At 44.8% G+C, this 115,109-nt stretch overlaps 2 protein-coding genes and 4 long non-coding RNA genes across 12 annotated transcripts; 1 reads left to right on the top strand and 5 right to left on the bottom strand.

Annotated features, from left to right (window-relative positions):
• Positions 1-11,093: 11,093 nt before the first annotated feature.
• Positions 11,094-17,370, bottom strand: LOC135290930 (serine/threonine-protein kinase PAK 3-like). The gene is made up of 5 exons (XM_064404950.1): positions 17,270-17,370; positions 16,260-16,323; positions 14,334-14,382; positions 11,714-13,204; positions 11,094-11,281 (listed from the first exon to the last, which is right to left on the bottom strand). Exons 2-4 carry the CDS (start codon positions 16,319-16,321, stop codon positions 13,088-13,090), a joined length of 228 nt encoding a protein of 75 aa, XP_064261020.1. The 5' UTR covers positions 16,322-16,323; positions 17,270-17,370; the 3' UTR covers positions 11,094-11,281; positions 11,714-13,087.
• Positions 17,371-17,463: 93 nt separating this feature from the next.
• On the bottom strand, positions 17,464-19,997 carry LOC135290931 (uncharacterized). The gene is made up of 3 exons (XR_010353755.1): positions 19,801-19,997; positions 18,860-18,897; positions 17,464-18,458 (listed from the first exon to the last, which is right to left on the bottom strand). It is a non-coding gene; the product is annotated as an uncharacterized LOC135290931 (long non-coding RNA).
• A 96-nt stretch (positions 19,998-20,093) lies between these two features.
• Positions 20,094-26,175, top strand: LOC135291063 (uncharacterized). Of its 2 annotated transcripts, XR_010353928.1 has the most exons (3): positions 20,094-20,435; positions 23,925-24,038; positions 24,955-26,175. It is a non-coding gene; the product is annotated as an uncharacterized LOC135291063 (long non-coding RNA). The 2 variants fall into 2 exon arrangements; XR_010353927.1 differs by lacking the exon at positions 24,955-26,175 and having other exon boundaries at positions 23,925-24,387.
• Positions 26,176-31,018: 4,843 nt separating this feature from the next.
• Positions 31,019-34,042, bottom strand: LOC135289972 (uncharacterized). Its single transcript, XR_010352717.1, has 5 exons — positions 33,574-34,042; positions 33,323-33,443; positions 32,157-32,738; positions 31,686-31,800; positions 31,019-31,333 (listed from the first exon to the last, which is right to left on the bottom strand). It is a non-coding gene; the product is annotated as an uncharacterized LOC135289972 (long non-coding RNA).
• Positions 34,043-48,508: 14,466 nt separating this feature from the next.
• LOC135290408 (coiled-coil domain-containing protein 171-like) lies at positions 48,509-81,354 on the bottom strand. 6 transcript variants are annotated; one of them, XM_064404306.1, is made up of 23 exons: positions 80,342-81,353; positions 78,832-78,902; positions 77,198-77,369; positions 74,871-75,052; positions 71,924-72,070; positions 70,668-70,760; positions 69,230-69,351; positions 67,682-67,810; positions 65,780-65,947; positions 64,015-64,205; positions 62,345-62,848; positions 61,510-61,626; positions 60,442-60,668; positions 59,667-59,846; positions 58,225-58,398; positions 57,609-57,754; positions 55,970-56,024; positions 54,590-54,706; positions 51,447-51,579; positions 49,874-50,038; positions 49,676-49,735; positions 49,335-49,400; positions 48,509-48,799 (listed from the first exon to the last, which is right to left on the bottom strand). In XM_064404306.1, exons 15-23 carry the CDS (start codon positions 58,225-58,227, stop codon positions 48,552-48,554), a joined length of 993 nt encoding a protein of 330 aa, XP_064260376.1. In that variant the 5' UTR covers positions 58,228-58,398; positions 59,667-59,846; positions 60,442-60,668; positions 61,510-61,626; positions 62,345-62,848; positions 64,015-64,205; positions 65,780-65,947; positions 67,682-67,810; positions 69,230-69,351; positions 70,668-70,760; positions 71,924-72,070; positions 74,871-75,052; positions 77,198-77,369; positions 78,832-78,902; positions 80,342-81,353; the 3' UTR covers positions 48,509-48,551. The 6 variants fall into 6 exon arrangements, with proteins under 6 accessions (XP_064260376.1, XP_064260379.1, XP_064260378.1 ...); XM_064404309.1 differs by lacking the exon at positions 60,442-60,668 and having other exon boundaries at positions 80,342-81,354; XM_064404308.1 differs by lacking the exon at positions 67,682-67,810.
• Positions 81,355-102,560: 21,206 nt separating this feature from the next.
• On the bottom strand, positions 102,561-103,749 carry LOC135291333 (uncharacterized). Its single transcript, XR_010354138.1, has 3 exons — positions 103,618-103,749; positions 103,425-103,537; positions 102,561-103,259 (listed from the first exon to the last, which is right to left on the bottom strand). It is a non-coding gene; the product is annotated as an uncharacterized LOC135291333 (long non-coding RNA).
• Between the last annotated feature and the right edge of the window lie 11,360 nt (positions 103,750-115,109).

The raw sequence follows: 115,109 nt of genomic DNA, 5'->3' as shown, positions 1-115,109 counted from the left end.
CCTGCAGTGGCAGCAGGTGCAGTTTGGGGAGCATCTTCCTCCCCTTTGGCCTCTTCTGCAGGAAGACACATAGCCAGAGGAGCCTCCGAGGTTGGTGTTGGGTTCTGCAGACAGACAGCAGCATGAGGGACACATGACCTTCTTTATATTCAGCTCTAGACCCAGATGCACTAAGGAGAAATCATCTGTAGGGAAATGGGATTCTAAGTTGCTCCAACTCAAGTAAAATGGGACAATTAGATGGGACTGCACTCTCTTGTGCACGAGATATTCTCTCATGGCTTAAAGCACCAAGCAACCCCACTTCCAGCTGCTTAAAAGCTCTGAAAAGGAACTGCAGAAAACAGCCCAGGCTCCTCCTGCTGCTGCTGCTCTTGCTGCAAAGAGTCTGGACTGTACTTTCATTCATGCAACCAGGCTGGCACTGGTCTGCAACAGGCCCAGCTCACAGCTTGCTCCACAATTGTCAAATGCTCCCAAGGCCAGAGGCTCCTTTCCCACTCACCCAAAGACTGGATTCTCTCCAGGCATGGCTGATGTGACCTGCAACACACAAGGGAAAAACAACCAGATGCTGAAAGAAAACTGCCTGTGCTGGGCAAGCCCACCAAAAAGTCAACCCAAAGACAGAGCATTCTGCTTTCACTACATCACTCCAGCTGCAACCCCTGTGTCACACAGCAAGCACATCAACAGCACAAAATACTGCCTGATGTCTACCTTTTGTCCTCTTTGGCCACTCAACCCATAGAAACCTGGGACTGAGAAAGTCCCAGTGGTTCTGTAACAGTCAGTGCTTCTGCCCCACCCAGCAGGAGCTACAGCTCCTCCTTTTCCTGTGCTTCAGTTTTCTCAGGAGATTGCATGCAGCAATTGCCATGAGCTCACTGAAAACCTTTCCCCAGAAAAGCTTCACCCAAGTGCCCCTTAGCCATGGTGGCAGTTCTATTGTGACACAGCACGGGAACAGCTCCTGTGTTCAGGAGCATACAAGAACTCCTCTGAAATGTCTATCTCAGAGGCCTTTTCCGAGCTGATTCTGTAATTTCTTTACAGAACAAATGGCTCTTTTAATGTGCAGGAAGTGTCAAGTTCCACAGGCACATGCTGGGATGAGGGAATGCATATAGGAAGGCTTGAACTGAGGGACTTCCCCTCAGTCCTGGAGAGCAGTGCACAGCTTTTACAAGGACTCCTGACAAGCTCTCCCACTCTTCCTATCTTGGAAGTTGTCTTCCTTGAGCCAGCAAACTGAGGGGACTCCAGACTCCATTGCCACAGGCTGTGCCACGGGAGAAGCGGAACCCCTGCAGGCCACATTACAAATGCTGCCCACTCCCCGCTGGCTAGAGACACCCCCTTCTTGGCTGGAGCTGTTGACAGTGGCTTTACCCAACCAAAGGCCTCCTGGTGGCACTTTGGTTTCCATATGCTGCAATATCTACTTACGTGCCAGGTGGGTGAGAAAGTACCCAGAATAAGCCACGGAAAAAGCTGTGCAAACTGCAGCACACACTCCCTCCATGGCTTGAGCAGCGCTGCTCAAGTCTGCAGCAGACAACGCCTGTGGGGAAAAGCAAAAATACTCAGAGTCCTGCTGGCAGAGACCTCGTCGATCAGCAGGTTCCGCCCGCAGTGAGCGTGCCACAGAGGTGCTCTGCACACTGAGCCCTTCCGGGCCTCGGCACAGCAACTTTGCCTTGACAACGCCGGGATGCGGCCGCTGACATCACAATAGCGGCCGCCCTAGGCTGGATTGTGAATTCATGCACAGAACCAGACCTTCTCTACACCTAATGCCAAAAAAGCCTGCAAAGTTCTCCTCTGTTACAAAGCAACACAAAAAGCCCTCCTAGTCCATCACCTGTTGCTCAGGGCATCTAAGAGTAGAAACACACTGAGCCCCTAGAGCCCACACTGAGAAGCTGAGCACTGAGAAGGGACCAGGATGTGAGGAACCACATTAGTGGTCTTTGGCCGCTATTTCTGCTGAGCAAAAACCAGAAGGCTTGTTCCAGCTGGACCTTCCTTCGTTCTAGAAAGCAGCAAACAAGGAGAAGCACTACTGTAATTACATTTAGGGGTTTCTCCTAGGTACAGAGACAAGGTCATGGATCTTTCAGTACTATTTATTCAAAATATTTTACATCATAGCCATGGGTGGGATTTCAGCAGGCAAATGCCATGACAGGAAATGCAGGGAGGATTGTTCTGTCTGACTCATTCTAGCAGGGAGGCATTGCGACCAAGGCACCACCACCATTTTTTTCCCCATTTTTATCCTTCCACAGTATTTGTTAGGAGATGGGGCTGAGATGGGTGGCATGGAAATGACAGCTCTGACACACAGCTGAAACCATCAGGGCCAGGGTGGCATGTGGGACTGTTTTTCTGCTCCAGCAGAACAAGGCAAGCCACAGTGGTGACACTGATCCCAAGTGAGTCCAGCCAAGCCAAGTGGAGCCCAGCAGGGTGGTAGGAAGAGGCAGCGAAGCGGCAGATCCCATTCCCACACACATGCCCAGCGTGGCAGACTGATGGCAGCGGCAGTGCCAAACAGAGCTCTGCAGGGACAGAGAGACACCCATCACCATCACCACTGCCACCATCCCTGCTGCAGAGAGGGAGCAGGAAACTGCCACTGCAGGTACACAGCTGCTCCAGGCAGCACCAGCAGCCCCCATCTACCATCAGAACCATTCTGTAAGCCCTCGCCATCCTGTCTTTGTTTCAGCAGCCCCATGTGACACTTCACCTTTGTTGCATAAGCCAGTACCCCTTTTGCACAATTTTCTTCTTATTGTTGTGCACTGCTTTTTATTTCCTCACTACACTGTAACTCTAATAGTTTTAACCTCTCATCGATTGTTTTCTCCATTGTCCCTTTCCATTGTCATGGAGAAGGGGAGAGAGGAGAGGCTTTACAAGGACCACCTCAAGAAGAGGACATAGAATGGAGGGAATGCCTTAGAAAGTATAAACAACCCTCATGCAGCCGCTTTTGGAAGGAATAGATGTCCAAGTTTCTTAACATCCAGTTGCAAATCTGTGGAGTCTTGACAGCCAAGAAGCACAGGAACCTGGACACCTTGCTGTGAGGGACTAGAGGAGAGTGCTGGCTCAACACTTTTCAGGGGCTTGTATGTAGGGAAAGGGGCAGATCAAGCCTTGCTCTGGTGAGGCGATGCCCCACTCGGCATGCCCCACACCCCCAGGCCTGTATCCCAGCCCAGCAGTGGCTGCTGATCCCTGGCACACCAGAGGCAATGCTCCACACCTGTGTCTGGAGCCCCTAACCCAGCTCCTTACTAGTTAGAGTAACTAACATTCTAACAGGCTTAATGATCTAAATGTAACTTAACTAAATGACTTTGTTAAGTTGAATGGGCTAAGTTAATCCTTCATGGAATGTTTTACGTTGTGATAGATGAGTAATGCGATGATTGACTCTCGCAATTAATAGACTAATATCATGTAAATAGCTGAAGAAAAGTTTTATAGATTCATAATTATGTTGTACCTCCTCGCGTGGTTATCAAGGGACAGATGGAGTTAGTACATCTGGGAGGGCTGGCTTGTCACTATGGTGACATCTGACCTCCAATCAGGATTTGGGGAAGAGATCTCCACCACTGGACAGCAAAGAAGGGGTTGATGGACAGAACTTTGGGAGGGGTTAAAGGGTTAAAAAGGGAAAACCTCCATTGTGATGGGGCTGAGAACATGTCAGGGAAAATATTTTGCTCCCAGCGCTCTAACTTTTTTCTTATTCAGTCTTCTGTTGTATTTTTGATAAGGTTTAATAAACCATTCTGATCTTTGAAAAGTGAGTAGCTATTTCTCACAATGTTGATTGAATCCTGCCCTAAATTTTTTGTGCCTTTAAAGTTCTCTGATTTTCAAATGTTGCCAGTGAATATTTCTTTGTTGTTCTGAATTCTTGAGAACTTCTTGTCAATATTCCTCCCATTTTTCTAACTCAGAGTACATGAAAAAGTTTAAGTCCTTTTAAAGTGTCTCATAGAGCAACGTTTTTGGGGCCTTACATTTTAATTGGCACAGCAAGCAGGGTACTCTTGAGGTGACTTGTGCCTTTTATACAGCAGTAACTGCTCGTGACATAATAAAGGAGAAATAAATTTTTGGTCAAAGCTGCTCTTTTCTGGCAGCAAATTAATAGAATCCTATGTAGAAACTGATCTGAACTGCTCTCCACTGACACACTTGTTAAAAGCTCATATAAAAAGCTTGCCAAGCCCTAAGGAGAGATGGGGACTGAGAGAAACTAGCACCATCCACAGTTTCTTGTGGAGAAATCATGAACTTTGGTAGAAGAAAATGAAAAATTCCCAGTAAAGGACCATGCCTGGTATCCATATACCAGGAGGTTTGAGTCGTAGCTGTATGGTGCCCATCAGCTGGAAAAGGAGCTGCATCAGCTGCAAATTGCCTCAGAGCCTGAAACAATAGCCAGCCTCAGGCCAGAGCAAGAATTGAATGCCAGGATGAAGCCAGCCCCCACACCATGAGAAATCAGTTAAACATGTTCCTCCAAAGCCAGAGAGGTTTAGAGTTGCAATTTAACAGTGCTGGGGAAGGTCTGGAAGCAGTGTTTTCCAGACTCCAGGAACAGCAGGGCCTCCCTGACTGCAAGGTCAGCCCCCAGCCCTTGGGAGGACTTTAGTGCCTCAAAGTCCAACCCCGCCCCTTACCCTAAACTCTGCCTGCCCCTATAAAATACAGAGGCGGGACGCCCCGAAGATGATGTCACCTTCCTCTGCTCCCTGGAGGAGAGGTTCGGCTCTGCAAAGCCAATCTTCTTTCCTCCTTCTCATCCCAAGCCCTGCTTGCTGATAAAGGAGGAATTTGCTTATCAGGATGGACTGTCTGGCAGTGCTACCTCATTCTGCAACAGAAGTGCTGGAAGTACAGGGGAAAATTAGCAATGATCCCAAAGAAAGTGAAATGGAGCATGTTTGGAGAATTTGGCTAAAGGGGTGTGGTTAGGAAATAAATATTTTTGAGATAAAGAAAGCACATGGTGAAAAGCCCTGGTCTTTTGCCTGGGAAACAAGCTGTGGTGTGAAAACTTTGGAACCCTTGCAGGGGGGAGAACCCCAAGCGATGCATGAGAAACAGCTGATGCCCATTGACCTTCTTCTGTGTTATTGTAATTTATTTCAACATTTGAGGATCAAAACTGAGAAAACAAAATTTTGGCACCACCTCCAAAAAGTTATTGTTGTTGATAAAGGGTGGTGAATTCAAATATTCCAAGAGGCTCTCTGGGGAGAAAATGTGGAATAAATTGAGACTCAGTTTGCCTGGATTCTTAATGAAGCTTTGCAAACTGCTCCTGCCCTGCCTCCTTCTGGTAGAACTGGCTCTTGAGCCTTGTCTTCCACCAGAGGCAGGAGGCCAAAGTGCTGCTGCTAGAGCATCTGTGACCCTCAGGAGAAAATGCTTTTGTCATCGTGCAAGTTTGTTGTTTTGGTCTCACTAAGAACCCTGAATGTTCAAGTATATCCTCACCAGTCAGGAGACTGGGTGGATGTCCAGGCCTGGAATGGAGAGCCATTTAACCAGAAGTGGAAAGACTTTTGATCCCATGGCTGTGAGATTTACAGCTGAACACTCCTAAATTATGTGATTAAAGTTAGCTCTGGACACACAGAATTGTATTGGACAGTACAGTAAATGTAACTCCGCTGCAGATAAAGCTGCAATGGAACATTTCTAAAGTGAAAAACATTAAATGGTTTCTCTTTCTGCCCATTTCCAGAGCGGTGTCCCTGGTATGGCAGCATGGCTGTTTGTTCCTGAATTAGTCAACCATCCTAGCAGGACCTTGTAGCTAATGACTACAATAGCAAGTATGGCTTTGAGTGCCAGAGGGGTAAGAGATCAAGAAAGAAAAGAGAGCCATGTTCTGTCCCCTAAGGGCCATTCTAACATCACACACATAGAACAAATGCTACCTCATGCTTGGAAAAGAAATTTTGGTTTCTGGACTTCAGTCCAAATTTGCACAATAGAATGTTACAGAATGTGTAGATCCAACAAAAACCCCATGTTACCTAAAACTGAAAAGGTCTCAAAAGGATGGTTGGCTACCTCTAACTTCAGTTTGCCTACATGGTGCTATGAATCCTCATCATACTGTCAATGCAGTGGGTAATTTAAATAAGATATTTTTTCTAAATTAGGTTTATTAGTGATTGTGGCTTTCTTGATGTCTTCTAAATTTATTTTTACTGACTTTTATTGTTGGCTTGATTAAAGCATCGCCAAACTTTCTATGGCAGAGAACACAGAAAATACCAAGTAGATAGTTCCTCTGTATGAAGTAGTGTCCTAGGTTACAATATAAAGATGTATTCTATTCCCATCCTCAAGAGCTGTTGAAACAAGGAAGGGCATTGTTTTTTCCTTATCTCCTGCTAATGGGCCCATCAATGCCTTTCCCATGACTCCCGGAAAACTCCCTCCAGGAGCCATTTCTATTTAATGGACCCACCACATGACTCACAGAATGATAACAGCCCACTGTGAGATGCTCCATCCAGGGGTGAGGAGCTAAGCATCCCCACCTGGATAGAATCTGGGATTTAGGACACAACAAATCAGTCTTTCCACTGGATTCCCAGAGGAATGGCCGTCTTTTCCACTGGATCTTCAGAGGAAGACTACACCCTTTCTGGAGGATCACTGTAGGATCACTGTTCCAACAGAACCACATTTCCCACTGCTGGAGGACTGCCTGGTCCAGTCCAACTGGACTGCTACCAACACCCTGACCAACAGGGTGTCAGGTTGTATTCTGACTTTGCTGGTGGTTTTTCTTTTGTAATATTGCATGTGGTTTTGGTTTTCCTTTTCCTAATAAATTGTATTTCTGACTTGGAGTCTCTCCCTGGTTTTGCTTTCAAACGAGAACATGTAGGTCCAAGTGGGACTGAGTTTTCTTCTTTGAGAGATGTTTCATGGAAAGATGAAGTGGTGACAGGACTGAAGAATTGCTGTTCTTCACTGCAGCCAGTATTTACATGTTTTTATCATGCTAAGTTTTAAGACATTCATGTTCATATGTTTTATATAAGTTTGTTGCAAGCAATATTTTTAAATGTTTGTATTTTCTCTCTGGTTGCCACAGTGAGTGAGAAGATTCCTCACTAAATTTATCTTAGGCAAATTTTTAGACCACTTCCCAATTCCTCAGAGTAAAGCACAAAATTACTCCACCAAGGCAACTGCATGTAGTAATGGTAGGTGATGTGTAGAGTGTAATTGTGCAGAAGAAAGGCATGTGGAACTGTTGGTGGCCCCCGGAAACAGGGAGAAAAGGCGCTGACAGAGGGGCAGAGGTGGCAGCTGGAAAGCTCTCTCCAGCTGTAGACAAAGAGGCATAAGTGGTTAAGCTGAAAAAAGACAAGAAGGATTTTGGGTTTGAGACCCACCGAACGGTTAGGTAAAGTCAGGAATGGTATTTGGCCTGAACCCAGTACCCTGACTGAAATGATATGCTGAGGAGGTTGGAGTCTCTTGAGTTTTGTTGTATCTTTGACCCCTACCCTTGAGGCGTTCCAGACTATTAGGACTCTTAAGTAATTTCAGATGACTTTGCTGAGGAAGGCTGCTCTGCTGTCATTTTCTGAAACACAGTGAAATGCTCCCTCTCTGGGTGCTTGCTCCCTTCTCTGCCCCACAAGACAGCCAAAGTGAGCCCATTGCCAGCAGGAGGGGCGTGCACGTGGGGGATATCCTGGGGAGAGATGGCCAGCATGGAGCACTGCTATTGTGATGCCAAAATTCTGGTGGGGAGAAAGCTTCTTGTGGCTCATGTGCAAGCTGAGCTTCCTCTCCCCTTTCAAATCCTTTCAGAGTCTAGTGCTCTGTCAACAGTGCTTCATTTCCATGATGGAATTCTGAAGTCCTTTCCAAGAAGATTTGCCTGAAACAGGTCTGGCTTGCAGGGCATTGCTCTGTGGGCCTTAGGAAGTCACTTGGTCTGCCCTCACCCACCTCCTGCCCAAAAAACACATGTGAAAGACTGAAGCTTTGCCAGCTGTGACAGTGCTCCAAAGATAAGGCAGTTAGGGGCAAAATAATGAGAATTATTTTGCTGCTGGCACATCAGGTACCAGTGGGTGAAAAAAGCCATCTGTCAATAGTTCAGCTGACAATTAGGGAGGGGAAGGTGCAAAGAAAGGAAGAGGTAGAAACATCAAAGGAATGAGAAGACTATTTACAGAAGCTGAAAGTAACCATACGATCTTTTAGTAAGATTAATTGGATAAAATACTGAAAAAATTAAGCAAGGCTTCTCCTGGTGCTGGATGGTGCATTGAGGGATAGTGTAGGCAGATTTGGGTGCCCATCCCAAAGCCATCACCTGTTTTCCCTCTGCCCTGATGGGTCCAGGCAGGCTGTTGATCTGCATGGCCACTCTAAATCAGTCCCAGAGTCTTCTGCTCTTCATGAGAAGCTCCCCATAAGTTGTCTGGGTGTCATCCCTTGTGGCTTCTCTTCTCCTGAGGCTTAGTGCTGGCCGTTGATTGTCTGATGTGTGGCTGTGTGCTCAGTTCTTGCCCCTGCCCTCTAGGACAAGCTCCCACGACTCCCCCTTTTTTGTTTGATTTAAAATGAATTATGATTGTATAACAATCATAATAATAATCTTGTCTTAACTAAAAACAGCACAACAGTTAATAGACTTTAACTAAACTTGACAATTTAAATTAACAGGTGGGTTCATATTGCAGAGCACAACTAAACAATAAAAAAAAATATGATTTTCAGTCCCCCTCACTTCCAAAGCCCTGAGACCCAGGTTGCTCCCTGCCGCTCCATTCCCCCTCACTTACCCACAAAACAAGAGAACAGAAAATCAAAAGGACTTGTGGTGGCACCTTCCCCTGTGCCCTTCACCAAACACACAAGTCAAAAGAAAAGCTTTGATGGAGGACTAGCCTGTGGGGGAGCTTCTGGCAGGGCCAGGAACAGGTCTCCTGTGGGGGCAACAGAGTCGGTCCTCTGGCTGTTTTATTGTGAAATCTCATTGTAAGTTTGATCTCTAAAACATGAATTCCAACAAAAATGGGGAATGGCTAATACAGTAGGAAGGCAAGAGTAGGGCTGAGGGCTGTCAGAAAGTGGGTTAGGGTAGACTCCAGGTTGGCATGGCCAGTGCTGTCCTGGCAAGAGGACAGAAAAGGAGGGGAGATGGCAGATGACTGGTGGCTCACCTGTGCTCTTGAGCAGGTTCCATCTCCCATTCTCTCCTTCTCAGGGATAGTGGGTTCAGGGAAGTGAAGGGTGCAACAGGAAAACTGGGAAAGGAAGTCTGTTAAATATTGTGCAACTAAATTTATATTTAAATGGTCATCAAATACACTGTCACTTAACACCAAACATCACACAGTAAATGATTTTCAATAATTTTCAATAATCACTGTATATTGAAATGAAAAACAGGACTCCATGGGAGAGGTTAAAGTTCTAGGGAACATTGTTCCAGGGCATAGCCCCAGGAAGTCCCCTAGCAGTGTCCACAGTGGCTCACACAGATCCAAACTGAACAAGTTTTCACTCCCTCATGTTGGCTTCAGTTCCCGTGGCAGAACTTGCCTTCCCACTGGACACTCACCTGTGCCTGATACTGTGGAGAAGCCTGGCTCCCTCCCCCTCTGCCCACAGCAACACAGACACTCCCAACCTTTCCCAAGAGCTGCAACACAGCCACAGGCACAGCAGCATCCCCAGCAGTGACACCACTGCTCAGCTCCATTCTGTCCTGCTCTGCTCCTCTAGTCACAGCTGCAAGCCTGTATCTCCACAAGAGGTTGTGGCCTGGAGGCGATGAAGGAAGATGACCTTTGCTCACAAACAAACCGTAGCACAAATCCCATCCATGGTTCTTCCCACACAGAAGAAACACCTGACCATTCAGAAGCAAACTTAAGAGCTTATTCACAGGGTGTGAAGAAATGGAAGCTTCCAACACAGTGAAGGTTTTATTTATTAAAATATTTATTCTTACTATCACTCTAAACAAACTACAAACTACAAGCTATAAGCTACACACTAGAAACTACAAACAACAACAAAGGCCTCTTCCAGGGCTAGTATCTCCTGCCAGACATAAACTGCTGTGTGGCCATGATCAGAGGCATCAGGGTGGAGGTCGGCTTGGCTGATGTAACAAACGGATGCTGCCCAAAGAGAAAAAGAAGCAATGAACTTCTACTTTCCCCACAGGCTGAAACAGGCTTTCTCTGGCTACCAGAAAGATACAGAAAGGAGGGCATTCTGTGCAATGCTGTCTCCACATCCAGGACGTGCAGCCGCTTTGCCTTTTACCTGCAGAAGTTCCTGGGCAGACCAGCGCCTGTCCTCGTCCCTCTCCAGGCAGCAGTGCAGGAAGTCTCGCAGCCACGCCGACTGCTGCCTGGGCTTCTGCAGCTTCGGGGGGGCCCCGGTGCTTATCAGCTGTTGAACCTAGAGAAGAAGGAAATGCCACACTCTACCTGTCTCCTTCGCACCCCAAACTGCTCACACAGACCCCACTGGACAAGCTCCACTCTCCAGTGGCACTTTACTCCCTGCCACAGGGTGCCAGATGCCTTTCCTAGCCCTACTAAAACAACCCAAAGCCAGAGGCAGCCATAGCCAGTCCAGTATGCAAAGGCTCTTGCCTTGACCCCTGATTTCACTGGCTGCTGGAATTAGCAGCAGCTCCATCAGCAACAGCACACTTTGCTTCTCTGAGCACTGACACCACCTCTTCAGGCATTTTAAAAGAAGGACTTCCATCTCATTCTACTATTTCCAAGGATTATTCCACAAAATGCAGCTCAGCACTGCTCCCTGCTCCCTGAGGCAAAGCTTCTGCCAAGCAAAAGGCATCACGATTTTTTGGTGTTGTTCATGCACAAAAATGGCAAGGGGATGATCTGGCCAAGAAGCACAAGAGACTGTGCAGCCTGGAACCTATCATTTTCAGGTGTTGGCAAGCTTCCCAGGCAGAAGGATGGGAGCAGATTTTGTCAGGGTGACAGCAGTATCTGAGAGCAGCTGCAGCGTACCATGCGGGAGGTTTTCATCAGGTACGGAGGCGCTCCTTCCACCATCTCGATCCCCACAATTCCAAAGGACCAGATGTCCACTTTGGGGCCATAGGGCTTCCTGGTGAAAATTTCTGGCGCCATCCAGTAAGTAGTCCCAACAGCTGATCTCCGTTTGCTCTGCTCAGCAGTGAGCTGAGCAGCAAGGCCAAAATCAGCTGAGGAGGAAAAACCACTCTGATCAAGCCAGCGTGAATTAGGAAAGCAAACAAAAGAAATCCCCACTGTACCAATGTCCAAGAAGGCAGTGTGGAACCCAGCTGTAAAGGGGCCATACAGCCATTCCTCAGCCTGCAGCCGAGGAAATACGGAATTGGCCACTTAGCAAAAGTCCCCAGTTTCAGGCAGTGGCTTTTAGTCCCTGAAGCTATTAGACTGAAACTGCCTTGCTTGGGAAGGGACACACACAACCCAAAGCCACTCCTGGGCCCTTCTTCCCAGCAACACCTCTCTGCACCTTGTGGCTGTGCTCTGTGCTTGCAGCAGGGCAGCCTGCACTGCCACAGGCCCCTCTGCAGGGAACTGGCAGCCACCCAAAGGCAGCCCCACACCGCAGCCCGCCACGGCTGAGCCTGGCCAGCAACACCCACCCAACTTGACAGATCCATCCAAGCCCAGGAGAATGTTGTGGCTTTTGATATCGCGGTGGATCACTTGATTGGAGTGCAGGAAATCCAGGCCTTGCAGGCACTGAGAGAGGAAAAAGAAACACGAGCCTAAGTGGATTTCATCCCACAAGCAGGGAAGTGGCACATCTGAAACACTGACTTCCTGGGGGATGGTGAGCCATGGCAGGACAGGCTGCTGGCAAGGGCAAGAGCCTGCTGCTCCACCACGAGGACAGCAGTGCCTTTCTAAGTGAGGGTGTGTTTGCTTGAGAGAGAAGGGGCAATTGTTCCTCTGGCCAGTGCCCGGCAAACACAGGCTGAAGGAGCCCTGCTGCAGTGGCTGTGCTCTCTCCAGCCAGACAGCAGTGGATGCCTTTGCAAACACCACTTTGGGTGCAAGGCTCTCCTTTGAGGCTGAGCTCTGGGAGAGTCCTGTGAGTATCTCTTTGTCTTTGCCCCTTGCTTCACTTTGCGCCACCATCACATTTGCCCTTACAGGGAAGGAATGCAGCACACACAGGCACCAGGGAAGTGTTTAGAGAGGCAAACACAAACACGCTAGAAGAAGGGCAGGGACACTGGCAGGCACTTCAGATGGTCTTGCTACTGCCAAGGACATAAGAGAAAGTCTTGGAAGATGAAATCTCTCCTCTCCTTATCACCCATTTGGAAGGACCATCCCGACCAAGCCATGGGAAGCACAAGTGCCATCCCTTACCTCCCGAGAGACAGCTGCTATCTCTCCTTCTGCCATGTGAGTCTCCCTGATGACATCATGTAAAGAACCTCCGTCCATGTATTCCATCACAAGCCAGAGTTCCTCGTCCACCAGGTAGCTGAAAGGAGGAAACAACAGCATGCAGATTAAGGCATGCACTTACATGACCTGGTGGATTCTTGTTTTCTGTGTCTCTCTCAGAGGAACACAGGAGGAAGTGAGTAGTCATTCACTATGCTCTACAGGGTTTGAACTCTGTGCAGTGTAAAAGACAGCTCGGTATCCACACCAATGCAACAGGCCAAGGGAAATACAATAGACAGTGCTTTGTTAGCACTTCAAACCCAGGGGAAAAATCAAACCCCAAACCCAACAAAACAATGTGGAGAGAGGACAGGAACTTGGAGGCTGTTGGCTCAGTAAGACAGGACCCAGTCCTGTCTTTGAAAGCGCCCTTCACACTAGGTATGCCAGGAAAGATTAATGCAGCCCCAATGCAATCTCCTTCCAAGATGCTGTAAATCAGCCCAGAAACAGGAATTAACAGCTCCATCCTCTTTTGCCAGTGCCCAAAGGAGTGGTTGAACCTCTGGCTTGCAGGATGTGAATGACCTTTCATGGCAGGACAGCAGAACCACTCACCTGTCTACATAGTTCACAAGGTTGGCATTCTTAGTGCCACGCATGACCTGGATTTCATTCAGGCACAGCTCACTGCTGCTCTCTTGCAGGAGACTAATTTTCTTGATGGCCACCTAAAACAACATGGAAAACCATGAACCAAAGAAGTGTGTGGCACACGTCCACAAGGCGAAGATGGAGACAGTGATTATGGGATGACCGTAGCCCAGCTGGGCTGGGCCAAACTGCCCTGTGACTGGACATCAGACTGCTTGCTTGGGCACCTCCCTGGACAGAGAGACAGATACCCTTTGCCTTGTAAACAGGGTCTAAGCTCTCCACCTCAAACCTCTAACAACACTCACTGTGCCCACCGTCTTCCCCCAGGGCCTTACTTTATCATTCCCATTGTCATTGACACACCTCTTGCAAGCAGGAAGCCATTTTGTGCCAGTAAAAATGGAGCAAAAGTGCTGGGAAACCTTGGGCACTTCTAGGGGGCTTGATCATTCCTCCAGCAACCACTGGCATTCTCCATTGCACAACTACAAAGCAAACTCTTACAGACAGGACAGAAACAATGCTGTCCTAAAATCATCCTGAGGGTTATTCCCCCTAAGAAATACAACCCTACTTATTTCACAGAAAAAATGCCATGATGATGAAACCATCATTAAGGACAAAATAGACAATCCTAGCACTTCCTCACTTCATGAATTTGCATTTCATTCCACTAAAATACTTTACTTCACACCACTGATATTTGCAATTACTGCCTGACTGTAAAAAGAAATAACCCAAGCCTGGATCCTCTAGGGATGTACACCAGGCTCTGAGCAGGGCTTAGGCCCTTGACAGACTCCTTGCAGACCTCTCTCTCTCTAAGTACAAATCCCAAGGGCAGCACTGCAGGTGGCTACAGAACTACCAGCACGATTCCCATGTATTGGCTAACAGCCAGAAATGAGAATTCAGGAACCCTGCAGCCCCAAAGAGCAGTGCCATGCTCTGAGACACCACCTGGGCACTTAGACCCAGCCAGCGTGTCCTCCTCTGAACGATACCGCTTGGCCTCCTTGCATCCCCTGGGGCAGCTGGGAAGGACAAAATCTGTCCCCACTGTATTTGGCAGGCAGACATTGCTCTGCACTCCATTTGCCTTTGCAGCAAAGCTCTGCTGGCGACCCAAAGCTCAGCCACAGCTCACAGCAGAGGGGAGGGCACTCGAGAGCTGCAGAAGCTGCGGCGCTGCTTGACGCTTACCTCTTCTCCTGTGGCAGACTCCACTGCCATGCACACAGTGCCGAAACCCCTAGAAACAAAACAGCAGCAGAGAAAGATATCCTTTAGTCCCTGCAAGTGCAAAACACTGCAGTCCAACGGGAAAAAATTGCTTGGGCAAACAGTAAGTGGAACACGACAGATTCTTCTCTGGGTCTTTTCTCCTTTTTCTTTTCTCTATCTGTGCATGTGTCTGATTCTTCCAGGAATTTACCAGTTGGGTCTTCTCACATCTCTCCTTGGAGTCTGTTTGCTAAACCCAAGCACCACCACTCAGGCCTTCTGAGAAGCCTGAAGCCCTGTAACAGCCATTGGAGGAAATCCTCTAGACACAGATTCCTTTTCCAGCTTGCAAGGAAAATAGTGTCCAGCCACAGCCAGAGCAGGCAAAGGCTTCCCTTGCTGCACACACAAATGGAGAAGTCCTCAAAACACAGGATCCTTAGACAGCTGTGCTCTGGGTCCAGAACCATTGGCAGCTGCTTCTCTTCAGTGCACCTGACACTGGAAGGACTCTACTGTTCTGGTGACTTCTTGTACATTTGGCTTCTGTTCTGGGGTGACATTATGATGCTTGCACCCCCAGTCACATGTTCTGTTTATGCTGGATGTTATATTCTGTGCCTCCAAGATTGGATCAGACAGTAGGTGTCAGGAGAAGAGGGAGCACAGAGTTTTGTTATCAACTGCACTCTGCCCCGCAGTCTGCTGGAACACGGAACTCCAGTGTTGTTGTCTGGGCACAGTTGGGGAAGAGCACCACACGTCTTTTGCTTTTTAATTAGTTAGTTAGTTTAGCTAGCTAAGGCAGTCTGAGTTTTCCCTTTACTGTTTTTCTTTCTCTTTTCTTGGAACCATTCAAACCTGCTCCAGACTGGGACCCGGCAAAACATCGAGAGCTCACACTTTGTAGCCCACCAGGGCCTACTCTGCAGCCTTTCCCAGCACTGGAGGGACAGATAACACAGTGACAAACCCCAGGAGAGACTTTCTGAACTTGCCATCTCTTCAGAGCAGCAAATGAGTTTTGACATCCAGTATTGTTCATTTTGTGTGCTGGGGAGTGCTTTGCCTGTTAAATAAACAACTTCTTTCCACTTATCTCCAAGGAAATTGTTCCCACACCGGCTGGGGGCAGTGGCCATGTGGGTTTCCTTTTGGGAGGGGCCCTGTCGGGAGGTTTCCTCCCAAAATTGCCCTAAACCAGGACACATGGTACAGAGAAAATGTTGCAAATCAATCCCATCTACAGTCAGCAGAGCTGGCTTTCAAGGGGAACAGCTTGGTGGATTCTTTGCAGCAAAGGCCTAAACCCCACAGGATCCACGAGGGGTCTGCCATCAGGCAAATGATGCCTTCTACTCTAGAGTGCACTGGCACTGGGCATTCCCCTGAAGCTTTGTCTTTTGCCACCTCAGTCACAAAAGAGAGGTGCTGCTTTCATTTCTGCTTTTGGCTTCTAGACTAGGTGGTGGTCATCCTGACCACTGAATCTTGTTTTCAGCAAAATACAGGAAAGAAATGTTACCGAGAGCTGCTTCCTGATAGCTAACTTGACCTTTGAGGCAATGGGGTTTCTCCTCCTTTCATTCCCACGTATTTTGTATTATTTTGAGACACTCAAAAATTATTTCTCCTACAAAAAGCGGCAAACAGGTGCAAACACACTTGAGGGACAGGAGATCTGCCAGGTGCTGCTCTTTGCTGCAGGAAAGACATTGTCAGCATCCCGGTGTCTCTGCTGTGCCTTTAGACCACAGCTATAAATGCTGGCCAGCACTGAGAGATCACCAGGCATCATCTTAACGCAGTGTCTGAGCAGCTTTGGAGATTGTCACTCCAGGGAGATGTGACACCAGCAAAACGCACAGCCCCTTGCTTTGAAGAAGGAACTGTGGCTGCACTCACCCTTTGCCAAGAGTTTCCACTTCTGTGTATTTCGCCTCAGGATCTCCCTTGCTCACCAGCATCTCTGTAAAAAGCCCAAGGAAAGATGCTCACTTCAAAAGAGATCACACCCTGCAGCAGATCACAAAGGCAGCCCCACTCTCTGGGACACTGGGCCCTCTCAACTCAGTCAGTCGGGAAACAACAACACCACCGCACCAGCACCACCTCAAAAACAGCAGCAGCAAGACAAGCAGCCCTGCAGCGCAGATGGCCTGCACTAAACTAAAAGTCTAAACTGCAATCTAAGCACATGGAGAAACAGTCAGAGGAGACAGGGATCAGAAAACTCTAACCAAGAGAAATGATTGTTTTCTAGAAACATTAAGGGCAGCAGGAAAAACAAAACCTTGCTGTTCTTGGCAATGAACACTCCGTGACATTCAACACAAGCTTTCATCCTTGCAAACATCAAAGGCATCTTGGGTTCTGGCATCAATTTTTATCATCAGCTGCTCTCTCCAGAACAGGAAGAATAGTGTGCTTCCAGCAGAGCCCAGATGTCCAGCTTTAAGCAGGACTTTGCCTAAACAATGCCCTTCAGCCTTTCAGGAGCAGCAGCTCATGTTATAAGCTACTGTGATGGCCTCAGGAATGAGGCCCCTCAGCCTTTAGGACAGGCTGAGTGCTGAAGATGACCTTGGCCGTGGCCACAGCAGCTGGGCCCCGCAGGAGCTCCTTGAGGCCTACTCATTCGCGAGGTCACAGCCTCCTGCTCAGCCAGAAGCAAGCTCTGCTTGGCCTTTTGCCTACAGGGAAGCTCAGGCAAAGCCAAACCAGGCCAAGCTGCTCTCAGAGGCAGGAGCAACACCCCGCTGATCCCTCACCACCTCAGGGCACAACAACAGGTCCTGTGTGGAGGCCTCAGGACCTGGCACTCAGCTGAGCAGGAGCAGGAGGTGGGACAGCTCATGCCGACACACGCACACACAAGGCACTGCTCCGGCACACAAGGATCACAAAGGACCTACTCAGCACGGCCAGGCACTTGTCCTCTGTGCTCTCTCGCTGCTGCTCTCTGCTGCCAGAGGAGCTAGTCGTGCTCCAGGTGCACGAGCTGCTCGTGCTTGAGCTTCCAGCCTGGGCACTGGAGCCTTCTTCCAGCCCTTCAGCTGCAGCTCCTGCAGCTGCCAGGACAGAGGAGGTGGAGCTCTGGGACAAGAAATGAATTTGGGTCACAAATGTGCCTGGCAGAGATGCCCCTCCCATCTCATTTCAAATGCACACCCCTAGGAAGATGCTGCTGGCCACACCCAGGGCTCTTCACCTCCCAGCTTGTGCAGCTTGCTTCAACAGCTCAAGGCACAAAATCCCAAGGCTGCTTTTACATGACGGACAAAATGACACCAAAGACGCTGCTACCCAAAGTGGGCACTTACTGGTGTTGTTTGCTCCAGCCCTGGGCTGACAGCAGGGCCAGGTTCATTGGCACCTTCCTCCTCTTCAGCCTCTTCCTCGGGTACAGAGGCAGCCAGAGCAGGTGCTGACGCTGCCCTTGTGCTCTGTGGACAGTCAGCAGCACGAGGGACAGGAAAGAACCTGTCATTCACAACCTTACCTATATTCAGCTACAGGCCCTGCTGCAGCTCAGCTCTTCCTTTAGCTACTGACAGCTGCTCTGTGGGGAGGGCCAGGTCCCTCCTGGGGACAGTGCCACCTCATATCCTGCAAGCTTTTGAACTGCATCTTTGCACTGCTCTCCTCACAGGGGACAGGGAGCCTGCACAGCCACTGGCCACCAAGGGCCTCACTTGTACCCCAGGAGCATCCAAAGACATCCTAATGCTACCTCTTGTCTCTTGCTAAGACAAATTCACAGCCCCTTTCAGAACAGTAGGAAGGTGCCTACTGCCTACTGTTCAGATGTCTGAACAATCCAATTTCCACTCCCCTTTTCCAAGCCTAACTGACTGGGGGAAGGGCTGGAAAAGATTCCAGCCCTCAGCATCTTCAGCCAGGCATGGGAAGTGCTGTCTGATCAGAAACTTGCAGCTATGCTTTGCTCCAGCCACAGCACTACCCAGAGCTGCCACTTACTGATGCTGGATGCTCAGGCCCTGCAGTGGCAGCAGGTGCAGTTTGGGGAGCATCTTCCTCCCCTTTGGCCTCTTCTGCAGGAAGACACATAGCCAGAGGAGCCTCCGAGGTTGGTGTTGGGCTCTGCAGACAGACAGCAGCATGAGGGACACATGACCTTCTTTATATTCAGCTCTAGACCCAGATGCACTAAGGAGAAATCATCTGTAGGGAAATGGGATTCTAAGTTGCTCCAACTCAAGTAAAATGGGACAATTAGATGGGACTGCACTCTCTTGTGCACGAGATATTCTCTCATGGCTTAAAGCACCAAGCAACCCCACTTCCAGCTGCTTAAAAGCTCTGAAAAGGAACTGCAGAAAACAGCCCAGGCTCCTCCTGCTGCTGCTGCTCTTGCTGCAAAGAGTCTGGACTGTACTTTCATTCATGCAACCAGGCTGGCACTGGTCTGCAACAGGCCCAGCTCACAGCTTGCTCCACAATTGTCAAATGCTCCCAAGGCCAGAGGCTCCTTTCCCACTCACCCAAAGACTGGATTCTCTCCAGGCATGGCTGATGTGACCTGCAACACACAAGGGAAAAACAACCAGATGCTGAAAGAAAACTGCCTGTGCTGGGCAAGCCCACCAAAAAGTCAACCCAAAGACAGAGCATTCTGCTTTCACTACATCACTCCAGCTGCAACCCCTGTGTCACACAGCAAGCACATCAACAGCACAAAATACTGCCTGATGTCTACCTTTTGTCCTCTTTGGCCACTCAACCCATAGAAACCTGGGACTGAGAAAGTCCCAGTGGTTCTGTAACAGTCAGTGCTTCTGCCCCACCCAGCAGGAGCTACAGCTCCTCCTTTTCCTGTGCTTCAGTTTTCTCAGGAGATTGCATGCAGCAATTGCCATGAGCTCACTGAAAACCTTTCCCCAGAAAAGCTTCACCCAAGTGCCCCTTAGCCATGGTGGCAGTTCTATTGTGACACAGCACGGGAACAGCTCCTGTGTTCAGGAGCATACAAGAACTCCTCTGAAATGTCTATCTCAGAGGCCTTTTCCGAGCTGATTCTGTAATTTCTTTACAGAACAAATGGCTCTTTTAATGTGCAGGAAGTGTCAAGTTCCACAGGCACATGCTGGGATGAGGGAATGCAGAGAAGACTTGAACTGAGGGACTTCCCCTCAGTCCTGGAGAGCAGTGCACAGCTTTTACAAGGACTCCTGACAAGCTCTCCCACTCTTCCTATCTTGGAAGTTGTCTTCCTTGAGCCAGCAAACTGAGGGGACTCCAGACTCCACTACCACAGGCTGTGCCACGGGAGAAGCGGAACCCCTGCAGGCCACATTACAAATGCTGCCCACTCCCCGCTGGCTAGAGACACCCCCTTCTTGGCTGGAGCTGTTGACAGTGGCTTTACCCAACCAAAGGCCTCCTGGTGGCACTTTGGTTTCCATATGCTGCAATATCTACTTACGTGCCAGGTGGGTGAGAAAGTACCCAGAATAAGCCACGGAAAAAGCTGTGCAAACTGCAGCACACACTCCCTCCATGGCTTGAGCAGCGCTGCTCAAGTCTGCAGCAGACAACGCCTGTGGGGAAAAGCAAAAATACTCAGAGTCCTGCTGGCAGAGACCTCGTCGATCAGCAGGTTCTGCCCGCAGTGAGAGTGCCACAGAGCTGCTCTGCACACTGAGCCCTTCCGGGCCTCGGCACAGCAACTTTGCCTTGACAACGCCGGGATGCGGCCGCTGACATCACAATAGCGGCCGCCCTAGGCTGGATTGTGAATTCATGCACAGAACCAGACCTTCTCTACACCTAATGCCAAAAAAGCCTGCAAAGTTCTCCTCTGTTACAAAGCAACACACAAAGCCCTCCTAGTCCATCACCTGTTGCTCAGGGCATCTAAGAGTAGAAACACACTGAGCCCCTGGAGCCCACACTGAGAAGCTGAGCACTGAGAAGGGACCAGGATGTGAGGAACCACATTAGTGGTCTTTGGCCACTATTTCTGCTGAGCAAAAATCAGAAGGCTTATTCCTTTGTTCTAGAAATCAGAAAACAAGGAGAAGAAGCACTGCTTTAATTACATTTAGAGGTTTCTCCTAGGTACAGAGACATGGTCATGGATCTTTCTATACATAAATATATATATATATGTATGTATGTATGTATGTATATTATATTATTGAATACTATATATTCAAAACATTTTACATCATAGCCATGGGTGTGATTTCAGCAGGGAAATGCCATGACAGAAAATGCAAGGAGGATTGTTCTGTCTGACTCACTCTAGCAGGGAGGCCTTGGGACCAAAGCACCACCCCATTTTTCCCCCCATTTTTGTCCTTCCACAGTATTTGTTAGGAGATGGGGCTGAGATGGGTGGCATGGAAATGACAGCTCTGACACACAGCTGAAACCATCAGGGCCAGGGTGGCATGTGGGACTGTTTTTCTGCTCCAGCAGAACAAGGCAAGCCACAGTGGTGACACTGATCCCAAGTGAGTCCAGCCAAGCCAAGTGGAGCCCAGCAGGGTGGTAGGAAGAGGCAGCGAAGCGGCAGATCCCATTCCCACACACATGCCCAGCGTGGCAGACTGATGGCAGCGGCAGTGCCAAACAGAGCTCTGCAGGGACAGAGAGACACCCATCACCATCACCACTGCCACCATCCCTGCTGCAGAGAGGGAGCAGGAAACTGCCACTGCAGGTACACAGCTGCTCCAGGCAGCACCAGCAGCCCCCATCTACCATCAGAACCATTCTGTAAGCCCTCGCCATCCTGTCTTTGTTTCAGCAGCCCCATGTGACACTTCACCTTTGTTGCATAAGCCAGTACCCCTTTTGCACAATTTTCTTCTTATTGTTGTGCACTGCTTTTTATTTCCTCACTACACTGTAACTCTAATAGTTTTAACCTCTCATCGATTGTTTTCTCCATTGTCCCTTTCCATTGTCATGGAGAAGGGGAGAGAGGAGAGGCTTTACAAGGACCACCTCAAGAAGAGGACATAGAATGGAGGGAATGCCTTAGAAAGTATAAACAACCCTCATGCAGCCGCTTTTGGAAGGAATAGATGTCCAAGTTTCTTAAGATCCAGTTGCAAATCTGTGGAGTCTTGACAGCCAAGAAGCACAGGAACCTGGACACCTTGCTGTGAGGGACTAGAAGAGAGTGCTGGCTCAACACTTTTCAGGGGCTTGTATGTAGGGAAAGGGGCAGATCAAGCCTTTCTCTGGTGAGGCGATGCCCCACTCGGCACGCCCCACACCCCCAGGCCTGTATCCCAGCCCAGCAGTGGCCGCTGATCCCTGGCACACCAGAGGCAATGCTCCACACCTGTGTCTGGAGCCCCTAACCCAGCTCCTAAATGGCCAAGTGAGTGGGAGCCCCATGTGGGGGAAGGCCCCAGGAGAGCCAAAGGCTATTTACCTTGGGATATGTGGCCACCACATGTCTTGACCCTACCTCCTCTTGGAATTTCTATCAGCTGAACACCACTGGAACCTGGAGTGATAGCTATGTTGGTTCTTTTCTGTCATTCTCTCTTTCTCTTTCTTCTCCCTTTTCCCTCCTCTCAGAGTTTTGAATAATTTAAAATCTAACAGGTTTAATAATCTAAATGTAAATTAACTTGCAGAGATTATAAGTTAAATGGGCTAAGTTAATCCTTCATGGAATGTTTTATGTTGATTGAATCCTGCTCTAAATTATTTTTGCCTTTAAAGTTCTCTGATTTTCAAACGTTGCCAGTCAAGGGTTTTTATGTTATTCCGAACTCTTGAGAACATCTCGTCGGTATTTCTCCTGCTTTTCTAACTTAGAGTACATGAACAAGTTGAAGTCCTTTTAAAGTATCTCACAGAGCAACATTTTTGGATGCTTGCATTTTAATTGGCACAGCAAGCCAGGTACTCTTGAGGTGACTTGGGCCTTTTATACAGCATTAACTGTTCATGACATAACAAAGGAGAAATAAATTTTCAGTCAAAGCTGCTCTTTTCTGGCAGAAAAGTAATAGAATCCCACGCAGAAACTGATCTGAACTGCTCTCTACTGCCGCACTTGCTAAAAGCTTATATAGAAAGCTTGTCCAGCCCTAAAGAGAGATGGGGATGGAGAGGAACTAGCACCATCCACAGTTACTTGTGGAGAAACATGAAATTTGGTAGAAGAAAATTAAAAACTCCCAGTAAAGGACCATGCATGGTATCCATATGCATGGAGGTTTGACTCAGAGCTGTATGGTGCCCATCAGCTGCAAAGTGCCTCAGAGCCTGAAACAATAGCCAGCCTGAGGCCAGAGCAGGAATTGAATGGCAGGATGAAGCCAGCCCCCAAACCATGAGAAATCAGTTAAACATGTTCCTCCAAAGCCAGAGAGGTTTAGAGTTGCAATTTAACAGTGCTGGGGAAGGTCTGGAAGCAGTGTTTTCCAGACTCCAGGAACAGCAGGGCGTTCCTGACTGCAAGGTCAGCCCTGCAGCCCTTGGGAGGGCTTTAATGCCTCAAAGTCCAACCCCGCCCCTCACTCTAAACTCCGCCAGCCCCTATAAAATACAGAGGTAGGATGCCCCGAAGATGATGTCACCTTCCTCTGCTCCCTGGAGGAGAGGTTCGGCTCTGCAAAGCCAATCTTCTTCCCTCCTCATCCCAAGCCCTGCTCACTGATAAAGAAGGAATTCGCTTATCAGGATGCAGTGTCTGGCAGTGCTACCTCATTCTGCAACAGAAGTGGTTGAACTACACGGGAAAATAAGCAATGATTGCAAAGAAAGGGAAATGGAGAATGTTTTGCGAATTTGGATTTGGGGGAATGAAATAGAACTTTTGGAGAAGGAAGCACATGGTGAAAATTCCTAGTCTTTTGCCCGGGGAACAACCTGTGATGTGACAAGTTTGGACCCCTTGCAGGGGAGAGAACCCCAAGCAATGCATGAGAAAGAGCTGAAGCCCGTTGACCTTCGTCTGTGTTGTTGTAAGTTATTTCAACATTTAAGGATCAAAACTGAGAAAACAAAATCTTGGCACCACCTCCAAAAAGTTATGGTTGTTGATAGAAGGTGGTGGATTGAAATATCCCAAGAGGCTCTCTGGAAAGAAAATGGGGATTAAATGGGGATTCGGTTTCCCCGGATTCTTAAGGAAGCTTTGCAAACTGCTCCTGCCCTGCCTCCTTCTGGCAGCCCTGGCTATTGAGCCTTGTCTGCCACCAGAGGCTGGAGGCCGAAATGCTGCTGCTAGAGCATCTGTAACCCTTAGGAGAAAATGCTTTTATCATCATGCAAGTTTGTTGTTTTGGTCTCACTAATAAGCCTGAATGTTCAAGAATGTCCTCACTACTCAGGAGACTGGGTGTACATCCAGACCCAGAAAGGAGAGCCACTTAACCAGAAGTGGAAAGGACTTTTGATCTCATGGCTGTGAGATTTACAGCTGGACACTCCTAAATTATGTGATTAAAGTTAGCTCTGGACACATGGAATTGTATTGGACAGTACAGTAAATGTAACTCTGCTGCAGATAAAGCTGCAATGGAACATTTCTAAAGTGAAAAACATTAAATGGTTTCTCTTTCTGCCCATTTCCAGAGCAGTGTCCCTGGTATGGCAGCATGGCTGTTTGTTCCTGAATTAGTCAACCATCCTAGCAGGACCTTGTAGCTAATGACTACAATAGCAAGTATGGCTTTGAGTGCCACAGAGGTAAGAGAGCAAGAAAGAAAACAGAGCCATGTCTGTAGGAGTGTGCACCCTAATGGCAGAGTGGCAAAACTAGCCTTTGTCCCCGAAAAAAGGAAAGAAGGCCAAAAGTTTCTCTCAAGGATTAGGTGAAAAGCCACCTCATGGGACCTCAGGGACTTCACCAAATACTTGAGGACATCTAATTGGATAGAAGCCAAAAAGTCCTGCTTGATCCATCAGGGAGAAAAAGAAGAGAAAAGAGCTAAGTGCTTTTGTGAGGTGTTTTTACCAGGAGCAGACCTCTGCACCTGGCTCGAGTTTTTCTCTTTGTTATTATGCCTTTTATTAAACCTTTTTGTTTCTAACACTGCTGCAGAAGTCATCCTGCTAATTTTATGCCCCCAAAGTAATACATAAGCTGTCCTTGGCTGTATTATATTTCTTTTGAGGGCTTATGAGACCTGGCTAAGAAAAAGAAACATAATAGAGCAGAGCTGGGCAGCCGCTGGGGGTACTACAGTGCACTCACAGCCACCTGCCAACGCAGCTAGCCAAAACTAAAACAAGCAAACAGAAGCAAAACCAAACAGACCAACCCTCAAATAATTTTTAAAAATTAAAAAAAATTAAAAATTAAAAAAAAAAACCAACCAAAACCCCAAACAATACAGGTGCTTGGCCTAATGGCCTGGTTACTAATAACATAAGAAAACAACTATTAAAGATGACACCTGGGACACCAGCTGGCCAGAGCCAATTCCCAGCTATCCTATAACTTGCCTTTCTGTGCAAACACAGAGGTTTCAGTTGCCCACCTTTCAGAGAGAGGAGCCTGCCAGACCAGGTTGAACACTCAGCAATGTCTACTTGAATGATCTAAAGCTTTCAATCCAGAAGCCCAAGCTTATGAAGTGCAATTCTTCCTTTAATTTCCTAGATTCAAAACTGATTCTTCAGACCTACGCATGAGGCAGTTCTCCAGATCTATTGAGGACATGGAATGGTTTGGAAACCAAACTAAGGAACAAGGCACAAACCCAATCTTTATAGGACCAGGGAGAAAATGCTAAGAGGAAAAAGAGCAATTGTGGTTTTATTCCATCATTATTAGCTATAACTTGCAATTGCTGTGGGGTAGTTCAGAGTTTATTCAGGTTGACAACTTGAGTCAAAAGTTTATTTCATTCCTGAAGCTGCAGACTTGAAATGCTTCACGTTCTTACATCCCAGGGGAATCCCGTATGCAAAATACTTGAAAATACATTTTTTATCAGAAAGAAAAAGAGATTTAAGCATTGTTGCAAGTGTTTTATATATTCATAGAAATCTCAAACTACTAGGTTAATTCCTGAGACTATTTTTACCTTTTGCACTTGTGCTTATTGTTGTCTGATTCCATATTCTCTTACTGCTTGTAACCCACACTAATCCTATCTCACTGCATGCAATAATAAAGCAAAGAATTACCTAAGGGATGAAAAGAACGCATTCCTCACTGTCTTGCATAAGGATGAAAACAGAACATTTCAGGGACTTCAACAACTCATTTCTCTGAATAGGAGCAAAGAAATAAAAGGCAGCAAGCTTTAACCACTCCACAAATCCCAGCTCAAGTAAGAAGCTCACAAAGGGCACTAAGGCAGGGAGACATGTGGACACGTGCACACCATCACCTCATCTGCAAAAATGGACCTGTTTCACAGCACCAGCCAGTTCATAGAGCCAAACTCCTTCCCCAGCCCCATGGGAAAGCAGTGTCAAGGCACAGGAACTGGGAAGTGTCCCAGGGTGCAGAGATAATGCTGGCAGCATTTGTGCCAGCAGTACTGGCTCAGACACACTGAAGTTCAGCTGATGCTGTGCAGCAGTCTCTTCACACTGCTAAGTTTCATGGGGCTGGCTGTATTTTTCACAACAGCCACTTCGGTACAGGACGGGTGTAGTGAAAAGTTCTGGAGTTCTGTTTCCTCTCTCGTAAATTCCTATTTCTCTTCTTCTTTAAGACACCCACAACTTGAGAGACCTCAGGAGGCAACATTGAATTGCAAGCAGTTCCCAAAGTGAGCTTGTAAAATATGCTCTAGGTTTACATTATGTACTATGGGGATTTCAAAACTCTCTCTTTCAAAAACTGTTATTTTTCCAGTTAAAAATGCCTGTCAATTAAAAAGCTTAAACTTGGCCAGTTTTAACTACAGAGGAGAATACTCCCTGTCCCAGACCACCATCCAAACACACCCTTGCTTGGATACAGCTCTTGGACCTTTTGGGTAGCTTGACTACAGAATTCAAACATCCAACAACAGGGGTACAAATACAAACCCTTATGCAACCATCTGGAAGCAACTAGGAAGTTGTTGGGTTGTTCTCATTCTGGAGGAAGAATTTACACAGCAGTAATAGAAATCACCTTTCTCCAGAAGCAGCTCTCACAGCTAGCACACTTAAGACTGCAGCACAAGCAGTTCCTAGGTGTGGAAGCTAATTGTTACATGCCACAAATAGCATGTGGAACTGCTGCAGGAAAACACCACAGACACATTTTCTTCTCTTTTTCCTTCAGTTCCAAAGAGAGTCATAAAATCTGGCTGGCTCCCTGGGGAGCTGTGTTAACACTAAAAACACTGACCAGCAGAAATGATTGCAATCACACCACTACAATCTTCCATGGAGGAGGGCAAGTGTATGGTCAAATTTGCCCCGAATTCTCATCATGTCCATCTACTCTGGATACCCTTACTTGGGATTTTTGTTTCTCAGCCATCACAGAACTGAGAACTGAGAAAAAGAGAAAAAAACAAGAACAGTCCTTGGGTAAGGGCAATACTGGACTGTCAGGAACTAAAAATAGTTGATAGCATCTGTATCAGGCATTGGTTTTTTACTCTCTACCAGTGTCCATTTCAGGTATCCTGATAGCATGATTTAGGATTTTGCAGCTAAATACAATGGACTGCAATTTGAGAGGCCTACAAAAAATAAAACCTTATCAGACTGGTTTCTCCCCTAGGTGACAGGTGCAAAGTAGAAAATGGAAGGGCCTAGAGATAATTTTAGAAACATGCAGTATTTGCATCAGGTTCCAAGGGCATAGAGATATTGGAGCAGCAAGAAAATGCTCCCAGAAATGTTTTTCTAGCCTGAAGAGACCAGCCAGCCACAGGAACAGGAGAGAGGCACTTCTTTTAGAAATGTGTACATTACTGAATGCAAGATCCATTGGGCCTTTCAGCTTCTGTTTGCAACAAAAAGTAAGATATTAACTTGTGTTTATGACGACTGTAATTGGACTTCAATGTTGTTGAGACACTCTCAGAGCAAAATACAAAGAAACTACATTCCATGTCAGTAAACCCAGCATTTAGAGTAGCAACTAAATAGTCCTATCTCAGAGTTAAATGTTCAATTCTTCATAAATGCAGTACCAAAACCAGTTAAATCCCACCTACACCCCAGACATCCACCTATACCTGCTTGTGTAAATAGTATTTTCCACTCCACTCCCTGGCCCTTCTCTCACCACAGTCCTCAAGCCCTCAACCAGGCACAAGCCAACTTCTCACCTGGCTGTTAGTAATTACCAAGCACCTGTTGGTAATTACCTGAGCACCTGCCCCACCCACAGCAGCTGTGCAGGGCCCTGACTGCTGGGAGAACAGGCTTGAAATGCAGACCCCAACCCCCAACCCAAAAAAAAAAAAAAAAAAAAATTACAACCTTTCTGAACAATTTCAGACTAGTAAAAGATCAGGACATAGAGAGACTTGTTTATTCCCTTCAGGCCAATCAAGAAAAATTTTATATCCTTCTCTGTGAAGGGAAGTCATGGCTTTTTTTTGAAGCAGAAGCATGTTTTATCAGCCCACTTTCCTTCCTCGTTTGTCCCTGCTCCCCAGGAGGCCACTCACTAGGCATATCTAGAAATACCTGTGTCTGAAAACACATCTCATGAGTGCATGACTTGCACTGCAGCAGTTTAAGGCATCGTTCTTATTGCACAAAGATCACAAACCTCTTCTAGAAGAACTGCAGAGTTCTTACTATGGAGCAGTAAGAACCCTGCCATCACATCTGCTGCTAAAGCAACAATTCCAGCTTTGCAGTGGCTTAAGCGGGCTGAGACAGAAGTGTTGCTCCATCAATGCATAAACCACAACAAAGCAGTGGTGACAAGCCTTTGTTCCAAGTTTGACTGAAGCTTTGGGAAGCAGCTTTGCCTGCAGAGGGCACACAGAAGCATGACGCGTTTGCCTACTGTGCCACTACAATTTCTACACCATCATTATCACTGCTCGGGTGACTGAGCAAGCTGACAGTGTATGACAGATTGTCTGTCGTGTACAGAAAGTCACAGAAAGAAGAAGGGAGGGAGAAAACATGGAAGATCACAATGCAAAAGATGTTGAAGGAGTGTGGCAAGGATTGAGGATTAAGAGACAGAAATAAGAAGAGACCATACCCCTAAACTGTCAAGTACTGAGGGGAAACTGCAAGTACTTGCATGTTTGAGCTTACCACCTGGACTTGCATGCCTTGTCCACATTGCCATAATTTCAATCATTTTGTTTCCTGGACAAGCTGCCAGGTCCCCAATACCAGTCCTACCTCCCTTCCAGCAGTCTCTGTCTGTGCAGAGAGTTGAAAATAGATCAGGGATTACGTTTTACTCCATAAGCATTCAAGACAGCCAGAGAGCTTCCAGGAAAAAGGCCATACAGAGTGCCCAGGACAAAGAGAGTTTAAGCAAGTGGAAGATGGAGGTATTGATTGAGGATCACAGTTATGTTGAGGTTTAACCTTTCAAAGGTTTGTTGCTTTTGAAAGAGAGATTTTTGGAACTCCCTTGAGTTAGCAATATGAATTAAGCATTTAAATTTTAGCTTGCAGAATTATGTGTTGAATTTTAACCATTTACTTAAGAAACCTCTGTCTATAGAGGTTTTCTATAGAATAGAAAAACGCCAATTTTAGAAGCTTCTTGCATAAAGAACAATACTGGGAGAAGACCAAGGATGCAGAAACCCAGATAAAGGGCTCCTCTCTCTCTCCAAGCTCATCAAGACTGAGAGACGTACTCAGATAAGCACCAAGGGACCAAAGCACACGCACAAAGGAGAAAAGTTGAAAAGTTCAGCCATACGGATGACCACAATCTTCAGCCTCAGAGACCACCAAAGACTCCTATGTCACCCCCACCATGAACAAGGCATGCTCAGAAGGGCATGGATCTAATTATCATGCCAGGCGAGGACAGGCAGGGCCAGGGGTTGAATGTCATGTATATGGAGCACCTTTGTGAATAAAAGATGGGGCTCAAACCAGGGCTCAGGGCACAAGTTTTCAGGAGAGCTATCTCACTTGTGCCCGGTGCTGACAATACAGACCCACTTCATAACTACATCAGGTTGTGGAGTCTATTTATTCCACCTATGGCTTCACTTTTCTTTGGAAAACTGCAGGTGAGAAAGCCAGGCAGAAAAGGGAAGGAGAAGCCATGTAAACAAACCCATAGCTCTATACAAGGACAGAAGCAGATTTCACCTTCACCAGGCTCAAGAGACTTCAATTTGCTCTGGCATTCTTGACATTCATTCTCCTGTGGAAGAGCGCGGGGCTCCCATTACCTGAGAGGAAACGCGCTTTGATCCTGGCTCAGGCACGGGCTGTACAACCTGCGGCCAGTCCCGTGCTGGTGTGGCTGGAGCAGCTGCGCTGCGCTGTGAGCTCAGGAGAATGGAGCTGTAGCTGCTGCCACCCTTGGCTGTGTTTGGGAAGCAGAAGGTAGGAACATCAGTCATCTGTTGTGTTTGACTTTATTGTTATTTAAGATTGTAGTAAATACTGAGCATGAGCTGGGGTGCAGATTGTAATTGCACCTACCTCACTGGGGGCTCCTGGGGAAGCAGTTGCCTTGAGAATCAAGCTCCTCTCCTCCAAAGGCACTTCCCCAAATGTCAGCATTTCCCAGGGAACACCAACACAAATGTCAGAAACCCTGGCAAGGCTGAATTCCTTCTGCTCCTTGCAGCACAGGCACTCCAGCTCGAGCTCATCTTCCCTCCCCCAGCTCTGTGTCACTTCCTTCCCCACGCCCACGCGTCGCTTTGGGCGCGCAGCCCCGGGCCCCTACAAACACGAGCTGCCCGCTGCCTCTGCACGTGCCTGAACTCCTGCCTGCGCTCAGGGCAGCAAAAGCAGGCTGTTCCCAGCCAGGGAGCGGAGCCCTGTTCCCGCAGGAGGCTCTGGTCAGCCCCTTGCAGGACGCTCCGCTGTGCACACAGCACTTCTGCCCGCCCAGAGCGCTCCTGGCACAGCAGAGCACAAGCTGGCCGGCTCTGGGCTCAGCACACCCCAAACACGGGCACAGGAAGACGCAGTGGCTGTTTTGCAGCCATGCCCAAGAGAGCTGGGAAGGTCCCCTGCCTCTGGTCTCACTTGGTTGGCTTTCTGACTGGGCCTGAGGCAGGGGCTGCAATTCCTCACTTGTGGGGAGAGCAGAGCTGCCAGAAGCGCACCCAGCCTGCAGGCACTGCCTGACAGCGCTGCGGCCACTGGGACGCTCGCGCCTCTGCTGCTGCTTCATTTGCTTTGAGTCACACCCAGAGCTCACTGTTAGGCCACCATGGTCTCTGGTTCTGCCCTCTTCCTGTCCCTGTGTATGCATGGAGCATTGCTGTACTTTCAGGAAGCTCTTGGTGAGAACTTCCAGCATCGCAAGCTCCTCTGCCCTTGGTGGATGCTTGCCATGGAAGAGCATACTCAAGCTGGCTTTTCTAAAACCCAGGGTCCTTGTTCCCCTCAGCGTGCTCAGCACCACCTTTAACTCCACAGTGCTGTGCAACTGGAGCAGCAGGACAGGGACCTTTGTAGCCTGAGCTACCCTTGTTCCTTCCTGCCCGTGCACAGATGACGGCGTAGAAGAGAATGGCAGTAGGGCCCTGCGTGTCCCCAGGCTCAGAATTTGTGCTGCTTCAGCTCCATGGACAGATCCACGAGTCAAATGAAAAAGCCAAACTGTTTAATAAGGGAAGGCAAAGCGAAGGGGTGAGCTGGGAGGGAAAAAGGTGGATGGGCAGGGCCTGGGGACTGGAGGGAGTGAGCTACCAACAGGGAGGGAGATGGCAGCAGCTCCTGGAGCTTGCCACAGGCTCAGCTGTGACCGGCAAGAGCTGGGCCTGGAGCTGCAGCTGGTCCCCTCTGCTCTGCAGGTGATCCCATCTTCAGAGGGAACTGAGGGTGGCCAAAGGACACCGGTTCTTCTGAGCCTGCAGATGAAGTTTGGAAGATCTCCTGGCCAGGGACAGCAGATGGCACATCTGGGAAGGAAAGGAAACACTGAGTCAGTATGGGGACATTTCCCTTGGCAGCAGCTGCACTTCCATCAGGGAAGAGGAAATGTCAGAGCCTCCCCAGGAGGGTCAGGAAGAGAAAGCAGCCGAGCGGGCCGGGCTGTGGTGAGCGCAGCCGCGGCGGGACCGTCCCGCAGCCCCGGCAGCCCGGCAGAGCCGGCACAGATCCCGGGCCCTGCCGGCACAGCTGCCTTGCCCAAGGACAGCCCCTGTGCCAGCCGGGGCAGCTGCACTGAGCAGCCCCAGCACGGGCAGGGCCCACGGCCACAGCCCACGCCAGCCTCAGCCCCACCCTGCCTCCCCGGCCCTGGGGCCTCACCCGGGCTCTCTCCAGGCTGGCAGCAGCAGGGCCCCGCTCACTGCTCCTGCTGCTGGCCCTCGGCTTCTCCCTGCTGGCTCCTGGCAGTCTCCAGCTGTCCTTGTGGTCGTTGCAGCTGTGGCAAAAGTGGAGGCTCTGGAATTGGTTCCAAGGCCTGGCAGAGCTGCAGTCCCGGAGCCCTCTGTGCTCCCTGCTGGCCCCTCCATCCCCTCAGCCCCGCCATGCTCTCGCCAAACCCCCAGCCCCCTTCAGCTTCTCCAGCCCCTCACAGTCCTCTCACCCCTCTCAGTCCCTTCTGACCCATCCTGTCCCCTTAGACCCGCCACCCCCTCAGCCTGTGCCACTTGCCTGTCACCTCAGTGCCACCATGGCCCTGGGCTGCCCCACAGCCCTCAGCCCCAACAGCAGCTCAGGGTCACCGTCCCTTCAGCGCCACCGCCCCCTCAGCCCCCCCAGCCCCCTCAGTCTCACCGTCCTTCAGCAGCTCCTCAGGGGACAGTGCCTGGGGCCACCGGCAGCTCCCACCGCTCCAGGGACACCCGGGGCTGGAACTGCTGCTGCGCCCGGCCCGGCCGCCAGCTCGGACCCAGCCCAGGGAGAGGGGACACAGGGGGCACAGGGGGAAAGCAAGAGGTGAGCGAGGAAGCAGAACAGGGCAAGAGGTTAAAAAAAGGTGTATATAAATATCAATCTACGTAGCTAAACCCCCATATACAAATATAAATAGGCATTTACAAATGTATGTATGTAAATGTAACTATACACAGGTATAAGTGCAACTGTGCACATCTATAACTACAACAACATATCTAAAGCTATAACGATATACCAGTAAAACCAAAAATAAATTAACTGTACAGATCTCTATCTATATAGATAAATATAATCACATAAATCTATAAATACAACTACCTAGATAAACAAAGATAACTATATACATCTATAAATATAACTAGAGACAGAGGAATTCAACTTGCCTGATGTTCCAGGCTCTCCCTCTGTCTCTTCCTGCCACACAGGCCAGCCCTCCTGGAGAGGTCGGTCACATGTGATCTGGAAAGCAAAGGGAACACTGAGTCAATATTGGCTCTTGTGCAAATGTTCCTTGAGCACCAATTGTCCTTCTACAAGGGACTGTCAAAGATGGCCTGAAAGGCAAACTCTCACTTGGCAATTTGAAGCCTGCTCTTTAAAGAACAGGGATCCTTCCAAGTGTTCAAAACTGAACTGTGTAAAGTGTTTAAGTATCCTGATAAAGTCTCAGCAAAGTCTTGAGCTTGAAACACAGTCTCAGTGACAGTGTGACCTCAGTCCCCACTGAAATGGCTGAAGCTGAAGGCTGGTGGGGCTGAGTTATGAACCAAACTGGGACATCCAGCTTGGTGACACAACTCCCAGAAGGTCAGCTTTATTCCCTGCTCCCTTGCCACAGCAGAGGACTCAGTGTCAGAGCCTCTGGAGAAGTGTGGAGGGCAGGGCTCGGGGAGGTTGTGCCCGTGCAGGATTTGAACTAAAGGCACCAGGAAGCACCAGCCCTGCAGACAGGAGCTCAACTCTGCTCATCTCCCTTGCTGCCAGAGGCAGGCTCGGAGCAGCCATCTCACACCTCTCTAAACCAAGGGGGGCTCTGTCCTTACCAGGCTCCTCGGGCTCTGGGGAACTGTTCCTGCAGCTCTCCATGCCAGATGAGGCTTCCTCTGCTGCAGCTCTGTCCACAGGCTCACCTCCTGAAGACTCAGGCACAGCATTAATATTGCCCTTGAAAGAACAATGGAAAGAAAGAAAACTCAAGATCATTTGGTATTTTCTTGGAATCACATCAGGGATGCAAGTTTCTCTTCTTCTCCATGTAAGCCCAGCCTCTTCCTTTCCCCTCCAATGGAGTTACCTGGGCAGAGGGAGACCTTTCAGATAGGGATCTCCTGATCTCCCGGATCATTTGCTCCACAGCAAAGGCAAGATCCACTGCTGGTGACTGCTCTTCCTCAGGTGTGTTACAGGCTGAGCTGGAGGCTGTTAATGCTGCACCAGCAGTGCCAGGTGGAGCACTGGATGCTGAAGTGCCTGGGGTGGCTGCAAGAATCCAAACCCATTGGTCAGGCTCCATAATGTGGCTCTGGGATACAGAGCTCTATTGCTGCCTTCGATCAAACATCACAGGCAGCAAGCAGGAAAAAAAAGGCAGAGAATTTTTTGGCCTTCTAGGTTCCCCTTCCTAATAGGCTTGACAATTGCTGGCTGAGAATGACAGAGCCTTGTGGAAAAATACTTCAAACGGTCACTTTTAAGTACGTTTGGGAAAAACAAGGCTACAACTCTTTTCCTACCTCGTGGGTCAAAAGCCGGGGACTGGGGCTGCTGCTCCCTGTGCAGCTGCTGGAAGCTGCAGGGCTGGAGCCGGAGCACCTCCCGGTCGAGAGGAGGCAGCTGCCCCCCGTACAGCTCCTGGAAGCGGCTGGGGGGTCCCTCCCGCCCGAGCGGCAGCAGCGGCTCCCCGTGGAGCCCGAGCAAGTCGCAGGGCGGGATCCCCAGCACCTCCCGCTGGGCGGGCGGCGGCCGCTCCCCGTACAGCTCCTGGAAGCGGCTCGGCCCCTCCCGCCGGGCCGGCACCGGCCGGTCGCGGTGCAGCAGGTGGAAGCTGCAGGGCGGGCGCCGGGTGAGCAGCGGCCGCTCCCCGGGGCGCTGCTGGAGGCGGCCGGGCCGGGGGCTGCGCAGCTCCCGCCCGTCCGGCAGCGTCCGCTCCCGCTGCAGCAGCAGGAAGCCGCTGGGCGGGCGCCCGGGCGGCAGCGGCGGCCGCTCCCGGGGCAGCGGCTGGAAGCGGCCGCGCCCGTGCCGCCCGTCCGGCAGCGGCCGCGCCCCGGGGAGCTGCCGGGAGACGCAGGGCGGGCGCCTGCGGCCCTCCCGGCCCGCCGCCGGCCGCCGCCTGTCGGCCGCGCTCCGGCGCCGGAGGCGGAGCAGAAGGTCGGGGCGGTCGCGGTGGAAGCAGGGGCTGCTGAAGTGCAGCCAGCCCCCGGCATCGCCCGGCGCAGCCGCGCCGAGCCAGCCCGGCACCCTGCGGAAGCCGTAGCGGTAGAGCTGCCGGACAAAGCTGCTGAACTGCGTGGCCCTGAAGGGGCGCGGCACCGGCCCCGCCCCAGCGCCACCGCCCCCGGGGGCGGGGCCCGGGCCGAGCAGCTCCCGCTCGAAGAGGGAGCGGTCGACGAGCAGCCCCTGGGCGCGGCTGTCCCAGCGCACGGAGCGGACGCGGGGGCTGTTCACCAGGCGCCACAGCTTGGCGGGGAAGGCGCTGGCGCTGAGCCCGGCGGGCAGCGGCAGCTCCGCCATGGCTCCGATCGCCGCCTGTGGCCGCAACGCCCGCGGCGCAACGGCCGCGGCTGCGCCGGCGGCGCGCGGCCGGAGGGGGGCGCTGCGCTCGCGCCCAGCGCGGCCCCGGCGCGGGCCGGACTTGGCGGGGACGAGCGCGGCAGAGCCGGGGCCGCGGGCACAGCGCGGGCGGGGCGGCTCCCGGCGCTGGCCGGGCTCTGCACGGCACGGCACGGAAGGGCAGCGCCCGGCACGGCATTTCAGGGCAATGGAAGCCCGTGGCGAAGGCACTGGGAGCAGTTGCGAGCTCTGTCCCCACTGTGCATCCCGTGCCTGGGTCACCATCGGTGACAGCGAGGAAGGACATTGCTCTGGCTTGGCTGGGGAAAGGATGAGAAGGGGGCATTAGAAAACATTCATTTGGTCTCCTTTTCAGCAGACTGGCCCTTTTAATCTCACCGTGTCTGCCTGTCTTTGGCAGAGTTGGCACATTTCTCATGATTTCGAGTCAGCTACAGCAGCAGGGATGGGCAGCAGGTTTGTCAGCATTGTCATCCAAGCTAAAGTGCTGGCCTATGGATGGATGCTGCTTTACCCAAGGAATTATAATGCCTGGGCAAGAAGACAATGTTGCCCCATCACCGTCCCTGGTTTGCCCCCTCCTACTTTGCTTCTTTTTGGTGCTGAGGCAATGAGGAAATGCTTGAGCTATGCTAAAAGCTGTAGCTGTGCCAAAAAAAGCATTTCCTTTGTAACAGGGATTGGGAATGAAGCGCTTTCTAGAAATCAGCACATTTAGCAGAGCAAGCTAACTGCAAATGGTAACCACTTGGTGTTTGAGCAGACAATCATGTAGACTGTGCAGAAATGAGAGGTGAGAAGTTCAAGCCCGAGGAAGCCTTCTGAGCCTTCATCCAAAACGACCAGCAGGAGAGTGATGACCACCTCGTGCAGAAACTGCAAGTGTGCCACGAGGGCTTTTAAATCCTATAATTAGAAAATATGCTACAAGATGAAGGTTAGGAAAATTTAATGTGCCCATGAAGAAAAAAAAAAAAAAAAAAAAGAAGTATAAAACTAGTACTGTGTGAAGAACAGGCGAGTGAGTTTGTGGTGGAGCTATCCCCCTCCCTACTGGTGATGAACAAACCAATACCTACCCTATGGGCCCCACACTATGGAGCACTGTTTTATTACCTACTTTTTGGGCACCAATTAATGGCCTAGAGTTGTGGGGGACTCATGCTGGTGTCTTCCCAGATGGTGTTGCACGTTTCTTTCCTCAGGAATCGCCTCTTCTTCCCCCCATCTGGGGAGAGTTCCAATGCAAATGCCTCCTGCAGCCAGCTCTTGTCACTGTAGACTGACAAAGGAGACCTTGCAATGGAGAGAGACTCCCTAGAGCTGCTGTGGAGAGCTGAAGGGGGAAGCTTTGTCCCTCAGCCTTGAAGTCTTGTTGGGGAGCTGCCTGTGCTCTGGGGGACGCACACCAATGATGTTTATCCAAGCCCTGCAGGTTCATTCCTGAGCTTCCTGACACACCACAGAGACTTTGGGGCTGTCATGTTGGGGCACAAATTTCAGTCTGGGAACTTCTTGAAATGCTTCAATTCTTTTTTCTTTTCTTTTCTTTTTTTTTTTTTTTCTGCAGAAATATTGTCATAATCTTTTGCTTCCAGAGAATCTTTTCCATGTCTTTAGGAAAATTCCCTCTGCTAGGCTCCCAGATCAGGCCAATTCCCAGGGTTCCTTCCCAAACTGAGGTGTAGGCCATGCTCTCCACTCTCCAGCTGGAACAAAAGAAATCAAAATGTTTGCTGTTGTGGGAAAGGCACTTCTCTTTCCTGCCTACTTTCCCTTTGGGACAGGTTGGTGTGTGCTCATTAGGTAAAGGCAGGTTTAAACTCTGGAGGAGTTGTCTTCCAAACTGCTCCCTCCTCGAGCTCTTCTGTGGGCATCCTTGGACAAAAGGCCTCTTGGTGGGAGCTCCTAGTGTCAGGTTAAGGAAGGAGGTTGATATTTCAGGGCTGTGACTGCTGAAAGAAGCTGGTTTCCAGAGGTGTCCAGAGCTGGGAGTGGCTCCTTTTCTCACCCACCTGCAGAAAAGGAAGTTGCCAAGTGAGAATTTCCTTTGCAGAGATGGCCATCAGGGATTTTTCCAAGAGATGGGCTGGCAGAGAGGCAGGTCTGGTCCTAAACTGGCTGTGTGTTTGTTTTGATGGTGGGGAGGGTCAGAGATGCAGACACAGACACCAGCTGGAGGAATAGTGTCATTTACTGTAATGCAAAATGCAAGAAAGTCAGAAGAGGAGAAGCCAAGCAATGCACCCCAGCATTATTACAAAAGGTTGCCTCTAGTGATTAAGAAAGATAGATCAGCAGATACCCCAATGCTTTCCCCTTCATCCAGAGCCGCACATCAGCTGGGGGAAGCTGTCCCAGCCAAGCCCTGGAGAGCCACGGCCGGGAACTGGGAAATCCTGCGGAGCCTCCACCTTTGCCAGCCACGAGGCTTCCGACTGCGCTGTGAGAGCAGCCCGGCTTTGACAGTGCTGCACAGGCAACGTGACAGCTTCTGCTGGGGGACATCTGATTTCTTTCTCCTCTTGGTTTTCTCCCCGAGCCTGCCCAGGGCTCAAGGAGGAGCCAGGGCCAGGTGTGGCCTTGTCCATTTTCCTACTGCAGAAAGGTGCAGACGTGTTTCCCCAGTGAATGGATGCATTGATCCTTTTGATAGCAATACTTGGTTAAGGAGCAGATACACAGAACATTTGGTTGGAAGGGTCACCTAGAAGGCAGCTTTGGCTCAGGTTCTGTTGTTGAGGCTTCAGCCAGGGTCTGAAGTTTGGCCTTCAGTCCTTCAGTATTTTGTGGTGCAAATCAATGCTGTGCAGAGCTGGCAACAAACAAGTCTGTCTTTAGCACATTTGAGACAGGGAACAGGATTAGCCCTGCAAGGCCAGGCTAGGGCCAAGAGCAGAAGGCCAGCAGCCTGCATTTGCCCCCAGGGAGCCCTCCAGAGCAAGAAGCCACTCCTGGCCAGGGCTGAGGTGCCCGAAGCTGCCTCCCCGCTGTGCAGCTCTGCAGAGCCCACGCAGCGCCGGGTCCTGGGCAGCTGGGACAGCCCGGCTGCCCTGGAGCACAAGGAGTGTCCCAGAGAGAAGCTGCTGCCCTTTGCTTTGCAACTGTTTCACAGAGTCCTGTCATTAATCCACAGTGTCTGATATGTTTTCCTTTTCTCTCCCAAATTTAACCCAGTTTTTTGAGAAAATTGAGTGATGTAGCTTCTGCTGGTGGTGGTGCTTTTGTCTGCAGGTGAGGGCAGGTGATTTGAGCCAAGGACAGAGTCCACTGTTACCATCCCAGCTTTGCCAAGTCAAGGAAACCACTCACAATTGGGCTTGTAGTGTTGAGCAGTTTTCCTAGTTTTTGGAAAGCTACGACCTTAAGAAACCCAACAGATTTTCCTCCATGAGGATACCAGCAGTAGCATGATGCCAATTTTTTTCACCTCTTCTCTGTGTCTTTGGTGCTTTTAAGAGTTCCTCAGTGCCCAGCAGGAATGAAAGGACATGTGATAATGTGATTTGAGAGTGTTCATGACCAGCTGGACACCTCACTCGTGGCTCTGTTGAGTTAAATTCATCCCAGTTCTGTGCAAACAGCAGCCCTGAAGTGCTGAGGAGAGCAAGGACAGTGGGTGGGTGTGCATGCACACAGCCGGGGCTGACTGCTGTGTGGGCAGAAGGTTTTGGACTGCTGTACATCTTCACTCTCCAGGCTGGAGGAACATATCAAATCTATACAAAATAAAAATATTTATCAAAATATGTCAAAATGTATCACACAACACATATGAATTGATTATATATGTAATTTATCATCTGTAGACTACATACTATATATTTTAATATAGATACTATAATAAATAGAAGATATAAAATATAGACTTAATCTTTTTCTCAGCCATTGCCTGTGGGTCATACAGACCATCTCCTGGTGTTACTGCATTTGTGTATTCTCATACTACTTATTATAGCATCTGTGTCCCTGGGAGTTCCTTCAGGGAACTTCACACAAAGGGCTTCCATCATTTCAGTGCTTGTCAGAACTTGTTGCTTCCCAGTTCTCCAGCCCAAGTACTACCAAAGGCAGCGGAGCTGGCTCGGGATCCCTGTTGGCTTCTGGGCTCTGGGATGAGCTTCAGGGGGACACTTGGAGCTCTTCCTAAAGAGCTGCCCGTGGGATGGGGGATGGATTTGTCCTCTCCAGGTGGCTCCTGCTTGGAGTTTTGCTCTCAGTGGAGTCCCGGAGTTTTCTCAGCAGGCCTTGGCAGCCAGTGCTGAGCCAACGTGTGGCTCTGCTGCCATCCCAAACCTGCACTGCCCGTGCCCAGCCTGAGTGCAGGTGGGGCATGTGCTGGGCATGGCCAGGGATTTCCATGGCCCAATCCTGCAGCATTTCCATCTGCTCCTGGCTTTGGGTAGCACAAATCTACACTTCCTTCAATTGAATCATTGCATTTATTGCAGATAGCTACACCTGCACCTGCACTAGTAATGTAGAAATATATAAAAAACCCTTTCGTTTAAAAATTAAATTTGTTTTAATTTGCTACAATTGTCCTGCCAATGTATGAACATCCAAATATACATTTAAGTTTAAAATCTAATTTTTTGTGAGAATTGTGCTTTGTAAATATATACAAATATCAACTTCAGTTAAAAAGTTTAGTTTATTGCAACTTTCTACAACAACTCACTATACGCAAATATGAATTGAAGTTTAACAATGAAATTTTTTGCACATTACTACCACTTTATAGTCCGTATACAAATACAGGAATATCAATATCCCTCTCTAAAGAATCTTAGATTCAGAACTAAATAAATACAATTTTAGAACTATACAACTCCATATATATTTAAGTAGAAGTAAATACATACATATCCATAAGAATATATAGATGTAAATATGTACTACATATTTTATTCCATATATGACATATAATACACACATAACAAACATAAATGTACTAATATCAATGGACGATTCAAAAAAATCCATACAACTCCAGCAATAGAACTACCTACACAAATGTACAAGTATGTAAATATAACTACAGATGTAAACAGATCAATATACATGCATCAATATAACAATATACAATATAACAATATACATACATAGACACCTATACAAATATCAGTCAATGTATGTAAATATCCCTACACTTGTAACTATCCAAGTCTAACTCTACCCATCCATAAACAGAACTAGATCAGGAGGGATTGCAGCCCCCCATGTTCCCAGGCTCTCCCTGGGTCTCTTCCTCCCGTGCAGAGCAGCTCTCCTGGACAGGGACAGCAGATGGGACATTGGGAAGCAAAGGGAACACTGAGTCAGTATGGGGACGTTTCCCTTGGCAGCAGCTGCACTTCCATCAGGGAAGAGGAAATGTCAGAGCCTCCCCAGGAGGGTCAGAAGGAAAAGCAGCCGAGGGGCCGGGCTGTGGTGAGCTGTTCACTTCTTTCAGGCATCCCAGTTGCTCTGGGGGAACTCCCTCATGTCACGTTATTGAACCACTTCTGCACTTCCCAAGACTGTGGCCCCCAAATCAAGCAGTATTTCTGTCTCCAGCTGCTTGCACCAATGACAGGAAACGTCCTCTGACAGAGCTGGGGCACAAAGTTACCTTCCACAGCTCATCTGACAGGGCCTTGTTCTTCCTGTGCTTCCTGGCTTTCTCCTTATCTTCCACTTGGAATTTTATCAGCATTTCTTTTTCTTTCCCCTTGATCAGTGCTAAAATGCATGTTTCTCTCCCAAGCTTGAGTTTGTTCAGTGATGCTGTCAAGGGTTTTCTCACAATCATTTATCATGGAATTGAGTGTTAATTTCAGCAATTTTGGTGATTTTCTGTGTGATTTCTGCAAGTCTCCTGTTCATTATGGCACCACTTGGGAAGGTAGAAAGAGAAAAAGGATGTTTTTCTATGTCAGTCCACTGGTGGAATATTCATGGGTAGAGAGAGTGATTAGCTGCATTTTACATGTACTCCTAAGCTGAAAGTGCAACAGGTAACTTGGGGAGAAATCAAAGCCAGATCTCTTCTCCTACCAGCCTGTATTCAAATGTAAAGTAAATAGAGCAGGGTGAGAATGTTAGTGCTCCATTAGTGCATCCATAGATTCCTGCTGTGCCTGGGAACCTGATGCTCGGAGTCTTCCGCATTTAGGGGAAGTGCATTTAAGCGAACTGCATTTCAGCAAAGAGAGTCCCTGTTCACAGGCGCCAAAGGGAAGAGGGTCCCACGGAGAGTCGGCCGAGGAACGACACTCACAGCCCTTGTGGCTACATGCTGTTCTGCTCTGTTAAGCAACTTTGGCACATTTATCCTTCCCTAGACACTGTCTCACGCCACTAATGCTTAATGCTCCTTGGTTCAGTAGCTGCATTCACACATGCATGTTAATTACTGATTGGCTGTCACACCATAAGCATCTTTAAGCTAAGGTGTGCCAAATTAGCAGTTCCCACTTGTGTGTGCTTGGCATTTGGCTTCATCTGGGCACAATGCTCCTTCTTGCTTGGTGTATCTGTTTGAGGACAGCACATGGTCTGTCTTGTTCCGGGGACAGTACATGGTCTTCAGAGTAACTCTGTAAACTGCAGGCCAGGTTCTCCAATTCCTACAGGAGAATGTCATGGCCTTGTCCAGCCATGAATCCTGCTGCAGTCTAGTGGACCCATTTTCTGCATGCCCAGAGGCTTTTTCTTGTCATTAAAAAAAAAAACAACAAAACAAAACAAAACAAAAAACCAACAACAACAGCAACAACATCAACAACAACAAAAAAAACCACAAAAAACAAAGAACAAAAAACACCCCAAACAAACAAACAAAAAACCCAACCCTAAGAATCACCTCAAGTAATAATAAAACAAAAACTACTAAGATTAGGAATTCCTTTTGCAATGTCATCAGATAGAGATTCTCATTTCATAGCTGAAACTGTACAAAAGTTATGTAAAACACTCCCAGTTAAATGGGACCTACTCAGCCCATGGAGGTCATTCCCAGCAGCAAGGCTGAGTGAACAAATCAGAGTCTAAAAGCAGAAATGAGTAAAAGTGGCCAGGAAAACTCACTGAAGTGGCCACCAGTGCTTCCCCTTGCTTTACTGAGGTCCAGAATTCCAGTGGCTTCTAAAAAAAAGTGAGCCCATGATAGGAAATGATAATTTCAAAAGACAGTATCAGCTGTGGAAAAAGCTGGGTTCCAAATCATAGCTAACAAGATACAGCTCTCCAATCTTTGGAAATACCTAGGATTCCAGATTACAGGAAGGAATGCCCTACTACAACACCTCACCATCCAAAACCACCCACGCACGCTGCGGGACCTGCAGCAGATCTCTGGAGTCAGCACCTGGATCTGACCACTCCTGGGCCTCACCACTGAGGAGCTGGCGCCCATTTCTGATCTCCTGCATGGCGACCATGACCTCGCCTCTCCTCGTGCCCTAACACCTCGTGCCAGGCCCTGGAGAAGGTCGCCACTGCTGTATTGTCCTGTCAGGCCCATTGCACAGACCGGTCCCTCCTGCTGAACGTGGGAATCCTAGGTAAGCCACCACGTATCACACTCTCATTTTCCAATGGGATGACGTGTCCAAGGACCCATTGCTTATTATCGAGTGGTTGTTTCTTCTGCATCAGCCACAGAAGAAACAACCACTCCTCAGGAGTTGGTATCTCAGCTAATTACCAAAGCCTGATGTCACTTCCAAATCCTTGCAGGGTGTGACCTGGCATGCATCTTTTTACTGTTCAACCTAGATCAAGTGGACTCTTTATTTCAGACTAACGAGCACTTTGAAATTGCACTAGTTAGCTATCCCAGCCAGATTTCAACCCACTACCCAAAACACAGGTTTTTCAAAGATTCTCTACATCTGGATCCGAAATCCTTTAAGAATAAAACTCCAATCAAGAATGCTCTCATCGTGTTCACTGACGGGTTGGGAAAATCCCGCAAGTCAGCGTTCACTTGGAGAGATCCGGACCCTGGAAGGTGGGAATCCAATGTCCAGGTTGTTGAAGGTTCCCCTCAGATCACTGAGCTTCCTGTGGTCATGAGAGCATTCAAAAAATTCCAGCAGCCTCTCAATTTAGTTACAGATTTGGCTTATGTAGATGGGATACCCGAGTGGGCAGAATATGCCCTGTTAAGGGGTTCAAAACAAAAGAATGTTCACCTTGCTCTCAGAACTTATCTGGCTGCTTTCCTACTGAGAGCAACTGTACCATATCATGCACGTCAGGTCACACCCTGATCTACCCGAGCCCATCACACAGGGTAATCAGAGAGCCAACCTGCTAGCTATGGCCACGAACACAACTTCTTCCACACATATTGTACCAGACATATTTCCACAAGCTCAATTAAGCCACTGTTTTTACCACCAGAACGCCCCAGCCTTGAGCTGACAATTTAAAATCTCCAGAGAACAGGCCAAGGCAATTGTGTCCAAACTGCCAATCCCTCTCTCTGCCAACGATGGCAGCTGGCATCAGTCCATGAGGTTTGGGAGCCCTTGAGATATGGCAATCAGACATAACCCATTTCCCACCTTTTGGTAAACTAAAATGTATACACCTTTTCAGGGGCAGTGTTTGTGTCACCCCATGCTGGGGAAAAGATCAGGGATGTCATTAAACACCTCTACATGGCTTTCACAACTTTAGGTGTCCCTAAGAACATTAAGACCGATAACAGTCCTGCTTTCACATCCAAGAATTTTAAGGACTTTACCTAACAGTGGGGAATTGCCCATACCACTGGCATTCCCCACAATCCAACAGGGCAATCTGTAGAAGAAAGACTGCACAAAGAAATTAAAAAAAAATCTTAGAACAGCACCACGATTCTACAATCACTATGTCTTCCCAAGAGAGACTGTGCAAAGTACTTTATGTCACGAACTTTATGAATTGCTCTCAAAATGAACCCAATCCCCCTGTCTTAAGGCACTTTCACAACAACACATATGCACACCTCAAAGAAAGACCTCTGGTACTTGTTCGGAATCCCAAATCTAAAATTATTGGAGGGCTACACCCTCTCATTGCGTGGGAGAGAGGGTATGCTTGTGTTTCTACAGATACAGGACCCCGGTGGATTCCCAGAAGATTTGTCAAGCCCTACTTAGATCACAGATTTGAAGATGACCCCTTGAATGAATGGCAAGTTAGCTCTCTCTCCCACCAGACCACAGGAGCAGCTTTCTCTTGGAAACGAAGGAAAAAGAAATTCACATACGCCAACATTGTGGCAAGGACACTTACTACGCATAGATATATCCCACCAATATCGTCTACGTCAATTTCAAAAGCAGACATACCCCTGCCTTTTCCACCATCCCTCTACCAGTAACCCTTTATCCCTACCCCCTCCCTCTTTTCCCTCCTAAAACTTTTCCCTCTTTTTTCCCTCCCTCAAACTTCCCTTGAAAAGGGGGAGACTTGGAGGAGTCAGTTAGAGCTATAGGGGGAATTTAAGAATATTTAAGAATGTCTTAAAATAAGTAAAATTAATGTGTGTTTGTACCATCCACAAGCAAACACTACCCAGTGAGAAAGAAGAAGCATGGCTCTTTCTGTGATACCCTCCAGGGCACCCTACAGGAGTACCAGTGCCACCACTGCTGCCGTTGTCATCAGTGCCCTCGCCTGCATACAAGGGACCACCAGCTGGATCATTCCTCAGCCAAAACAAAACAGCTGGGTCACTTTGGCAAAGTCATTACAGCAAGACAGTCTTTGCATGGCCATGGGAAGCGTAGATGATCCGCTCTCAACGTGCCTGGTAGGAGTCCCCCTGTCACCAAATGCTTATCTGTATGTAAGTAAGAAACCCAAACCTGTGGACACCTGGGTCATCTAATGAACAAAGATCCTCTGCATGCACCACAGGAGCCCCAGGAATTAGATCTGCTGGGCTCCACCAGGGTGAGTGTCATGGTTAGACCCTGGCACAATGCCAGGGCCCCCATGAAAGATATATTTCCAAAAATGGTTGCTGTGAGATGTGACCCGGGAACAGAACAAAGTCGGGGATAGAGGGAAAAACACAACACTTTATTCATACAAATCTAGAAAGGAACATATACAAAGCTAAGAATGAAAACCTTCCAAATACATTCCTCCTCCCCCCTCCCTTTTCTCCACAGATTCACCACCCCTCAAATAATCAACCCTCAAATCCATCAGGGAAAGAGAGGAGTCCTCCCTTGCCTCATAGGCTTCCCCCAGAAGCACAATTAAAACCTCCTGTGCTTCCGTCTCGCTTGTGGCCCCACTCAGAGAACATCGGCCCTCGTGACTTTTCCTCCTCATGTCCAGTGCTCTCACCACTGGACATGGGCCAGGACTGCTTTTAGGGCTCCCCGTTTAAAGATGCTCCACCCACTTCCAGAAACAGCAGTGTCTCAACTTAGGGACACCAGTCCCCCCAAATTTCACCCCCTGGGGCCGAGGGGCCTCATGAACAGAGATCTTCTTCCCCACGGAGACAGAGGGCATTTCACACCCCCTTCAGCCGTCTCTGTTCTCACCACTGCTTCACCTCTCAACTTTGGGACACCACTCCCCCCCAAATTTCACCCCCTGGGGCCAAGGGGCCTCATGAACAGATATCTTCCTCTCCGTGGAGACAGAGGGCATCTCACACCCCCTTCAGCCGTCTTTGTTCATGCCGCTGCTTCACTCTTGACTCCTGGGTGTTGCCTCCCCTTAAATACAGTCTCTAAATCACAGGGAAAAAACACAGGTCTGTCCATGGCCATACAAGAAAGAGTCCAGCCCAAGGCCACTCCATCATCTCTTCCCATCTAGGATTCTTTTCTCTTCTTCCAGCTTTCCTCACGCTTGACCATTTCATCTCTCTCTCCTCATTCTGATTCAAGAAGATTCAGTATTTGTAAGGTTTCCATTATTCTACAAAGGGGTTAAAATCTTCCCTTCTCTCTGTCCAGGACTCCCACAGCTGCCAGGCACCTTCTCTCGCCGCATCCCCCGCTTCTGGCCGGCTGCGCTGCCAGCACAGTCTCTGTCTCTCTCTCCGGGGGGTCTGCCCAGACATCTCAAGTCTCATCAACCCCTGCATGTTCTCCTCCACCTTTGCACCTTTTGGGGCTCCTGGCCTCCTCCCTGTCATGGCCTCCCCCTCCCCCACCCAGACGCAGCTGGGCAGGGGAGAGGTCCAGACTTCACTCACCAACGCTGGATTCCCAAAGAGGAAGTTCTCTGGGAATCTCCTACTTTTAACCCCCGTGTGTTCTCAGAGGCGTATCCAGATCCTCAGTGGCCACATCACATGCCAATTTTGAATTTGGCCACTGATTGGCCCAACCTAGACCTTTCCAGAAACACATTTCCAGGCCAAACCACGACAGTGAGTTATTGTATCAACTTCCATTACGGAGCGAAACAAAATTGGCATGATTCAACAGTACCTCAAAGTATAAACAGAAAGAATGTTTCTCCAAATGACAAATGTTACAATGCGGCAGAATGGTGCAATTACACTAGCACCATACTATCTGAGGCCGCCCATTATCCCAGGCTGCTCCCACTGGGGGTGTTTCTTATCTATGGTGACAGAGTGTGGGCAGGGATCCCCTCCATGATCCAAGGGGGCCCCTGCAGCCTTGGCCAGCTGACTCACCCCAAACTTCTCTCTATTATATGATTGGAGACAAAGCACAAAACTGGCCTACCAAAAAAGAACATACACCGAATTTGATGCAAATTGTGGTAGCAAAATTTAAAATTCGAGTAAAACTAAGAGGGTCATGGCATCTATCTTCTTGCCTTGGGTTGCTGCCGTGAAGGCCCTTGGTGAGCTTTCTCACCTGGGCTGCTGGCTTAGTAAGCAGGCCAACGCTACGTCTGCTGCGTTAGCAGATCTGTTGGCGGATGAGGAGACCACCAGGCATGCCATGCTGCAGAAACGAGTGGCCATAGATTTTCTGCTGCTCACCCATGGCCATGGGTGTGAAGACTTCAAAGGACTTTGTGGTTTTAACTTATCTACCCACAATACATCTAGACAAGCCATCATCAAAGAGCCTCAGAACCAAATTAAAGACATACAAACTGAAAAGAAGGTGGCTGACTGGGCTGATAAATTTTTGGGTGCTGGGGTGTCCCGGGGTGGGCTGGCTCTATTTTAAAGAGTCTCATCTGGGTTCTTATTATCATCACTATCATCATGATAGCCATATCATGCTTTAAGAAGGCTTTTCAAAAGATAACAGGCAAAGCATTTTTAAGAAAGAAGAAAGCGGGAGACGTGGGAGACCGTGGGCCAGGCATTGAAGTGGGAATGCCCGAGGAACGAACTCCCTTCTAAGTCAGGGTGAGAAAGTCTTAACATTTTCCCAAGGTTCTCCATTCCTTTATGTAAATCTAGCCTTGTCATGCAAATGGTACTCACTCCCCTCTTCTAAAAAGCTCTGTACACCCTGTTCACCCATTGGCCTCTGTTCAGAACCACTCCCCACTCTGTTCCCCCTTGGATGTGGTGGTTTCACTCCTTCCCAGCTCCTCCATTTGACCCTAACGTTACTGCTTTGTTTGTACCCCAACCCCTCCCACTCTTCCTTGGTTATATACCATGACCCCAACCCCTGCTTGGGGCTCTCAGTGCCTTGTGCCTGGGTGTCCTGTGCTTCTCTGAGAGAGAGCAGCACCCTCTTTCCCCAGCTCCTTGATCCTGAGACCCTTCAATTACGGTTGTGGACCTCCTAGCCCCCTCCACATCACCTGGACCCTACCTTCCCTGGAAATTTGACTGTTCCTCCAATAAAACCCAGTTGGATTCTTCAGTCAAGAGCCATCCATCATTTTCTGCTTGAGGGTATATTTATTCCATCCAGGCCTGAGCGGAAGGTGGGCTGGGGGAGTTGGTTATCCAGACTGGGAGGGGACCGCTCTCGGGAAGGCGATCACCCAGACAGCACCTGCCCAGGGGTTCCTGCATTGGGAGACATACTGAAGTAGACTGAGTCACTTCCAGACACAGTATGGCTTCTACTAGGTGACATACTGAAGTAGCCTGAGTCACTTCCAGATGAAGAATAGCTTATGCTGGATGGCATACTGGAGCCTGGGTCAGACACAGTATAGGTTCTGTACCTTGGCCCTCCCCAGTGTCCTGGAATAAAAACAATGCATATAACCTTATCAGGAGAGAATCTACTTTTGCTGTTTGTTTAATACCCCTCACAAGAGTACGTATGTGAGGTACTTGCAACTGTTTGCTTCTTGTCTTAGTTGCTTATTTGAAACACAGGAGCCATAATTATTATATATCAATCTTTAAGAGACAAAGGGCATTACCAGAAGTATCTTGCCCTAGGCAGGATTGTAACGACACATTGTTCCACGTATTCTCACAGACATATTTTACACACCATCATGATAATTTCTAGGTGTGTTTTTTAAGCAAGGAAACAAACTTGTACAGTTGGGAAAAAACTTTAATTCCTATGTTAGTTACACCACCCCTTTGTTGTCTGAAAATTGTCTCTGAAGATGTCTGTTTGCACTAGATGTGTTGCTCCAAAGCCATTCTACTAAAGCGCTGTTGTGTTTGCCTACAGAAGCTGTGCAGCATGAAGGTGGATGCTGTCTCTGAACCCATATCCAAGTGAGTATAATTTCTTGAAAAGCAGACTTACCATCAGGCGGAGGACCACGAGGCGTACTGGCTCCTTGGGGTTGAAAGAGAAAGGCAGAAGGCCCTGTTCAGAGGAAGGAAATTTACTTCAGAGCAGGTACATTTTTAAAAGCAAGGAAATACAAGAAACTGAAATGGTTATGGTTGGAAGGAAAAGCTATTACAAAAATGTTAATGGTTTATAAGGGAAAGAAAGGAAAAAGCCTTTGGTTCTTAAAAAAAAAGAAAGAAAAAAACCCCCCACTATTCAAAAAAACCCAAACATCCACCCACTCACCATGACCACTCCCCAAAACCAAAACAATCCAACCAACCCCGCAGCTAAAGCCAGGGCAATATCAAAATTATCAAAGCAAATGAAGGACTCGTTATAAAAGGAATCCTCCAGCAGTAATTTTAATCTCTGTGTTAGCTTTCAGCATCCCCTTTCTGTTCTGAAGAGCACCTTCGAATGTTTCTGTTTGCGCTAACTTTATTGCTCCATTATGGTTCCCATTCAGTGTTGTTGTATTTGCCTACAGAAGCTGAGCAGCAGGAAGGGAGTTGCTGGCTAGGAACCCAGATCCCAGTGAGTACAATTGCTTGAAAAACAGACTTACCAGCAGGAGGAGGAGGAGAAGGAAGAGGAGCACGAGCTGGAGCACGAGCTGGAGGTGCACAAAGAGCTTGGGAGGGAATAGGAATACAAATATACTCCATTCAGAGACAGCAAAATTACTTCAGAAGAGGTAAATTTTTAACAGCAAGGAAATGCTCAGAACTGAAATAGTTATGGTTGCAAGAAATGGCGGTTTCTAAATGTTGGCAGAAGTGTTATTGCTCCATTGTGTTTACAATGAAGAATTGTTGTATTTGTGTGCAGAAGCGGAGCAGCATGAAGGGTGATGCTGGCTCTGAAGCCACATCCAAATGACTATAATTTCTGGACAAGCAGACTTACCATCACCAGCAGGAATAGGACCACGAGGTGAAATGGGTCCTTGGGGACGCCGGAAGGAATCTGTTGAGAAACGATAAATTAACTTCAGAGTTGGTAAATTTTAAATACCAAGGAGACGCATGAAAAGGAAATGGTTACGGTCGGAAGGAAAGGCAATGTTGGTTCGAGAGACAGTAAAGGTTCTGTAGGATGACACACCGGTGGATAGGTCGCTTCCAGACACAGTGTAGGTTCTGTTGGGTGACATGCTGAAGTAGCCTGAGTCACTTCCAGAGGAAGGATAGCTTATGCTGGATGGCATACTGGAGCCTGAGTCACTCCCAAACGAAGTATCCATTGTCTTTCTTGGCTCTCCCCAGCTTTCTGGAATAAGAAGAATGAATACAACCAAATCAGAATAGCATCTGCTTTTGCTGTTTAAGACCTCTCACTTGAGTACATATGTGAAATACTTGCAACTGTTTGCTTCTTGTCTTAAATGTTTATTTGATGCACACGGTACATAATTATTATAAATTAATCTTTAATAGACAAAGGACACTGGCAGTATTCTCTTGCCTTTGAAGTATTGTACTGACACGAGGTTTGAAGTTTTATATATTCTTACAGACATATTTGAGAGGAATCAAAATTACTTCAGAGAAGGTACATTTTTAAATGGATGGAAATACACAAAACTGAATTATCTTCTGTTGGGAGGAATGGGTATTACAAAAATATTATTGATTTATCAGAGGAAGAACATAAATACCTGTAGTAGGAAAAAAATAGAAGGAGAAAGAAAAAAGAATAAAAGAAATATGAAATGTACACATTCAAAAATAATACTCCATACCACCCACCACCACTCCCCAAGACCAAGAAATCCAACCAACGAAGCAACCTAAACCAAACTGGAAACCATAATTTTCCAAGTAAATAGGGACCAATAGAAAAGAACCATCCAGTAATAACTTTAAACCCTGTGTTAGCTTTCACCATCCCCTTTCTCTTCTTTAAAAATTTTCAGAACATATCTTTTGCACTAGTTTTTTTGATTAATTATGTTTAAAATCAAGTATTGTTGTATTTTCCTATGGAAGCTGTGCAGAAGGAAGGGAACTGCTGGCTAGGAACCCACATCCCAGTGATTACAATTGCTTGAAAAGCAGACTTAGCAGCAGGAGCAGGAGCAGGAACTGGAACAGGTGTAGCAATAGTAGCAGGAACGAGAGTAGGAGTAGGAGCAAGAGTTGTAGTAAGAATAGGAACAGGAACAGAAATAGGAGCCGGAGCAGTTGCAGGAGTTGCATGAGCTGCTTGGGGTGAAACACGAGGCTGAAAAATATCTGTTGAATAAACGTAAGATTTAAAAACCAAGGAAATGCACAGAATGGAAATGGTTATGTTTGAAAGGAAAGGCCAATCCAAAATGTTAATGGTTTATAACAGAAAGAAAGGAACAAGCCTTTGGCTATTAAATAAAAAAGAAAAAAGGAAGAAAAGAAAGTAATAATGCAATTAAAAGAAATAATAAAAAAATTCAAAAATCAATTACCCACCCTCCCACCCACTTCAACTACTCCCCAATACCAAAAAAGTCCAAGCAACTTTTTCACCATCACCTTTCTCTTCTGAAAAAAGTATCACAATATTTTTTTGCACTAGTTTTCATGCTCCATTATGTTTATATGTAAGGTTTGTTGTATTTTCCTACAGAAGCTGAGCAGCAGGAAGGGAGCTGCTGGCTAGGAACCCACATCCCAGTGACTTGCTTGAAATGCAGACTTACGATCTTCACTAGGAGTAAGAGCCTGAACAGCTGTTATGGGTTGAAATTGAAACTGCAGAGAGTCCCTTCCTGATAATGCGTCAACTTTGGAAGATGCCAGTGAGTACAGAGTCACAAAATTTCTAAGCACGTGCTTTAAATAAAAGTAGAAAGAATCATTAGTGACAGGCAAGCTACGCTTAAATGCCAAATAGCACACATCCAAATTTTTTACAAAAGACAGAATTTTTTTCAGCAGAGAAATCAAATAGAGTTTGTAAGCCAGGCAGAATGTCAGTCCCAGACTAAAACATCAAAAACATCTCACACTGGGTTTTGTATTTTTTCTAAAATGTTGAATATTAATGTCATTGAGGAAAAGGGAATTACTCCACCCCCTAGTTAGAAGATGCTTTGATGAGATATTTTCAAGCATGCACTACAGCACTGAGCTCTTGATGCAACTTTTTCATTTTATTTCAATACAAGATTCACTGCAGGTTCAATTTCTGTTCACAAAAAATTACCACATAGTTTCAGAATAATGTTCACGCTTCCAAGATTAGTCAATTTACTAATCTTTCCACTCCACAGCAAAAAAAATAACTTGGCAGTAACAAAAGAAACCTCAGAAACCTACAGACCTCTGAAAACAAATAATCTGATTGCACTATAACTGAAAAAAGGAAGAGTTTCCATGTATGCAGCAGAAGAATGTCCCAATTTTGTTATATTGATTGTATTGATGATAAATTTAGAAGCACAAGAAAGCACAGATGATTTGACAGTGCTGGTAACTTTATATCTACCCCAAGTAGTCTCAGCTAACTGTTGAAATGATTGATCTTCTTTACAATGGTTAATCACATTTTATATGTTCAGTTTTTGCTTTCAGATAGTATGACTTTGGTCTTTTGAATGTAAACGTGTGATACAGACAAAAACCAGCTTATCATCACGAACAGGGCTTTGCAAAGATTTCTGCAGTTTTCCTTTGATTGGTTTCACATTGCTGATTTTCAGAATAGATGTTAACACAGCTAAAATCAATAGGTTGTTTCATTGTAGTGTCTAGGAAACAGAAGTGGCAAATTAACCAATATCACATCTTTTCTCATCAGAAAGAATCTCCAAAAACATCCTGGTGCTGTGGTTCTAGTCCTAAAAGAGGATTCTTGCAGATTATAAGGCTTTTAATTGAAATGTGCTCATCACCTTAGGCTAACTAAGGCAGTTCTAGAGGATGTGCCTGCAAAGAACTCCACTGCTTTTAATGACAAGTGTCCCTAAAGTCATTCCTAACTGCTTACCTTACTCAAGATTGCAGGATTGCCCTTAATACAGTTTGGCACAGAGTAAAACTAAAATCCATTAGGTGACCTCTGTCCATAAAGGGCAAATTGTGTAATTAAACCCCAATAAGGAGCTTGGAAAGGAATCAAACAGGAACTAGAAATGAGGGCTGAGGAGAGAGAGAGGGAAAACAGAGATGGGGAAAGGGAGAAAGAGGAAAAGGGACAGAGAAAAGGAAGTTCACAGTGACACAGTCTGTGAGCCATTGGTGCTGTTTGTCCTGAGTTACCAAGTGCACCTGAGGCTGCCAGGTGAACAAGAACTTTGCAATTCTGCCCCACCAGCAAGCTCCCCAGCACATACTGTACTATGTTATTTATACCACAAACACTTTGTGCAAATATGAAATGCAACTTTTTGTGTTTATGATTCTCTTCTGAAGAGAAAGAGAGAATAGGCTGCAGATGCTTCTGCTATCATTGTGAGGTCAAAAAAAAAGGGAGTTGGGATAAATGGGGCCAAAAAAAAAGTAAAAAAAGAAGCAACATTCACTACCAAATGAGAAAAGCAGGATTTAAAAGCTGGAGATTGCCACAATGCCTTCTGTGGAAAGATGCCACCTGTGGGACCTTTTGTGCAGCTCTAAAATGGATCATCACTGTACTGGGGAAACATTTGTAATTCTACCCTTTGATGGATAAGCTCATCTGTGCTATTTAAGTTTCATGGGAATCTCAAGGCATTACATATTCCATATTTCCATATTTTAGTGTGGAAACACGATAATGCACACATAATTTATATCTTTATCATACTGAAATATATGTATGCATGCAAGAGGGCAACAGTGAAAAACTTCCAGTTTAGAACCTGCCTTTCTTGAATGTTTGATTCTGTGACCCTGATCCTGCAATTACATACTGCATTAGAACAGAAAAAAATCTACAATAAGTGGAAAGGAATTACTGCAGAAGCTCACACACTGTATGCAATACTTACTCTGCCTAAGTTTCCTTGCACTTGACTTGATTACCTGCTCTCTCACTAATTCAGACAGAGAAGCACAATAAAAGAAATATGTACTCACTCTACCTTTCGTACTCTCATTGGGAAAAAAACATCAGTCTTGGCACTAATAGATTCTGCACAGTTATAAAGACTAATAGATTTTCTGTAGAAGATGTCAAATTTAGAAACAATAAGGAGGCATTGTACTGAATCTATGTTCAGAGCTGAAAATATGGCACATTTCCTGTTAATTTCCCTTTATTCCCACTCATTGTTTTGTCCTAAAAAAATTAGTATTTTGAAATGTGCAAGTCTTAAACCTACATGAGCAAAATAGCTTCTATATTTAAACATTCTAAATAGCAGTTTCTTTTAAATGAGGAATGCTCAAAAGCCCACAATTGATTCTAGAACTGTGGGTTGAAAAAAGTCTGATACTGACCAAGAAGGAATAGGAAAATCTTGTCTTCTTTGTCTTGTTGGTTTTGTTTGTTTGTGGGGACCTTAATTGGTTTTGGTTTTGTTTGTGGTTTTTTGGGTTTTTTAAAATTAGTCTTGTGCATATTAATGGGAAAAAAAGGGAGCGGGGTAGAGAGATATTAATTTTCAGGTATATTTACTTCTGTCCGTGTTTGTATTCCCATCAGTTATTTAATGCTGTAACTGCAAAATTTAAAGTTACAATCATCTCTGAGATACCACGTGCAATACATGAAATTGTCTTTCAGCTGTTGACTGCAATAGTTTTGAAGCTTTTTGCTCTCCACATGCTCAGAGCAGTCTATCTGCCTGTTGTAGCTCAGATGCAAAAAATGAAAGAAAATTTTTAAAAAAATTAAAGAGGATTTGTTTTAGCCTCTAACCTGGAATGATGCAGCCTCTGGTCTGCCTGCTGTTGCTTCCTCTGGAAGGGTCTCCAGCCGCAGGCTGGGGAGTGGCGCGGCTGCTGCAGCACGTGATGCCATGGCCTGCTCTCTGGCCTAAAGGGAAAAATACCCCAGCATCAGTGGTAATTCTCCTTCAGACACACCAGCTGGGATGAACCGTGTCCCCTTGAGCCCATTGAGTGGACTTGCATTGATCCCTGGACCTTATCATCCATGAATAAAGTATGACTGAATTTTCATTGCAAATAAAACTGTCATTCACAGTGCTGGGAGAGAATGCTACAAAAAATTAAAAACCAACCAAACAAAAAAAAACCACAAACAAACAAAAGAAAACCCCACAACACCTTGCCCTGGTGTGAAAAGAGAAAGGCCAAGGACATGGCACGTATGTATTACTGTAAAAACCCAGCACTTGCTGCATGACATTCACTTCCAAAGTTTGAAAGAAGCCAGTGTGGAGATGGTGGTGGCACAAAGGAAATTTTCTATCTGCACCGTTTGCTGTAGGAGAAACATGCAGTTTAGGTTCTGTCATTTTCCATGACCATTAAAGAAAAGAGATTTCAAAAAGATACCTGAAAACATAATGAACAACAGTTTTGGTGAACTCAGAAACTATAATAAAGAAGAGATTCCCATGTTGCTAGGAAATAAAGATATAGTAAGGGAAATTAACACTCCAAGGTAATGAAATCACTTCTTTTGCTCTGTGCTGCTCTAGATTAAAAACAGTTATAAAACCATCTGCCATGAGAGCTATAGTTGAAAATAGTCCTTTCTCCTAAATAATCAATATGTACAGCTTGGTTGGACCTTCAAATAGTCCTATACCAGGCCACAACTTTACAAGTCACAGGGAGAATTTGAGATTACTATTAAGTTTAAAACATGATTTTAAAAAATATCATGGAAGTTTCTGATCACAGATTATGACTTCGTGCCTTTTCTTTTCCTATTTATGATGTTTCATAGGTTAAAGCAGCAGACACAAAGCCAAATGTTTTAGGGCCACCAAGTATGTGACCTCTCATCATTCAGTGGAGGGGTAACTCCACAACAATTGCCAATTTTTGGTGTGTTCCATTAGTCTTTACTTGTCAACCAGAAACAGTGCTCAGGGAGAAAGTGAATTTTGTCATAACTTCTACATTTAGAACAAGCTGTGTATGTACTACAAACTTGCATTTTATTTCACTGTGGTTTTTTTTAAGATGGAAGAATTTGAGAGGGGAAACTTCAACACTAAGGAAAGGAAGTTGCTTTGCAACAACTTCTCTCCTCCCTTGAGAGTCAGCAGTTCTAAGGCTCTAGCATGTTTGGAAAAAAATCAGAGGGAACACTTCAAATTCTTACCTCATTCAGGGCAGCCTCCACAGCTTTCATGTGATTAATGATCAACTCTTTGTCTCTATTATAAAAGAAAACAAAACAAAACAAGAACAATGGAGTAACTTTATGGAACTGAAGCTCTACCAATGTAGAAATTAATTTTTTGCTACTTTATGGCTGTCGTGTCTTGTAAAATAATTGTTGATAACTCAAACTATTAGTATTTTCTCCCTTTTCATAAAATCTCCAATGCAAACTCTAATAATAGTTAATGTACCACTATTTGGTGCATTTCCATATAAAAGATGCTTCTGTTGAGGATAAGCAATTAAAATTGATGTGATTATAGGCCTATCAATGAACAACCATAATGGCTTGGATATAGAGGCCATAAAAAGTCCCTAGCAGGATGGTATTATGTTCTTGCATTGGAAAACATGGACAGATTCTGTTTATTCAGTCTGCTTTGTTTCTATGTTCCAAAGGGAGACAAAAACCTTATTAGTTGTGAAGAGTTAGTATAATAAAGGAGGGAAAACCAGCTTTCTTTTTTGATGTTCAGCTGCTATATACAAGAAAAAAAAAAACCAATTAGTTTTAAAGTTATTTCACATTAAAATAACCTTTTCTGATCTATGTATGGCCACAAGCAATGACCTTTACTGAAATGCCCAAAATAATTGGGGCAGGATGAAAAGGGCAAGCTTTCTAGAAGAAATCCTTCTGCAGGTGACACCCACTTTGATCAAAACCTACCAAACAACATTGGTCATTTTAATTAGCTTGCTAAACATTTCATTAAGGACTATACAAATTGCATTATTTCCCTGGTGCATAAAACCCTTAAAGCTCCTGAGATGTTTTTCTCCAGAGGTTGAATGGTCCCAGGTATGATGAGAAGTTTTAATGAACTAATTTTTTTTTAGATCTTAGCTGTGGAACAACAATATTCATAATACGTATTTCATACTATGATAAGTATTAGAAAACAAAGTCTGCAAAGATTTATGTTTTTCATATGGCATAAGAATAGGTTAATAACAAGCCCCTTCAAGTCAAGGGGGTTCCTTTTGACTACCAATCTTTTCAAGACCAGTGCCTGAGCCTTTCCTTCCACTCCAGGTTGTGGTGTAAGCGGTGTGGGGAATAGGTCTAAATCCAAAACTCCCTGAAATCAGCTGGAAGATCTGTCTTGTACCACAGGAAAGGCTAGGTCCAAAATGGGTTTCAGTCCCTTTGGCAGTGAAGACCTGTCCCCTAACTGATGCTTCTGTATTTACTATGAATAAATTGTATCTGTCTATAAAAAGATGGTGTGGAAACACAGAGAACAAACAGTAATTTCTTAAATTAACAGAACTTTAAGGATGTGCCATAGAGGTGTTGTCAGATCACTAAGATAGCAGAGGTATTTTGTTTGGCAGTTATTTCAGCACCTAGAATTTGGAGCAACGTTATGGGATAACTGCATAAAATGCATGACCTAGTATTTTGAACTAACACTTTTGTTTTAAGAAGACTATCCCTGAATTTAAAAATAAAAGAGACATATCTACTTTTCTCTTCTAACCTTACACTGTCCAGGGCTAAAGCCCTGCCCATGGAAGTAGGAATTTAACATTTTATTCATTTTAAGTGACATCCCCTAGGCCCCAGCACTCACTTTACTCCCTGATCAAGGGCAAATTCTGCCTCCTGGAGAGCCTTCCACAGCTGCTGCTGGTCTTGCTCCATGTCTTTCAGGAGTCTCTTCTGGTGATCCAGGACTTGCTCTCTTTTCCTCAGCTCCTCCATTGCATTAGGGAGGCTCTGCCAGCAGACAGAGAGCCGAGTTACTCTTTAGCCAAAATAAACTTCACTTTATGCCACTGGCCACTGACCAATGTGAAAGACAAACTGATTGTGAAGTAGATTTGGACCACTGCATACTAAAGTTTTATGAATTTCCTAGCAAAAACATTACTGACTTGGAATCCCCCTAGCTTTTAGTATATTTGCTATGTATAAATGTGCTTTAGAAAACAAAATTATTGCAGGCAAAAAACCCAAAACAAAGAGCCATTGAAGACTTTTTCTTAAATTGTTAAAAATAAAACATAGATAGCTTAAAAAAATTAAAAAGGAGTCTTTGAAGTGTTTTCTCAGTAGCCTAAAATTCCAGCAGACTGAGTAGTGTGTGTGTATTTACTCCTGTTATTTTATTTACACAAGGACTGTACTATTTGGCTTATTTAATGAAAGGTAAAGCTCTGGTGAGTGCTCCAGAAAAATAATCTTACCATCAGAGATAAATTGGACGCTTGGCTTTTATCTACATCAGTAAATGAGAGTGATTCCAGTCTGCTACTCAGCTCCTGAAGCCGTTGCTGGTGCTCTTCTAGAAGCAACCTTGCCTCGTGCTCACGCTGCAAAGCATTCTCTAACTCCTTGCGTATATTGTCTTCGTTGATTCTCTGGAAAGAGAAACAAGTTGTGCCTGATTCTGAACTGTATTCAGTGGTTTCCCTACCACTGAGTGAGTTCCACTTGCAAACCTACCAAATTCTAAAATAAACACAGGCTTAGGATTAGTATTGATGTTTTTTTTGACGTGAAGAACAATAAGGCGGCAGAGCAGCTAATTGCTGTGTTTTTCATAAAGAATATTCATGTAAAGTCTTAGCATTCATTATTCTATTCTAATTAGCACCATAGGATGCAAAACTTCAATGTTTAGAAGGAAAAATATGCAGATCAATGTTCAAAAATTTTAGTGGATAACTTATTAACCCTTGTAAACACCTTTTGGACTGTTCTTCTCATCCAAAACCTGTTCTAGAAAGAAGAAATAATTCTTCAAGGAAAGTTGTCATCTGCATTTCAACTACAATCTAAAATGTGATAATTTTCATCTAACTGTCCAAAAACACTAAGGCAATAAAACCTGTTAAGAACAAAACTGATGATGATTAGATATTTTTGAGTAAAAAAAATTAAAATCAATTTTACTAGCTATGAACAGGAAGGACAATGGGTGAGGCATCACCTAGCATTCTCTGCTTGGAAGTGTTTGGATTGGGTCACCCTGAGAGGTTCTACCAACTCAGCTTCAGGTTAGGGACCCTACAGTGTCTCAGTAAGTCAATCAGAAACAGCAAAATACTCAGGGGAATTTTGGGCATTTGGTGCTCCTGAGAATGTAGATAAAAGCTCTTTTCCCCCTGCCATAAAGTCACTTCTTCAGGGAAACAGACCCACTAAAATTTGTATTGTATTTATTATAACATTCATCAACATCTCTACGGAGTTTAAACTGCTATATTTATTTAATTTAATATATTTATCTATCTATTTACTGCTATATTTATTTAATTTCTCATGAATGCTCTTATTGAATACCCTCATTCCTGTTGACTTTATTCTGTTGAAGTGAAAACTTCTAGGATACATAAATCACATCAACATTTACAACAAATGGGAAAACCTGGATTGCTGAAGACCAGACTCTAATTTATACAGGATATCTCCTTCTACAAATCAAAAGGAAACTCCAGTGGAAAAGGGATATTTCTAAATACATCTGTCTTCTAGTTTAGTGACATTTACAAGGCAAGGTTTCTGGAAAATTCTGTTGAAAGTAAATCGATTTTATGCTTGTTTTCCAAAGGAACACAAATAAAAAAAATGTGTAAAAAGGAGAATCTTTTTTAAGCAGGAGAGTCTCCAAATCAAATGTACTTACATGTTGAAGTTAATTTAGTTGCTTTTGCAGACTCTGGGCTTTTTCAGCATCTTTTTGTACCTCATTGAAAGTCCATCTGCATTCTGAAAGCTGCAGGTGCAGTGTGTGGGACTCTACATCTTACACATTAAGCCTTCATGAAAATTCAAATATTTCTTGCTGCAAGATTGCTATGTTTCTCTGTTAGCAAACAAAAACAAGTTGATGGGCTATAAAATCTGTTATTTTAGCAATAAAATAAATAATATTTAAGACTCAAGAAAATGAAGACAAAACATAATTTTTTCCTCCATCTCTAAAATACATACTCAAAAGCAAAAGTTTGAACCTGTCACCTACCAAGTGTTAGTGCAAATTCTGTTTTCACCTAAAGTTTACTATAAAAGTTTATTAGAGAAAGAGTTTATCCTTTCATTTTGGTTAAAGAGAAGAAGATTATCTTTACTGAAAGAAAGGATGGTAAACATGAGAAAGTAGAAAACAAAAATAAAAAGCAACCCAAACACTTACATCAAGCCAAAAGCAAATTTGTTCTTATCACCTAATACAGATCTGATAGAACTTGGGTACACTAAACCTCCTCCAAAAACTTTCTGTCAACAAAAGAAAAGACCTATTCACATCCTAATGTGTGACAAATCAACTTCTGAGTGTCTATATAGTGCTACTTCATTGTCATTGACTCATCACCAGCCTGAAGCAAAACAAATCAAGGGAGTTTCACTGTTGCTATAAACCTTCTGTTTCCATGAAGGAGAACTGTAAATCTGCTTACTGTGCTGGGCAGTCTGTCATACAATCCAGCTTCCAGGGCCTGGGCATTTACTCTGTTGAGCCCACGAGCCAGCCTCTGTATCAGGGAGTCCCTCTCCAGGTAAGCTCTGCACCCGTGAATGCTCCCTTGAGCTGTCTCCATCAGTATGCTCAGGTTGCCCATCAGTTTTGCAAAGCAGCTCCTGGCTGTACTGATAAGTGAGTGTTTAGAAAGCCAGGAGCCTGGATCTTTAAGAAAGAACAACAAAAAGGAATCATCAAGCAGGTTATTAGTTCCCATTTCTTGTATAATATCATGTTCTTTTTCACTTACAGAGGATGGAACCTGTCAATATTCTGAAACACAGAATACTGAATCTGAAACACTATTCATACATTGCTTTTTAATTTTCAATTTATTGAAAGCAGCATGATCAAAGAAGAAAGTGCCTGAAACTGAATCTAAACACATTTAATTCAATGGCAACTTTTATACCAGTTTAGTGTTTAGCTTCTGGAAAATGCATCACCTTGTCTTTCTCCTGCCATTTCCCTTTATTCACATAAATTGTCCCTCTTCTAAATATCATTTGTTCTGTGACAAAAAATGTGGGGACTCTAAAACTAGAGGTTAATAAAGAACCAGGGATGGCAGCAATGCAGATGAACCAAGGGAGCCTGTATCAGCTCTCACTGTAAATAAACTCCAGAGACACTTTCCAGCCTTCTGCTTCTATGGCTCTATATACTGAAAGGATAAAATATCCTATCAGCTGTTAAAGAAAATTAATCTTTAATTAATTAATTCCAACAGTACAGAGATGTGATCATTCAGAGAATGTTAAATAGAGTTATTATTTTACCCTGCAATAAAATCACTCCTTCAGGGAAACAGCCCCACTAAAATTTGTATTGACTAGCTCAGGACATAACCTCTAATCAAAGGTGTCTAACATAAATATTCAGAAATGTCTCTTCAGAGCTATGATCCAGAATAGTTTAGATAAAATCATAAAAATATGATATGACCACCCTGACTTATTTATTTTTAAAATAGATTTCTGCTACAACAATATACAGTTATAACTACCTTGAATGATGAGAGCACCCTCCAGTTCAGAGATGGAAGTGACTATTGCAGTACAGAGGTTAGAGCTAGTCAGCCACCCGACTGCTTCATCACAGTCAACTCTTCCCTCTCCAAAACCTGTGAAATAGAATTGCAGCTAGCAGGATAAGTAAATCATTAAGATACGGCACACTGCTGCCTCCAGCTCTTTCAGAAATTAACCGAAAATAAGCATATAAACAAGAACATGGGATAATTTAGACTGTTTTAAGCATGCTTCCAGAATGACTAAAAAAAAATTAGATAAATCTTCTAATTGGGAAAACATTTTTAATACCACTTGTCCTTGTAGAGGGAAGTATAAACTGGTCTGGAAACAGAAAGGGGCAAGTAGATATCATCTCCAAAGAAAATTTTGAAATCCTATGCTAATATTTTACCTGAATCAAAAAGCCATTTTTGTGGGTTTTTAGGAAATAAATATTAAAAATTATTTTAAAAAGAAAAGGAAATACCTTAAAAAAAATCTTTTAGGAACATTGTAAGGTATTTACCACAGACAAGATGCTTGTAGCACCTAGTTCTGAAATCCATAACACAAATATCAAAAATATCAGATAGTGTTGAGTTCATGTGCATAATTGCAATTTTACCTGAAATGTTTAACATAAGACTAGGCATTTCCTCTTAGAGTGAAATACATACATCAAGCAATATAAGAAACATAAATCCATAAATAACATTTTTCAAAATGTCTTTAAATATGTGTTTGTGCCCCAGCAATAACAATAATATTGGTCTTTGTTATTCCCTAAGCATGTAATTTGATGTCACTCTTTAATAACATTTCACTTACGCGGCAGATGATGCCTGCCTCTGGATTCTCCCACACAAACTTGAATTCCATTGCTTCCTCTGGAGCCATCTGTCCAGACGGAAAAGGTACAAGAATATCTGGCCAGAGCCCTCAGCCTGTTAGCAGCCAGAACTGCAATCACAGCCCTTCGGAACACGTAAACCAGGCTCTTGGCTCTTCTCTGCCTCAGCCTGCCTTCATCTTGGTTGCTTTCCACCATAGTAGGGAGACCACAAAGGAGCCTGATGATCTTCTGGTTCAATAATTGGTGCTGGTTCACCTGCTCCTGGAGAATGTCTCTTTGGCAAGACATAGCGCTCAGTCGGCCGTAGAGGGGACACAGGGCCCCTGACAGCAGCGCACAGGCTGCCAGCGGGATGAGCATGCCTTGAAAGCATCTAATAATGTATTTTTCATGGAATTGTTTTCCTGGGCCAGTTGCTCGCAGATTTGTTCAAGGCCATACAGTTTCCCCCTGTTTTTGTGGGCCGTTTCTTCACATTCCTGCAACAGAAACAGACCAAACAAACATGGAAGAAATATTAACTGCATGGTTTTTACCTAGACAAGAACTAAAAGAAAATTGAGCTTTGCCATTCAAATGAGCAAAAATTGTTAGTAGCGATGGTGATGGAAGTATCTCTTCTAGTAACAATTACAGAATCAGATGTATGAAACCAAAACAATGGTAGGAGGAAAATTTACATGGTCATCAACTGCAAATGGACTCCTGATTTCTGACAACAATCCCCCAACACCGTGACAACTCACAGAAGGTCCAACACCACTTGTCTGCCCACAATACAATTTTATGAGTTGACTTAACAATAGTTATAACATCCTCCAATTTCAGAGAGAACACTGCTCGAGCAAGCAGAAAGCCAGTGTAAGTGAGAGGTAAAACATAAGGAAGTCTGGAACATGAAACTAGACAGATTAAATTTTTCAGCAGCATGCAAAGACTTCCAGTCCTGAGATTGCATCAAAGACAGCATTATTCTGTGAATAAGTTGCAGTAACTCACAAATAACAAGGGACATTTATTTCCTTTATTCACAATGCTTTTACTTGAAACAGGTTGATGATAAAGACAGTAAATGGTAGCTGTGGAATAACACGGAACATTTAGGATTGCAAATAACTCATCTAACAAGGAGTGACAGTTTCACACTTTTAAGCCATTTCTCACTGTAGTATCAGAAAAACAGAATCACTTAACACTCTTGAAATCTACCATTGTTCTTAGGGCTAGTACATATGTAACTAAATTTATCCCCAGGTGATACCACATTATTCTATACAATCTCTGCAAATGATGGTGCTGAAAAAGTAACTGCTGCCCTCAGTAATTCTTAAAAAAAGCAAGTTTGATGTTACAGCTTTAACATTCTCAGAAAAAAAACCTATCATCTGTAGATGAAATCAGGTCCTCAACTGGGCTGAAGACCAAATTCTCTTCAACAAATGCTTCATCAAAGTAATTTATTTCTTATTTTAAGTGATGTTAATATTAGCACAGTGATGGGTTGGTTTGTTGTTTGGTTTGGAGGTTTTTTTCACTTTAAATGTATTCCTGATGACCTTAAACTGCTAAGAGGCTTAAACTATTGAAATAATCCATTACATAAAAAAAAAAAAGAAAAAAAAAGTAGAAGTTCACCCCACCATACCTGTGCTCTTGTATGAACTTCTGCAAGGACATTTGAGTACTGCTGTTCAAGATATTGCTTTTCTTTCTGCCACCAATGTTCCTGTGCTTTTAACTGTTCAGACATTTTTTCAAAAGCATACTTCTGACTCTGCTGAAGTTCATTCATAGCGTCAGCCTGGTGCTTGCAAGTGTACTCTAGATGAGATATCTCTGTGACAAGCATTTAAGAAGAAATTATTATTTACCTTTTGACATTAAGAACAGACTATTCCAGCATAAAATCTAAACTGTATTTTTTTTCAATATTTTTATTAAAACTAAGTAAAATCCCTTCATAGCAGATTAATTACTTGGTTCTCAAAACAAAACTGAAATATATTTTGAAACAAAGTATTTTATTTGGTTTCAGTTTTGCCATCTTTATACCACCTTGTCATCCCAGTTGCAGGAAACCTAAGCCAGACACGTCATACATTTTTTCAAATGACTGTATTAAATTTTAGTAAATTAGTAATCCAAGTATATACTTTAGAAGTTTGTGATGATTGCAAATAATTTAAAAAAAACTTTAATTTTTTGTTTGTGGTTTTTTGTTTTTTTTTTCTTTTCTTGAAAAGCCAAGACATTCCAGATTATTATTAAGTTTTAAAACAATTTCAGGGAATTCTAGCATAAAGAATGTTTTCCTTACAAGTAGCTGATAAGTTTATGATGTGTTTTCAACAAACACGAAGAGATCCACTCTTGTGATTTAACACTGCGCCTCCCATGCAAGCTAAATGGGGGAACGAACCAAGCCAACAATGAACCAAGCCAACAAATGCACACACCTGAGCTGCGTTCCTAGAAAATATCAGCAAGATACTTCCAGATAGATCACAGGAACTAAATGTTTGTACAACACAGTCTAAAATCCCAGAAGAGCTGCTAAGTACATGAGAAGAGCCCTAGGGACATCACAATCAATCTCAATAGCAGTGCTTAATTAAAAAAGCAAGCAAAACTAAGACACAAGCTCTTCAAACACAGCCAAAAATGTTCACCTCCTTCCCTTTCCTCACCTACTTCAAGAGAGAAATAAACCAGAACACAAAGTGAAAACCCTAAAGAGTGGCATAGCTTAGTGTCCAGAACCAGCAGAGTTATTTTAAAAGGGGCTTTTTTTCTTCCTAAAACCACAAGGTTTTCTGAGGAGAAAGGCCACGTAAGCTCACTTGCATTAAGACCACTCAGAAACGTACAGCTCCTCCTTCACACAAATACTGACATGTTTTATAATAGGTATTTATATTGTGTTTCTGAGTAAAAATGTCATAATCCAAAGTTATAATTAAACAAAAAAACCCACACTGGCATTCTTTCAAATAGTACATCTGAATCATAAACAAATAACTAAAAGGTGGTATTCCTGGAGAAAGCCTATGGATTACGGTCAAATAAAGACTTGATTTATGATTGTAAGTAAGTACATTCTGTGAATTTCTTCATCAGTAAGTCAAATTTATTATCTTTTAAGTAGGTCCCTGTTGCCAGTATCAGATATTCCTTTCAAAATGTCCTGCACTGAAGGTGGAGCTGAGACACTTGATGCACGCTCCAGTCCCATCTAAAGGCCCATGGCAACAGCATCAAACTGAGCAGTGGACAAGCCATAACTAATGGTGCTCATTTGTTAGCGTCCAAATCCTTTTGGGGGAATGGATATTACTCCTTTCTAACGAGACTGCAGTGTGAATAAATGTCACTGAGCTCAGCAGAGGCAGCTGGTGCCTGGGGACACTCACCCTCTTGTTAGCCTTGTGGAAGTTCAAGATCAGGGCTTCAACATTCTCATGCAAGAGTGCACAAAACTCTGTCCAAGGTAACTCTTCCAGGGGGGCATTTGTCTGTTTGGCAAGCACGTGGGCATTTGCCATGCTCTGGTACAAGTTCAGGAGGATGGACCTGTCCACCTGGAACAGAAAGAAAAATTAATGGGCAATGTTAAAAGCATGCATCAACCTCCTGCTTTTTCATTTTGGGAAGCAAAATCAAAGCTGTCTCAATGGAGTAAACAGGATCACATACAGGCATTCCTGCTTCCCAAAGAAATACAAACATCTTTGGGAAAAATGCAAAGCCATCCAAGGCAAGAAATACCTGATCTCATAAGGAAACCACTAATAAAATCTTCCAAAAATGACTATTTTTATCACCTGCTCAGGACTGTCTTGTGGTTTGAAATCCTTTGAGTGAAATGATTAAAACAACCAGCTCTATGAATGTGACAGTGAGACAATCCTTTTTTTTTTTTTTAAACTTTCAGTAACATAACATTACTTTTGAGTCCACCATTAAACACTGTTTCCATTACCAGAAATCTTGATTGTGAATGGAATCTTCTCCTGAATTCTTGTCATGGATAACATATATTTTACTAAGGAGTACAAATAAAAAGGAAAACTCCAACCACAGTAACAGCTAGAAAGCACTTTAGGTTTCTATAGTAGAATATTTTCAGCTTGTAATTCTGTTTTGTAGTTATAAATAGCAATCATTAATGCCTGGTAGTTAGGGCAGACAGTTGCTTTTCTCTCTATGTATTCATTTTGTGCCTGATGAAATGACTTTTTCAGGATAACTAGGCCAGCACATGTCTTTTAATACATTAGTGCTTGCATGGAAGAAGCTGCTGTCCTCCCAGAAAGGAAAAAGAAGATCCTGATTTTATTTGTCTTCAGTTCATGAATCACAGATCTGCCTGGGCAGTGGACAACACTAAGTCAAAGTGTGGAATAACTCCATCAACTGAACAAGACACCCACAAATCTGAAGACTCTCTTATGCAGTTCTCTGCTCCTGTCAACAGGGAACAAACCTCATGTAGCTTCCATGCTCACAGCTCTGAGAGAGAAAGAGAAGTTTCCAACCCAACACCAAAAATATTTCATATTGCTAGGAATAGAAACAGAGCAAATGTTACCACATAATGAGAGATCTTCTCAACATACCAAAAACTTTCCTTTGTCCCTGCTGCCTTGCAAAAAGATGGCAAAATTGTTATTCAGGGTGTAGCTGGGTAAGGACAGTAGAAAGGCCCAAAGTGGTCACATAAGGGGAGAAAGTCTTCAGAAAATAATCCAGTGAAATACATCCAGTGTGCCAAATCCACAGCAAAACAAGCAAAAAGCAAAACAACAACAACAAAAAATCCCCTCTGCTTTTCTACCTGAAAGCTTGAAACAATTTTCAAGCCATTTTTACTGTCAAATACTTGCACTAAAACTAAAAGAGTGTATGAAATAGAAATAAACATTTCTACAATGATAGATAATGAAGCTTGACAAAAAAGTTGGGTAGAAAGACAGAACATTCCTCACATGAAATGATAATCTGTATCTACAAAATGCCTTAATTAGGAATGCCAGTACCTCCTACCCATACTTAAACACCATTTTCAAATTATCTTCTCCAAGGTGTTGGTTACATTTATTCATGTATTAAATTTTTTAAAAGGTAGCATAATTACAAAAAGGGTAAGAGAATGGCAGAGTTCTTCCACAGCTCAGCACAACAAATGCAGCAAATCCTCAGCACAGTAAATATTTTGACAGTATGTTTTAAAAAAACTAAACAATGTCTATTTAGTATTTACTATTGAGGCTTTTTTCCTATTCTGTTTACTATTGAGGCTTTTTTTTCCTTACTATTGAGCCTTCCTGAGGGTTAAGCTGGCTGGAGGATTCACAAATATCTCAGAGGATTCTTCAGCTTTGTTCCTTTCTTCAACCTGGTCTTTCCATTGCACACTTGAGGATGAATGCTGTCTTCATGAACTGGAAAGTTTCCACAGTAAGATACTTGAACCAAAATTACTTCTGTCAAATGCACTGTGTTCTTTTAAAGGATAATCAATGGATATGGCAAATACCACTTTAGCACATCACACAGCTTCTGAAGCTGCTTGCCTTTCATAATTGAATGAAGAAATTTATATTCCTTCTAAGAAAGATTTTTCAAGTGGTTATCTTTTCAGATAACAAGCCTCGTGTCATGCAATTCATAAGATTATTTGGATATGGCCTCAAAGTTACATATAACAAACAGAATTCTTCATATTTTAATTAACACAACAGTTGTCTTTAGAGAGACCATGGTCACTTCTTGCATCATCAACCTGATTTCAAGTACAGTTCTTGCTCCTAAGGTTTTCACATGCCTGACTCTACTCTGTCATGACTTTTAAAGCAGACTAGCCAGAATTTTAATCTGTTCTTGCACTGTGTCAGTCAGGAAAACAGATAGATCAAGAACCTGGCATGACTAAACAGGCAGCTGATGAGGAAACTATAAGACCAAACAACAGCATAAAGGAGACAGAAGCAGGGACAGGAATTCAAGGAAGAATTCAAAAAGATTGCCTGAGTATTTAGGTGCAGGAAAGCCAAAATCTTACTTAAAATTGATGCTTGCAAAAGATGATAAAGACTTTTCCAGCTCAAGTTTTAAGTCTCTTACTTAGAACACCTTCCTAATTATGAGTCTTGAATGAGTTGCTCAAGCCACAAACTTCCTTTCTTGTAGGAAAACTGATTTTTTTTCCTTCCCCACTGCTCCTTGTGTGAGTAAGTCAACATAAACCCCTGTGTATACAGACCCATGTAGTTCTAGGCTGAAAGAGAGGTCACCCAAGCTCTGTTACCACAGACACAGCAGACTGTGCTGGGCAGGAAACTCCCAAGAGGTTTCGTCTGCTCTCACACGTTTCAATATCTTTTAACCATTTAAAGCTTTCTACAGCCATTCAAAAGTTGAAAACGAAAGCTATCCACTATAAATGATACACAATTTCTTGACAGAAGTCTTAGAGATTCACCTGACTCACCGAACTGGAAAACAATGTTTTCATAATAATCTAAGTGTATGTAGAAGATATATTCTAGACCTGCTGGATATGTTTTCCTACACTCATCCCAACCACTATTGGAGGCTGGACCTTACCATAACTACAATTTTCAAAATTTTTGGTTTGGCAAATAATCTGTAGAAGGCCAGTTTTTATCTGTACCCATTGACAACACCTTTGGTTAGTGATAAGGGCCTGTTATTAATGGACTGCCAGGTTCTGAACCTTTAGTTTGGTTTGGCACATCACACTAGATTTTCTGCTGACTGAAAATTGCAGGGAATGTAAACTACGAGTTGTACTCAAGCTGTCTACTGCCATTTTGCAATGGCTTTAAAAGGAAACTTACCCTTTTTTTCCTCTCTCCTGTGCATTTTCTGACTCTCTGGAATTATTCCATGCTCCCCCTGAAAAACCTCTCGTCCCAAGTTGGTTTTCCCTCAAAATGGTTTCAAGTTCCTGAATTCTCAACTACCAAATGGCAAGAAAGCAATTAATGGAAGTTAGGAAAGACTATCTTGGTCTTTAATGCTGTTCACTGTTCTGTTCTGCTTTTTACAGGTGAATATATTCTATTAATTCTATATGGAATTAGAAAGCATTGAACACATGTAAAATGTATTAATACATAGAGTTCCAAACAGAGAGAAATAGATATGCTGACCAAAAGCACATTTTGTTGTCTTTTCATGGTGTTCGGATTTTCCTGTTTTAAATTATTTATACTACTGAAGTTTTCCAGGGGCATTCTCTTCATTAAGTAGACTCATAAAAGGGTAGGATTAACAGTAAAAGCTACACTTGCACTCAGAACAAAGCTCATATGGAGCTTGTTCATGTACATAAACAAGGAAGAAAACATTCCTAGTTCTTCACCCATAAAAGATAAATCTCTAACTTCTAGGAGTGTTACCCTCCCAGTTCCTTTGTATGTTGTAAAAGTAGAGAAGGAATCAAAAAACTGAATCATCACTACTTATTTAATCATCACCTCAAAAATCTATGTGCCTGTACTTAGAGAATGTCCTAAGAAAATAACTGACTGAAGAAGTCAGTGCTTCTTTGTGTTCCTCAGAAAACAAGAAAAAGCCCATGACATTCCCTTTTGTTTTCTCATTTCGTTTTTCAAAAATCCACTATGAAGGCTTTGTTAGTCAGTACATGAGCACTGAGAAGTCATCTTACAAATTTTTCAGTCTTTTAAAAAAAAATAACCCTAATTACTTTAATGGATCAAACCCTGTGTGGCACAGTTTAATAACATAAGAATTTAATATTCAAGTACACATGTAAGATTTTTTTGCATATTCAAACTTTTCTGGTAACAGCAGATGTAATAGCTGAAATGTACTCTGAATAATTACATTTGGAGCTGCAGTCTCAGGATGCATTAATATCTCACACCTAGAGAAGCTGGGTGTATGAGCTATTCCCCCGAAATTACCTAAGTGCCCATTCCAATGGTATAGGACAGAAGAAATCAGCAGTTTAACTATTGTGAAACATTTCCTTTCCCCTCACTGTTTCAATGCTACTTTGCATTCTCAAACACAAGAATGTGACATTTTATTTTAATATTGATTCTATTAACTTGATAGTTCCCTGAAAAAAAAGAGATATTTTTCTATTACCTTTTACAGTCTTGACAGTAATTGCAAAAAATCTACTCAGTGTTTTCACTGGAGCAAGGAAGTCTTAACATTTTTGGAAGATTGCACTCAGAACCTTTGCAAGTTCATCTCCTGTTTTACTGCAAACAGCTACCAAATATTTAATTAAAAGCTTACCTGCATGATTTCTGTAGTGTATTTACAGTCTATATGTGCTAGTCTTGCTGCTGCAGCATTGTCCTCCAATTCCTTTATTTTCACTGCAGCTGCCTAAAAGTACAGTTTGGAAATATTTAAGTCCAGAAAGATGAGAACATCATACAAAGACAACTTTATTTGTTCGGTTTATTAGGTCTCCAAAAACCAACCTCTGGTACCTGAACTTCTTGCATTTTGAAACAGTGAAAACTCATATCAATAAATAAATAAAAGGAAACAATTATATATCTAGAATATCAAAGTAACATTTTCTCTTTAGTTAAAGAAATTGACATAGGATTATGTCCTTGCTCATTTTTATACTCACAGGTACCTATCTCCACATAAAGGCCTGGACATGGTATTTCAGTTGAAAAAATGCTTTTAGCAAAAGCAGTAACTACAGAGCTGCTATAGTAGAAATTCACATGCAATTTTAACTGCACTCTTTCCTATCAAAAACATCTTCTCACTTTGACTGATGACTGATTTGAAAAGAACAATACACCCCAAAATGACTCCTGCCTTCAAGTGATGCAAGAAAGATCAAGGAAAGGTCTTTAATATTAAAAGTCATTTAAGACACTTAAGATTACACAGTTACAAGGGAAGTCATTAATTTTGGACAGGTAAAGCGAAGTAGCAAGTATGTGAGACTGAATCCTGACTCTAAGCACTTCAGTTAGGGAAACATTAACTGAAAAATAAATAAATAAATCAAAGATTTTAACATACGAGTTGTTGGCAATACATTTAAGTTCTGTATAAGCTCACACATTCACAAAAGGAAAATAATTGAGAAATAGAGATCTCTGGAAGGCCTATTAAAAAGAAGTCACAGCACAGAGCTTACCAAACCTCCTCCACGACAGCATCAGCCAAAAGGCTTAAGCTGTGCCTCCTCCCACAAGATGTATCTGCTTAACATGCTTAAATAAAATAAATAAAAAAATTCACAAATCCTGCACAAATACTCCTCTATACCTCTTAGTATTGCTAAGAGTACTTTCCCAGTGACATAAACCTCTTCCCATCTGCAGTTCAAACACCAGTCTCAGGTCAGGCTCGCAGCATCCACCTGTGAATCCACCTTTCCTGAGAACTGATGCTCCACGTTTTGTTAATCAAACACAAGGCACTCATAGCCTAACTCAGAGGTTTCACCCCTCAGAAATGAAACTGCTCAGGTGTGCCAGTGCTTGCTGCCACTCCCAGCAGCAGGCAGAAAGCTTTACCTTCAGGTCTTGGATGAGCCTCTCCTGCTGTTTGGCCTTGAAATCCAGACGGCTGGCCTGGACCTTCAGCATCTTGCTGCAGCCATGCTGCTCTGCCTCCACATTCTTAAGCATCCTCTCTGTCCTTTGCAGGGCAACATTAGTTTTCTAAAGATAAATAGGTACATGAATAAATAAATATATCAAGAGGTACTTTTTCTGAGATAAATTATTGCAGTGGAGAGTTCAACAGAGGAATGGAGACTGCATCAGAAGATGGTATCAGAAATTTTAAAATCTAAAATGCCAGCACATATCAACAGAAGTGCTTACCCAGCAGCAGAAATGCTTTTGATTCACCACCAAGAAATCTGTGTTGGCCCAAAAATTATTGTGAACATGACCTTCTGTGGTAACACTAAATTCAGAGCCAGATCTCCACATGAAATCTTTCCCTAGAAAGAGTACAGCCCTTCCAATCTCATCTGTCTCCCACCTCAGTGGCAATGATAGAAACAGAGCGCATTTGGTAAAGTTATGCATGGGGACAAAAGTTCATTCTTGTTATGATTTTGATTGCTGAAACTTCAAATCAAATGTTTTTAGAAACAGTTACGCCCACAGATGACATATTTTTAATTTCTGCTATTCTGAAAAGGATTTTCTTCTATCTAGAAACTGAATTACTTAAAAACAACCCTACGAAATATGAAGTCCCCAGTAGAATAAAATAATCTGGTCCCCACTTCAGTTCCTGCATAAAGAAATTGAACTAAGCTGCAGGCTGGGGGCATTACTGACATATACTGGGCACTGCAGCTCTATGAAGTCACTGCTACAGAATCCTCATAGTTCATATGAATTTGGATTAAATTTAAGCTAGTCCTCTAGCTTTGCATGTCCAGCAAGACAGGTTTCTTCCCTTCAGAATGCTAAATAAATAAATAAATAAATAAATAAATAAATAAACCAAAGCTATATTTTTCTACATTTTCTAACATTTCTGCTCTATACCTGGAAAGATACAGAAATATTTATTTCATCAGGTTTATCTTCCAGATATTAACAAAAGTGAACTGGGAAATGTAAAGTAAGTAACAGATAGTTTGCTGTCAAATACTACAAAAAGTTTAAAAACATTTTATACTGGAAATGTAATTAACATTGGCAAACTAAAATTGTCATGGGTATATCAAGTTCGTTAAACAAGTCAGCATGACCTGCAGGATTTCAGAGTTTTGAAGAATTTCTGAACTTTTCGGAGGGGGTGTAACTGTTCAATACTACCCCTGTAGCCAGCTGCAAATATCTGCTCACGGAAAACACAGTTGTTTTTTTCATCTTCTTCTTCTTTGTTTTTCTTTTTCCTTATTTTTCCATTAACCCGTGTGTAAATGACACACTCTCCCAAGTATTCGAAGGAGAAAACCGTGAAGGGATATGATCTCCTGCCTAACCCCGAGGTGATGCCATTGCCCTCCCTATCCAATCCGACCCCTCCTGTCCCAGGCCAGGATGTGCCCAACAGAGCTCATCACGAACCTGCCACAAAGCAGAGAGGGTGACTTTCCCTGCGTGCTCCAGAGACACATTTCAATACTCCATTACTCCACTCCCATGCCTACCTCAGCCTTTTCACAGCCAAGTTCAGAATTACGGTTTGTGAAGTGCAGTTTTTCCAGCCAGAATTTGCCAACATGCAGAGAATCCCACTTCTCTGCACGTATTAAGACCACATTTAAATCTCCTTAGCTTTCATTTTATAACTCAGAATAACTGAAGGAGATTTCAACCAGGCCTGTTAATGCACAACACAGAAGACTGCAATGCATTAAAGCCATAATTTACAAACCCAGACATTTCTGATGTTTATCTGACAAGTTTAAATGAATTCAGCTTTCCATGCAGTCAAGTCCAGATGTAAGATTTTTTTATTTCCCGGAATTTTATAACTGTACATAACATAAGAGTAGGGTGATGGGCAGGGGAATGGCTACAAAAGCAAAGTGGAAAAATTTAACATTTTAACTACCGAAGGCAGGTTAGGGTTTGGCACCTCGCAGTGAATCACATTTTGGCACCTAGCAGTGAATTACATTCACAATCTTTCAGAGAGTTTTGAAAGTTCTGAAAGACTTCTGAGTTCAGAGACGTCAAGATTCTGAAACCCTACAGCTCAGACCTGTTTAACAAGCTCGATGTATTCATGGCAATCTTAGTCAACTCATGTTAATTACATTTCCTACAATTTTGTAGCTTTAATACATTGACCAACAAAGCCCCTACAGCCACTGGCAGAGAACACTGCCAGGGAACTGACAGAGAACACAATGTCCTGAGCCATACACTGCTCCTTTTTATCCTTTTTCAAGGACAAACATCACTTGACAGAGCATAATATACTTTTTCAACACTGATATTTTGCTGCAGCATTAAACTCTCTGAAGGTAGTTCTACAAAACACTGTACACAACAGAAGGCAATACCCTTCCAGAGCCTCCTCAAACTAACTCAGCCCCTTACTGTTAGCCAGAACTCAGAGCTTACCCTGCTGCACCTGGCAACGTAAAAAGAAAACTCTGTCTAAAAGTAGGCTTCTTCACAGCCTATATCCTGCCCTATCTTTACAAGAATCAGCTTTGAATGAAAACTGGCTTGTGTTTCTGCTTGTTTTGAGAAGGACCTTAGGTCCTGTCCACAAGCTCCTCTGTTTGTCACTAGCACTGTGTACTGATAACTTGGCTTACGTGTTCACCATGACAAACAGCCAGGTACCATCAAAGCCCCAAACCAGCAGTACACACTAAGTGTAACTCCATAAAGCTGTAATCTTCAGAACTATTCTGCAGCATTTAACTGTCTGGGGGAGATTTTTTCCCCTTTGAACCACGAAAACTCCAACCCACACACACTTTGCACCCAAAAAACTTTCATCAGTTCCAGCAGCTCATGGAACTTTCCATCATACCTGACAAGCCATTTCTTCTCCAGCTTTTTCTTTCAAAAGGAATTCCAGTTCAGATAGGTGTACTTTGTAGATGGTATCCCTCTCCACAGCAAATCTTTGTTGCTCCTCTTCCCACCGCCGCTGAGCACTTTGAACCATTTTCTCAGTCTCAGCTGCTTTCTGCTGATGTTTGTCACTGAGTACTGATGTTTACAAAAACAAAAAAACAAAACAAAACACAAAAAAAAACAAAAAAAAAAAACAAAAAAAAAAGAGATAAAGACAAATAGACAAATAGCACTGCAAACAAGCATGTTCAGAAAAAAAAAGTATGATGAACATAAGTTCCTCTGTGTATTGCAATATCCTGTGAAACACTGGAACAGTAACACTTCCAGTTTCACTACAGAGAAACAATCACATTTCGTGCTCCTGTAGCATCTTTCATGCAAGGACATAGAAATGCTTTGGAGATTTCTACAAATTAAAGCTCTTCTCCCTTTGGAAAGGAATAAAAATTCAACTCTTTCAAGTGAGGCCTCTATAGCATGGGGAGCTTAATTACATTTTTCTGCAACACTTGGTTAGCTTATTCCCAAATTTCTATGAGATACTTCAGTCTGTATCAATTAATTTTAAGCTCAGTTTAAGTAACAGTAAAATCAGACACCTGTCACATGAAAGTGACTCTAGGAAAACCTAAGGCAAGTTGGGCTAATGAGCAAAGGCTTGGCTTTTCTGGGGAAATTTACTGCTGCTCAAGAGATTTAAATCTTCACACCAGCATCTGCCTCAATATAGGGAAATACTGGATCTACTTCTCTGTAAAAGCTTAAATGCCAAGGAAGAGTTATTTTCCTAAAAGCAGTTTTACTAAGAACTTTGCTTCATTTCACAAACTCAGTCAAAAATATTTTGTATTAGCTTTTGTGGTTACTGAGTACAACTAGCTATGTTGGCATTTATGTGATCACCACTTTCTAACAGATTTTTACTTCAAATTCATCCCATTCTTCTGAAGTTTCTTCCTAGCCGGAGAAGGGTGAAAAAAACAGAAGAGACATGTTGGGAGAACACAGAGAATTAGCGGACACAATGATGGGGAAGACCTGTCAAATGTCAGGAAGTCAAGCCTCAAGAAGAACAGCAGAACAAGAGTTTGGAGAAAATACTAAAGACAGGCCAGAAGTGAGGTGCTCTGTCCAAGAAGTTGAGATTGTATCAAAAACACCGCATGAGGTGAGCAAGGCTCCAAGAGACCAGGAAGAAGAAGCAGTAAGCTAAAAACTGAAAAAGAAATGAGAAGCAATATTACAACTACTTGGCTTCTTTGGCATTTGTCACAATAAAAACAACAGCAGGGGAAAAAAAACAACCCAAAACCAAAAAACCAAAGAACAAAACAAAACAAAAAAACACAACCAAACAAAAAACAGTTTGAAAAATTTAAACCAATCAAGAGTTTTGTAATTTGTGTGTTTTCCAAATGAATGGAAGTTCAGATTTCTTATTATCTTTAAAAAAAACTGGCAGTATAGGTGTACGTTCAAGTTTTAGAGTCTCCTTCCACCCTTGTAAGGTTACAAACTCCAGGGGTGCTCCAGTCTTTTCAGTGAACACCAAAGGTTCACAAATACATCTCCTGTACTAAATTTAAACACTATTATACTTACTGAGGTAACAAAAAAAAGCATCTCCCCAGATTTTAAATGTGAAAAATATCTCTCTGTTTGAGAAGAATTAAGAAAATTTGAGTTTCTGATGCAAAACTAGTAGGGGGAAAAATGTGTTGGTAAAGCCCTTCCTTTCCACACACTACTGTGATGACACATGTTATTTGTATAAAACCAAAACCAAAGATGACATGAAGAGGCCAGCTATGAGCAACAAAAAGCTAGAAATATCTGAAAAGGTGAAAGAAAAAAGCAGAACAATGAGAACTCCTGGGGGGAGAGAAAAAATTTTTGGAAAAAAGTAAAAACAAATGAACAGGTTTCAATTATTTTTTTTTTCCCTGAAATGGAAAGGAAGAATTATGGCACAGTGATAAGCAGGAAGTGGAGAGGGACACCTTAATTACAATTCTTTACACACTGAGGGAAGGAATAACAGAAGGTAAGGAGCAAGGGTATTGATAGGCTTAGCAGGTTATATTTAATTCATATGAGGCAGCAAGGGTTTTGTAAACTCTTATGAGCTTACAGAAGCAGATGAATAAGACGTGGGAAAATAAGAGACCTTCAAAAAAGGCTGTAACTGTAAAGCCTTTTGCAATCTCTTCTTGTTTTAATGACTTGGGACTGATGTAGCCTCTGGTCTATGATTTCTCTTTTTTTTTTGAAAGTTACCTTGAAGTTCCAAAACCTTGCTTTTTACATCACACAGCTCATTCTCTGTAGAATACATCTGTATTTGAGCCTCTTGTCTAGCAAATGACATTGCACTCTCCAGATGTCTACGAAGATCTCCTCTCTGAATTTCCAACCTTAATTTTATTATTTCTTTTTCATAGCGAGATATCTAGAAAATAAATATTTCAGAAATTGCATTCACAGCTGCCATCTTATCCCCTCTGAATTTGAAATACAGTCTTGAAACTGCACATTTTAAATAGGTTTTGGGTTTTTTTATGCAAACAGATCCTGTTCCTAAATCATTTTCATGTACCTTCAACATACCTCTCTGTTTTTTCAAACATACTCTGCCTTAAGAAAATAAAAGCTACAATTTACTAATTAAATTACATTGATTTCTATGGCATTCAGAGTTAAAGAAATCTGTTTATTTCAGCTCTCCTATGAAATATCTGCCAACAGAAAATCATAATGCAAAACCACATTAAAATTTACTCAGAGGATAAACTAACTATGAAATTAACTATTCTGCTTAACTGAATCGGCGGGGGGGGGTCCCGTGAGGGAGAATAAAAAACCCCAAAATCATACCACACACAAACTATATGACACCACAAGCATTAGCAAATTAAGGATGCTATGGAAATTAAAAATGTCTATTAGAGCATTAAAACAGAGAACATAATATTAAGTACTGGCAAAAAAAGCATTAGACATCTTTTGAAATAGTACAAAGCTCTCAGAAGATTCACTCAAAAACAAAACCACACAAAGTCCCTGAAACATTTCAAACCATGCACAGTTTGCAGTCTAACAAAATTCAGAGAATGTTTTCTACTTCCATTTTCATATATTAATAGTTCATCAACCCTTGGTTTTGAGGTAAAATATGTTTTTTACCAACTACAGCTTTTAATAAGACACCGTTTTTATTAAGACACCAGTTTTAGCAGGACTTTAAGAATCTTCAATAAAGCACATGAGCGGGTGAAATAGCTCTTGAGTTCTACATCACAGAAGGTATTTTGTAGCTCCAAACTTAAATTCTCAGTTTTCACTTCACAAGTCCACTGGTTACAGTCAGCATTGACCATTGCAGAACAGCAGCTTTTCACTAGCTTCAATTCCACAGCTGGCAGAAAATGCAGTGTAGTTTTGCAACAGAGAGAAATGTTCTTTCATTTACTACCTAGCAGTGTCATTTTGCTAAACTTCTGCAGCTGAGGGAGCAGACTGCATTCTGATTTTCTAACCGAAGTCCATATTTGTGGAATTTTGCTGTTCCCATACAACTGGCAGTTTTGTACAGACTAAAGAGAGACAAACAGTTTGTGCCAAAGATCAAACCCTTATCAAATTATAAAATACAGGGGTCGTGGTAAGACTTCAAGGCAATCTCTGCCACCTCAATTTGTGTGAAAAACCCTCCTGTGCCTCCTGGGCAGTGCTCCTACATGCTGGCAGAAACTGTCTCTGCCTCCTGACCACTCTATGACAGCTTGCATGTGTGACATCATATCTGGTTCTTCCTCAGCCTGGATTGTATCATTTCAGCCATCTTGGAAATAAATAAGCCAAAAGAGCAGGAATTAAACTGCTAGACTTAAAAATCCAGAACTGAACCTCACCGTTTATCTTCTCTGGAATTGACGTTGTCTGAACTCATTGCATCCTATATGCAGTTTTTTAAGTCTATAAACTGTGGAGAATTAAGAACACAGTTAACCATATATATTTTTACTTGATAAGCTTCAAAGATTCTCTTCTATATCATAAAACCATCATGGCCTCTAGCAGAGGCATGCTTTACTTGTCAACCTACTAAAATATTGATTTTTTTTAACCACTCATGCTACCAACATGAACAATTACCACGACTGCTGTTTGACATCAGCTTTAGACAATAGAATTGTATTGCTAGTCCTCCAAGCCTGACTATTGTAGAGAAATAAATATATATATAAATAGAGTAGAATATCCATTGTCAGAGTTTTCAGAACACCAGTAAGAAAATGTTATGTTTGTGCAGATTGAGCTACATTCTAAGAAGATTACAAACTCTGCTTCTCTTCAAAACAATTCTACACAATTCCCTGGGAGATACATGAAAATACTATGATTTTTTAAGTAGATCAAATATCCAAGGTTGCCTGCCTAATAGAACACTTACTGTGTTAAAGGCTGCTAAGTCTTTCACAAATTGCACAGAATATTTGCATTAAAATGTAGCCCTGAGAACTAAGAAAATAGTTTTTCATAACATCCTTCTTTTTATTATTGCAACTTACACCAAAATATCATAATAAACAGGAAAAAAATTGTTGTTTCATAACAGAATCACAATGTTTTCTGTCACTTCCACATCATTCTAAAGTTTTAAAACTTCTTTAAATTACTCTGAAGTCACATCTAGGAGAAGAAAAAACTAAATCTGAAGACTGTCACTTGAGAATGCTGAAGATTTTGAATATGAAATATTCCTCTGTTAAAATATGTATCAATAGCTTACTAGCACACAAAGGGATAAATTCAAAAAGCATGCTATTTCACTTAGGGAAAAAAAAAATCCATTGCCACAGAGCAGCTTGTGGGAACTCCATAATTAACAAAACAAAACAGCAGAGGAAGTTTTTTAACTTAAAAAAGTTTAAGTTAAAAAAGTAGAAGTTCTTTAACTTCCAGTGCCACAGAGCAGCTTGGGGCAACTCCATAGTTAACAATACAAAACAGCAGAGGAAGGTTTTGCTTGGGAATTATGTTTGATGTGTCACTGAAAAGCTGTGTCAGTTTCTTCTTGCAAACTTCTGAATATATGCTGGATACTTCAGAATAGGCCGCTGATTTAGGTGTGAGGAATAAATGCTCCTCAGTGAGGGTGGTGAGACCCTGGCACAGGGTGCCTGGAGCAGCAATGGCTGCGCCATCCCTGGGGGTGTCCAAGACCAGGCTGCATCCAAGATCGGGTCTGCTGACCCGGGGCTGGCCGGGGTTCACTGGGAGGCACCCAGAGAGACAGAGACACTTAACAAACAACTGACAATTCAGAAATGGATACAGAGCTTATTTACAGAATGAAAAATAAGGGAATTTTCCAATGGAGTTGTGGTTTCTAGAGTTTTTATTCTGACTCCCACTCACAGCTAGCACTGGAGAAAGCCACATCCCTGGAAGTGTCAGTGTCTTCTGCCTGCCATGAATTGTTTGGCTGCAACCATCAGAGGCATCAGGCTGGAGACAAGCTCGGCTGACGTTAGCAACAGGAGTTGCCCCAAGGAGAAAAAAAATGAATGAACTTGTATCTCCCAAACCTATCTCCCCACAGGCTCCAGCAGGATTCCTTTGGTTCTCAGAAATACACTGAAATAGGGCTGAGAAGACCATCTGGATCTATGTGTTCACACCCAAGACCTTGTTGATGCTGTTTGGGTTTTGCCATTTTTCTTTTCTATGGTTTCTGTATTCTTTGCACACATATCTGTAGCTCTGTAGAGCCTACTCTATTAGTGACTAGTTCTCCCAGTACTTTTCCATGGCCTTTCCCTAAACAGAAAAACAAACTTCCAGAGCTCCAAGCTCCGGGGGGTAGAAGGCCCCAGTGCTACCTTGGTTCTTCCTGGGACAGACCCCTCCAGGCAGCTGGTGGAGTCACCATCCCTGCAAGTGTTTAAGACAAGACTGGATGTGGTACTAGGTGCCGTAGTTTAGTTGAGGTGTTAGGGCATGGGTTGGACTCCATGATCTTGAAGGTCTCTTCCAACCCAGTGATTCTGTGATTCTGTGACTGAGGGAGCTTTCCCCACAGCCCTGGAAAGGGCTCCGGGCGTCCTTGGCCAAGGACGGGGATCAGTGCTCAGGGAAAAGCAGCAAAGGGCTCAAGGCAAAGGCGAGAGGGCAGAGCTGCCACAGCGTGGCCCAGAAAGAGCCTCATCTGCTCCTCCCCAAGCCGCGCCATCCGCGCTGCCGTTTGCGGCGCCGGCGGCTCCTCTCGCTGCGGGGCTCCAGCGCGTCCCGGGGGCCGGGCCCATCCTCTTCGGGAAGCGCCGGAGCCTCGGAGGCGAGCGGCGGCTGCTGCGGCCGGGCGGGGAGAGCTGCGGCCGCGGCCCCGGGCACGGCGAGCTGCCGCTATGGCCGGCTCCTGCCGCGGCTCCTACCCGGCGGGCACAGACACGGCCGAGGGCTGCCCGGGAGCTCCCTGCCGCTCCGCAGCGGGCCCGGCCGGGCTGCTGCTCTCCGCGGCCTCTGCCCGCCGCTGCCGGCCCCGCCGCGCTCCCGCTGCCCCTGCCGCAGCCGGGCCCACACGGGAGGCGGCACATTCCGGCCGGCTCGCAAAAGCCCTGCCCGCAAACCCCCCGCCACGGCCTCGGCTCAGGCACAGGCTGCCGGCGTCCTCGCAGCTGCGAGCCGGGCCTGGCCGGCTGCCGGCCTCGGGCAGAGCTCCCGCCTGTGTCTCCATGGCCGCGGCTGCTTGGCACAGCGGGCTGAGCACAGCCAGCGCCAGGAGCAGCTCTTCACGGGCCCGGGCTCCGGGCACTCCGAGCTGCAGGCAGCATAGAAAATGGCTTTGTTTCACCTCTTCTTTCAGCGCTCCTAAGAATGTAGCCTGCAGCAGGCTGAGAACACCAGAGCATGGAGCCCTTTCCAGGCAGGGCTGTGTCTGCTGAAGGGGCAGAGGGAGCCCAGCAGGGATCAGACACAAACCAGCAGGGCACTGAAGAGCCCCTGTGGTGGCAGTGAGCGTGAGCAGCTCCGGGCTCTGGGCGTGGCTGCTGGCATTTTCTATTGAGCCATCTCCAAGGTCTTCTCTTGTGCTCTGTATTTCTAAGTGTCTTCTCTCTTGCCTCTTGGTTTTGCTTGTCTCCTGCACCCTCATTTCTCCAAATTTTCCCACCTTATCAGCAGCAGCCCCCATCCACAACTGGCTATAAAATATGAGCCAAGCAGCTGGAAACAGCAATGTGTGGAATCCAGTGGCTCAGGAATTCTTATGTCAGGGCCCTGTCTGTGCCTTATGCTTGTCAGCACCTCCTTCTCTGTGCAAAAACCAGTGATAAGTGGAGGGTTTTTTGTCTAAGAGCTCCTGAGAAACAAATGTTGTGCTGGGATTCTCATGAGTGCATCCATTAAGTTCATTGCTGGGAAATAGAAAGTAAGGCCAGGGTAGCACATCAGCTGGGAGCTGGTCACTCCCTGCAAAGGGCTCGTGTATGATGTGGGAACACCACGTTCCAGGATGGGCAAGAAGGGTCAATGCGCTCAAGGTGCTGCAGCTGAGGTTTGGGTTCATCTGGAACACAGTCAGGGGTGGTGAGCACTGGAAGATCCAGCTGCAGTCCCCAGCCATGTCCCTTCCAGTGATGGCTTGAGGGTGTCTCAGCCTGGATCCAGAGCGCCCTGGGGGGCTCCTGGGGCTGGCTTTGCACTCAGGGTGAGGATGGCCAGGAGCCACTGAGGCCAGCAGTGGGGACCAAGGCTGGGGCTCGTGGCCTGGCAGGTGTGGCTCTGGGGGCTGGGACATGCCAGGGCAGGGGTCACAGTGGGAGCTGTGAGCAGGGGCACGGCCAGCTTGGCAGCTCAGTGACGTGGTTCTGCTGGCTGTGACATCACAGAGGACAGGTCATGCTGACATCTTTGTCCAGGGGCAGCGCTGGGCAGTTGGATTCTGGCAGGCAGTGAGTGCACATGCAGGGGAAATGCTGGGCTGGATGGGGGCTGGGAAAGATGCCCTGAGGATTTAAAGCCAGAGTGAGAGCTGGGACCCCCAGGACAGGGCACTGTCCTCAGGGCTGAGGGAAGTGGGGCTTGGGGCTCTCAATGTGGCAGGTGCCCAGAGAGGCTCTGGTGACATTCCAGGTGTCACCAGCCCCCCTGGTCCCTCCCAGCCAGACATGCTGAGCCCCCTTTCTCCCACCAGGCCATGTCTCCAACACTGGCCTTCATCCTGGCCCTGTTATTCACCCCCAATGGGTTGAAAGCAGACATGAAAATTGATAAGGATGCGGTCAGGCGGATGCGGGAGCACGAGGAATTTCTGCATCAGGAGATGACTCGGCTCCTGCAGGAGGTGGATGACAACAATTCCATAATGGAAAGCCTGCTCCTTTCTGTACGCCAGCTGCTGTGGCTGCCTTGGCTGATCATAGCTGGGCAGAAGGGGAATCCAGCAATTGAAAAGAATGAAGCTAAACGCATGCAGGGGCGCCAGGAGTATCTGCTGCAGGAAATGACTCAGCTCCTGCAGGAGATTGATGGCAACAATTCCATCATGGAAAGCTTTTTTCTTTCTCTATGGCATCTGCTGTGGCTGCCTCTGCTCTCTCTGGCCTTTTGGCTTGTCACAAGATGGAAGTGTGGCTCTGCCAGACACAGCACGCAGGAGGAATCCAGCAGCAAGATGAAGATTGTCAGGGTGAAGTTCAGCAGCAAGGAGAAGGTGAGTGAGCGTGAGAAGGACAAGGGTGCAGACAGGGGTGGCAGCATTTTGGCTGTGCCCAGCCCATCACCAATGGGCACATCTGGGATAAGGCTGGAGCGGACTGTCAGCAACCTGATCTCATTGGAATGTCCCTGCTCATTGCTGTGGGGTCACCCTGGACAGTTCTTAAAGGTGACTCCCAAGCCCAGCTGTTCTGTGATTCTGTCATTCTGCAGCAGGGCCTGCCCAGCACGAAGGCGCTGCAGGAGCTGGTGGACGAGCTCCTCGGTGTCTGCCGAGTGCTCTCCCGGAGGAGCTTCATGCCGGAGCTGCACCCAGGTGCTGGGACGGACGCCAGCCCTGCAGCCTGCAGCGTCCAGGAGAGCAGCAGCACCTACCGCACGCTGGTCATCCTGCGGCCACCCCCCGGCCACTCCTTCAGCTCGGAGAGCACGAAGTGGCCGCCAGCCAGGCGCATCCGTGTGGCGCTGGAGTGCCTGTGCTCCGGGGAGCAGCTGCTGGGGCACACGTGCTTCCTGCACGCCGCTGGTGGCCAGCTGCCCACGGATCAGGAGTGGTACCTGCTGGACACCCTCTGCACGGGCTCCTACTTGGACCTGCAGAAAGTCACCCGCTGGGTACAGATGTTGGTGCTGTCGGCCTGGCTGCTTCTGCCGCAGTCGCGCCACTGCCAGCTCACGGCGCTGCCCTCCAGCAAGTCCTGCAGCTTCCAGCTGAGCGGCGCCTCTGGCCTGCACTGCAGCATCGAGATGGCTCTGGCCGTGCAGCTCGGCAGCTCAGGGGCCTGCCTGAGCCTTGAGTAGGCAGCAGCCGGCTCTGCCAGCAGCACCGTGTGGGCCAGAGAGCTGCCACCTCTCAGACTCACTGCCGCGATGGCACTGCTGCTGGGGTGACAGCATTGCAGGCAAAAAGGAGTTGAGGAAGGTGAAGGGAACCATTCCTCATGGGACATTTTTTATTTTCCGTTAGAATTCTTTAGTTCCTTATTATGAAATCTGAAAAATGTAGCCAGACCATAATAATTCTAAAACATCCCAAGGCAGAGCTGGGAAGGGTAACGTGATTTCAAATACGTAAAAGTTTATGTTGAGAAAAATTAGACATCCATAGGAGTTTTCATATGCCACTTTTTTTTTCCATAAAAAAATAAAATTAAGTTCTTTGACTCATATTTGGTCTCCCAACATGTTACTTGTGATGAGAATGCAGGCAAGTCACAAACATTAGTAAATTGTCAATAGAAGCAACTGTGGTGGCAATTCAAAATTTCATTGGCTCTCCCCCAGCTCCATCTCAACTCCAGGAAGGTTTCTATAAAAAGGAAAGAGAAATTTGACCCACTACATATCCATTATGGAAAGGAAGGAAAAGCCTCTTGTATCTAAGCCAAAGGTGACAGAGCCTAAGTGAAAAATGATCATCACATCTCAATTTAAAACTGCTGGCAGCTGCTCTGCTCCCAGACTGGTTCTGCTGATCGTCAGCAGGGAGTTGGGCCATTCCTACAAAAAGAAAACAACAGAAACTTCCTGGGCAAAACCAGGCTGTGAAACTGCATCAACTCTGAGATCTTTTGGGCTGGGTCCTAACTTGTATTTTGTTAAATGCTCGCTGTACTGCTCTTGTTGCTCCCTCCAACTTAATGACTACTATTACATTAATTGCAAGCATAACTTAGCACCAGCAGGGAACCTCCTCTTTGTCTTCCTTCTGGGTTAGAACAAAACAAATTTGAAGAGGAATAGTCCCTGAAAATTTGTTCCTCTAGAACTCCAAGTTGATCCATACCAATTCTGTCTAAGAGACAGCAAGAGACTATAAACACTTCCAGAAGCTCTTCCGTGGTCATGGCTGAGGCAGCTTTACCTGCAGCCCTGAAAAGGGCTCCAGGGGCCCTTGACTGAGGACAGGGATCAGTGCTCAGGGAAAAGAACCAAAGGGATCAAGGCAAAGGCTGAGAGGGCAGAGCTGCCACAGCGTGGCGCAGAAAGAGCCTCATCATTTTTTTGCTTCATTTTTTTCTGTGAGGGAATGAAACCAAAGAAATTGGTCTCAGCATACCTTCTGGGACTGCAGAGATCCCCACACATCAAACCCTAAGTGAAACTTTACCCTTACTAATTAGACTAATCTTGCATGCATCCCTCACTTACAAACTGTCTGAAAACTGAGGCAAAGGCTTAGGGATGCCAGATATGAGTAATGGCCTCATTCTAGTGACTGCATCTCTTTGCACTTGGCAAACTTGCAGAATTATTCCAGACAACTTTAAAGAATGAAACAGATTTTGTCTCTCCTATTTCCTTGCACGAAATCCATGATGTTTCAGTTTGTTCAGTATCTTTTCTTTATGGTAAGGACAAGAGTGCACCTAGTCAACAGCACATTGCTATGGCATTTTTGCAACAGGCAAAAATATTCCTGTATTCTGCTCACAGTTTCTCGAGAAGAAAGAAAATCAGAAAAAACAGAGGTTTTCAGAGGTGTTAGGAGGAAAAACAAATTTGTGAGAATACAAACTCTGTCTTATCACTTGATTGTACATGAGTTTTGCCAGTCCATCTGCTTAGAGAAAGATTCACTTTGGGAGGTGGTTTTCAAAAGTATCGCTTGGAATTGAGTGGCACAATGTCACAGTGCATCCCCCTGTGATATCACAACCCACTGCTCTCTGACACCAGCCTCCAAGCCCTGTGACAGCACAAAAGGCATTGAAACTCCTTGGAACCCCAAGATAAGCAGGGAGAGAAGGTGAGGTCACAATCCAGCAATGCCTGATGTCACCATCCACAGGTTGGTGACATCAGAGTCCTCTACCCTGTTGTCAGAGATGAGGTAATATTTTGCTGAACCCAAAAGGTTATTAGGTTAAAAAATGAAAGTTGTTGGTTCTGTGTGTTGTCATTTCTGGTTTGGATTTGCTCCAGTTAATTTGTTGGGTGTTGCTGTGAGCTGGGAAAACAGCCAGGTTAAAGACCTGACCAAAAAGGAAATAGGATCAGAGGAATGGGGACAGAAAAGTAGGTGGTGAGGAGAGAATAGAAATTCCCAAGTACTCAGGCAATGGGAGAGGGGACAGACATTGCCCCTGGCCAGGAAAGGGGATAAAATGTAATGCTTTTTTGGAGTGTGTGTGTGTTTGGCTCTTGGGGGAAAGAGGGCATACCTGCAGCTCAGGTGAATTGTTACTAATAAACAGACTTCTTTTGCCTCCACAACTTTGTCTCTCTCATTTAATTGTATCTAAAGTTTATTTCTAACACTATGATGACACAGCAGGCCTTCCACCCCTGCAGGCACATGTTGTCAGAGAACAAAGGAAATCCTGTTTCCTAATTTCAATTTCTACATCTCCATGATGCTCTCCCTCATCCATCTGCATCACATCTCCCTGGCCCTGTCTCTAATGCCTGCTCCTGACACCTTGCCATGGCTTCCTGGGAACAGTCCTGGTCTCTACTCACAGCGCCTCTGGTCTCTCTCCCTGGGAGAGGCCATCACATCCAGGCCTTCCAGGCCAGGCCCTGTACAAGGTTTTGTCCCTTTTGGTTTAAAGGTCAGAGTTTGTCCTCTCTGCAGCCCTGCTGGATCGAGGGTGATGGGCACAAGGACACTTTGCAGCTGTGTTTAGGGCTGTGGGACTGTTCAGCCTTGCTTGTTCAGTAGAATGGATCCTGTCCAGGGGGGCCCCAAATCCAGGAAGGAATTCCGTCTGCCTTTTGTTTTGGCAGCAGTTCTTTCATTTGCACAATGACAAGGCCAGGCCTCCATCCTGGGAGCACTCCTGAGGTGACAAGGACACACTGCAAATGACAACATGTGGGCCCCTGAAGAAAGGATATCTGCAAATACACAGATGGTGCCCTAGGGGTGCAGCACGACTTTTCTCCTCCTGCCTGTGCTGAGTTGTCCTCCCCACCTGAATCCTGAAGCTTGGGAAGGGCACTGTGCCAGCAAGGTGCAGTCTGGCATTTCACTGCTGACCAAACAAGGGCCCCTTCCCATTGTTCAAGCTGCACAACTGTGGGAAGAAAGGAAAATGTGTGTGAATCAGGGCAGCCAGGCTGCCAGAAGGGTTTCGTGGGCCTCCCTGTGTTGTTGTGGGACGCCTCATGGGAAGTGACCAAGTGAGAGACAGCTGGAAGCTCGGCTGGAGGAGAAGGCTGGGATTTTTCAAAGATTGGGATGTTGCAGTTAAATGTCCCAATTCAAGGCTGCTGCTGATCTCAAACTGGGAGGGGCTGTTGACTCACTTGAGGGACAAGACGCCATGCAGAGAGATCCAGAGAGACTGGAGCCTTGGATTTCCTGTGGGAAAAGGTGCTGCCCCCATGGCCCTGGGCTTAAGGCTGTGCCCCTGTGGTGGGGCACAAGGGGAAGGCTGAGGAAGCAGAGCCCAGAGACTCTGTGGGGGAAATAACAACAATTTCTTTCTTGTCTCTAAAATAAGGGGCTGAAGGAGTCTTGCTCATGCTACTGGAGGGGGGATCTCTTGCAGGGGTGGGGAGACTCCCCAGGCTCTGGGGCCTTTCTCTTTAGGGACCACCGGGGCTGCCCAGGTGAGCAGCGCCCACCGTGGGTGGGAGCAGAGGGTCTGGGGCTGGTGCCCTGGACAGAGGGACCTGCCTCCTCCTGGCGCTGGTCCTGCTCTGGGGACACCGGCACAGCTGGGGGGTGGCTTTGGCCCCTGGTGGGAGTGATCTCAGGAAGGAGCTGGAGTTGGTGTCCCTGCAGAGTAGGGTACAAGGGCCAGAGGAACCCTGTCATGACTCTGGAGAGCCCAGGACCCATCACCACGTGGGCCATGTTGTGCCATCATCCCCTCTTGCCTCTGGCTGTTGTCATCCCTGAGAGTCACCAGCCCAAGCAGTTCTTTCTTCACTTGGAACTAATTTCTCCTGGTTTGAGGCTTGGCTGGTGTGAGGCAAGGATGCTGTGTGCAACCACCACGTGGCTCTGCCTCAGGGTGCAGAGATCTCTCTTCAAACCTGTGCACAGGGAGGATGTCCATTGACATACTTTGGGGCTTCACAGTCCACATGGAAAAAGATGGAAGTTTGTTCATCAGGAATTCTTATTCTTTTTATTGGGAGGGGTGTTTTTCCTTGCTTGAGAAAGTGCCTCTTAAACTGTGCAGTTATATTCAATTTTATTTGGAATTGGACTTGTACCAGTCTAAATATACAGGCAGCAGCTGGAATTTCAAAGTACCAAGATAATCTCCTTTTCCTGGGGAAACTAAGGCCACAGATACTCCAGGAGATGCATTTCATGCTTGAGGAGGACTCTTGGCCAAGGTGCTGATTTCATCTGGAGTTCCTTGCACATCAGTGCCCCAAAACTCCCCCCATTAACTCACTGCCATGGTCACATTTCATTTCTTTTCCTCTTCTATCCCATGTACCCTGAAATGATGAAATGATAGAAAGGGTGAGCATGGTGTTGTGAATTCTTTAGACATGTGAGAGGTCATGGTCTTATCCCACGGATGTGCATTTACACACGGCAAACATGAGAGGTTAAAAACTCACTTTGGTCAGTGTCAGAAAGTAGAGCTGTTAATTATTATTTATTAATATTTCTCTATTGATGTCCAGTGGATGAGAAGAGATGGCATCATGTCTGCATGAGTCTTCCCAGGCACACAGAATTTGAAAATTATTCAAAAATCATTCAAAACCTGGATCAGCTGGATCAGCTGTATCTTACTAAGTCAATACCCTCAAAGTTTACTGCCTCCACAGTTTGTTGGGATTGATTTTTTAAAGTTTCTTCAATGCTGATCCATCCTGAAGTGGATTTCCCTTAGATCCTTGCCCCTCTTTGCCATTGCTATGCATGCCAGGAAGACTAGGTGCTTATTTCCAGAAGCACCATGCCTGACAGTTTTTTTTATCTGGGCTGTTACTAAACTGCACTTTTCGCTTGCTGGCCATCTAAGCCATCTCCTTTTTTCACAGCCGTGCCTTTCTCTTTGAGACTGAACAGACTGCAAACAATGCACAGCCTAGAGGGAATGTCTATTCCTTTGATTCTCTCCTAGTCACAAAGGGACTTGGAAACAAGAAACCCGAAGGAAATATCAATGTAGCCATGCATGTTTATCTCCACACCCTTGTTTCAGCTACCTTCTGGGTGAGGAACTCTGGCTGGTTATGGAGTACATGGACGGAGGTGCTCTGAGCGATGTCATCAGCAAGTGCTACCTGTCTGAAGAGGAGATGGCAGCCATCAGTCGGGAGGTCAGCAATCCCATCTGTGCAGCTGAGGGCTTGGGCAGGATTGTCTGGGAAACAAGGGCTCAGAACAGGAGAGTTTTCATGTGCCAAGCTTTGTTTGTGGGTTGCTGCTATGCTATGGGCAAGTAGAAGCATCTCAAGTGAAATTGCTGCCAGTGCTCCTGCACTCACTGAACTCAGTTCTTGTACTCTTATCTCCTGCAGTTGTGTTCTCGCTCTGCCTCTTGTATTTGCTTTTCTCCCTCTTGCTTTCTAAACTTTTGCCTGTCTTCAGTGAATTCCTTGCCTGTAAAAGCAAAGGTGCTGGTGGCAGGGTTTGAAAGGAACAGCAAAGGAAAAGAGACAGACTCATTTCTCTCAGTCCTCAGCTGAAAAGGATAGGAGTGCAGCCAAAGCGCTGTTTGTTTCTGAGCACATCCTCTGCAGCAGCAGTCATCCTGGCTGGTGTGCAGGGGACAGTCTACAACAGCAGGTGCTGTTGCTCTTTCAAAAGCTGGCATGCCTTTCCTTAGAAAGGTCCTGCTCTGCAAGTGTTGCAGCAGCAAGCTCTTCCTCTCAGTGGCACTGTGTTCTCCATTACTCCCCATTTCCCTGGAGAGGGAATCTTTTTAATTCTTTGTGCCTTTTCTTTTGTAATGAAATCACATCACTTAGTTTTGCCCTCCTGTTTCTGTTTCCTCTCTCAGTGCCTGCGAGGACTGGATTTTCTTCACTCCAACCATGTCATCCACCAAGATCTGAAGAGCAGCAACATCCTTCTCAGAACCGACGGCTCTGTCAAGCTGGGTCAGTGTATTCTTGGTCAGGTGCAGCATTCCAAGGATGTGGGTGTAGGGCTGCTTGGAGTGACTGCCAGCTCCCCAGAAATGGTGCTGGTGACAGTGCAGGGACCCCTCTGTGAGCTGGTGACATGGTTGCAATGTGCACAGAGCTATGACAAGGAACCACAAGCAGTCAACAGTGGCATTGGTTTGTGTGTGTCCTTTCAAGAGGGAGGGAGCTACAAGTCTAAAGCTTCAGATAAAAAGGCCACTGCTGGAGGTAGTGTAAAAAAATGATGAGGTTTTTTTGAAGTGGACAATTCCTTATTTCCTTAGCTAAAGCCCTGAGGAAATAGAGTAGGGACGGATTTCCAGCAGATGACACAGTGCATTCTTAGACTGAGAGTGGGGAATTCTTTTCCTTGCTTTCCTAATTGGAGCGGCTTTGATGGTTTGTTGTTTCCTCCACAGCTGACTTTGGCCTCTTTGCTCAGCTCCCCCCTGAGCAGAGTAGACAGAGCTCCGTGGCCGGCACTTCTGGGTGGATGGCGCCTGAAGTGGTGACAGGTCAACCATATGGCCCCAAAGTGGACATATGGTCTTTTGGAATCGTGGGCATTGAAATGGTGGAACGAGAAGTTCCTTACTGGAAAGAAACTTCTGGCATGGTAAGGAGCAAATACTGACTGATCCCTCTGTCTTTCTCACCTGTCCCGTGTTCTGTGTGCCATTGGACAAAATCCCATTGCCATCTGCTGGCACCACTTCCACCAAGGTCCCCTCCTAAAAATGTCCCTGAAGCACATCAGCATCTGCTGTAGATTTGGATTTCCCTTTCCATCAGAAGGGAAGTGGCAGTTCAGAAACCTAAGCAGTTCAGACACCTAACCAGCTCAGGAACCTGCCATTTAGGCCTCCAGCCATGCCTGACATTTCTCATTTGCTTTTTGAACAGTGTTGGAGCTCTGTCTCTGAAGGACAAAAATTTTTCAGTGGAATTGTTGGATGTATGATAAATATCCTTCAAAAGGGAAGTTGAATCGTCCTAGTTTCAATTTTATAGAACAAGTAAAAAGAAAAATAAAAAAGGAAATTGAAAAGGAAGAGAAAAAGGAAGAGAAAATGGATAAGAAAAAAAGGAAAAGTCAGAGAAGAAGGGAAAGGAAGAGGAAAAGGAAGAGAAAATAAAAAAGAAATAAAGGAAAAGAAAAGGAAAAGAAAAGGAAAAAAGAAAAAAGAAAAAGAAAAAGAAAAAAGAAAAAGAAAAAGAAAAAGAAAAAGAAAAAGAAAAAGAAAAAGAAAAAGAAAAAGAAAAAGAAAAAGAAAAAGAAACCACCAAAGCAATGCCCAAGCAGTTCTGCTTGCTTTGCCCTTTATTAAGCAAAGCACATCAATTTTCTTCCATTCTGTAGTATCTTTTCCAAATCCTGTGGGTCTTCAAAACTTTCAGGCTTTCAAATCATCTGTACATTGTTTAGTCATGTGTGTGGGTGGCTTGGATAAGTTTAGGATGTGTTTTGCTCTGACTGCAGTTGGAATTGTATGCCAACCCTTGGCTGTTTCATGTTACTTTAACAAGTTGCTGAGCTTGCAGCCAGGTGCCTGGGCTGGGATCCACCGTGGGCAGTCAGCGCCGATGCTGTGTTTCTTCAGCACAGGAGCAGGGCCATCCCTGGGCTGCACAGTTCTAATGGCAGTGAGGAGTCCAGCTCCCCACCATGTCCAGTGGCTGAGCTCAGCTGCAGAGCGACTGGATAAAACCCTCTTTGTGACCTCTGGTGGCGTGGGAAAAGTGAAGGAAACTTTCCTCTGGGTTGAAGAAGAAAGTCTCTTTGGTCACCATCTGTTTCAGTGCCACCAGCACAGAACTCTTACTATTGTGTCATGGTCGGAGGCTGGCACGATGCCAGTGCCCCCATGAAAATATACTTTCTCTAGTGGCTTCTGTGAGATGTGATCAGGAGCAGAGTAAAGCAGGCTCTAACTTAGGAGTAAAGGAAACATTCTTTATTAACTACAATATCTAAAAAGGAACAGACACAGAACTAAGAATGAAAACCCTCTAAATACATTCCTCCTCTTGCCCCCATTTCCTCCACAGCATGAAATAACACCTTAGAATTCCACCCAGTCACCATTTTTCAGATAATCAGCTTTCAGTCCATCACCACCCCTTCAATAATCAACTCTCAAGTCTGTCAGGGAGAGAGAAGTCCCCCCTTGCACCATAGGCTTCCCCCAGAAACACAACTGAAACCTCTTATGTTTTCATGTCACTGGTGGCACTGCTCAGAGCACATTTGCCCTCGTGACTTCTTCCCTCCATGTTCAGTGCTCTCACCACTGCACATGGACCAGGACTGCTTTTAGGGCTCCCCGTTTAAGGATGCCCCACCCAGTTCCAAAAAAGCAGCAGTCTCTCAGCTTTTGGAACACCAGTCCCCTCCAGATTTCACCCCCTGGGGCTGAGGGGCCTCGTGAATAGAGATTTTCCTCTTCACTAGAGACAGAGGGCATTCCATACCCTCCTCAGCCGTCTCTGTTCACACCACTGCTTCACTGCACCACTCTCTTTGGCTTCAAGGCATTACCTCCCCCTAAATGCAGTCCCTGGATCACAGGAAAAACATGGGTTTGTCCATGGCCATACAAGAAAAAGGTCCAGCCCAAGGCCAGTCCATCATCTCTTAACCTAGGATTCTTCTCACTTCTTCTGACTTTCTTCACGTGCACCAACTTCATGTCCAACTTCTCTTGCTTCATCTCTCTCTCCTCATTCAAATTCAGGAGGATCAGTATTTGTAAGGCTTCCATTATCCTAGAAAGGGGTTAAAATCTTTGCCTCTGTCTGCCCAGAACTCCCACGGACTCTGGTTCCCAGTGCCGCATCCCCCACTTCTGGCCGGCCGTGCTGCCAGCACAATATCAAACCTCAAGGCATCACAGGCACTGACTCTCTCTCTCTCTGTCTCTCTCCCAGGGGGTGTTGGAGGGGGTCCGATGCTTCTCAGGGCTCTTCCACCCTTCCATCTTGCAAGACCTTCACCCCCCTCCTCTGCCCAAGGCTCCGGCCTACCTCACCCGGCCGCATGGCTTCCCCTCCCCAGCCAGCCCCAGCTCTGACCTCCTTCACGGACCAGAACCAAGAGAGTGTTCTGCTGGGAGTTCTCTGATTTTAACCCCCTGGGTTCTCAGAGGCATCCACACCTTCAGTGGCCAAACCAGATGCCAATATTCAAATCCAAGCAGTGATTGGTTTCACCACAACCTCCGAAAATCTCACTTCCTTCTTAACCTGCAACACAGGCATATTCATGGAGACTCCAAGGCCTCTTTTCATTATTTCTGTCTATTTTAGATCGATTCCGCATCTGCATTTTTTCAAGAGGAGGAAAAAAAAACTTGATGATTTTTGTTTTATGGCAGCTGTGCTCAAGGGACCAACAAACACAGCAAAGATTCTTTTCATGTAATAATCCTTGGAAATAATATAGATAGAGCAAACTCCCCCTTCCAAATTGCCTGCCAGGCAGGTGTGAATCATCAGAGAAACAAAACATGCTTTTTGGTGATGTAGTTCCCACTAACTAGGTCAGTCAATGAAATCAGCTGCCAAGGCAAGATCTGCAGGTTGTTGGAAAAGCTGTGGCTGCATCGGGGTTTGGGCTTTTGGTTGGTAAAGGAAAGTCATCTCTGGGGCTCTGCCAGGGCAGAAACTGCCACTGCAGAATGGAGCTTAAACAATGGGCTCAGGCACAGCAATTACAGGTGGGAAAGAAGCAGGTGGAGCCTCGTGTTTCCTTTTTCGCAGCCTCAACTCCTGATAGCCATACGAGGGACACCAAGGCTGCATCAGCCCAACCTGTTTTCACCTTGCCTGCGTGACTTCCGGAGCATCTGCATGCAGGCAGATGAGGCACGGCGCTGGTCTGCCAAGGAGCTCCTGCAGGTAAAATGCAAAGGGGCTGCAGATGAAACAGGGTGCGAGGGATGGGCTCCTCTTCCACGGAAGTCCAAGGCATCAGATGAGCCCTCTTCCTCCTCACCTCCTCTCTTGGTGCTCTTCAAATGAAAATGGTGAGGAATCCTAGACTGGGCTGGGCTGGCAGGGCCCTGTAAAGGTCATCTGGTACAAGTGTTCTGCAATTAGTAGGGACATCTTTAAAGAGATCAGGTTGCTCAGAGCCCCTTCCCAAACATGGGAATGTTTGTCCCATCCCTGCCCAGGGATGGGGCACCTGCCATCTCAAAGGGCAACCTGTGTCAGGGTTGCATCATGCTCCAAGTAAACAAGATCTTCCTTAGACCTAATCTGACTCAATCCCCATTATATATTATAAATATTATCTCATGTCCTATTGCAACTGTTAAAAAAGGTGTCCCCTACTTCCTGAGAATCCCCTTTGAAATACTGGAACATAGCAATGAAGTCTCCTGGGGGCCTGTTCTCCTCTCGGCTGAATAACTCCAGGTGTCTCAGCCTGTCCTCAGAAGAGAGGTGCTCTGTCCTCTGCCTGTTTCTGTTGCCTTGTTTTGTAATTTGGTGGTGTGCTCCCTTTTATCTAATGGCAAAAGAATTGAAGTAGAGCAACGCAGGGTACAGAGACATGAAAAGGTGGTGCAGGAACCCAAGGAAGCCTGGCCGAGTGGTCGGAGATTTGGCTGTGGGCAGGAGGGGCTGTGGGGGCTCACTGTGAGCCTCTGAGGGGCCCTGGTTGTGCCCCCACCCCACCCTTAGAGGTTTCTGGCACACAAACCGGGAGAGCTGAGAGGGACTTGTCCCAGCCCCATCTGCTGCCTGGCACGCTCAAGCAGACAGGAACTGGCCCAGGGTTACTGCCAGGTTGTGTGGCAGAGAGGGAAGTGCAGCACCCAGTGCCATTGGGCTGTCCCTGCTGGGAAGGAAGGTGCCATCCAGCACAGGAGGGGCAGGGCATGGAAAGGCAGGCACTGCTCTGTCTCCCTGTGGAAATCAGCCCAGTGCCTGTTGTTCAAATACAAGGACCAATGTGAGGCTTTGGAGTTTCCTGAAAAGAAGAAACTCCAAGGACAGAAAGCAGCATTTCTAGAGCATTGGCAGGGCAAAAATCCCAGCAAGATGAAGACACCTGGATAAACGGATGAATGGGATTCTGGGCCAGGTTTGCCTGTGATGGCAAGGTCCTGCACATGATGACTGAGGAGCAGATGGTCCATCTTTCTGGATCTTTCTAGGAGCCAGAGGAATCCTGTGAAGCACTGAGTTTGGAAAGTCATGGTTCATTGATTTTTGTTGATTTTCTTTTTTCCTTGGGGCAGCATCCATTTGTAACATCTGCTGAGTCTGCGTCCAGCCTGGTGCCACTGATTCTTTCAGTGAAGAAGAGGAAGGAGACAAGAAAGTGAAAATCATATCAGGACAGTGACAGCTGTCCTGATGCAGTGACAACTTGGCAGCTCACATCAGCAGGAGCCAGTGCCTCACACATTTACTTCTCAACCGGCTTGGAGCAAGATTGTAGTGTAGGACTAGGGTTAGGGTTAGGACTAGGATTAGGGTTGGGATTAGGGTTTAGGGTTAGGTTTAGGGTTTGGGTTTAGGGTTAAGGTTAGGGCTAGGGTTAGGGTTAGGACTAGGGTTTAGGGTTAGGGTTAGGGTTAGGACTACGGTTAGGGTTAAGGTTAGGCTTTAGGGTTAGGGTTAGTGTTATGGCTAGGTTATGATTATCTAATAGACCTGCAGAGTAAGACTGGAAATGAATAAAATTTCTGTAATCACAACTTACTTTGAAATTTCCTTCCTTTCTTTTGACGCTGTTAATAAGTTCATGATTTCCTTGTAAATTGTCTGTTGTTTCTTAAAGATGGAAGTCACTGTTACAGTGTCTTTGGCATGGTGTGAAATTGGGGAATGCACTTCTTCATTTATGCACTCCAGACCATGCTGCTTTTGGAACATGACCCACTTGTCTGTTTTTGGTCAGCTGTGGTACTTCTATTTGAATTAGAAAGGGCAATGGCATTTGCAGGGAAATACAATGGAGGAATGGGACAGCCCAAATACTCTATGCGGATACACGGCTTTCTGCTGTGACTCAAGTGCATTCGAGTTCCCGCCACTAGGATTTGTATTCCTAAGTGCAATGTCTTTGGCGGAAGGAGAGCCTTGCTCAAGTGAGAAAGCAGAAGGATCAGAGAGGAGGCTCTGAAAGGTCTCCTCTGGTGCAGAGCTGCCAGCGAGTGTGAGGTGAGAGTGGGCCCGGCCTTGCCCGGGGTGCAGCCCCAGCAGAGGCCTGGCAGAGCCCGGAGCAGCCTGAGCCTGGGCAGAGGCAGGCTGGAAGGAGGCCTAAATTTGAAGGCCCCTTTCAGGTACTCCTCATCTCTAATTCTGCTGTGCAAACTAGAGAAAAAGATTGGACCCACATCACAAGAATTAAAGGACCAGTTTCAGCCCTGGGCATTGGACAAGATTTGTCAGTGTCTCCCTCTGGTATTGGACCAGATTCTACACCACCCTCACACTCTAACTCAGGACAGGATTCAACCGCATCAGGAGTTAATTCAGCTGAGTATACTATTATAAAAGGACCAAATGACTTAAAGTTGACATTCAAAAAGAAGAACCAAAAAGACTGATGAACTGCATAAGAAAAAAGTTTAGAATCTTAACATGTCTTAGAGTGTTTTAAGAAATTTGTAAAAGTTAAATTCTGGTTAAGTCCTCCCAACTTAGTACCAAAGACCCCAGATTAATCTTCTCCAGAGTGCTCCCCTAGGAGAGACCAAATTTGCAGGGACAGATCAAGAGAGGTCTAACCAGAGGAGCAAGAGACTCTAAAGAGCTTGGAGACTTCTTCTCAGCAAAATCCTCAAGAGGCAAGGCCGGGTGGGCAGGCTGTGCAAGATGATCCATCCCGGACTCTTGGGAAGGATAGTAGTGCTGGCTCTGATTGCTGGTGGTGCTCTGGGGAGCCCAGGAGAGCTCTGCAATGAGTGCTACCAACCTCTCTATGAGAAAGAAGTAAGTTCCTTGCTGAGAGTCCACACCAATTTACACTACAATTGTGTTAACCTCTCCCAATTGATCCTTTATCAAGAGAATGAGAAAATATATTGGATGGCCCGGAACACCGCCACCTTTAGGCAGCCACTCCTGGGAGAGCACCCTGTAGGAGAAGCCTGGTGGTGCTTTGAACATGATACTACTGAAGTAAGCCTGGTAAATCTGGTCAAAAAAAAAGGTATCTCTAAATATTGGGAGGGCATGACAAAAACTAATACATTTCAGGAGACTCCTGAACACCTGTTTTGGATCAATGGTACCACAACATCCACTGAATTGCCAAGAGACTGGTCTGGCAGTTGCATCATTAGAATTATAAAACAAACTGTCTTTATATTATCCAAAGAATCTGGATCAAGTTTAAGAGTTCCTGTATATGATGATTTAAGAAAAAAAAACTGAAGAAGCAATATATGTTAAACAAAATTCTGAAACTACAATCAGAATTAGAGGTAATATCTAATCAGACCACATTAGCTCTTAATCATATTAATGACCAACTCACCCAAACCAAAACAGTAATTTATCAAATCAAATTAATTGTAGCAGTTATTAGAAACACCTTAAATGAAATAAGAAAACTAGCATATGTAAGAAATCAAAGGACTCCTACACTTGATTCCAGTTGGTGGGATAAACTATGGACTTCCAAAAGAGGTTGGAAAGCTACAACCTTCTTCACTGTGTGTACACTTGTTAGTTTGTTCTTCTTATTTCCCTGCTTAATTAAAATAGTGGCATCTGCTGTACAGAATAACCTTAAAATTTCTAAAGAAATTAACCTGGAAAAACCAAAAAAAGTAATGAAGTTGAGTAAATATGATTGCCCAAGTGCTCAGGAAGTTTATAATAAATACAAAAGATATAGGAAATTCTATGTTAATGAGCCAAAAATTGCAAATTGATGCAAGCTTAAGCTTAAGCCTGATCAAAGCAAAAGAGGGGGGACTGTTATGAATAAAAAAGTTATAAATTTTTTTAAGGTTGCAAAGTTAAACAATTCAAAACAATTGGTGTTAAATTGAAGGTTACCTGCATGTTGCAGCCACCTATTGTTAAGAGTTCTCATTCAATTACCTGTTAATGGTTGGTGATTAGCCATTGTACCCCCCCTTGATGCTTGCCAGGGGTGACACCAGACCCCCTCAGGTAGCAGGGGCAGAGTGACGTCAGAGCTGGTATGCAGATGAGAATACATTTCACCAGATTTTGTAACCTTCCAGGGAAAAAACCCTAAAAACAACGAGCAAACATGGAATTAAGAGACCTAAGTGATGTCTAAGGATGAGGAACTTAATCCAGTATCTGCTAAGATCCTTTTACTTCTCACCCTAACCTGAAAAGGTCTTAACTAGAAAGAGGACCTGGAATGTTAGACCGAAAAAGTGGAATTTCCTTCTGTCCCATGAGGACGGAAGCCCCAGCTCTGTCTGCAGACCAGCGGACAAAGCTGCATCACCCTCCTCCTCCCTGCCACTCTTGGGAGCAGCTGCAGCGTGGGATTAGAGGATTTTAGGAAAGGGGGGAAAAAGAAAGACCTCAGAGACAGTAAGGATAGTGAAATGCTTAAGCAGCAGAAAAGAGATATCAGCAGTAGCGAAGACATGAGAAATAGAGAAATAAAGCTATGTAGTTTGGCTTTCTAAGTTGCAAAAAGGTATATTTTAGTAAATATTTAGAAGGTTAAATATGAATAGGGCTCTGTGCTTTGTCTTTTATAAATGAACTATTGTATGAGAGAAAAAGTTGCTATTGTTTTAACCAAAGCTACGTGTGCTTCATGTGGTTGGATAGAACGACTGTCAATATGCTTTTGCTCTGTGTAATTGGCTGACACTGGGTCTGAAACTATCTTATAATGTGTTGCAACATTAAGTTTCCTTGGCGTTCTGTCTGGATAGCGAGCTGCTTGCACTGATCCATTGCCATAGCCATGTAATGAGACTGATGCTTCTTAAATAAACAGCTCACGACGCTGTTCAGGTGTGGTCCCGTTCCGTTCGTGTCTGTAAATAGTTGCCAGCGTCAGAGCTGATTCTTTTTAATAAGGGCATTAAAAAGGAGAAAGATCTCCTGCCCATTTATTTCACTTGGAATTTCTGGGTTGATAGACAGTGCCCAGCAGGGGTCAAGGTTGGGGAAAAGGAGAGGTGATTGACAAGCCACCAGGGAAGGAAATTTCAGGGAGAAATCAGGGGAAACTGAGGCAAATCAGGACATCATACCACAACATCAGACAGCTGTTTGGTTTTCATCTTGTTCAGCTGAAAACTCTTAGACATGTTTCTTGCTGTTTCAGGTAACAATGTAAGAAAAGCTGGGGTGGAAATTGAGAAAGGCAGGCTGGAAAGCAGCTGTTAAGTGTATAAAGGTGGTAAATAGAGGTAGATTAAGAAAGGTTTCCTCTTTGCAGCTCACAGCTCAGGTTTGGTTGAAGGTTTCCTGGTGCTGCTGGTGTTGTTTGTTGCCTTGTGCATTGCAAGCCAGTCCCTTTCTCATTCTGCTGCTGCAGAGCTTGACAGCAGCTGATGTGATGGGAGTGTCCATGCTGTCAGCAAATTCTTCCTCCTGCCCTGGGGAAGCACCAGTCTCCCCAGGGGTTGCAGTCTTTATCAGGAGAGTCTATATTTCTGGATAGAAAGGTGTGCAATGCATCAGTGGTACCAGATTTAACACTGCACCCAGAATCATCACATTTTTGGTGGCAGCTGTCCCCACTGAGTGACACAGAACTCTTTTAATGGGGCATGATTTTGTCCCCTGGTAGGCTCTAATAAATAACATTGGTTTTGAAGTGGAAGGGGAATTGGGTAATGTTTGTTTTGTGTTCTGGTGTGAGAAAATGTGATGTGTTTTTCACAGTCAGCAATAAAAAAACACCCTCAGGTGTTATTTTCCTAGTTAGAAAGAAGACTGTGTATGATAAAACACTGACAGGCGCCTTCATATTCAGCATGCTGACACACCATGCAGAGCACTCAAGCTACCTTGAAACTCATGGAATATGCTAAAACATTAAGAAAAATTATACCAAATAATTGGACAATTACAAAGTACTGAGAACATCCTTCATTTTACCAGCAGAAAATTACACCCTTAACTGCGAAGGTAATTTTGATAAAATCAACACTCTGGGCTATGAATTTATCAAGCAAGTTAAGGTTGATTACCATTACTTGATAAAAGCATCAAATTTTCAATAATATTGTATTACCATCATGAAAACCTCTTGCTCTTTCTACTTACCAAATCGTCTTACCTATTTGTGCAACAATTGCAGCATACAGGTTAAAATAGTAGTCTTGATTTTGCCATCAGTTAAATGGAGGAAAAAACCAATATTTCTGTGAAGAGCTGAAAAGCTGTTTTGTAATTTTCATATTGCCTCAGGACCTTTGGAAGGAACCACTCTGTTGCAGGAAAAACACTGCACCTTTTTCTTCAGCTGCTCCAGGCCTTAAGTTTCATTTCTAAATAAAGCATGACTTTGAAATGAGGATGGCTGCCACCTCATTATTCGCTGCATGAAGTGTTCCCCCAGACTTCCCTAGATTCATCATGCCATGATTTATTCCATCTTTTCATATTTCTCTATGGCCAATAAGTCTCCCTCCAGATGAAAATATTTTTCCTTGGCCTCTGCTTCCCCATTCCTAAATGGAGCTCCCTCCACAGTAAAATGGATATAATCCATGGTGTTTTACTGGGCAATGTATAATCACAGACTTCTGGGATCACTGAGGTTGGAAAAGCCCCCTAAGATCCTGTCCTGGGTTGACTATATGATGCTTTTATCCCCAATCATCTTGTTCTGTTTATACCAAATAATAAGTTTTACACCTTTAAGACTCTCTTCCAGACAGTGAAGAGGGGAGGGAAGAAGCGCACAGTTTGTTTTCAGACTGCTCTCACTCCTCTGCATTCCTGCTCCTGGACTGTGTTGTCTGCAGATGGACAGACAGCCGGACAGAGCTCCTTTTTCCCTTTTTTTCTGCTTTTAGTTAGTTTTAGCTAGCTGAGGCAAAGAGGTTCCCTGGACTGTGATTTTTTTTTCCTTTTTTCTTGGACCTGTTCAAGCCTGCTCTGGACTGAACACCCAGAAGAGCACCCGCAGCTCCACCTGTGGCCCCTGGCTGGGCCTGGGCCGCGGCGTTTCCAGCACCAGAGAAACTGATCAGAGACTGAGTGAGCCGAGCTGCAACCCGGGGAGGGGACTGTTCTGAGTTTGCTTTCTTTGGATCAGTGAGAAGTTTTATTGTTTAATATTGTTTGGGTTCTATTGTTTAATAAACAGGTTTCTTTCCACTTTTTCTCCAAGGAGATATTTTCTCCCGAACCGGTTGGAGCGGGGAGGGGCAATTGAATCTGCTTTTGTAGAGAAGCCCCTTTGGGGGTTATCTCCCAAACTTGCCCTAAACCAGGACAAATACAGTTAGTGGCGCCCAATGCGTGGCTTGAGAAAGTGGAAAAAAACCCTTTATTGATTGCAGGTTTGTTGTGCTTGGTGTGTAGTAGGTTAAAGTACCCAGTAGCCATGTTATTTGAATTTGTAATGTCTCTTGGGGAGGCCTTTATGTGGCTCTGGTCTCTAGACCTTTTTGAGGTTTCAATACCTTTCTGGTCACTATGATTATTGTCCCTATCACGTAGTTTTTGCGGTAAAGGGGCACGGATTGGATTAGCTATTGTGTTCACCTTGGTGATAATGATTTATAGGGCATTTACAAAAATACTGGCGTCTGTTTACGATATGTATGGTTTATGGTTTCTTCGTCCTACCCTGCATCCCAGTTCTAGCAGTATGTTTTGGGAATTTATTAGTAATTGCACCCAACTGGTTAGAGGAGGAGCAGGGAATGAGGCTTTCCAGCCTTTCCTTTCCTTCTTCTCCTTTGAATCTGTTACGTCACTTGTGGAGAATGTTCAGTTTCCCCTGAATGTTAAAGAGACCATCTTTCTGGCATTTAATCTGGTAGGCTTCCTCTATATGGTCTGCAGCTTCTCTAGAATGAGGGCTGAGATGTCTAGAAGAGCTGATGAGACCCCTGACCCAGAAGTAGACCCACGTGTGGAGAATCCTGAGTGGGGTGGAAAATGGGAAAATATGGGCCAAATCCTGAAGGAATTCTCTGACCCTATAGTCTGGGACTTTCCCCATGAACAAATTCAGAACCCAGCTGAGGTGGGGAAATATCTGAAAGAGAAGTATCTCAATGATGGCCCTAAGGAGAAAAGGATCATTGCAGTGAGCTGGGCCCTGGCATATGCTTATCGCACACTGCTAGATACTCTAGGGCAGCAGACCAAGGAAGGGGGGCAGGGAGATACATCAAGAGCTATCCCAGTCGCTCAGGTTGCAACCAACACCCCAGGCTCAAAGCCAGCAGCTAAACCACATAGTGAGCCTAAGCCAGCGGTTAAACCAAACAATAAGCCTCAACCAATGGCTGTTGCTACTAGCACTAGAAGTGGAAAGCAGCTGTATGGAGCCCCACACGACAGGTTGCAGAGGCCACTGAAGGAGAAGGTGGATCAAGCCAACTTGCTGAACTCAAAGCTGTTCAACTGGCCTTGGACATTGCTGAAAGAGAGAGGTGGCCAAAGCTCTACCTCTACACTGATTCATGGATGGTAGCTCTGTGGGGATGGCTGGAGAGGTGGAAAGAGGCTAATTGGCAGCGTAGAGGAAAACCAGTTTGGGCTGTTGAAGAGTGGAAAGACATCGCTACCAGGGTAGGGAGGCTACCTGTGAAGGTCCACCATGTAGATGTCCATGTCCCCAAGAGTAGAGCCAATGAGGAGCACCAAAACAATGAGCAGGTAGATCAGGCTGCAAAGATAGGGGTGTCCAAGATAGACCTAGATTGGGAGCACAAGGGAGAGTTATTCCTAGCTCGATGGGCCCATGATGCCTCAGGTCATCAGGGTAGAGATGCCACCTATAAGTGGGCATGAGACCGAGGGGTGGATTTAACCATGGACAGTATTTCTCAGGTTATCCACGACTGTGAGACGTGTGCTGCCATCAAACAGGCCAAGAGGGTGAAACCCCTATGGTATGGTGGGCGGTGGTCCAAGTACAACTATGGGGAGGCCTGGCAGATTGACTACATCACAGTGCCCCAGACACGCCAAAGCAAGCGCTACGTGCTCACAATGGTAGAGGCCACCACGGGATGGTTGGAGACCTATCCTGTGCCTCATGCTACTGCCCGTAACACCATCCTGGGCCTTGAAAAGCAAGTCCTGTGGAGACATGGTACCCCTGAGAGGATTGAGTCAGACAACGGGACTCATTTCAAGAACAGCCTTATCAGCACCTGGGCCAGAGAACATGGCATTGAGTGGGTGTACCATATCCCCTATCATGCACCAGCTGCGGGAAAAGTGGAAAGGTACAATGGGCTGCTAAAAACCACCTTAAAAGCCTTAGGTGGGGGATCTTTCAAAAATTGGGAGCAGCATCTGGCAAAGGCCACCTGGTTAGTTAATACCCGAGGCTCTACTAACCGAGTGGGCCCTGCCCAATCAGAGCCTTTGCACAGAGTAGATGGAGACAAAGTCCCAGTGGTACATGTCAGGGGTTTGTTAGGGAAGACAGTTTGGATCAATCCTGCCTCGAGTACAGACAAACCCATTCATGGGGTTGTTTTTGCTCAGGGACCAGGTTGCACATGGTGGATAATGCAAAAAGATGGAAGAACACGATGTGTACCTCAGGGAGATCTGATTGTTGGGTGAGAACCATGTATAAATATCACTGTTTGCTGAATGTTGCCACCATTGTCTGTGTATAGCTGTATATTAGATGTATAATGTATGTGTTTGTAGAGTTAGAATATATATATTAGTTTTAGTAGTAAGGTGACGATATGGGGATAAGGGGTGGAATGTCCTGGGTTGACTATATGATGCTTTTATCCCCAGTTGTCTTGTTCTGTTTATACCAAATAATAAGTTTTACACCTTTAAGACTCTCTTCCAGACAGTGAGGAGGGGAGGGAAGAAGCGCGCAGTTTGTTTTCAGACTGCTCTCACTCCTCCACATTCCTGCTCCTGGACTGTGTTGTCTGCGGATGGACAGACAGCCGGACAGAGCTCCTTTTTCCCTTTTTCTTGCTTTTAGTTAGTTTTAGCTAGCTGAGGCAAAGAAGTTCTCCGGATTGTGATTTTTTTTTCCTTTTTTCCTGGACCTGTTCAAGCCTGCTCTGGACTGAACACCCAGAAGAGCACCCGCAGCTCCACCTGTGGCCCCTGGCTGGGCCTGGGCCGCGGCGTTTCCAGCACCAGAGAGACTGATCAAAGACTGAGTGAGCCGAGCTGCAACCTGGGGAGGGGACTGTTCTGAGTTTGCTTTCTTTGGATCAGTGAGAAGTTTTATTGTTTAATATTGTTTGGGTTCTATTGTTTAATAAACAGGTTTCTTTCCACTTTTTCTCCAAGGAGATATTTTCTCCTGAACCGGTTGGAGGGGGGAGGGGCAATTGAATCTGCTTTTGTAGAGAAGCCCCTTTGGGGGTTATCTCCCAAACTTGCCCTAAACCAGGACAGAGAGATCCTTTGTTGAGAATAGAAGGGGTTTTTCTTCCCTACAGGTTTCCAAAGACTAGTTTTACAGTTTTAGGGATGATAGCGCAAATTCTAATTAAGGCCAGAACATTATTGTTCAGTTTAGCAAGTCAAAAATTTGCAGTTATCTATTTACCACTGAAAAAAGATTATCTTGATTGGGCAATGCAAAATTCTGATGATTTACAATATGCATTGGTAAATTTTCCAGGTATTTGTTCTGTTCCTTACCTGGTTCACAAATTATTGCAAGCAAAATTGAGTTTTGGAGAGGAACCTATGTTAAGTGAGGAACCTTTAAATGCAATAACTCTCTTCACTGATGGATCTGGAAAAAGTCACAAGTTGTAATTTGGTTGAACCAAACATCTAAAACTTGGGAATCAGATTTTCAAAGAATAGAAGGATCTCTTCAGATTGTTGAGCTTGCTGCTGTGCTTCAGGCTTTTCAGCTCTTTCCACAACCTTTTAATTGAATCACAGACTCTGTTGCTAATATGGTTAAAAGATTAGAAGGATCAGTTCTAAAGGATGTTAATAATGACACTCTATATCGTTGGCTTTCGTGTCTTTATATATCTTTGCAATATAGAACTAATCCATACTTTGTTTCTTACATCAGGGCTCATTCTTCACTTCCTGGATTTTTAGTGGAAGGAAACGTGAGAGCAGACAAACTAGGAATGGTTATTTCAAACACTTTGCAAACATTTTTGAACAAGCAAAACTGAGTCATGCCTTTTTTCACTGTAATGTGCCAGCACTTGTGTGAATGTTTCAAATTTCTAAAAGTCAGGCTAAAGCTATCATCAGTGCTTGTTTTGACTGTCAGCTTCTGCAGCCTCCTGTTTCTACCGGAGAGGTCAACCCGCAGGGTTTGCAGAGCCTGCAGTTGTGGCAAATGGATATCACTAAATGCCCTTCCTTTGGTAAATTTAAAAATACTCATGTTTCACTGGGCATGTTCTCTGGTGCAGTTTTTGCTTTTCTTCACACAGGTGGAACAGGTAATCATGCTTGTCAACATTTTTTGCAAGCTTTTGCTTCATTGGGTGTGCCCCAGGAAGTAAGAAAAAAAGGGCGATGGTCCCGCATATATATCTCAAAAATTGGCCACGTTTTTAAAGGATTGGAATGTTCGTCACATTTTTGTTATCCCTCGTTCTCCCACAAGTCAAGCAATTGTTGAGAGGACACATCAGACATTAAAACGTATTCTTGATCAACAAAAGCGAGGAGTAGAGGTCATATCACAGATGAGGTTGAACAAAGCTTTATATATTTTTAATTTCTTGAACTGCTCTGTTGCAGAACCTGATACACCAATTTTTAGGCATTTTTCAAATAATACAAAGGAAAAAATGGAAAGAAAATCCCCCAGTTTTAATTAGAAACCCTGGGACAGGACAAATTGAAGGTCCTTTCTGATTAATCACTTGGGGCAAAGGGTATGCTTCTGTCTCTACAAGTGATGGAATTAAGTGGGTCCCAGTGCAAAACATCAAACCATATCACACCCCAGAAGGTGTTGACGAGTCCAGGACCATAGAAGCAAGTACGCAGACGTGAGCCGAACAGAGGGATCACGGGTCACACCTGGTGTTCCTTGTTCATCAGTGGCACCTGCAAACTCTGATTTTATGCTATTTGGAAATGTGTCAATTGTTGGTTTTGTAGAGCTTTTTTGGCAAAAGTGTGGTTTTTGTTTTGTGACGTTCTAGATCCCCTCTATTGGGTTTTCAAAGGTGAAATTTTTATTAAAGGTCAAAAGCAAAGTTTTTAAATTGAGGAAGATATGGGAGGATCTTTTGCCAAAACTTAGCTCACGAAAAGAATGGAGCAAAATTGAATGATACACTGACATTAGCTGGTTTTAATTGTTTAACATTTAACAAACTAATGCCACATCCAGTGCAATCAGTGATATGCTAACAGATGTTAACAGTGTTGGGCATGCTACCCTTTGAAATAGAGCAGCTGTTGATTTTTTTCCTGGCACATGGACATGTTTGTGAGGAATTTGTGGATTGTCTTGCATGAACCTGTCTGATCATTCTGAATCCATCCACAAAAACATACAAAAGCTGAAAGATTTGACAGCTGAAATTAAAGAAGATGGTGGGTCCCGGTTAGATGATTTGTTCCAAGGATGGAGCTTTGCACCTTGGCTAAGGGAACTTTGTAAGATAGGTCTATATGTGTTGGGTGTTTTGGTAGTGATACTGTAGTAATACCTTGCACACCTCAGTGTGTGTCACAAATGATGGACAAAGCTATCAAAGAAGTGTTTAGCATGTAAGAGACATAGGCAGGAAATGGATTCACTGAGAGTTCTTGAAATCTCACAGAGATGGTGGATGAAGGTATTGACATGGACAAAAGTTTTGAATTAAGACCTTGGAACAGGTGAGACTTTTTTGAACAATGATTTGTAATTGCAATGAGACATGACTTATGCCCTTTGAACTGACTGGAGTTTCACAGCATTAAAATTGCTGCTTTGTAAAATAGCAAGGCTTAATGTCAGCAAAAAGGATGTTTTAAGCAAGTAAAAAGCAGATATACTATAGTAAAGCTATGAAATGCAAGGTAGTTAATAAACGACACGGTTATGAAGGGTTTTTTTAGTCAAACTGAGAGGGAGAATTGTGGGAATCCTTAAAATCAGAAGGTTTTGGGAAATCTGCAAAAGGCAGGCCTCAAAGACATCAGAAATGCAATTAGAGCTAAGCAGCAGCCATAAGATAAGTCAGCAGCAAAATTACATAAGACGTAAAAAAGTAAGGACAAATAGAACAGTGGCCTTTGTAGTAACGCTTGGCTAGAATAACTAAGCTACAGAAAAGTATATCTAGTGAGACATTAGGAACTTCTAAGCTCAATAATGGAGCTCTGTGCATTGTATTTTAAGGCTTACAAGTGGGTGTTGTATTCCAAATAAGCAAGCATTGTTTGAACAAAAGGTATCTGTGCTTCTAGGGGTTGGATAGAACTACTGTTAATATGCTTTTGCTTTGTGGGATTGGTCAAAAAAAGTTTACCTTTTTAAGGTAAGGTAACATTAAGTTCTTTGTGTGCTGCCGGGGATGTGAGCTGCTGGCATCTTCGTATTGTCATAACCATGTAATGAGAGTGGAAACCAAACAGTTGGAAAACAAACAGCTCGAGGTGTGTTCCTCAGCAGTCCCGTCCCGTTCATGGATTGACACAGACCCCTGGCCAGCAATGCTCCCCTCTGAGGAAATGTGGAGGGACATGGAGTTATTCAGCTTTGTGAAGAACAGGCCCCAGGAAGACTTTAGCTCCACTTTCCAAAACTTCAGAGTGGCATTGAAGAAAGTGGGAGACAGCTTTTTTAACAGGACCAGTTACAATAGGATGTGGTCTAATATTTTGAGGAATAGAATGCAAACAAATAAAGTTCTTATGTGAACTGTCCATGAGGTAGGTAGACTTCAGGATGCTTGTCTGTGGTTTCCAGTGTCCACTGAAGTGTATTTTAGGCAGCTGAATATCACAGGGTTATTGTACTGTTAATTATTTACTTAAGATTCAAAGATGCCAGTGTACCTTCACGAAAACCCATTTCCGCCTTTTTCTTTGTATTATAAATAAAAATAAGGACAAAACATGGGTTTTGAGCTCTGCCTGGGTCTCTTTTTCACGATGAGAACTTGAAAAAAACCTCTTCTGGATGAGGCTTTTTTCATTTCTCTCAATGGAAAAAGAGAATCTAGGTTTAATAATATTTTTTTCTTTACCAGCCAAGTTCATGGCTTGATCAGGATCATGAGCTTGGTTGGAGGAGGTTTTTTGTATTTATACTTTAAAAACAAACTTTTACTAATATCTAGTGCACGAAAACTTTAGACATGAATAACAGTGCAAGCAATTCACCCTTTTCCCCTTGTAAAATATAGACATTTTGTTAGTGATTTAATAGATGACTTTTAACTTTTAAAAGGTGTCCTGGTTTGAAAAGACAGGTGTCTGCTAAGGAAGGCAGGAGCCTCCCCTGAAATGGAAAATGTAAAACCCCTCCTTACAAACTGTTATAGTTTTGAAATTAAGGGGGCCTCTCAGGCAAAGACGCGGGAGCAGGTATAACAGTTCTTTATTAGGGAAGAAAATAAAAATCAAATAAACAATGCGATAATACAAAACAACACTGACGGAGTCAGAATACAACCTGACACCTGTCAGTGATGGAGAGAGACGGGGAAGACTGACTCAGTGATCAGAATCCAATTCTATTGTGGGATAAAAACACTTATATATTATTGCAGGGAGACTAGTAATGTGTACTACAACGATTAGGTTAAAATCACATACACAAACTTATGCATGTCACATCTCTTGCTTGCAGAGTTTAATGGGATTTTCTTTTTCTGATAAACCTGTTTGATTTAATCTTCTTGCAATCTAATTTTCAAAGTTCTGTTTGCTTTTGCCAAGGCATCCTGTTATCAAATCTCTTTTGCTAACCAGGCCCAAAGTCCATAATTTGTCTTGTGTCCCCCAACATTGCAATATCTCCCCCTTTCCTTTCGACCAAAAATACTATTTTAGTGGCCTTATTAATTAATCTCTGCACACATTGAAAATTATTAAAATTACCACGTACATGCCTATCCTAAAAAGAATCTTTTAGTTTAAAAACTCCAGCCACTTAAAGGCTCATCAGGCTTGATCTTTAAAAACTAAAAACATTCCTGATGGCAGCCACATTACTGGATTTGGAAAGGCTGCCAGAAGTGTAATTGTATCAAAAGTTTGATTCTTATACACAGGGTGATTGGGAGAAAGATGTTTAGACTCATTCCCTCCTGTGTATTTAAAATTAACACAAAAATTCAATTTCACAGAACCCAGGAATTCTAATTCTTGGGGCTCCACCAAGGGTGTTTCAGGAGGGCAAGGGATTCAATTTGATATGATTTGGTTTCTTTCAAAAATTTTTAGTGTAAATGTTAGCGTAAAATTCTGGAGGGGCTATATTCCTCCCTAATATTTTGGTTTTTAACAACACGTGTGCTTCTCATTATGAGCATGAAGATCACACAAAAGCATAACAATATGTAATAAAGCAATAAACTTATACTAAGTAAAAATAAATCAGAGAATAGATACAATCAGTATCTGTTGATAAACAGATGAAAAATAAATGGTGATTTCAAACAATACATTATCAATTTCTTAAGTATTGTACTATTACTTAGAGTCTGTAGTAATTGGCAAGCTTTATTTTTTTAAAGTGATGGCTTGGAAAATCATTCCCAGGTAAGATTTCTAAGTTCACCTTAAAAGGAGATTTAGCTGTTATAAGCCCAAATTTGTTAAGTCAAAATTATTTGAATATAATTTTGGTGGAGAAAATTTTCTCTACTAGTTAAGGTCAGGACTTGGCCAGGGTCCAGGCTTTTAACTGGAAGAGTCTTTTTAATATATTTTAAAAACCTTTTAGTACTAATAGTTAGAAAAGTAATATATGTCTTATAAATAGCTGTATAACCATAAATGAAGGTTTGTGAAGTAGCTGGCTTTCTGATTTATGGTTACTTAGTCAATGGTACCACAGACAAATAGCAAATGAAAAAAGTAATGATTGTTATAAAAAGACAGTGAATTCACACTATAAGATTAATAACATAATCAGGGTGACTAATAGATCAGGAGAAACTATCTTATGAAATTGAGGGTGTATTTTCCTAGACATTTATGCATACATGACATTAAAGCAAAAAAGTAAAAAAGAAAGCATTCAATAACTCATAACTAATAATGGTCATAATATGGAATTGTTTCTTATTCTTTAGTATTACTTATAAAAAATAAAATAGCAAAAATTGTTCTTATTTCTATAACAAAACAGCGTTATCTTGTAGTTTAAATGAGCAAATGTTGACAAAAATTCATTCAGACTTTATGTCATTCACTTGTATAGCAAAGGAATTATATCTTATGACACAAGCAGGTATTCTTCAACAAAACTTAAAATCAGCTTCACTAAAACTTAACCTTAATAAAGTATCTCTAAAAGAACTTAAAGTCCTCCAGCATTCCAACAGACCCCCTGTTGGTCAGGGGATTGGTAGCAGTCCAGTTGGAATGGTGGCTGCCGTCCTCCTGGAGTGTCCGATGTGGTTCTGTTGAAGCAGTGATCCTATAGAAAGGTGCAGTCATCCTCTGAAGATCCAGTGGTGGTGTAGATGGGTCTGGTCTTCCTCTGGGAATCCAGTGGAAAAGGCAGCTGCTCCTCTGGGAATCCAGTGGAAAAGGCTGTCCTGGTGTCCAAAATCTCAGATGATATTCAGTTAGGAATGCTTGGCCCTTCCTCTGGGCAGAGATTCTCACAGTGTGGGATGATGTAGTTTTATCAGTCATGCTGTGGCACTCAATGGCCCATTAACAGCAGATGTCTCCCCAGAGGGAGGATTAGTTGTGGAAGAGATAAAGAAAACTGCCCAATTAAGAGAAGATAACAGAGCCACACCTCTAACAGATGGCAAATAGAATACACACATTACCTTGCAATCTAGGACAAAATGATGACAAGTGGTAGAACTTCAGTGAAAGAACTTTGCAACAGTAATTTGGTTATGACAAATTGATATTTTTTAAAATGAGTATGTTAGTGGATATCCCTTGGATCTTAACCATCCTTCTTGAAACAAGGCAATAATAATTAGTAGGAGTACTAGGAAAACACATCTTAATGGACACACTAAGGCTTCCTGAAGAAGAAATAGAACATTTTCCCAATCATAGGCTTATTGATTTTGGTCCTAACAATTGCAAACACTCATAATGTGTATTGTACTATGAACTCTAAGGCATATTTTACAAAGAGTTGTACATTTTTCTAACTTTCGTATGATAACCCTTCAATGTGTCTATTAAGAGTTTTTGGAACATGACAGCCTTGATTTTTCAGGAGCTAAGGTGGTTGCGAGGTTTTGAAAAGCTTTGTAGGGCAGTGTTGGCTTTCTGTTGGACTTGGTGAGAAAGTGGCCCTCTCTCAGCTGCTGTGAAATGGCTGTGGCATGTGGTCAGCAGCATCTTTTCAGGATGGCTTGCTTGCTATTGCTGACACGGCCCCACACCCTTGCACGCTTCTTTCCACTGTGTTTTGTTGGTTGGGCCCCCTGCAGGGGCTTTTCCCACACTCTGCTTCTGGCTTTGGTGTCTGCAGCTCTTCTCAGATCCGACCTTGGAGGCAGGCTCAGGGGCAGGGCCACTCCCAGTGCAGACACGCCAGGCTCCAACGGAGGGGTGACTTTGGAGCCAGCCCACTCAGTTTCTGTGGTGATGGGAATTGCGGCGCCCCGGTGCGAATGGTGGGGGGCGATCTCAGCGGCCACGTGGCACGGTGTAATGGCTGTAGGATTCCCCTTTAACCCAGGAGGGCTCAGAGTGGCTGCATGGCGTGGTGTCCCAGGGGTGGAGCAGAAGCGTTCCCCACATGGCCTGCTCCCCCAGGGCAGGGCGGCGTGGTGTGCCCGCCTGGGTCGGCTGCCGGGGCTGTGGCGGCCGCCATCTCTCCACGTGTCTGGATTGTGCAATCGGTGCCACCAGCCCTCTGGACGACATCGGTGTCCTTGGCTCGGGCAGCCCCCTGATGGTCTCCGTTTTCCGAGATTCCCCCACTCCCTGGGGCTGTGCGGTTTCCCACACCCGCTCCACATTGGTCAGCCACAGTCCCAGTAGTAGAGCACATTTTCACAGCAGCCGGGGCCTGCCGGCTCCCGCGGCAATGCCAGCTCGCACACAGGGTGGAAGGAAGAGGCGGCTGTGCTGCTGCCCTTCCCCCTTCGCCTTTCATAATCTAGTTTTTTAATAAGTCCAGAACAAGTGTCCATGGTTTTATAATACCAATGGCTGCATCATTGCCAAATGAGAGTGCCTCAAATATATTTTGTCCAGCCCTCTCCCTAAAGGGCAAATCTAAAGCATCCCCTTTTGATACGTGCAGCTCATGGTTTTCGCACCATGTGAGTTAAGCCTTGTAGAGCTCGCTCACCGTGGTTTATCCCTCATCTTTGAAAGAAGAAAATCAGTACCTTCATGACAGACTTTTCTGGTCCTGACATCCAAGCTCCCATGGTCTCCTAAGTGATTCCAGTCCACAAAAACAAGGCTAGAAACCTTGCAGCACTTTATGCTACTTAGCAAAGTCCCAGGTTTTCACTATATCAGCCGTGTCACCATTCCCAGCTCCCAGGCTGTCTTTCTCTGGTTCCAAACACCGCTTTGGGCTCTGTTGCTCTTTTAATCTGATTCCCACACCATTTCCCAGCTCTTAGGCTGCTTGTAATCCAGTTGTACACCGATTTCCAGCTCTAACGCCGTGTGTCTCCTTTGCTCTGTGGTTCTGAGTTCTTATCACTTCAGGGTTCACCACGTGTTAGGTCACGTCTGGGGGTTGCAGGTGCAGGAGACAGAGATCGCTCAGCCCCGAGGTTTGTGTGGCACAGAGAGCATTTATTTCCCAGCCTACCCCTTATACAGAGCGTTTGAAAGACCCAGTCTGCATATTCTCATTGGTCTGAACTCCACACCCCCTCGGCATCTGGCCGGTGAAGTGCTTGCAGCTTCCTAAGAGATCTGACTGGGAGAAGACCCTGGCAGTCAATCCCGGGGCTTGGCAGCAAGCTCATCTCTGACATTTGGGAGCACCAGCCAATGGGTGCCTTCTTTCTGTTCAGTTCTCTTAGGTCTTGGTTTGGTTTCAGTTATGTCAGGTTGAGATTAAAGGCACAAAAAGGGTGCCATGTTTACAATAAAGGGATCTCCTTTGGATGCATGAGGGGGTCTGTGTCACTTTGTTCCCCACTGTTGCATCCAAATCTGCTTTTTGGGAGTGCTAATTCACTAAACAGTCACTATACACAAACAAGGCATGGGCTATAATTCTCAAAAAAAACTTAGAATTGTCTCAAGTTGTTTTGTTTTCTTTGATAGAATACCTACTTTATGTGTGAGGTAGAGAGTTATATCTTACAGACTGCCTTTAAATAAGAGATACTGGAACCCCACCAAATCAGATCAACCAAAGCACTCCTAATCTATTAGTAAGAATGAACAAAGTCTGAACTGATATTTTCCATTGCAAGACTTTGTATGTACATCCATCCACACAATATCACTGTGATTAACTACACTGACACACAGGTTTGCATAAATATTATTGTCCCAAATACACTGGAGTATGGTAGAGCAAAAGAAAACATTGATTGCAGTGTCTAAAGACATTGCATGTGGTTAAACATTCCCTTTCTCTTCACAGCTTTAAATTAAAATTTACACCTTTATAACTAAAGGTACTATAAATAAAGGTACTAGAGGTTCCCATGAACTCCACAGATCTTTGAGAGGTGTTTGAAGGCTGGGTCTGTAGACACAAAAGTGCTTCATTAGCAGGTTTCAGTTGCAGAGTTTTCTGGCTATTTGCCACCTGTCACTTCTGTTTACAGTGTCTATTAAATAATTTTCATGCTGAAAATCACTAACAACTACCTTCCATATCTATTCATGGTTAAGCACTCATGCCAGCTCCTGTTGAAGTCAAGAGCAGGTTTCTGAAAATAGCAGGAATAGGATTAAACCTAAAATGTCTGCCACTGCTATCATTGAAATATGAATTTGCATGTTTTCTTAATTTTCAACCAAAATACGACCGTGGCTTTTAATGTTGGGTTTTTGCAGCTGGTATGCAGATGTAATAATCACAGAACTGATGTCATTTGAGATTACAGAAAGGTTAAAAACTATGCATGGGAAGGTCATAATGAAAATGTCTAACTGACAAAAACTGGTTTGTCCTGCAGCCTTGAACTCATCTCCTTATACCCTTCCCAAAAGA

This window comes from Passer domesticus, chromosome Z, assembly GCF_036417665.1.
Source record: "Passer domesticus isolate bPasDom1 chromosome Z, bPasDom1.hap1, whole genome shotgun sequence".
NCBI classification, from domain to species: domain Eukaryota; kingdom Metazoa; phylum Chordata; class Aves; order Passeriformes; family Passeridae; genus Passer; species Passer domesticus.
Note: the sequence above shows the minus strand (reverse complement) of the source record. Positions and strands in the feature narration are given on the sequence as shown.

Coding starts and splice junctions, on each gene's coding strand:
- LOC135290930 (XM_064404950.1), bottom strand. CDS start 16,321: ATGCTGGTGAGCAAGGGAGATCCTGAGGCGAAATACACAGAAGTGGAA. Junction 14,383..16,259: donor GTGGAAACTCTTGGCAAAGG/GTGAGTGCAGCC, acceptor TTTTGTTTCTAG/GGGTTTCGGCACTGTGTGCA. Junction 13,205..14,333: donor AGTCTGCCACAGGAGAAGAG/GTAAGCGTCAAG, acceptor ATGTTGTTTTAG/GTGGCCATCAAGAAAATTAG.
- LOC135290408 (XM_064404309.1), bottom strand. Junction 56,025..57,608: donor GCCCTTGATCAGGGAGTAAA/GTGAGTGCTGGG, acceptor CTTTTATAATAG/AGACAAAGAGTTGATCATTA. Junction 49,401..49,675: donor TCCTATTCCTGCTGGTGATG/GTAAGTCTGCTT, acceptor TTCCCTCCCAAG/CTCTTTGTGCACCTCCAGCT.